Source organism: Mesocricetus auratus, unplaced genomic scaffold (genome assembly GCF_017639785.1).
Source record: "Mesocricetus auratus isolate SY011 unplaced genomic scaffold, BCM_Maur_2.0 Super-Scaffold_100011, whole genome shotgun sequence".
Classification (NCBI taxonomy): domain Eukaryota; kingdom Metazoa; phylum Chordata; class Mammalia; order Rodentia; family Cricetidae; genus Mesocricetus; species Mesocricetus auratus.
In genome coordinates, this window is record NW_024429195.1 from 3,301,205 (window position 1) to 3,445,383 (window position 144,179).

General features: G+C 41.7%; 1 protein-coding gene across 2 annotated transcripts; it reads right to left on the reverse strand.

Moving 5' to 3' along the window:
* Window positions 1–10,987: 10,987 nt before the first annotated feature.
* Window positions 10,988–94,930, reverse strand: Mme (membrane metalloendopeptidase). 2 transcript variants are annotated; one of them, XM_040754357.1, is made up of 23 exons: window positions 94,790–94,930; window positions 90,335–90,504; window positions 89,612–89,647; window positions 62,301–62,462; window positions 61,289–61,369; window positions 61,095–61,190; window positions 60,875–60,993; window positions 59,415–59,480; window positions 49,397–49,531; window positions 47,538–47,639; window positions 45,961–46,097; window positions 45,756–45,849; window positions 44,362–44,490; window positions 43,567–43,665; window positions 42,491–42,571; window positions 41,077–41,180; window positions 31,842–31,900; window positions 27,005–27,124; window positions 25,087–25,220; window positions 24,918–24,983; window positions 21,372–21,467; window positions 20,966–21,042; window positions 10,988–14,437 (listed from the first exon to the last, which is right to left on the reverse strand). In XM_040754357.1, the coding sequence occupies exons 2-23, from the start codon at window positions 90,492–90,494 to the stop codon at window positions 14,338–14,340; spliced, it is 2,253 nt and encodes a 750-aa protein (XP_040610291.1). In that variant the 5' UTR covers window positions 90,495–90,504; window positions 94,790–94,930; the 3' UTR covers window positions 10,988–14,337. The 2 variants fall into 2 exon arrangements, with proteins under 2 accessions (XP_040610291.1, XP_005077986.1); XM_005077929.4 differs by lacking the exon at window positions 94,790–94,930 and adding an exon at window positions 94,046–94,264.
* Between the last annotated feature and the right edge of the window lie 49,249 nt (window positions 94,931–144,179).

The following is a 144,179-nucleotide window of genomic DNA, read 5'->3' on the forward strand; positions in this document are numbered from 1 at the left end:
TTGGAGTTCCCTTACTTGGCAGTGTACTGAAAATATTTTAACAGGTGTGTTTTCTGATAAGTGGATTAAAGACAGTGATATAAATTTGAGTCTTAATTTTCAAACAGGGAAAAAAATGTTACGATATACTGGGTGCTGTAAAAAATCCCAAAGACCCAGTGATGCAGATAACATTCTTCTTTGTGGTCATTTAATGGGTCTCCAAGTCCATGCTTAGCACACTCTTATTTGGGCAAAAAATTATGCTTTAATGTTTCAAACAAGCTTCCAAAATTAGAGCTTCTTTAGTTTGGAATCCCTGACCCTTGTGTTTTGGTTTCTAATGTCCTTGAGAAATTACTTCAGGTTATTTTGACATGAAGAATGATTCTGGCTATCTATGTTGACTCAGGGTTGCACTCTTTTCTTGTGATTCCCAACCTACCATTTCCCCTGGAAAAGTCTGTCCAGTTTTAAGAGAGATCCTAATGGAGTATCACCCTAAGCCTTTGCAAATATCCATAAGTAAAGGCAATTCCTGCCTCATTGAACTCTACCGCATTCTTATAACACTGACTAAACAATTTATATTTTGGATAATTAGTGGATGACGCCTTAAATGTTTCCTGACACATTAGCGTTTGTGCAAGGAAGGGCCTCTGAGTGGATAACTAGCTTGCATGCTGCGAAGAAAAGCTGTGCTCCAGGCAAAGCCCATTAATTGCCTAATATCTGACCTCTGCATGACGAAATACGTTTATTTTATAAAACCAATGGTTTTAGTCTTTGTATAGGTGGGTCACTTATGTTGCTTATTTTAGCTTAAAATTGTATAAACTATTAGTTATCTCAAAGTGATGTGTACACCTCTAATAATAGATAAGTAGAGAATAATTCTGACATTTCATAGTTTCATGTGTTTTATCACTAAACAATATAATTTTGAAAATGTTTAAATAATTATGAATATTATGCATTGAATGTGTACTTGCATATTTTGCATAGTGCTATAGTAAATTTCACACACTTCGTGGCATAAATAAGAAAAGCTTCCCTTGTTTCTTTAGTTCAGAAAACTTGCTCAATGTGTGTCACTGGTCAGGAATTGTGTTACTTCTAGGGGCTCTAGCATATCATTTATCTGTCTGTCTGTCTGTCTGTCTGTCTATCTATCTATCTATCTATCTATCTATCTATCTATCTATTTGCCCCTTTCATCGAGCGTCTCAATACTTATGGTAGTTTTCTCCCTGCTTTCACAATAAGAATCGTCAAGCCCTCACATCATATCACTCTGACCTTTCCTTCTGTCCCTAGTCTGTCTTTGAAGACTCTTGTGATTAGGTCTTCCTGGACAGCCCTGGTTCGTCTACTTTCATAAAGCCTGCTGATGAGCCGGTTCCATCCAGCCTCTAGCCTTTGCTTCCCCTTTGCCATATGATCTCCATATTCGTAGGTTCAGGAAATTATCCCATGGACATGGCTGGATAAAAGTGACTAGGAATGTTGTCCCACACGCCACACACCTAACTGCCCAAACGTTTTTTACATCTTTAAATTTTACTTCTAAGGAAACTAAGCTTCAGGGCATTAGGGCATTTTTCCCTTGTTTCTTTGGTGCCAAATAGTAATTTACTCAGCAAAGTAAAAGAGACTCTAGTATAACGAACTGTAAGCCGTGTCCCCCAAATTTCATCTTGCTCTAAGCTGCAATTTTGTTTTGAGTTGGCTCCTGGTTTTGCTTTTTTTTCCCCTTTGAAGAAATCCCTACTTAAAGGATTGCGCTTCTTGTCTTTTCTATTTCATAAGTCTCTGGTGAGAAAAATGATTTAAGGCAATCAAGAAAGTGACTTAACTCATTTTCGCAACATGAGAGATAATACAGTAAAAGATAATCTTTTAGATAAAGCCCTCATGTTTTTCAAGATCTATAGGCTGTAATTAGTGCCTGGCAAAGGCTACAGAGAACGATCACAGTACTAAGCTTCAGTACAGTTAAAAATAGTTTCTTAGCAACTGATATGGTGTCCTTCCCAAGAGTTGACTGCAATCTCGGCCATTGTGTAGGTGAGGAAAGGGAGGCTGAGTGGGACCATTGCTTACTGTGTGTCCTTTACTTCAACCCTAAACGTCTCTGAGTCAATTTGTCTCTGTCCAGGCTGAGATTCTTCCTTGACTCCGTGGCCTGCTTTGTGTAACATCATCTGCTACCTTCTGGTTTCCAGAGAGCCTTAATCCTGATTTGTTTTTTGAGACAGTGGCAATGTAAACACATGAGTGATTTGTTTAGTGCACTAAGTTAGCAACAGGATCTTAAAATTGAACAGAGATCTCTATCTTCTTAAAAAATAGTGCATCAACTTCAACAGCAACTCAAATGAGGAAGACTTTTGTTGGCAAAATAGACATTAAGAAAATCCTACTTCCCACCACACTGCAGGCAGGTGAGAGACCTGCCTCCTGCCTGTGCCCCAATCCCTGCCACACAACTCCACTGCCCAACCGCATGCACAAACAAATATCCTCCCTGTGGCTAGCCCTCGCCCTCAACCCCAGCAGACTACATAGGCACAGGCACAAACCACACCAGCTGGAAAATTGGGTGGAAGAACAGGCCCAGGAACAAGCTACACGGGTCGGGAGAACAGGCGAGCACATGCTGCTCTAAGAATACAGTCTACAACTGAAAAACCATTTGCCACCACCAGAAACCAGTGATCCTGTAACATGAAAAACGTGAACATTCCAAAGCAGCTGAAACCCAAGAAAATGAACTTGAAAAAATTACTTTATGAAGACGACAGAGGGTCTTAAAGAGGAAATGAAAAATTCCCATAAAGAAGTCAAGGAAAAGATACACAAAACAGTGGGAGGAATAAAAAATAATCCCTTAAAGAAAGACAAGGAAAAAAAAAACCAATCGAACAGGTGGAGAAATGGTTCAGGACTTGAAAACCGAAATAGAAACAATAAGTGAAACACACACCGCAGGGAAAATCTGGGGAAGTGAGCAGGAACTACAGACACAAGCATCATGAGCAGAATACAAGAAATGGAAGAGAGAGGATCCCAGGCGCTGAGTATACAATACAGTACATGGGATATAGGGTCAGTGGGAGGCAGGGGAGGAGGGGAGGGAGAGGGAACTGGGATTGACAAGTAAAAGAAGCTTGTTTCTAATTTAAATTTAAAAAAGGGGAAAACAATCACTTCTCAACAGCATCTCTTAATATCAATGGACTCAATTCCTCAATAAAAAGACACAGGCTAACAGAATGGGTACAAGAATAGGACCAATCCTTCTGTGGCATACAAGAAACACACAGCAGTTTCAATAATCCTTTGTGTCTTATCAACCACCATGGGCTAAAGTTGTAGTTCAGTAACAACACAGAAAGCCTACCAACTCATGGAAACTGGGCAATCCTCAATGGAATCATCTCTGGGTCAAGGAAGAAATAAGGAAAGCAATTCCTGGAATTCAATGAAAATGAATCCACAACACACTGAAACTTATGGGACACAATGAAAGCAGTGCTAAGAGGAGAGTTCACAGCATTAAGTGCCTACATAATTTGGAGAAATCTCCTGTAAGTGACTTAACAGCACACCTGAATGCTCTAGAACAAAAAAGAAGCAAATTCACCTAGAAGGAGCAGAAAGGAGAAAAAATAACCAAACACAAGGGCTGAAATCAATAAAGTTGAAACAAGAGAATAATACAAAGAATCAATTAAACGAAGAACTGGTTCTTTGAGAAAATCAACCAGATAGACAAACCCTTATCCAAACTAACCAAAAGACAGAGACAGAGTATTCAAATTAACAAAACCAGAAATGAAAAGAGGTACATAACATCAGACTCCGAGGAAATACAGAGAATCATTAGGTCATACTTCAAAAACCTAAACTCCACAAAATTGGAAAGTTTTAAAAGAAATGGACAACTTTCTTGATCGGTACCATATACCAAAATTGAATGAAGACCAGATAAACAGTTTAAACAGAATAACCCCTAAGGAAATAGAAACAGTGATTAAAAGTCTTCCAACTAAAAAAAGCCCAGGGCCAGATGGTTTCAGTGCAGAATTCTACCAGAATGCTCCTCAAATTGTTTCCTACAATAGAAACAGAAGAGATATTGCCAAATTCTTTTTATGAGGCCACAGTTACCCTGATACCCAAAAACAAACAAAGATGCAACAAAGAAAGACAATTACAGACCAATCTCCCTTATGAACACTGATACAAAAATACTTAACAGAATACTGGCAAACCGAATCCAAGAAAAGACTAAAAAAAAAAAAATCCACCATGATCAAAAAGGCTTCATCTCAGAGATGCCGGGATGGTTAAAAATATGGAATTTTGTCAGTGTAATCTACCATATAAACAAACTGAAAGAAAAAAACCACATGATCATCTCATTAGATACTGAAAAGCTTTTGACAAAATCTAACACCCCTCATGATAAAGGTTCTGGGAAGAATAGGGACATAAGGAACATACCTAAGAATAATAAAGGCAACATACAACAAAGCAACAGCCAACATCAAATTAAACGGAGAGAAACTCAAAGTGATTCCACTAAAATCAGGGACAAGAGAATGGTGTCCACTCTGTCCATATCTATTCAATGCTGCAACGTGTAGTCTTCCCACCAGCTGCCTAGGCCCTGCCCAGCTGTCCAAATCCCCAAATAACACACAGGACACTATATTAATTATAAGCTGTTGGCCGTTTGCTTTGTTTTCTTATCCGCTAGCTCTGACTTAAGTATTTAACCCATAATTTCTAATCTGAGTATTTCCATGTGGTCTTTGCTTACCCGGGAGAAGGGTTCGGACCTCTTACTCCTCTGGCGTCCTACATTGTGACTGACTAGCCTCTCTTTTCCAGAATTCTTCTCGACTCCTAGTCCCACATATCTTGCTTCCCTATTGGCCAACAGTGCTTTATTCAACAACCAATAAGATAAGCACATACACAGGATTTCCCCCATCACAATGCAGTACTTGAGGTTCTAGTTATAGCAAGGTGATACAAACTGATAAGGAAGAAGTCAAACTTTCACTATTGGCAAATGATGAGTGACACCAAAAATTCTACTATGGAACTCCTACATCTGATAAACACCTTCAGTAATGTGGCTGGATACAAGACTAACTAAAAAAATCAGTAGCCCTCCTATATAAAAAATGATAAATGGGCTGAGAAAGAAATCAGAGAAACATCACCCTTTACAATAGCCACAAATAATATAAAATACCCTGGAGTAACTCTAACAAAACAAGTGAAACAACTTTATGACAAGAATTTTACATCTTTAAAGAGAGAAATTTGGTAAGAGATCAGAAAATGGAAAGATTTCTCATGCTCATGGATTGGTAGGATTAATATAGAAAATATGACAATCTTACCAAAGCAATGTACAGATTCACTGCAATCCCCTTCAAAATCCCAACACAATTCTCCACAGACATTGAAAGAAAAATACTAAACTTCATACGAAAAACAAAAACAGAGGATAGCTAAAACAATCCTGTACAATAAAGGAACTTTTGGAGATATCACCATCCCTGAGTTCAAGCTCTACTATAGAGTTATACTAATAAAAAGTTTGGTATTGCCATAAAAACAGACACATGGATCAATGGAATCAAATAAAAGACCCTGACATAAACCCACACACCTATGAGCACATGACTTTTGACAAAGAAACTAAAAGTATACAATGGGAAAAAAGTACCTTCAACAAATGGTTCTAGCATAACTGGATGGGGCATGTAGAAGAAGACATATAGATCTGTATCTATCATCCTGCACAAAACTCAATTCCAAGTGAATCGAAGACTTCAACATAAATCCAGTAACACTGAAGTTGATAGAATAGAAAGTGGGAAATGGTCTTGAACACATTTGCACAGGAGACTAATTCCTGAATGTAATAACAGTAGCACAGACTCTGAGATCGACAATTAATAAATGGGACCTCCTGAAACTGAAAAGCTTCTGTAAGGCAAAGGACACTTTCAATAAGAGAAAACGGCAGCCCACAGAATGGGAAAAGATCGGCTCCAGCCCCACATCTGACAGAAGTCTGATATCCAAAATATATAAAACACTCAAGAAACCAGACATTAAAATACCAACTAATCCCATTAAAACCAGATTTAGAAAGAGAATTCTGAACAGGAGAATCTTGAATGGCCAACATACACCTAAAAGAAATGTTCAACAAACATCCTTAGCTACCAGGGAAATGCAAATCAAAACGACTCTGAAATACCATCCTACACCTGTCAGAATGGCCAAGATTAAAACTGCTAAAGACAGCTTATGTTGGAGAAGATGTGGAATAAGGGGAACGCTTCTCCATTGCTGGTAGTAGTTCAAACTTGTACAACCACTTTGGAAATTAGTACAGCAGTTTCTCAGAAAATTGGGAATCAATCTACCTCAAGACCCAGCAATGCCACTCTTGTTCAGGTACCCGAAGGATGCTCAGCTACCCTAGAACACTTGGGTATAAATGTTCATTATTTGTAACATCCAGAATCTGGAAACAACCTAGATGCCCCTCAACTGAAGAAAGGATTTTTAAAAATGTGGTGTATTACTCAGTGGGAAAAAATGACTTCATGAAATTTGCAGGCAAATAGACGGAACTAGAAAAAAAAAATCATCCCGAGTGAGGTAACGCAGAAGACAGACATGGTATGTGTACTTCTTCATAAGCAAAGAAAAACCAGGCTACTATCTTTAGCTGCAGAGAAACTAGGTAACAGCAGATATGTATCTCCCTGGGAAGAAGAAGTAGATGAGATGTCCTGGGTAAACTGAAGGGGGGGGGATGAAGAGAGCGGAGGGGTGGGGTATGGTAACATTAAGGATCAGGATGGTCAAATTGTGGACAGGACAGAGGGGGAAAGTGATGGGGGAGATGTCTTGATAGAGGGGGCCATTGTGGGATTAGGGAGAAACCTGTTATCAGGGAGGCTCCCAGGAACCCACAAGGATGACCCCACCTAAGACTCCTGGTAATAGTGGAGAGGATGCCTGAACTGGTCTTCCCCCGGTAATCAGATGGGGTGACCGACTGCCCTAAATGTCACTGTGGAGCCTTAATCCTGTAACTGATGGATGCAGATGCAGAGATCCACAGTCAGACACGGGGTTGAGCTCAGGGAGAGGGTGGATGGATTGCGTGAGCAAGAAGATGTAGGGTAACTAAGCCTCAGCGGACCCGACAGCAGGCCTAGAGCATGCGCAGTAGACCACCCGTCTAGACCAATAGTAGGAACACGTGCAGTAGATGTCTCCTGACTGCCAGTCTAGACTGATAGCAAGGGCACGCACTGTAGATGTCTCCTGACCGCAAGTCTAGACTGATAGTAAGGGCATGAACAGTAGATATTTCCTGACAGCCAGCCTGGGTCTGCCACAGAGGGCTTTGACAACAGCAGTCGAGTCTGACGAGAGATGACATGGACCTATGGACAGCAACCACATCACCTCGGCAGATCCAGCTCAGGGGGTCTCCCTCCCCTTGGGAAGGTTTGGGGGATATATAAGGCTCACCCCTTCCTGGAATAAACTTGAACTTGTTGTTTCAACTTGTTCCCGATACCTGCATTGTTGGTGTCACACCTACTTCCCCCACCCCTTAGGGATCCTGCAACAAGGGGAAGTCAAGACCATGATGGAGAAGCCCACAGAGACAGCTGACCTGGGCATGTGGGACTTCACAGATTCTTGATGGACAGCTAGGGAGCTGGCATGGGGCCAGCTTAGGCCCTCTGCATCTGGGTGACAATTGTGTAGCCTGATCTTTATGGGTCCCCCTCGCAGTGGGACCAGAGCCTGCTTCTGATGCATGAGCTGGCTCTTTGGAACCTTTTGCCTGTGGTGGAATGTTGTTTTCAGCCTTGACATAGGGGGGAGCAGGGCGGAGCTTGGTCCTGCCTCAACTTGATATGTCATGCATTGCTGATTCCCGTGGGAGGCCTTATCCCATCTAAGTGGAGACAGGAGGAGTGGATGGGGTGGGGGTTGGAGAGGAAGCGGAGAAAGAGGAGGGAGGGGCAGCTGTGGTTTGTATGTAAAATAAATTTAAAAATGATGAAAATAAAAAAATACAAGCATGAATAATGAATAGCATTCCTCCCCAGTAAGCTCTGCAATCAGGTTTAGCAAATTCTTACCTGTTTTTTTTTTTGCTTAATTTTGCATGTAAAGCACTATTAAATGGGGATATTTCCTTACCCACTTTGTAAAAATTCCATCCATATTACCAAACACAACTATAAGTTTCTCTAAAATATTCTCCACATGCTAGAAAGAAAAGCCTCAAATTTGGTGTTTTCTGTATGTCTTTATAGCATATGAAAAGGTCATCTGTTTTCACTTAGTTTTCTCTTCTATGCACCTAGAAAAACACATCAGAGATTTGTAGGGATTTTAATGCCCAACATTTGATCAATAGTCAAGCAAATGTTGGGCAATCACAGTGCTAGTCAAATATTTTACCTTTTTTTCTAGTGGTTTTATTTTTGAAAGTAAGAGATAACTGAAGAGTTTCTTGGTTACTTTAATGTTCTTCATAAACAATTTAGGGTTACATAATGTAATAAAAATTAGGAAAATATGTAGTTTTTCATTAACATTTCTTAAAAACTGTATATCTTCAGAACTAATGTCTATAAATGGTAAGTCTATTTTGAGTGACTAAATTCATTTCATAGTGGGGTAGAGAACTTTGGTGGTAGATTTATGTGATTCTAGGTTTCTGGGTTACTTGGGCATGTCGGTATCAGTGATTTTGACAAACCAGTTAACTCTTCCATCTAAATAAATCATTTGTAAAATGAGGTTACAAAATATTACTTCACAATTTAATATATTAAGCTGTATGTCTCGGCCATGCTAAATATTGTTCTGACTACATACCATTTTTCATTAGTTACAACTTTCTTAAATATCAAAACTGCAAGGCAAAATGCCTTCCTTTTGCTAAGGCAAATTAAGATGACATTAATATGCACAGTAAAACCTAGACAGATATTTAAGATGTTATTTAGTATTTAGTCCAGTGCATTGGACATCTCTTTTCCTTTCTTTCCAGAAAGATGTTTTTAGGAAATTGTTCTTGAAGAGACCAAAGATCGTAATTTTCGTAAGGCATTATGGAAGATCACAACTTTTTTCACACCTCCTCCCACATCCTCCGTGCCCAGTGATCACAGAGACGTGTGCTGGTGTGGTCTACAACAGGGCAGTTGGCTTTTCATAAGATGTCTTGGGTATGTGGTGCAGTTAGGGGTCTGTCTTTCTTCTGACCCACAGGACGCTGCTGGCTCCTCCAGTTTTATTTTGAAGATGCCTTGGAAAGGGCTGAGTCATTCCCCACCTGCAGCACATCAGGTGGTACAGATTGACAAAGTCTCCAATTTCTGTTAAAGTAGCTTGAGTTTGATTTTCACAACTGCAACCGACATCTTAAGGCATAAGCACATAAAGGCAACTAATTCAGCTGGGCTAGCCGTGTCCTGCTCTTTCTTCCCTCTTTCAACCTTTGACCTCTGTGTAAACAACATATCTACCAGGCAGAGCCTTTAGGTCTGGACAGTAAACAGCCAAACTTCTCTGTCGGCGTTGAACTGCGTCTTGACCCTCTGTCTGGGTTTGGGAAGTGGTATGGTCTGACTGTGGGGACACTCCAAAGAGGAAGCGTGTGAATCATTCAACTCTAGGGTTCTCTTTGAGAAAGCCCTGTACAGCACATGCTTCTTTCTCAAAGGACCACTGGGAACAGTGATGAGGAGGATCCAAGCTCCTCGAGTCTGTGCTTAAACAGCAACTTAGGAAACTGTGAGACTGTCCCAAGAGAAGAGACCTTGACTAACACCTTAGTCTGCCTGAAACACCAAACCGAAGCGCTTGTCGTATACCACAACTTACTACGAGGAATTATATTTTGATTTATGATCATTCATCCATTTCCCCACCTCCTGCATTCCCTTTCTCTATTCCAGATAAGTACTGCTTCTTGTTGTTTTGCTGCTGTTGAAGCAGTATCTCAGTTTGTAGCCCAGACTGACTTATAACACTCAGTATTCCAGGGAGGTCTCAAACTGTCAGTCATCCTACTGCACCTGCATCCTAGGTCCTGGAATTTCAGTTATGAATCACCGCACCTCTCTCCACATAACATTTGAAAGCTACTTTTTAAATGGCAATACTTTCTTATTCCAGAAAAATATTAAGTTCAGAAACCGAAGTTTATACAATTGGGTGTCGTGTATTACTACCATTAGGGTTAGTTCTGATTAATTTTAGGCATACATCCCAATGCTTTTTCTATGCAACAACACTTTGACATTAAAGTTGACATGATAATGAATAGTTAACATTTTATCCCCATGCTTTCACTGGAAAAACCTAAACATTCTCCCTTCAGGTTTTTCTCCATAGCTCTCTGGTACTGTTTCACTCCATGAAAACTGCAGAATTATGTCTTTGATGCTGAGTTTCAGGAGATCCAGAGCATTCAGACAATGTGTGAAGGATTTCCCCTAAGGAAAATCAAAATCCAGGTCTTGGATGCACTTGTCTTCCCAGATAAGGAAAAACAATCTTAGAATTATTATGTTTGCATTATAACATCAGATGATCAGATTGGAGATATAGTCAAATGCATTTATATAAGTATAATAAAATGTTAACATGGATGATAACTGTAAATTTTGACTGTTTCGTGGAAGAAAGAAAACATGGGTCATAAATATTAAATAGCGACTCTAGGTTTTCTAGAACTTTTCTTTTCCATGCTGGCATCTCATCATTATTTGTGGCAAGGGCCAATGTTTGTTTTTCTACCAAACTTCCCTTGCATAACCAAGACCCGCCCTCCCTTCTTCTAACAAAATAAAAGCCCATTTTGTTTAAGAGGTTGCAAATGGAAGGAATGTTTTTCATTGTTTTAAGAGGAAATGCAAAACACAAAGGATTTGACATTAAGAAAATATAATTAGACAAAAAGGATGCAATAAACATGCCATTTTGACAGTCACATGAGGCTCCTGTATTCACTACACCACCTGAATGGTCCAGCTCTCCAGTTTAGGGACAGTGCACACATTGGGGCTTCAGCCTAAGTCACCCAGTTATGACAGCGACTACTGACAACATTGGGTAGCTGCATGACAAATGCGATCAGCAAACTGGTTGTCTTTAAAGGAAAATGTTGTAAAATAGTTCATATTATTCTTTAAAAAAAGATTTAGTTTGAAACTGTGAAGAAAGTATAAGACTGCATAGAAATCAAGGCTCCATTTAATCTTAAATTTTTTTCAAGGCATAAATGGTGTGTGTAGGTTTACATGCATATTGGTGGGATCGGAACAGAGTCAACCAGGTATAGAAACAACATTATGAAAATAAGTGTTGCCATTTTCTATCCCAGAGACTAGGAGCTAATTAAAAAAAATCTTCTGATTTTACTTCTTTTTACACAGTAGGATCTTAACGTTCTTTACAAAAGAACAGATGCCTTCTACTCTATTGCTACAGGAATTATAAACAGGAAATTAGCAAGTTTTTGCCCTGTCAACATGCCTAGTAGTAACAGCATCACAGCCAAGATTGTTAGAATTTTGGTCCTTGTTTCCTGGGTAGCAGGTTAAAGGGAAGGCAGCATTGGTACGAACTGCTGGAATTTAATTGTCTTCTATTTGGGTAGGAGAGGCAGTGGCCCCAAAGCATATACATGTGCCCCAGGTCACTTTGGCAGCAGTGGCAGAGCAGAACTAGGACAAGCCCTCAACTTTCTGGAGGAGCATCCTTGCGCCTTGCACACAGACACTGCGGCATGGAAGGAGACTCCTCTCCAACACATATTTCCGGGACCCTCATCCTCTCATCGCTGCTTCCAAGCAAGCCTTGGTGTTTTTGCTTCTAAACTCTCCCTGATGAGAACTTAAGCCTGGTGTGAGTGGGTTTATGAGAGAGATTATGTATAAAGTTTTAGGTAATGTGACAAAGGGTTGGTAGGAATTAAGAGAACACAAGGTTCTGAGTACCAGCTACAAAAAGTGATGTCTGGATGTGAGGAAAAGGGGAGAAATTACTATTCTAAACTGTGTGTGTCCCTTAGCCCCAAAGCTTTTTTAAGTGTGTAGTAGGGATGTAGGCACTGGAGTTTGCTGCTATGTAGGAGTGGGAAGTTTATGCTTTAGTGGCCTACCGGTGGGGATGCTAGCAGCCATTTACAGTTTGTGATAGTCACTGTTCACTTCTGCCTCTTCAGTTGCTACCACAGCTAGGGATAAAAAAATAAACCCCAGAGGTGGCTGTTTAACTGAAACCTACTGCGACCACCACAAATAATACTCAAGTGTTTAAGCTGATTTAAAAGAAATAGTGATGCAAGCATACTGTAATTACCCACGTGCTTGTGGCGAAAAGGGCAAAGAGTAAGGATCTTTGTGGTTAGTCTGAGACTCTTTTCCAATATTGATGATAATTTGGCAAATGATTCCGCTGATGGCTCAAATGAAGACGGATATGCAAGCCCCGTTCATGATGCATCATTTGTAACAACCCAAACCAGGAAACTTAGAGTCCATCAGCAGTAGGATGGAAGATTTGTAGTCGAGCCACACAACAGAATCTTATTTGACAGTGACAGATTCACACACAAACCAGACGTGCCGCTGAATCTTACAGATGCAAGGCGGAGAGAAGGCAGAGAAGAAAGAGTGGGTAACTGGCTAAAAGGCAAAACTGGGGGCAAAACCGGGACATGGTGCCGGAGATCTGGAGGATACCTGTGGAGAACTGAAGTGATGACGTTGGGAAGCTAGGACAGTGTCCCGTGTCTTGTAGCTGCGTCACTGTGTTCAGAGGGAGTTCATTTGCTAACAGTATAATTCTGTTATATACAATGTTATATATTATATTGTAGTCACAGTTTTTCTTTTTTACAGACAAATGGGCTTTCTACAGGAGCATGAAAACCATTACGTTGGATAGAAATACTCTCATTTTTACTGCTTGGTAGAAAAATTGTAGACGTGCGCCTCTTTTGTAAAATCTTAACTGGACAGTGAAATGCACTAAGGAACAAGAAAGGGGGGCACGTTAGGAGGAATCCAATCAGGGTCTACACGCTGTAGAGATCTGGAAGCAGGTCTGCAGGAGGCCTCCCGTCTCTTCTCAGACATGGGCTTTCTACAACTAGATGGCTTGCACACAGGCCTAGTAAGGGGCTCACGACTTGTATTTATTATCAAAATATTTCCATTAGATGACAAACCTGAATAGATAAGGAATCAAGGAGCAACAAAGATACAGGTAGGCCCGTTGATAGCCACTCTTGTGTCCAAACTTAATCTTGAAAACGCTGTTTGTAAACCACAACTATTATGAATCTCTTTAGACAGTGGTTCAGTGGTAACCTTCACCCTCAGTTTGTACTTAAAACTTCTCGCCAATATGATTCATAGGTTTAAAAAGTCCAAATTTTCATCTGCATATCGTATTACGGATTTTCATAGCTATTTATCTTGGCCATATAACCTCAGTATTCAGTGATTACCTATAGTGATTGTTATTCAGTCATACATGTAGCTAATAATTAAATATAGAACTATTCTTTATACATTGCTACAAATCCTTTCAAAAAGACCAAATCTAAGAGGCAAAGAGAGCCAAGAAATTGCTCAAAAAAACTGCAGAGGGCAAGAGAATCCCAACATCGTTAAAGTGGGTAAAGTGGGGAGTGGTTTCAGATACTCATTTTTACCATAAGAGTGCTTAAACTAAAATGGTGCTGAATGAATGCATAACTTATGTATGGTAAAATGAGTTCTAAACTCCATAAGCCTTAAGGCCACAGTACACTTGGGAGTTCTTTGGGAGAGTTTTGGAGGAACATGAATGTTGCAAACAAAGGTGAGTACCTAGGCGAATCATTGCTGTGCTGTGTTGCCCAGATGTACCAAGTGTCTTTCTCCCTTTGGTCAGAAGTTGTGGTGTGCTGCAAGTGTTAACACTGTTCCCCTGCGGACAGCATTAAACTTGCAGTGTGTGTGTGTGTCAGAAACAGAAATGAACAGTAACGCTGCCATTGGAAGTAAGCATTATTTACACAGTGAAGTGATAGATTTTATAGACCTTAGGGTGCCTCCCCCTTCCATTCACAGTGGATTCAATAATCTAATCCCATGTATGTTAGCTTGTGCTCATCTCCATGAACTGTCCCCAAGTAGCTCCAGGGCCTGGTTTCTCTGAAGGGAGAGTTCCTGTTGCTGTGGCTTTAACGAGTCGTGCCATGGGTGCTAGGCTTTCGCATGAAGATCACCAAACCCGACATTTCCTTTCTGGATTCATGTACGCATTCTTGCGGCAGTGAAAGGCGTCTGCAAACTCAGCAGAGTTCTGCAAAGTCCCGATAATCCTTTGAAACGAACAAAAACAGTTACCATCAGCCTTGGACACCAGTGTCCATATCCCATTGGAGAACACAGAAGTTCTCTTAGTCCTCTTGACCTTGCTGTTGTGAGCCCAGCCTTTAAGTTCTGAACCATCTCTCCAGCCCCCCCCACACCTGCAGAAGTTTTCTATGCAGATCAATTGAGTGAATTCAGTAGCAGAAAATTTGGTAGGCGTTAGATCCTTCTCATTAACAGCGCTCTTAAGTGTATGGAAGGCCACCTGTCAGGAGTTAAGAGCACAGACTTTGCAAAATGTTTTAAGACTTTTCAGAACTTTTAACTGTAAGATGCCTCTGATACACATTATCAAAGCTGTTGTTACAATATCACTAGACTATTAGGAGGATTCATAATTCAAAAATATGCTACATGTTTGCATAAAATAAATGATAATTAATATTTGAAAGTGTGGTTTTTGTGAGAAGAGTTTGGTGAAAAGATAAAAGAAATCCTTATTTTTGAACTTTCTTGAGTGGGTTCAGATGTTTTATGGTAAACATAGCATAATAATAATTTTAGAAAGTTCTTTCAATGCTTCTACTAGGTGAGTTTTCTTTAAGTTTTAACTGATTAGCTGTTTTTTTAAAACAATTTCACATTTATATGTGTATATACATGAGTAAATATAAAATATTGTATTCTGACTATTCTCTCTCCCCTTTCTCTTAGTGGATTTTTGTTGACTTGATTTAGTCAGGAAGATAGAGAAGTTATTTTCTTTTTTTTGTCCCCAAAACACTCCTTACATATCAGAAACTGGATTCATTTTCCATAACTGAAAAGAGATGGGAAAATATCCCATATCTTCTTATTTTTGGTAACAATAGGCAAAATAAAGCCATCCAACACACAAGCAGCACTTGAAGGCAGAAGCAGGTCAATACAAGGCAGAGATGACACAATCACAACAGCCTTCAACCAGCTCTGATGGGAGAAGTCCTTCTGTGTATACGTTGTTGTCCCACTGATTGACAAATACAACACTGTTGGCTAATAGGGAAGCAAGATAGGTGGGTCTAGGAGTCGAGGAGGATTCTGGGAAATGCAGTCAAGTATAGAGAGTCGCCATGTGATCCCGGGAGGAGAGGACACAAGTCTGGCATTCTCGGTAAGATGAGACCTTATAAATAAATAAATATATATACATATATATTATTAGTAATTATGGGTTAATAATTAAGTCAGAACTAGCCAATGAGAAGTCCAGGACATTGGCTGACAGCATTGTAACTAATAGAGTCTCTGTGTGTTATCTGGGTTGATGCGACTCTGGGACCAGGCTGGCGGGAAGAGAAATGCAGCATTGCTTTCCCTTCTCACTGAAGGAAGGCGAAGATCAGAACGGGTGATTTCTAAGCCAGACTTCCCAGTGTCTCATCCGTTGACACATCCGTCTATTGCCTCACCTCACTCCATGGCCTCAATTCCCTGTTCTTGGGAAGACATGATTGGGCTGCTTGCCTTTGGGGACTATAAAGGGATGTCTTAAGGATGTATCTTCTTGGTTCAGGGTTTGAGGTTAACTGGGGGTCAATGCTGAGGATTTTCTATCTACTTGGGAGGGAGACAAGTAATCTATACAGGACTTGGATGCAAGCCTGAAGGTTGTCAGAAGGACATATGCATCCCCCTATTGTGAGCAAGGCCCTGACAGGGCGTTTGACAGAATGGCACATGGGTGTTCCAGAATCTGAATATGAAGAATGGGAGGCTCTGCCCAGGTTGAGTACTCAGGTGTCAAGGATTTGAGTGACCCAGTAGGCTTGAGTCGAAGACTCCACCCTAGTCTTTAGATTCATGTAATGGTTTTGGCTTTTTGATCTAGAAAGCAGAATAGTACATTGACCAACTTCCGACTTCAAAAGGAACTTAGAACTAACTTAATCTAAGGGCTTTAAAGTGTCTCATATCTGAAACATTAAAAACAACAACAACAACAAAAAAAAAACAAAACAAATCTACTGCTTCTACCACCAGGTACAGGAGAAGATTGCAGTCTGCAATTGCAAAGATCACACTGGATCACTTAGACTTCCAGCCGCTAGAATTGTGAGAAATGGAGGTTTTTTCATAAGGTAAGAAGAGAAGGAGTAGAGAAATTTCAACTGAATAAATTAAGTGAAAGGCACAGTCTAGGTAGAAAAAGAGCTTGGAAGATGACAATAATGGTACATACCTAAAATTCTAACTACCCAAAAAAGAAGACAGTAAGTTGAAGGCTGGCTTGTGATACACAGCAATACCTTATTTCAGAGAAGGTCTTGACTCTTTTAGGGTTCAAAGGCCTAGCCACCCTTTCATTGTGTGGGGGATGTCATTCATTTAGATACTGGAGAGGGGGCAGTGATGGTGGCTAAGGGCATCCTCAGTCTTCAGATAAAGCTCCCTGTTTGACATTGTATGTACACAGAAAATGGAAGAACCTCCATGTTTTGTAGTTACTTAATTAAAACCCTTTCTCAGCATGTGTTATAGATAGAGGACCCATTACATCAGTGAACATATCCAAATATATCTCTTAACTCTATGTTCCTTTCTCTCACTCTTTTTTGCTTTCCTCCATTCCTTCCTTCTTTCCTCCCTCTCTTTTTTCATTTCTTTTCTCTTTTGAGATAGGGTCTAACTTATGTAGATCAGGTTGGCCGCAAACTCATGGAGATCCACCTGCCACTATTGAGATTAAAGTCATGTAACACCCCAAAGAAAGACTAATCTTGGGAAGCACAACTGGAGTTGACAATCCAGATACAGATGCAGTCAACACATGAACCTCCCTCCCTCCAGCTCTCCATCTCTGTGTATGTCCTCTTTACCCAGTCAAGACGTCTATATAATTTGATTCTGAATGATCCAGTCAAAAGCACACCAGGGTTTCTCTTTCTTTCCCAGGCTTATAATTAATGTTTAATGGTATTTATACCATCAACTATTTGGATAGGTGATATGAATAATCATTTTGAAGACTGGGTACATTTTGAAAACAATTATTCTCTTCTCTAAGAGTGAGGTCATATTTTGTTAGTATTGCATACAATATTTACATGGATTTCATGCTACATTAAAACCCTGGCTCTTGTGTGCTTGCATTTTTGTTAAAAGAAGATAAAAACTTTCATTGTTTCCTTAACATGTTTCATTTAAAATTTCTACTCTATTATGTAAAATAGTCAATTGTGCTGGTGCTGTTTATGCTATGTGAAATAAACATTTGTATTAAAAAAATAAAAACTCTAGAGAGCTGAACATCTATCTAGGTTACAGGATAGACTTTATATCTCTAATATATTACTCCTAACTAAAAGTAAATGAATATTTATTTGTTCATTTATTTATTTGACTAAGTAGCCCTTGCTGTCCTGGAACTCACTATGTAGACCAGGCTGGTCTCAAAATGACAGAGCTGGCCTCTGCTTCCCAAGTGCTGGGATAAAAGGCACACAGTACCACACTTGGATAGTAAATGGATTTTTTAAATTATTGAATAAATTGTTTTCAGGTAATAGGTCCTCTGACAATCTGGTATTAGTTCTTTAAAATTAATGATTTAAATTCAAATTTAACTCGTTCTGTTTATGAAGAGACTATCTAATCATTATAGTTTCCTATTATGATTCTTTCATGACAAAGCCATGTTGATGAGCATATATTCTACTATGTAGGATAATATGTAGATTAATATATACTAATTGGAGTGCTAGACAACTCACCAAAACCCATCCTAATAGTCATCAAATATCAGGAATAAATGCTAATATTTAATGTGATTGGAAGAAACATGAGGATTTCAAAGAGCAGTTAGCTTAGGAATGCTAATTTATAAAAAGAAACTAAGTGTCTACATCAGCTGAGAGTAGCTGCATGAAATTCTGGGAAGACTATACTTATAAACATACTAGAATTTCATCTTTGGAATAGTTCATTTTTTGTTTGTGATGGTATTACTGCTTCAGCATGAGTTTGACGATCTTCCTCTACTTTGAAAATATTTTTAGATAAACCACCGAGCACCAATTTTGAATAATAACTCAAGGATTGTTAGTTTTGAAAGCTCTTGTAAAATATGTTTCACTTGAAGTGTCAGGAAACAGACTGCCTCCAAAACTCAAACATAACCTCAGCCTTTGCCAAGGAAATCCCTTTACCTTAAAAAAAATAATTTCTTTGACAAAAAACTGGCCTTCCATTCACTCGTAAAACACACACATACTTCTCTTATTATGAATGAAAAATAGAGTTATCTTTGGTGTCAGAATAAAAAAATGAAGATATTAATGACTCACATGTTTATATGAAAATATTGTTTTGGAATGCAGTCCACACACCTACCTCCCTGTGTTACTTAGCCAGCACTCATTACATCTCTAACTATGCAGAACAGAAGAAATAAACAACCACAGGCATGGAAGTATTGTCTTACTTGGAAACGACGTCAAGTCCATTGCATACTTTTTTTAAAGATTTCTTTGTTTTTTATTTCGTGCATGTGAGTGTTTTGTCTGCATTCATGCATGCGTGCCATATGCACTCTTGGTGCCGGCAGAAGGCAGAATCAGGCATTAGGTCTCGCAGAGATGGAGTCACATGTGGTCCTGAGATTCCTAACAGGTGTGCTGAGAACCAAACCAGTGTTCTTTGCAAGAACAGTACATACTCTTAACCTCTAAACCATTTCTCTAACCCCCAAAGTCCATAACTTTCTACATAAAGCTTTTTAGGTCTCTTATCTTAAAAAAAAAAAAAGAGTAACCCATGAAACATGTCTAAGTAACAGGTACTGATATCCATTAACATAAATCTTCCAGCAACTCTCTCTATAATTTAGGCCTTATACATCAAGAAACTGAGGCCAGTACAAAACAGCTAGTCCTGGGCTCAGACAAACTTGCAGAAGAAACCCTAACAAGAAGCCCAAATGAGAAATGAAAGGACACCATCACTAGAATGGGGATAAACAGGCCGGGCGCACTAGCTGTGACCATTTCACTAGGTTAAGAGACCAAAATGTAACTAACAATAGCGACAGCAGCCTGTCTTACCAAAACAAAAGAACATTAACATAGAACACCTTATTCCCCAAGGATGACAGGCCATTCAGTAAACCAGTACTAACACCTGAAGGAAGCCAGCTCTTTGTAGAGATCTACTTACATTCATAGGAACAGAGCAAGGATCTGACAAACTAATTTATAAATGTCCCTCCCTATTCTGAAAACTTAAGTTAGAACAACCGCCACACCCCCCTCCCATTTTTTTAAAACTTGTTAGTGTTGGTAATCAAAGGAATAAACCAAAACAAATCATAGCACGTATAGACCCACAATGACTTTCTGTGGAAAAGCAGTTAACCAAAAGGCAGCTAGTGTGGATAAGTTAATTAACAGGACTAACTTTAACTCACATTACAGGGAAAGCAAAATGCTGGAAGCAGCTGCTGCATAAAGGGGCTGCCAAGGCAGAGGCTACATGATGCTGGTGACAGTGACAGTGGTGACACTAGGACAGACCAAGGGCCTCCCCTGAAGTTCAAGACATTTAACTATGCTGCTCATGACTTCACAACTATGCGTGTTTCTGCTGGTCGTTAATTTTCCAGGTAATGTATCCATACTCATTTTAAGTAGAGTTCTAGAAATTTTGGGTCATAACTTTTCTTTTGTTCTCAAACTCTGTTTTCTAAAGCACATTTTTCGTTGTTTGAAAGAACCATTTTTCTTCAGTTTCCTTCTTGGAAGCTAGTATTTATAGCAAGGGGTGGTTCAGTGTTACAGTGTGAGAGACAGGATGCCAGTCTAAGGGACCCGAGGATCTAGAACTCAACATTCAAAGGTTATCCACAGGGATTCTCTTCTGATACATTGATTTCTTGCGTGTTCACATGCTTTCATCTCAAAGAGCATTCCCCTGGTGGCCTCTGATGCAATGTCCTCACTCCTGGAGTGTTGGGGATAAGTTATCCAATGCTGGAGAACCTCCATCTGGTAAAACTTAAACTTTCCATATTGGTAGAAGGAAAATCTCTCTTTGTCATTTGGAAACTCTCATTTACACTCACATAGTGGAGCGTGTTCTACTAGATGGCAGTTCCACCAAAACCGCTGCTAGGAAGTGACATGTTCGTTGCAATCCATCAGGCACCGAGTTTAGGACATGTGTGTTCTGAAGGACTGAACAGCCAGAGCTGTGCTTGTGGAAGCGTTACTGTCGTGGTCTGCTGAGTCCCATCTCTGACATATAAGCAGACAGAAACAGAGACATACGTACACACACATACATGAATACTACGTATACATACGCAGGCACACACACACAAACATGCACAAGCACACTCACATGCTCTTACACAAATGCATGCATGAATACATGTATGCACATGTACACATTCACAGTAGTCTTAAACGGTATAGAATAAGAAGTAGAAAAAGCCAACTTTGAAACATAGAAGTAATGGAGTCAACATTGGAACATTCCGGCTGCTATTCATAACCGCATACCTGAAATTACCAGGACTATGCACATCTGTTTTAATGGAATTGATTGCATACTCTGGCCTGTAGGTTCCACACCACACCTAGAAGTATAAATAGACAAAGGAAAACAACATGCTTAGGTGTAATCATGGAGCATTGTGGGTAGGATGGGGTAAAGCAAAATTAATTTGGCATTTGTATTCAGCCATTTACAACTTTAAATAGTGTTCAATGAAAGGCGACTAGGAACATAATGATTTATAATGGACATGATCCAACAATCTTGTTGCAAACAAATGAAAGTTAGCCAAGCCAAATGCTCCACCCCAATTGATTAAAAGAAGAAAACATCTTGAGATATTCAAGCTGCTGTGAAATTACAACTTAAAAAATGATTTTAACATTTATCAATAATGAAAGATACACTTACCTGGGCAAAGTTCAAGAAGAAGAGTTGTTTGTGATTTAAATCAATTCCAGGGAGTAATTTTTCTTCTCCATTCTTTTTCACATAATTCTGATAAGCCTAAGCAGTAAAATGAAAGCAAATTTGTATAAAAAGATCTTCTGCAAAAGACCATGTAACCAAGTAATTCTCCTTTTGGATCAAATCATTACAAACAAACATTTAGATAGGGTAGCCTTCAACTCTTTCATGGATTAGGGAGAAGACTAGAGTGCATCTATAGATACTCAGAAAGAATAAGGGACTCATTAGCAGATGATAAGAGTCTGGCATGTTGGACAATCACACTAAATGCCAGTTGGTTGAAAGGATGACTTGAATACATGATGAAAATCTTACCTTGACATTATCTATGGATAGATGCGTAAGCCCAGATCATTGGAGGAACGGGTTGCCAAAGGAATCATCTGTAATTGCTGTATTTAGCTTAGTTACTACTCTTGGAAAATAGACTCACACCAGATTTAGTCTGAGTGGTTCTTGCCAAAGGTTAAGGGAGTCTGTTGAGATTCCCTAGGGGTTTAGTGTCCTATGATCCTGAGGTCCTCTCAACATAGGACGAAGTAGACTAACTTCCAAAAACATCATGAGAAAGGCATATTGGCCACCTGAGCATCAGAAAACGTTTTGAAACCTTAAAGATTTATATATACTATTGAGAAATTTGGTCTTGCTATGCTGTAATTTAAAAATGGATTATTAATAAAACCTCCTGAGACAGGCTATTTGTCATGTCTTTAGAAAGTTAAAATTCCATTTATTTATTTGCGGTACACACATGAGTATATGCATACCATGGTGCATATGTGGAGATCAGAGGACACCTTGCAGGAATCAGTCCTCTCCTTTTACCAAGTTTATCTAAAGGACTCAACTTTGGTGGTCAGGTGTGGTGGCAAGTACCATTAGTCACTGAGCCGTCATGCCAGCCCTTTCTATCTTCTTATAAGGAACATCCATCCGTTACATAAGTTAAAAAGGTATCTTATTTCTTTTTCTTTACCATCAACATAGAATAGTGAACCTTTACTATCAAATGATTTTGGAGATAGAGGGAAGGTTTATGCCTCTTTCCACTTAGGGAGTTAATGATCTCACAGAGGGGCAAGTCATTACATGCAAAGAACTCATATAATATCATATGTATTTGTATAGCTGCACATTCCTCTATTACTGTAGTTATCAGTCTGATGTAGGTGAGTAGTAGTACAGCAGACTCATCAAAGGTGCTAATCACTAACACCAAACCACCTCTAGTCAACAGAGAGTGACGGGGACTGTTGCTGAATCAACACAGCGGTGATCAAAACATAGAAGGCAATGGTTTGCATAACACTGAAAACCGGTCTTTAACATCACACCTTACAAAGGAAGGCTGTCCTGAGAGATGGCTAATAACAAGTTCTACAACAGACTTAGACTATGTCTCCATGAGCATTTATGTCATAGTGAAGGGAGGGGAAAATCAATGGAAGCCTGGGGGATTCTGAGACGAAAAGAAACTGACGGTTTGGGGTTGTACTGGCTAGGATACTAAGAAAGAGAAATTCTCAGTGAAGATTCCAAGACCAGAAGAGAGTGTGCCCTTGACTATCCAGCTTCAGGTTAGTATGGAGATCACCACCAAAGGATTACAGACAGCAGTGCCTGGGCACAGCAGGACAAGGATGGGAAAAGTCAAGATCCGCAGAGCAGGGTCTGACCTTGGTAGGGGGATCGGTTTCCTCTAAACTAAGCATTTATCCCGGTTCCAACCAACAAGCTGTCCAGGCAAATCCAGAAAGGAGCAAACCATCTCCAATGAATCCAACTATATCCTATGATAACTCTCAAGAATATTTATAAGAAATAAAAAACCATCCAGCACTCAAAAAGGTAAAAGGGACACTGTTTGCTACCTAGTGAGAAACAGAAGCATTAAGCACCCAGCATTCAAGGTAGTAGCAATGTACCATCCCCCAGTGATGGGCTGGGGCATTTGTCTGACTTCATCTCCCACGCCTCATCCTGGGGTGACGCTTTGCTTTGAGCAGACCACGGGCCCCATCCGTCATCTCTCTGTCTGCTGCGATGCTTCCACCTCGCTGACTGACAACCACCAAGGTTGTCTTCCCCTTGACCCTCAACGCTGCCGAGATGACCAAATAATCCTATTCAGTCCTCAAGCCTTCTACGCACGCCATCTGGGACAACCTGGTTCTCTGTCATGGACACCTTATTCTCTGTGCCATCGCAGGTAGGCTGCTCATTCTCTCACACACGTGCTGCATCCGGGTCAGGAGGTACACTCTAATTCATCTTCATTCCACCTTGCTGCTTCTAAAAGCATCACACCTCCACTGTTTTTTTTTTTTTGTGGAATCCCCCCTTTTTTTCTCCTTCCATAATGGCATTCATTGGATCGTCTTTTAATTCCTGCTCACATCCTCAACTACGGAACTCTTACGGAAGCTGTGTTGCTACATCTCTAGCACCTGGAATGATACGGCAGACAAGGTGAAGTCCTTCAAAGTTTTAGACGGAAGGACCGTCAGGGCCGGAGGACTTGGACACTTGCTGTAGTATAAATCCTTCTAGATATCACAGAAATCTAAAGAGTAGTAAGAACCTTCATAATGACACTGCCAGCCAACACGCCAGTGTGGTTGGAAAATATTTCTCAAGGCCTCACCTTCAGGCAGCCTAGAGAAGGAGAGTCAAATTTCTATAAGGATGAGTCCCCTGATGAATCATCCATCCCAAATGGTCAACCCTGAATACATACACGCAAGCAGCACTAAAAGAGCTCCAGAGTCTTTGCATGTATGTGTAGATAACAGTAAAGAAGAGGAGGCGTAAATCTGAGGGGGGGGCACAGGAGGAGTTGAGGGGAGAGAAATGTATGAAAATGATGTAAATACAGTGCTCATATATGAAATCCTCAGAAATAAAAATAAGTAAATAAAGTACCTGTCTGCCTGCAATGGTAAGTGGAAGGCTGTGAGTCTAATGAAAATTCCAACAATAATAGTTCTTTAAAGAACAACAATTGGTCAGTCTTCATGACCATCACAATCGGGTCCCTAACTGTTTCTCAGTGAGCAGACCGTGGCTTTAATGTTATGTTTTCGGTTTAGGCTGGTTACCTCCACAGGCTGCCTCTCCTGCTGAGAAGATGAGGGTCTCACTTACACTGATGAATGACCCTGAAGTAACTGTTTGTGGGGGACATATTGATTAAGAAATTTACTTCCGGGATTATCTCTTAGGGATATTGTGTGTAATCTGCAGGTCTGTGCGTCTGCTCCCATCCTTTGTTGTAGCATTGAGAAATCCCTTTTTAACCTCGACTCCATCACCTCATGTCAACCTTACAGACCCTTATGGTAAGCATGTATCCAAACTTTCTGCTCTTCTCATGATTCCCGTTTCCCATTCTCCACTTTGCTTATATATGTCCCTTGTAAAAGGATTTAAAGAAATGGGTAAACACTCCCATCACCGAAGTGGGAGTAAAGTATAAATACTCACCCTGTATGCTTGGCCAATACCTCCGTTATCAGCAATGTTTTCCCCTAGTGTATTAATTCCATTGAGCTGTTTAAAGAAAGATTTTTCTGTTAGGATTTTTACAGAAAGCACCAACATTTTACTTGTGACTCAACGTCTAAAGCTTTTCTGGAGAATGCTCATGACATACATGCTGTCCACCTGCTAGGTCCCATGTGAAGTTTCCATACTGGTACACCATGCACTGGGATTGGTCTTTAAAATTATTTGCAGACTGCTGAGTCCACCAGTCGACGAGGTCTCCATCTTTGTTAAAATTTCTGCCTGGAATATATTCGTTTAGTGAAAAGAAAATTTGTTATGATGAAAATGAGAGTTAAGATTCTTTTAATTCTCTTTGTTTAAGAGTTGAAATTCTTGAAGTAGATTCACGTGCAGTTGTAAAAAAAAAAAACAACATCAAGGGACCTCCTGAGCAATGTTCCAGCTCCTCAGAGGCATTTTGCAAAACTATAAAATCATAGCAAGCATGCCATCATGGACACAATCCCTCCATCTTGAGATCTCTAGTTTAATGTGGAAAAGACTGAAATATTGCTGTGCGGAAGACCATGGAATGAGGCAGATGATGAGAGAAACAGCTAACTCCCCCAAGTCCTGCTTTCTTTGGGAAAGCCTGAACTTTATCTGCCAGCATGCCATGGAATTGATAGGTGTTTCATACACTTGGCTTGTGCTACTGCTGATGAGGCCATTGGATAAACACTCCTGAAAGCATGCCTTCCTGTTCTTGATGCTTTCCATCTGAACCAAGACTGTTTAATTTGATATTTTCAGGCTTTCAATGGTCAACACCTTCATTCTGGGACCTGTTTCAAGTTCCCAGTCCCTTTATGAAAACTACCTCTGTGTTTCCCTCACCTTTAAGCACAAAGAGAAGCACCCGTTTTCTCCCCTGGAGTTTTCCTGCTAGATTTAAATGATGCTGATCTTTCCCTTTCTGTATCTCCAAATGTACTTACGCACTTTACATATTTTGACATGTAAATTTATCATGTTTTAAATATTTATGATACAGTGAATAAGAACATGGCAATGAAACACAATTTGAACTTACATGCTGAGTCTTATCAATTCCAGGCTTTATGACAATTCACAAACATGTTATATACCTCTGTATGGTTCCATTTGGAATAATGGAAATATTAACAGTCAGTGCTGGTTAAGACTATTGCACTGACTAGTGGTGAGTTAACAGACATTTAGCATGTCCGTCTTCAGGGTGCTATTCTTCTTGTCTCTCTGTCTAGAATTCTGTCCAGTTAACATTTTTTTTTACCTAAAACTTGTTACAATTTTTGCTATGGCCTTTGTACATATCGTCTGTCTTTATTTTAATTTTGCTTGACTTTAATTAAAACTGTAAATTTTCTTGGTTGTTTAGGGATGCATTTCAACTTTTAAGTGCATACTGTTTTACAAGGTTCCAAATTATATGTTAAGCAAAAGAAGAAGAAGAAAACTTCATGGCTACAAGCAGCTTAAGAGCCATGGAGATTTGGTTAAGTGATAGCTTCTGATTTTATATCTAAAGACCCCACTCTCTATGAGCCTGGAAAGCTTAAGACACACACGACAGGACTGAGCATTGTTTATGGTGCAGAACACTGCAGTACTTGCTCAATTCTGAATATTTGCTTTAGTCTCTCAGAGTGAAAAGCACGCATTTCTCACTGCCCATTACTATTTTGAGTTTCTTCAGAAACACTTCAAATAAAACACTGACTCTGTAGTGAGATTTAGGTCATCAATACACTGATAAGCAAATGGACAGTTTCAGGAGGTCCCGTGTATTAACTGCCGATCTCAGTGTCTGTGCTCCTGGTGTTGTGTTCCATCATGGGGATACAAACTGGAGGGGAAGAAGTCAAGCTTTCACTGTTTGCAGACAAAACGAGAGTCTACGTGTAAGTGACCCAAAGAATTCTACCAGGGAACTCCTACAGCTGATATCGGTACAAACGGAGTTTTGCACTGATGAAAAACGGTAACTCTTAAACTCGGGAAGACGTATTTCAGCTAAAGGGAAAATGTTACCTATACTTTACCATTGTCATCAAAGCCATGTGTGATTTCGTGTCCGATGACCATGCCGATGCCCCCATAGTTCAGTGAGTTGGACTGCCGAGCGCTGAAGAAGGGGGGCTGTAGGATGCCAGCAGGGAAGACTAGAGGAGAGAGGGACAGTGGGAGATCTCTGAAGGTTATCCGTGCCATGCTTGCTAATGGCGCCATCATCAAGCTTGCTAACCTGTGTCTCCTGTGTCCGTTTCACCCAGCTAGATAACAAGTCTTGTGCGACACAAAGCGACACCGTCAATTGTAAGTGATGGTGGCAAATGGCTGAGCCAGAGCTGTACGCCGCCCACCTGCGCACAGCCTGATGATCTATGATTTATTCATCACAATTAACCTACCGATCTCTTTTGAGTTTTTTTTTCCCTGTAAGGAGTTTGGGGGGAAGGAAAATTTATAAACCACACTCAGCAAGTTCCCTTGTGTAAATATTTGGGAAGAAGAGCTACTCAATAGCACACATTTCCTTTCAGTGCTACCTCTGAAAATGTGTCCTTCCGCAATTCTATCTAAAGTAAACTGCCACTCAGCCAAAGGGGTCCTTCCATCATTTGATGTTATCTTATTTATTACCAGGGCTCCTATGACTTCTCTAAATTCTGTTTATTTCCTTGTGTATAGTTGGAGTCCTTCTTTATCCGATTTACTCATCCCCATCCTGGCTCCTCAAATCTCAGGCTTGTGAGGTCAGAAGTGGATGTGTTTGTACACATTTACTTATACTCTTTGCTCCATCTGCTTTGAAGGTCATTATCTCTAGAACCCATAGCCTGACAGTGCTTGGAATATAATTAGCACCCAGAAAAAAAATGTATTGGTTGAGTAATCGATTATAAACAGATGAATATGTATTTTTAATAGACTAAGCTGTCTTTGTGAAGTTTAGTAGCACGAGAAATCTCAGAGAATAAGATTGTTTTATTTAAAAAGCTTGGCAGATAACTGCAATAACATCTGTGTTAAGCTGAAAGCTTTCTTCCATTTTTAAGTCTCAGAAACACTTGAGCGTATGAGACATCAAACACTTTCCCCCTCCTAGATACCAGTCTCTTACCTGCTATAGTTTTCTAATGTCACTTAGCAGAAATGACAGTGTCAACAGAGTGCAACCTCCACAGTGAACCTCGTCTATTGATCTCAGGTGCCTCAAGACCCGGTGGCTCACCATCCTTCCAAAAATGCATTCTGGTCTTTCTTCTGGGAAGGAGGACAGTCCCTACATCTACTCTTACCAAGAGTGACTGATTTCCAAAGAGATGCTCTCACTTCCTGCCCCATCTGTAATCTATCCTCCTATCTAATCTACCCTCTTATTCTATTCTATAGCCAGATTAAAGTGCAACCATGGCCATTAATTCCCCTCCTGCTAAAAAAATTTGGGAGGTCATCAATGTTCTATGGCCAGAGAGCATCCACCTCCTGACCTCATGTATCATACTTTCCCGCTTTTCCTGGTCCCTAACGTTCACCCTTTGTCTCGTCCCTTGCATTGGCTTCTTACAATAGTGTACCTGCTAAATGCTCTGTCTATAGAATACAGTAATGTGTCCCAATTGCTTTCTCTTGATATGTATCTCCTTTATTTAATGCAAAGGGACTATTGTTTTGGGCCAGTTTGCCTAGTGGAAGTTAACCCCTGACTTTAGAAATGAATAAAGACACGTTCTTATAATTCAGTAATTTTTCCTTTCAAGTTTTAAACTTCTAGTAAACACAATTGCATGTGGTATGAGCACATACTACGTTTAAAGCTCTGGGCCTTTCCTTTACAGGATATCAAGAATGTAACTGAAAGGCCGTGACCTTCAGTCATTAAAAAAGAAGAGAAATTTAGGGTCTAATTAACACAAAGTAGCAAATACTTGTCTTTTAGACAGGGTAAAACATGACCTAACCTTTCATGAGCTTCAGGGATACATATTAGATATTTACAGAGGTGACTTTAAAATTTTTGTTCTAAAGATCTTTCAATATGTTGGAAAGTTGCCACTTTCACAGTTTTCAAGTGACAAAATAATAGAAAGAGAACTTTGTCCTGGGAGGATTTTGGTGAAAGTCACAAAGCTCACATGCGTCTGCCTGAGCTAAACAGTGCCAGGAGAATATTTTTAGCTCAAAGTTATAAAAATTAGACACAGTACTTTGTTAACTTAAACTGATTATTATCTCCCACACTATGTACTTCTGTTAAAATCCACCCATTATATAAAATGCTCTTACAAAATGTGCCATCAAGGCTAAACTTCAACCATAGAGATGCAGCTGACTTAATTACAGCCTTAGATGCCATTCCTCAAATACGAGATATGGTTTTTCTGGCTCATATTAATACTCGTCTTCAAGTTCAGCCCGTCTGATTATGAGCTCCTTTAACTTGATCAGCTCAAACTTCCTGAGGAGGATTTTTCTTCAGTAAGCTCACTGCTTGACTAGTAAACATCTCCGTGTTGCTAGTCACTGACAGGTCATTTCATGACTGCCAGCAAGCTGCCTGCTTACCCCCACCCTAGCAACTGCCCCTTGATCTTTTTCTAGATTTCAAGCAACTCAACTTTAAGATATTTCAAACGCAGCTCAAGTTTGCATTCATGTAACATCTGAGGGTCAGCACAAGATCTGATGTTGTCTAGGATCTTTCCTATACTTCACAGAAATGAAGCTATGCCGTATTCTGTCCTAAGGTAGAAATAAATGTCCAGCAGCCTCACTTCATGATGAAAAGTAGTTCTCCTAATGTAGAGTTAACTAGACTTCATACTGACAGAATTTTGAATACTAAAAAGAGGTTTTTGGAGAGGGGGCTGGGAATGATGTTCTGTGGTAGAGTGTACTGTTATCATGTACAAGGGCCTAGGTTCAATTTCCAGAAAGTGTATGTAGGTAAATAGGTATGTATGTATGTATGTAGGTAGGTAGGTAGGTAGGTAGGTAGGTATGTAAGTATGTATGAATGTATCTACCTAGCATCTTTCAAGATTCACAAGTGAAGAACCTTGTGATAAAGATAAAGGCATTCTGAAGAAATTTGCTGACTGGTTTTAGAAATGCAATCTACCATGATCGATCATATAGGTGGTGGGAAGTTGATCATCAAACAAATCTTGTCTGGTTTGAAGTAATCTTTTCTCTTTTCAGAAAACATTAGGCTAGGCTTTGAACTAATTGGGTTTTTACTGAGACACACCTGTTAGTTATTATCCACATGCTATCTAAGGATTCCAGATTCCTTATGTAATCTACTTTCTCACCGTGTACCGAAGTAAATTATAGATAAAGTTTTACTTCAAAAATAGAAACCATAAAAACACTAAAAGAAAATGTAGATAATGTCTTACTATATCCCTTCTTACGTTTAAAAGCACAGGGGTAGGTGTTCTGAAACTTCAAAATAACAAGACAGGGTTTCAGGTTTGTTTTTTAAGTAATGATAAATATTTTGAAAGGCTTTTAGTAATTTCCACTTCAAATCAGTAACAGATTTCCAAATGGTGAGACTTAAGACAGACTTAGAGAAATAAAAAGAGTAGTTTAAAATGATGCTGAGATTATCATTTCCTAATTCGGCCCACATTTTAACATAAAGGCCTAGACTGAGTCGCTGTGGAAAAGCCTCCACTATTGCTTTAGTACACCTCTGTCAGTGCCTGTGTGGTGTCTGTCAACATGACGAAAACTCTTGGGGAAAATGGGTTTGCTTATATGATAAGAAAGATAGATTTCAAATATGCCCAGGTTTACCCAGGAAGAGAGAAAATATATCTTTGCCTTGTGAAGTTTGTCATCTATTCCTCATATTAATCTTAACCATAGTTCATGATATTACTATTGGTGCAACAAAAGTTATTTTTCTGTTTCAAGCAAAAGTAGCTGGGTAACATAATTCTATATGGTAAAGTCCATTCCAGCTGTCCCAGCTTCCTTTCTGTGGCTGTGACAAACACCATGGCCAAGATCAACTTAGAGCAAGAACAGAGTTACCCAGCCTCCTACACCCCCTGATTACAGTCTATCACTAAGTGAAGTCAGGAGGCATGCCGTTTGATGGCTCTCTCTCTCTCTCTCTGTCTCTGTCTCTCTCTGTCTCTCTCTCTCTCTCTCTCTCTCACATACACACACACACACACACACACACACACACACACACACACACACACACACTCAGGCTTAGCTTGCTTCTCACATAGCTCAGGCTCCCCCTCTGGGGATGGTACTGTCTGTTTGACACTGGCCCCACCTATGTCAATTAACAATCAAGACAAGCTCCCTAAGACACATCTCCAGGCTAAATTTGGGTGGGGCTTTCCTCTCAGATGACTCTAGACTCTGTCAAGTTGACAACTGAGGGTGACAGGGCACTGGGTTTTTTTTTTTCCAGCCTTCTGAATTCCTTGCGAGCTTTGGAGTAAGGAAGACAAATAATAGGAGAATCCCTGGTGAAGCCTGACTGCCTGCTGAATTACCGAGAGAAATGGCTCCTCAAGCCTCCAGAACCTTTGAAGGGCGGAAGCTCAGTGGCTCCCAGAGTCAGTATAATTTTAAACAGGAACTTTCAAAGAGCACATAGAAATAAGATAAAATCATTTACGTTATAGATTGGATGTCACAGAAGAAGCAACTACCTACTGTGATTTGGACTAATTTTAATTTTCCTGTTACACTGAAAAGAGGTCCATGAATACCAGGAAACTTCAGGAAGTGAAACAACAGCTCAGTACCACCGTCACTTTTAGAGGGGTGTTGAAAGCTGGCCACACAGCAAACCGTAGGCTGAGAAAAGTTACTAAGGGATTATTCAGGGATATGTCTTACCTATTTGATTTCTGCCTGCGGAGTAAAATGCATTGACTACAGCCGCTCCACTTATCCACCTGTGGAAAACGAAAGAACTTGTTACAAAAGACACTTTATTATCTCATCCGATCTGCTTACCACAAAAATAAATGTGAATGCTCTCGGTGAAATGTGATCAACAGACTGACACCAGCATGCTAGCATTAAGGCTCCTTGGAAAATATCTCTCTCTTTATTGAAAATCCCACATATATCCGGGTCTACAGGTCTGTTATTTCAATTTTTATGGAGGCATCTGAACTACAGGAGGTTAAAATGATATCGAAATGTGCTTGGCTTTATGCTTTGGTGCTGAATGGCTCCAACAACTCTGGAGCATGTGACAACATATGAAACAAAGGCTAGTAAAACCAGATTCAAGTAGCTTTAACAATTTCAGTTCTTAGTGCATAATGAGCCTCTTTGGGAGCTCAGATATCTTAGCTTGGAACAATGAACTGCAAATTATTGCTCCTTAAATCTTGTTTTTAAAATGCAGCACCGGGAGAGAGGGTGCAGTGGTTAAAAACGTGAATTGCTCTTTCAGAGGATCAGAGTTCACTTCTCAGCAAGCACATCAGGGGATCTGATACTTCTGGCCTCTGAGGACCCTGCACCCATAAACATATACATGACTAAGACTAAAAGAAGCCTTTTAAAAGATATTCATAAAAACACAACATTATAGCTAATTGAGGGAAGGCATATTTTCATGTGATTGCAAAGTAAAATCCAGGTGGTTTGTAAGTAGAGTTGTCATGAGACCAGTGTTTCGTTTAGTTTTACCTTCCTCACATACTCTTGTGTAACAATTATCTATGAATTGCTGTCATTTCCTAAACTAGATAATTGTTACACAAGTGTGTATAAGTTAAAAGACATCAAAGCACTGATCTCACGATAATCCGAGGGCTGAATGATAGGAACTATGACTCTCATTTCTTCCTACTTAGATACTATAAAAGATGCCTATCAATCAGCATAAACTAAGCTTGTATGAGCAACATAAATATTATTCCAATCTTAATAAGCTAATATATGAGTTCACTGGAAATGGACACCCTTGACCTCAGATGACCTCTTAATGTTAGCATCTCCACACACATGTAAGACAATCATGGGGTATTGTCTTAGTTCCGCTTCAGGGCAATAGCCAGTGTGACAACTGCTATCCTCCTAGTAGCAAATCACAAGAGTAGAATGATTCAGTTTCTATCAGAGCTCTGTCTAGCCTCTGCTGTGCCAGGTAAGCAGTAGAAAGTCAACAGATTAGTCATAATGTCAGTAACTACCGTGGATGTGAGGGACAGGCACTATTTCAGCTCCTTTGCTGGGTGTTGGTGGCGCACGCCTTTAATCCCAGCACTCGGGAGGCAGAGGCAGGCGGATCTCTGTGAGATCGAGGCCATCCTGGTCTACAAAGCGAGTTCCAGGACTGCCTCCAAAACAATACAGAGAAACCCTGCCTCGAAAAACCAAAAAATAAATAAATAACTGGCAGAGACCATATGTAACAACCATCAGAAAACTTCTGTTATTTTTTCAGTAACGTGACTAAAACTTCACATAAAAATTGGATGCACGACTTTACAAAAATCTTGTTCAGTTTTTATGCACTTCTCCTTAGGAAAACAATGAACCTAGAAGTGGTAACGTTTTCTACTGCCGTTATTTTAATACCGGAAAACACTTTAAGCACGATGGGGCTCACATATCAGTCCTTCCTAGCTGAGTCATGAATATTTTAGCATTTTCCTGCAAGTTGGTGATTAACAAGAATATATCTTACTTGTTTTAATTAAACGCCACTTGCTTACTACACAGTTTGCAATGGCTCATGAGAAAGGCAAGCATTTGTAAACCCAGGATACTACCTTAAAACACAGGAACCAGACCCCAAGTGGGTCTCATTTATGTGACCAACACAAATAAGTTGGTTGTATCAACAAGTGTGTTGAGGAGGGAAAGTGACGTGTTTGCATAGGTTCACACAGGTACCGTGTTTCAGGTTCAGGGGAAGTTCGTCGGAGCAGGTGAAAGGGTCAGAATATGCTCAGACAATCCTAAAAAAAAAAACACTGTTGCATGATTTAAAAAAAAAATACCCCCTGGTGTACTCTCAACATTTTCATGGCAAGTGTGGCAAGAGTTTGCAACCATTAAAAGCTTTCACCAAAATGGTGTGTGAATTTCTCCTTGTCTCAGTGGCACTAGAGTTAGTTTCTTGATTACAAATTCTCAGTTGGTGACAACAGCTGTACATTTTATGGGTGATGACCACGAATCCTTATAAATTACCTGGCTCTGAACTAACCAGAAGTCCTAGTGGTGAGGCAGAAACAGCGGCAATGAGGGTTATTTTAGGATGAAGCGCTACACCGAGGAGAAAGAGCAGATATACTAAGCGAATGCTGCTTCAGACAGCGCACGTCAGACGCATGGTTAAAGGCGGCAGACGTGCAAAGACGGACTTCGTACAATGGGGCCTGCTAAGGCTTGCTTCCTGCTTTCACAAAAATAGGTGCCATCCCTTTTACGTAGTGCCTTCCCACCGCTCTGAAACATTACTTTAAGGAGTCTGTTGCATTTTGATTTATGTTTTTAACTCTTGAGCAGGGAGAGTCTATTTTGAGTTATATCTTCTAGAATGCATGTGGCCGTTTATAGTCATGGAACACTGATAAAATCAGAAATATGGTGGGGAGGCTTACTGGGCACTTTGCCCCCTGCCCACCAAAGTTTTTAATGATGTATCCTCAGCCCACTCTGGAGAAGTATACGAATTCAAAAGCCCAGAGCATTTTTTGTCCCAGATCATCATCAGAGCTTGAAGTGCTACAATTATATCAGTTGTTACATTTTAAGTAGGGTACTGATAACAGAGACAGACTCAGTGTCTGATAGTGTGTAGTTAGTTGTGAAATACTCCAAATACCAATGGGAAAAGATAAGTTAATGAGGCAAATGAGATGTTGTCAAAATTTAACAGTGACGTAATGAAAATTCCAAGTTCGCTTGATTTCAATTCGTCTACAAAAATGGAGATGCTTCTATTTGTAAAGCTCGCACAATGCTGGCCATGACAGTAGCGCTTGGGAGAGAAAATGCACGTAAAGAAGAAAAGTAAAATCAGAAACAAATGGAGTTGCTATTGCTCTAAAATAATGGCTATTGTATGCTACCTCAAGTCACCTTCCAAGTGTGCAGGCCGGACCCCAGCAGCCTCTTACCTGCGGTCTCACACTTGGGAGAAGAAACAAAACACCAAGATCTCCTGCTCTCTTCCTGCCTCCAGTGGTTTGTGTGTGTGTATGCCTGAGCATGGGCTGAGTGGTGGGGAGACAGAGTGGGGATGGAGGAAGTAAGAGCTTTATATATATATATATATATATATATATATATATATTTATTACAATTTACCTTTAATTTCTGAAAAGTAGTTTGGCCAGGTAATCTTAATTTGTTTTAAATAAGCAACTTGTCATCCTCAAAGAGGATGTCTAACTAAAATACATGCTTGAGAGACAAGCCAAATGTTCCCCTTCTGCCTCTTTGTACCCCGAGAGGGCTAGGCAGGTAAGAAAAGCAGATATGGACATCCAAACTCAACAGCCTTTAAGACAAAGTGAAGTCAGTGGGCTGCAAAAGCACTTGGAATGAACTTCTTCTCAGGCACAGAATCTAAAGCTTCAGACAAAGAACAAGACGATCAATGCCTTTCTCCTTGGACATGTTCAATTCTCAGCATCTACGCTGAAAGCAACTCCTTTGAAACCAGCAGTACGATAAATAGATTTTTGTGTGTGTGCCTCCTTCAAGTATTCCTGGGTGAAAGGAGAATTCTCTTGAAGTCTCAGATCATTATGATCTTTTACGCTTTTTATTTTCTTTCCTCAAATGCTCCCCACATGCTCTCACTGCCCGTCTAGATCATCCTGGCAGTATTGATGGCACCTCCCATCTGCAGGTAGGGTCATCGAGTCACTGTATAGCTCCTAAACTCTGTCCTACCACATGGAGACACTAAGCAATGGGACTGGGGAAAATATATTTAAGGAAGAGGGAAAGATGGCCCGCTTGCCTTCCTATCAAACCCCACCACCAAACTGCTGATCTATAGGATACACAAATGTCAACACAGTGATCAAGGCTGTTTTAATGTCAATATAAAGAAAACCTTTTCTCTTTCTCTCCTACCGTATCCCTTTCTTTTCAAGGCAAAAGTAGATGTCATTAACCAAATTTAGAAAAAACAAACAAAACAATAAAACAACAACAAAAACTAAAAAAAAAAAACAAAAGACAAAAGAAAAACACCACTACCACCACAACAAAAACAAAGCTCAGACGCTCTGTTTTCAGAGCTAATAAGTAACTGCAGATAACCTAATTTTGGTCTGACTAGCTCACACTACTTCCCAGCATCTCTACTAGCTCACAACTCATACTTTTTCCTTTTCCATAGACATAGTACATTGAGGCCTAAACAAAAGTTCAGGAAACTAAAGACCTTCTCGGAACATGGCTTCTGACAAGTGACCCTAACTAAGGTGCAGTTGGTGACTGACTCCGTCTGAGGACCAACACCCTCCTGATAACTGAATCGGGAGAATCTACTTGTCCTGATAGTAGGTAATCCTGAGAACTCCTAGTAAAGGAACCAAACATCTTCTATACAATGTAACCCTTTGTGCTTACCTGACTTGCCATAAGGGCACTGCCTGTCTGTCACCAGCTGCCTAGAAGGTAGCTTCACAGTCCATGTTTTATTTTTAATTTGAACCACTAGGACTTAGCACACTGCTGGGAGCATGATGGGCTGTTGGGGACATGATGGGCACTCACCAAATTATCAGAGCAGGCCTATTAACGGCTGCTCCACAGTGTCCCACCGAGGACTGATCCAGCTTGCCCTGTGACTCGAGGGAAGGGGGGGGGGGGATGAAGGACATTGCCTTTCTGTGGCCATAGAGAGCTGTGGCAACTACAGCAGTATCCTATCAGAGCATGGGCCTCTCAAGAGATTACTCATAGTGAAAGGACCAGAGTTCTTCTGAACTGTCCTGTTCAGTTAGGCGGAAGCATGGGATGTTTTGGTCCTCTACTGTGGTCTCTAGGTTTCTACTAATTACAGTCTGCCATTGTCTGATTTGTCCCAATCAGAAAACTCAGCAGGCATGAAGTCAGGAAGGTATCCAATGAGTCAGTAACTGCTCCTTTGTTTTTTTACCACTACCCTGTTCTGCTCATTTGATCTAACTTGTAGCTGTTATTCTCAGAGAATGATTTACCCATTTTTTTAAGGTCAGTACCAAGTCTAAAAACCTCTTAAGAAAGCCTTTCTGTTTTGTTGTTCATGAACACACAGGCCTTGGGGTTTATTTTTGTTCTATTACCTCTCAGTGAATAATCATGTTAGTAGAAGTAAATGATTTTAGATGGGTTACTAAGTAATCTTGCCAACACTTTTAAACGGCCCAGTTGGTGCTATTTTTTTTTCTCTCTGAACTGGACGTGTTTGAAATTCCTCTGCAACTGCACCAAACCCTCAGGAGACATCACACTCAGATATATATATATATATATATATATATATATATATATATATATATATGTGCATAGGCATCCAGAAACCATGTGAAGTTTTAAAATTATTGAAATTCCTGTTCTTTGAAGGTGTGAACTGTTCACGAGGGCAAGGGGAGGAGGCCCTTTAGCAAAATGATTAGCTTGGACACATCGCACGCACACTCCTTGAGTTTAAGTCTTAGAAACTGTTTTAACAGAAAAGAGCCACAGTGGTATATATCTTCACCAGCTGTGTGTGTGTGGGTAAAATGTGGAGATGGAGAGCTGTGTGTGTGTGTGGGGGGAGAATGTGGAGATGGAGGTTTTTTTTTCTCTCTCTGCTGAATTAACTTTACCAACATTGTCACAAATTGGCCGTTCCATTTGCACACCCTATCACCATATATGAAGGGTCCACGTTCTGTTAATTGGTGTCCGATTTTTTTTTACATAAATACATACGTGATTTCTTCTTTCTACACAGATTAGTTTCCTGAGCAACATCAAATTATGCTGAGGCTCTGACAGTTCTGTGTGGGTGAGCAAAAAAGGCTACCGGGGAGGTACGATGAATAAAGGGGCAAGACTTGGGTCAAGCCATGCAGAGGTGTCTGTTCAGACAAACAAGGGTGATGGTGTACACCATCAATCCCAGCACTTGGGAGGCAGAGGCAGGAAGATCTCAGTAAGCCTGAGGCCAGCCTGGTCCACGTAGCAAGCTCCGGGACTACATAGAGAATCCCCCAGGACTACATAGACAATCCCCCAGGACTACATAGACAATCCCCTAGGACTACATAGACAATCCCCCAGGACTACACAGAGGATCCCCCAGGACTACATAGAGAATCCCGGTCTCAAAGACAAAACAGACGAAGCAGGATGCTGCAAGTTAAGAAGTAAGGAGGGAAAGGTAGAGGGGTGGTTTGGAAGCACTGAATACCACGGGGGTTTTGGACCGAGGTGGGAGTTTGGGTGACTGTCAAGGAACCCTGGAAAGCTATGGGAACTCTGGAACTTTCAAAGGTGGAACGTAAGCAACAGGGAACCACAGGGAAAGTACCTGACCAGGCAGAACATGACTCGGAGCTGTATCATCAAGACCCTGGTGTGGGGATAGCCTTGTGAGGATGAAGTGAAAACAAGAGGTAATTGGCAATCAAGGTTTTTTAAAAAGAGAGAAACATGGAAGGGGGCAGAGCAGAGATGGTTAAACCGAGCTGCGTACACACATTCTTACAAAATGTCTAGTCAGCAGCAGGTGAACGCAGTCCTTTTCCTTTGGATAGAGCACTATAGATAAAATGGATAAGTCCAGAGTGATTAAGACGAGGCCCTGGCTTTTATCTGGGTGGGGGCAAGATCGAAGCTTTTAGAATACAGGCAGATATGCGGAACAAGATTAACTTTTGCCTAACCAGAAAATGTTGTACTTGTGCGGTTAATGATAAAACCACACAGAAATGCTTGCTAACCAGCTAGATATTCACTGTGGAGCTCTGTAGACCAATCTGGGCCAGATTCAAATACTCAGATGGAATAAGGGTGATAGACTATCAGGAAGCAAATGTCTGTGTGCCCACTGGGCACGTGGAGTGAGGTTATCTAGGAGTCACTAGTTAGATAACTGGATTCATCTAGATGAGTTAGTGTCTTGGAATTTTTAACGCATCAGCATTTCTCTAACGTACTCTGTAATATGAGCTCATAATAGTCCACAGTCTCTCTCCTATCCTTTCAGTATGCATGTGAACATATATTCCTCTTACAAGTCGTTGGGAATGAGGATCTGAGTAGGACCTGTGACTTCAGGCTACGAACAAGTGGAAGCTATAGATTTGTCTTTCTGAAGGTCAGGGAGGATTTGGACCCTGGGATGCATGAAAAAAGGAAAGAGACAACAGTGGTGAAATTTCTCCTATTAAACAGGTGCCACGTCAGTCAGAAGCTTTCATGGGGGAGAAATCCAAATGAAACAAAGGGAGCTTTTATTATAAGATACCTCATAGGATTCAGTCCTAATTGTTTAATGCAATTACAGCCAGAGTATTTCTGGTGATTTTATTCTTTTTTGTTTGTTTGTTTGTTTTTTTCTTTTTTTTTTCTTTTTGTTTTTCAAGACAGGGTTTCTCTGTACTGTTTTGGAGGCTGTCGGTCGAGCCTGGCCTCGAACTCACAGAGATCCGCCTGCCTCTGCCTCCCGAGTGCTGGGATTAAAGGCGTGCGCCACCACCGCCCGGCTTCTGGTGATTTTAAAACAGAAAAATAAATCTTGCAAAATTAAAGGCATCGCCTTGGGAAATATATATTTTTTACTAAATATGGAAAAAGATGATACAAAAGGAAACTAATTCAGAGGCCCATACATGGAGGGTGTTGCTTAGGAAGGATTCCAGCACTTGAGTGACGGGGGATCACTTGGGCAAATGCATCATGATCTAGGAACACTGAGCTGGGACATCAGTATTTTTTTTAATGTTGCCCATGTGATTCCAGGCATGTGGACCTTTGCATACAGTGTGGAGGACAAGAATGGGGAGATAGAGAGAGAGAAAGCTGGCACTGGGTGGCAGAGACCTTGGAGTTACATTGTAGCAGTGTCAGAGTTTTTGGGAAAGACTCAAACAGGACTACCTAAGCACATAGGCTGTGCACTAAGTTTCCTTAAAAATGCCTTTGGACTTTTGGCACATTTCTTTCCTGGGGTACAGGTTATTGAATCACACCACTTCTGCTGCACATAACCATCTCCCTTCTGCCATCATTTGCCGCTTATTTTCCTAGGACCTAATGACAAATGGACTTAGTCTTTTTTTTTTCTAGAATAGCAGTTGTAGAAAAAAAAAAAGGAATGAAGCACACTGTTAGTCAATACTCGAATCAAGGTGGATCATTTAGTTTTCAGTTGTTCAGTAATTCACTGCTTTTACTTGAAAGTGAGCTTGGCGCTAGGTGCTAATAAGAGCTTCAGTTCTACAGGGCTAAACATCTTGGAAGAGGGCCAGTCTAAGGAGCTCTGTGGGTTTGAGCACTCAGCACACATGCCGGTCAATCTTGGGGTATTACCTATACATGCCGGTCAGTCTCAGGATATTACCTATCCAGTTGAAAAACTCACGGTCAAAAGCAATAGTCCTTAAGAAGTATTGGCGAGACAAGTATGAAGAAGTTAGTAGAATCCAAAAGGCGATTGCCCAAAATGATCCCTGGCATCTCCTGTGTAAGTTTGCAGGGCTAAGGGAAGTGTCACATGGAGCAATCAGAGATGGGGGAGGGGCTTACAGGGTGCTTGGCCAATAGGCACTAGTAAGGGAAGGATAGTCTGGATGCTGAGCTAAGCCCAAGCGTGGGCTTAAAGAGCTAAGTTGCATTAAGCTAAAGTGTGTCTGAGAACCTTGTCCACGAAAACACCAGAGATGGCGGCAGGGTGAGAAGCCACTCAGTCAAGAGACGAAGGTAAATGTGAGGGAGCCATAGTGAAGAAAAGTTTTGGTTTGAAGTCCCTGGCCCTTGTTGTTAGTACCATCCTACTAGATGCTCTCATTGCTTCCCAAGGGAAGGAGGCATCGCCGCTATCAAGAAACCAGAGCCAGTAGTGAGAAGGCCCGGCCCCAGAAGGAACAATTAGAAAGAAAGATGTACGCACTCATCTTTGTCCACCTTCTCTCGCAGCTTCTTCAGTTGCTTGCTTTGGCTGAACTTCGAATTTTGAATTATGTTCTCAAAGTACTCATCTTCCTTGTAGTCCAACTGTATTAGGTTAAAAAAAATGGGGGTTGGAGGAATTTTGATGACAGCATCATCACAGTATTGCTAGGAAGCAAGCTAATACAGTTAAGAAGCGGCATTAAGAACTTACCAAAGGATGCCTTATACCCAATAAGTAGGCAGTCCTGTTCTAGCTGAATCATGATTTCAGTGTATTCTTTTTACAACCACTCATGAACCAAAGGTCAGGCCAGCCTCACAATACTGATATCAGTCTCCATACCACAACTGTGTATAATAACCACACCCTCTTTGTTTAGTGCCCGCTGTGCTTGGTACTGTTTCTCCCTATTGAGATAGATGTTATACTCATTTTATCTTTCTGATAATCTTGTAGCCTGACAGCTGAGATCAGCATTTTCAAGTTGAGGGGTGTGGAGAAGTGGAGAAGTTTCTGGTCATCTGCTAAGATTTAAAAGGTAAACAGAACTGGAATTTGGGGCCAAGACAATCCACTTTTGTAGGGAGGTGGGGAATGGGGGACAGGAGATGGTGGGGGGGAAGACAACTAAGTTTTTTCTGCAAATGGAAAAAAGGAGTGAGCATTTTGGTGTGTAAACCTACACATCCCATGAATGCTTGGTGGGTCAGCCATCACTGTCATCTCAGACTTGGGGTGTGTCACCTGTTGTGACCGGAAACACTGAGTATCTTAGCCAAGTCTGATCACAGGTACTGAGTGACTTTAACCAGGGTTGCCCCTCTAACAAGGAGAATTAAGAAAACAGTTATCAGTTATATTTGGTTTTTAGTATAGGAGGCAAACTGTGTGATGCCCACAGGGATAATGATTAGAATGTAGAAGCCTGTTTGACTTTTTATAGCTCATATAAGTGACTGTAAGGACCTGTAGGCAGCCTGTCACTCATTACCTAGATGTCTATTCCTGGTGCTCTAAAGCAGTGGTTCTCAACCTTCCTAAGGCTGTGACCCTTTAATACAGTTCCTCATGTTGCGGTAAACCCCCCACCATAATGTTTTCCATTGCTACTCTGTAACTGTAATTTTGTTACTGTTATGAATTGTAATGCAAATATTTTTGGAAACAGAGGTTTGCCAAAGGGGTCATGACCCACAAGTTGAGAAACACTACTCAAAAGGCTGCAAGGTTTTTCCCACTGCTACTGAAATATCTGGAAACCAAATACAGTGCAGTAGAATGACAAGAAAGTTTAAATTAAACATAACTGGGATATTAGAGTTATCTGTGCTTTTAGGCTGTTTTACAGTGCCTGAATTCCTGAGCTACAGGGACATTGCCACCAGCCCCACACATTGCTGCTGAGACTTACCTCAAGGTACTCATTATTCAGTTTGTTGTCGTTGGAAACGATGTCATCGGGGTAGCCAATCCTTTCTTTGATAGCGAGGGCCTGTGAAAATTACAGCATTGAAGGTGGAGATACAATCATCTCCATAACCACAACCTTCAAATACAAACATCACATGTCCACAAACAGCAATTAAACAGCTTGGTGTACCATTACCAAAGGAACACCTGACAACACTTCCTTGCAATGACTGGCTCTTTGCTTTTAGTTTAAAAAAAAAAAACAAAGTAAAAAAAGGCTTGAAATTTAGTGTCTAATGCCCTGTCCGTCCTTACAGGCTGCAGCTTTCCCGTGGAAACTGACAAAAGCCACTGCTCCACATATAATGTATTTTCATGAAAATTTTTCTCTCTCTCTCTCTCCAGACTTTTCACTTTTATTGAAGGAATAGCATTTAGTGCTCCCAGTCTTGCAGGAACATAATTATCTTTCCACTTCATTGATTCAGCTGAGAAAACAGATGAGCGTTCCATAGGCTTTGTGTTAATGCGCTCCTGAATATTGGTTCCTTCAGTCTCTATGTTACCCCTTGTACCCCAAAGTCAGGGCAGCTCTTCTCAAATTAAATGAATGGCATTAGCTGCATGAGTGGGATGTGGATGTCTTTGTTATCTACCTCGTATTTGCTCACTGTTAATTATTATCTTTACAGCATTGTTTAAATGTGTTTATGCTTATTATCCCATTGCTTACTTCTATTTACTGCTCCCCGGCCCCACTCCGAGACAGTCTCTGATTGTCCTGGAGTTCACTGAGTAGGCTAGCTGGTTAGTGAGCTAGGGATACACACCCTGCAGGGGAACTCCAGATGTGTGCCACCACATCTACTTTTGTTTGTTTTTTTTTTTAAACATGGGTTTTAGGGACTGAACCCAGGTTCTCACGCTTACAAGCTAAACAATTACCAACTGAGCTGTTTTCCCCGTCCTAGGTTGATAGCTTCTATTCAAATTCTGATGAATTTTTTTCCTAAATATTTTTGAAGTTCATCTTTCCCCATGAATACATTTCCTCTGACAGCCCTGACTGGTTCTTACCTTCTCCTCAGCTCTCTTTTTTGTTTCAGCGTCCATCCAGGTGAGGTCATCTAAAGTCTGAATAAAAACTTCCCGGATTTGTGCAATCAAATCTTCGACCTCAAAGCAGAGAGAATGTTAGTTTATCAACCGTCTAATATAGAAACACAGCCCCTGAGTTCATTCTTTGTAAAACAGAGCTACGTGCTGCAATGGGATGCAATGGTATGCTAACACATGTAAATTTACAGATGAATTGTGACCCCCCAAACAAATGGATGTCAATGAGCATATGGGACTGACTATTACATCAAAGCAATACCGCTGGTAGCAAAAAATTTCCCAATTAAATAGGTCTTACTATACACCCAAAGCTAAAATCACCATCAGAATGTCCTGGTTCTTGTGACCCTTTTAGAAGACTAGAATACTAGCTGTCCCTGTCACCAGTGGGCTAATTAATGCAAGAAGTAGCATTTCAGTACATTGTTTTACTATGCCATTGAGCTCCAGTGTCTTCATTTCAGTAGCAATTAGAAAGTACAAACTGCAGTTTACTTTGTTGGTATTTAAGGAAATTATCAACTGGGCAATAAAGACCTCATATGTCTAATACATGACTGTGAACACTAAAGTCACTGCTTCTGGGAAACAGATAAGCACGTTCAGTTCAACAGGAAGGCAGAGACATAACCAGATATGGATGGATACCACAGCTTAGTTGCCTAATTAATAGAAATTGAGCAAAGATGTGAACAATTGTAACTGCCAGGATGCTACTTAGATAGACGCCCATGTGCCGGGCTACAACGTTACCACGTGCTTGCTCTCTCCAGCAAACGCTGCCTCCACGTAAAGCCTTCCCACAGCGTTCTCCATGTTCCCGTTGACATAGTTGGCACACCGTCTCCATGTCGCTGTTTCTGACGTAGTGCCGTAAAGGGCCTATGCAGGAGAAGAAAAAACGGCGTCTGACCAGGAGTCAGGGATGAGCCGCAAGAGCGCGCAGTCTGCGAGACTCGTCTTTTATATCTGCCTCGAATTCCCGCAGTGTTCTCTTCACAGAGCAGCTGTCCCCAAACTACGATAAAGTGCAATCTGACTGTGTTGTTTACTTAAAAAAATATTGGGCTTGTGCAAACAAAGGTATCTTTCCAGAGGCAGGTCCCAGTAGAACTTTTAGCTGTTACAAGTTAACAGTCTCCCGGAGAGCGTTGGGAGAGAACATGCAACATTGTACCCACCATACAAACATAAGCAAGAAGAAATGTTCAATAAAGGAGCAGAAAGGAAATCTTACACACAAGAGAACACATTTCTCCTTTTAATGTTTCAACTGAAGTTCAGGCACTTCAGGAAAATTATGGAAATAAATTTGAGTATCAATAAGGGGATTGTCAGTAACATTTTTGCAGCATTTATTATTTATTTATTTATTCATTTATTAAGACAAAGGCTCATGTAGCCCAGACTAGCCTCAAAATGGACCATGAATGATGCTGGCCTTCTGATCCCCTCCAACTCTCACAGCTGGGTGGGATTGCCAGTGTGAGCTACCATTGCTTGACATTTTGTGTGTTTATTGGCTTTTTAGGGATGATGCAATTGAGGCACATCTCAGCCCTGTATTAAACTTGCTGATGTATTTCCAGTGGAGAAAACGGAATGTCGGAGCAGCTATTCTTTTGCCAGGATGACACCAGTATGTTAGAGGTTTTCCTTCCTCAGTCCCTACTGTCCATTCTCTTAATACCAGGACTGAATGATTGTGTGGATAATGTACGTGCAAGCCTAAGAAAAAGCTTTGAGGTTGTAGCTTCAGGTTGGGGTACTCCCTCAGGAATGTAATGACAAAGAAGTCTGTCTTTATGTATGCCCAGTGTGCTATGAGCTCCTGAAAATCAAATCAACTGAGAATGGTCCCTCTGAGATGGATTTTAATACACTGGCAACACAAACAAATCAAGGCAGTATTCTTTTGTACAACTACAGGTAACTTGTTACAGGGCTATGAGCTCAGGATACCATAGCAGACCAGCATAGGATGGCCAAGCCCAGAACCTCTTCCTACACATGTGCAAAACAACCAAATCTGGACATTTTTGATATTGGAAATGACCAGCACATTCTAGCAGTGTGCATGGCAAGAATTTATAACCATGTATCTCTTTTTGCTTTAAGTCTTAAGAAAAGAGAGATTTTGTCTTCACCTTGCGGAAAGCATTTCTGGACTCCTTGTAGTTTCGGCTGAGACTGCTTACAAGATCCATTATGAACCTCCAGGACATTAAATTTTGAAGATCTCTGTATAAAAAAAAACCCACCACCCAGCAACAGAAAAGATGAGGCTGCAAAGCTTCTAAAGACTGACATGAAATGTAAACTTTGAGGATGTGGGCACTCTGACATACTTACCTGGCAGAATATTTGGCAAGAATAGGCTTAAGTTTGGTTAAATATTCTGGAGCATAAACAACCACTTCTTCCTCATTTTGAATATTAATATTCACAGTTGACATGATTTCATTTGTGAAATTTGACCAACTGAATGGCTGGGGAAAAAGCAGGCACAAAGCATTCAGTAATTATGGCTCTCTCTTCTTGGTTCCAAGAATTACGGTTAGAAGGTCACATGCTGAAGGGTATCAGCTGCATCATAAAATGCTTAATATAATAGCCAGTTTGTGTTTGAGATTTTTTTTGGTCAATTGTTTCCATCAGCTTTTGAATAAGTATTAGTTCTCCAATGTGATTATTTAGATAGCAGAATTAAACCAACCATTTAAGAGCAAAAACAAATCCGTTATGCACACCGAGCACAGAATTAGAAATTAGGCTCATTGTCATCTTTTCTCTAGGAAATACTTTTTCAAAAAGAGGAAAAAAGAATGCACTTTTAAAAGCAAAGCGTCTTTAGCTTATGAGAATGCAAGTACACACAGACTGTCTTTCAATAGTGGGTATTAATAAACAGTTCATTCGAACACAGCGGTGCACCTGGGCCCAGTCCCAGCTGTGAGCAGAGCATGGCCACAGCAGAGGTGCTCTGGAGTCAGACAAGACAGCATGTCTTGTGCTATTCATCTTACTTCTACAGACAGGCGTGCAGGTTTTAAACTTCAGTAGCTAAGCTCTAAAGACCAAGTCTTGTCTATTGTTCCCCTGGCGTGGGAACTGAGTGCCTAAGATCTCAGTATCTTAGATCCTTGCACAGGTACACAGAGGCCCCTTACTGTGCAGAAAGTGCTATGCTAAAGTACTTGCTTTCCTTCGGCACTTTGGACCAGTCTTCCAGAACAGGTTTGTTTAATACATTGTATCAAGAAGCATATGCAAGATGACCAACTCGCTGAGACAGTAACCAGAATCAGTTTTACAGACTTAGTACAGAGTGAATGCTGACTGTGGGAGTTCTGACATATTTCTATAAAATGTGGCTTCATGTCCCCGTCATGGGGCCCAGTTACTACACAAGAAAATGGCACGAAGGATGGCATTGGAGACCAGCTAACTGAAAACGAGCCAGCCCTGTTTTATTAGTGGCCACTGAGACAGGTTTCCTTACTTTTTGTTCTGAATACCTTCACAGATGTCTTGGGATGAGAGCACAGGAAGTTCTATGAGTAAATTATGCTATGCTAAGACCTAAAGAGAAATTCTGTGTCTTCTTGCTTGACGGCACACATAGCGCTACAGTGTAATGAACTCTCAAAAAGATCCCTACCTTTCTCCAAAGCCTGTTCTGCTTAGTGTCTAAAATCCTGCACACTTCCCTTAAAAGGAATTTTTCCCTTTGAACCTCATTCTACATACAAACAGAAAAGGCAGTTTCAAAGTCCCCCTGCCACAGGGCTTCTCATGAAATCAAATAGTGACTGTCATTGAAATTCATTTTGAAGTTAATTTATACTTCACTAAATTAAAATGTAATGTTATGATCTTAAGAAATGGTTCAGGAAAGGGCACAAAGAACTTGAAAACTTCCTGCTTACCTTCCCGTTGATCTCTAGAGAAAAGTTATTTTGGAGCTCTGTCATTGTCATTTTGTTATAGAGCAGCATTGGGTCATTTCTGTCTTCGGGTTTAGTTGTAGCCTGTGGGTTTAACACTAGGTTGTTATTTTAGAAAAACACACATAGCTTGGAAAATAAAACATAGGCTAGCTATAAGATAATTTGATTTTGGATAAAAAAATCATCATTTTATGTATATTCAGTGATAATTAACAGTGTTTACCCACGACATCAAGTTTAAAAGTCTTCAAAAATCATTTTACATTTTGGTAACTGCCCAAACCACCTCAGTAATATTTGTGGTCAATTCAGTTAGGTCTTTAGATATCTCATATTATAACTTTTTCTTTTGTTGTAGTCATCTATAACAATTTATCTCTCAAACACTGGCTTCCATCCTCACTGTAGAATTCAGCATTCCAGTTAAAATTAAGCCGTGGGGAAGGGAAATGCCAACTTTTTTTTTCTTTCTTTTCTTTTTTTTACAACAATTTATGTCAGTCAGCACATTCTGAGTCCATGGCAGACAGGATGCAAGTTGGTCAAGAACGGCCATCCTTCATACTTTCAAGACTAGCCTTCCTTCTCACTAATTAGTGACCTGCATTTAATGGCATCCAAGTTAGTTTTGTCTATTGAGTCTAAAGATAAGGTTATGACAGCAACTCCCAGGTTAGTGCTTGGGATTAACAGTGGGGAGACACAGAAAGGAAGGTGTAAAATGAACACCGTGCGACAGTGTCCCCCGTTGGGTAACCTGTGTCCTCATTGATGAGGGCAATCATCTTGAGCATCTCCTTCATACGAGGCAACCTGCACACTGCTGAGTACACGTGAGTGACACAAAGATGACTATGATACTGCGCCAACCTCAGAGCCTAAGGCAGCGGAAGCCCAACACAGTGGCAAGTATATCAGAGACATGCTATAGAGCTGAGGCTACCCACGGGGAACACTGCATGGGAACAGAGGAGTGATAAAATCCCAGGGCAAGAAACTTCTCTAGCAGCTCAGGTTTCCTCGGAGAACCACGAGCAATCCAGCAAACTGTCCTCCACCAAGGTGTTCCTTGAAGCAGTGTGGCTCTGGTTGGAATGGAGGGGGCGGGGGTCATGTGACCCTAACAAGACTAAAATCACTCTCTGTTATCTTCAGTCTTCAAGATTCTGATGAGGCCGGATGGCCTTGGTGAGCAGATGGGGTCCTGAGAAGAGGGCTTTGCTTGCAGTGTTAAGGGACAGAGGTCAGGTTTAATCACTAGGCTGTACACTGCCTCGGGCCAGAGTTCACTTGCTCATGCCTGCATGGCCCGTCGGAAGACTCAAGAGAACAGAGTGTTAGCTAGCCCAGTCTCCAAGGGCTTGCTTGGAAGTAGGGGGAAGTGCTGTGTTGCCAAGGTTATTCCTGAGCTCAGCAATCCCAGAGGCTGGAATCAATGGCATCACTTACCCTCTAACCAAGTTCTTAGCAGAATGACAGAGATGACCTCTGCATTTCAAAATAACATAAAGTAGAATTGTTTAGAAAAACTGTCATGGTTTTGCACGTAACTTCCTGGGTCATGAGGTCATTTCACAGTCTGAGAGTAGGATTCTGATGCAACTACTTATTATATAGGTAGGTGGTGAGGTGCAGATTGTTTGCCATTTGTCAAATTTAGTGTACGTTTTGTATTTCAGGAGATACTATAGTTTCAAGGGTTCTCCTGAAGTCAATGATCCATTACAGGCCTATGCATTTTTATCACTGACTTAAAGAGCCACAGTTTTATCTGGAGGGAATGAAACAAAAAAAGTGGTTGACATTATTCAGTATCCCAGAAAAATAATGTGTTTTACATTGGCAATTTCTTTTTCCAACTCCATAATTTTATTCATTTCCAAAGAGAGCTGGTTTTCATCAATCGGCAATTTTTCTTCCTGACGAATCAGTCTGGCCACAGAAATCATAAAATCCACATATGCTGTGCAAGCCTGCAAGAAATAAGTCATAAGTTGTCAGGGAGTCTTCTGATATTCATCATGGTACATAAAGGTTTTTAAAGTATTAATTTTTGGTAGCAGAAAAAGCACAATAAAATGGAAGTATTTTCTAAGTTCTAAAAGAAATGACTTGTACAGATTCCTTTAATTAGAGCTGAGGCATAGCAATAAAATACCATTTTGAATGGCTTAATTTATGGCTATTTGTTTATGGAGATTATGTTATTTTCAAGATATTTATTTTGTCTTTATAAAAATACAGTTGCAAAGCATTTGTTAAGTAATTGAGAAATTACTTCTTTACTAAACCTTTTCCCTCAGGTTGAATTTGCACACACACACACACACACACACACACACACACACACACACACACATATATATATGAAAGTATTTTCAACTATTCATGAAGAGGCAGCTGGCAGCTACTCATTCATGTAGTATGATCAGGACATTTTCCTATTTTGGACCAAGCTAATTTTTTGAGACTACTCTCAGTACTTCCTCCAACAAACAGCCAAAGTTTTTAATTTGACCCATAATCCTTGCCGTTACTGTGAAGTTTTATTATAAGATACCATAGATTTAGATGCCATCTCTTTTTGCCATAAACTCAGTTCTTCACATGTTGTCTTCAGATACATTTTAATGTATAATCAGAAGCTGTAAACTATTTATACTGTCAACTTTTTTGTAAATTATACAAATGCCTCATTTAAAGTTTGGTGACATTAAAACCAGGATAATTCAATCCCACTTTTGCTAAGTTTCATCACTCTGCTGCTTATTAGATATTATTACACATCAGCAATTAAAATGAAGTGTGCCATTTCAATTTTACCCCAATTCAAGCCTCTGGCAGGTGCTTTACTGTCACCAGTGGAAATCTGATGCACAAACTCAGGGATAAGTGGAGTGTTTTGATGCTTGTAAGACTTGGTATCCAGGTAAATCCAAATGAAGGTTGTATGTGTGCTAAAAGGGGGGTACAACTTCCAGTTTCAGGACAGTCCCGTATCCCTACTAACGATTTGCAAGCACAAAGAGCACCCTTATATTCAATTTGAACATAAAGGTACATGTGCATTTACAGGTATTCATCACCAAACGTAAAACAAATAGTAAAGTAAAAATGTTCTATTAAATGAGAGCTATATACAAAATGTGTAATCACTACGAATCTCAAAAAACTCAATGTACTGTGACCTGTGAAAAACATTAAATACTAAATAGACAGTTCCCTGGAGACGGGGGCTTTCTCTGTTGAGGGATATGCTGTAATGTTATGACTACCTGGGTAGTGCTTTCTTCCAAGCTTTTCAATAGGATAAGCTATTTTGGGGCGGGGGGAGTCTTTGAATTTGCATTTAAGAACCCAATCACTAAGGTAGTAGGAATGAGAGATAATTTCATATAAGTGATTGCCAGCTTCTCTCTTTTCCTATTAAAAGCTAATCAGAGTTCTTGTTTCTCTTAGAAGTAAACAAGTATGTCTGGTTTCTTACCTCACGGGACCACCTAGTCCAAAGTATAAGAATGCAGTGTATTCAATTAACTATATTTCACAGCACATAAATTCATCTGCTTTCATCAGGGAATTACTACTGGCTGTGAAGGAGATGGTAATTTGAATTTTCTAATATCAATCTTTTGAGATTCCTCTTTGTTATATGAGATACACTTGTTAATGAGGAGAGAAAACAACAAGAATCCTTCCGTGTACTTGGTTGATTCTAAAGTCTAGCTCTTCTTCTTTGAAAATATACCTGATGGAGGATGTGGAGGAAGGGGAACACTCCTCCACTGCTGGTGGGAGTGCCAACTTGTACAGCCACTCTGGAAATCAGTATGGAGATTCCTCAGGAAAATGGGAATCAGCCTACCAGCAATTCCACTCTTAGGCATATATCCAAAAAGATGCACATTCATACAACAAGCACATCTGTTCCACTACATTTATAGCAGCATTATTTGTAATAGACAGAACCTAGAAACAACCTAGATGCCCCTCAACTGAAGAGTGGATAGAGAAAATGTGGTACATCTACACAGTGGAGTACTACTCAGCGGAAGAAAACAATGGAATCTTGAAATTCTCAGGCAAATGGATGGCACTGGAAGAAACCATCCTGAGTGAGGTAACCCAGTCACAAAAGGACAAACATAGTAATTACTCACTCATATATGGATTTTAGTCATGGAGCAGGGGAGTGCCAGTCTACAATGCCACCACCAGTGAGTCTGGGAAACAGGGAGGACCCTAAGAGAGATATGCATGGTACCCCAGAGAAGGGGAATGGGATAGGATCTCCTCAGCAGATTGGGAACATAGGAGGAGGGGACAGGGAGCTGGAAGAAAGAGATGGGGAGAAGAGGAGGGGAGAGGAGGACAAGGGGGAGCAGGAAGGTTGAGTTGGAGGAAGAATGGAGGAGAGCAGGATGACAGATACCATAGTAGAGGGAGCCATTATAGGTTTGAGGAGAGATCTGGCACTAGTGAAATTTCCAGAGCTCTATAAGGATGACACCAACTGGCAATCGAAGCAATAGTGGGGAGACTACCTTAAATGTCCTTCCCTGATAATGACATTGATGACTACCTTATATGACATCCTAGAGCCTTCATCCGGTGATTGATGGAAGCAGAGGTAGACACACACAGTTAAACACTGAACTGAACCCCTGAAACCCAACTGCAGAGAGGGATGAGTGATGAGCAAAGGCATCAAGACCGGCCTGGTGAAGCCCACAGAGACAGCTGACCTGAACAAGGGGGAGCTCATGGACCCCAGACTGATGGCTGAGAGGTCAGCATGGGACTGATTCAGGCCCCCTAAATTTGGGTTTCAGTAAGGAGGCCTCAGCAATCTGTGGGGCCTCAGATAGTAGACCAGTATTTATCCCTGGTGTACAAATGTACTTAGGGAGCCCATTCCACATGGAGAGTACTGTCAACCTGAACACATGGGGGAGGGTCTAGGCCCTGCCCCGGATGATGTGACAGACTTTGGAGATCCCCCATGGAGGGCCTCACCCTCCCTTGGGAGGAGAGAGAGGATGGGGTGGGGGATTTGGTGGGGGACGGGGGAGGAGAGGAGGGAGAGGGAGCTGGAATTGACATGTGAGGCAAGCTTGTTTGTAATTTTTAAAAAATGTACCTCATGACTGTGGAGTCTTGGTGGATGACATCACAACCCAACTTTTTAGGCCTGCTGAACTGGTGAGAGCCCCTGTTGCTAGCTCTGGGCACACTTGCACAGAATGCAGTGTTTTGGTGAATGAGGTGCAGCCTGATGGCCACACCCTCATTAAATCATGTATTGTAGCATCATTTCTTCCCAAGTTCCTGCAGTAATCGTCAGGACTCAATCTCACTGACTCAATCTCACTGCCATAAAAATTCTAACCAAAGGCTGTAACTTCTGGTTATTTTTAAACATGTAGCATGCCAAATGATATCAAGTATATGGATTTGGAGAAACCGAGATATTTTTGAAAATGAAGATTAGTTTTCCTTTCTTGTGATTTAGAGAAGATTTAGTTTTCAGGGAAGTGACAAGAACAAGCTCTTGTTTTGTAATAGTTGTGTCTTTGAAGAGACAGTAAGTTGAGGGTCATTTCAGTGGGGAAGAATCTGGAAACACCTCGAATCCCTTTGTTTAAAAAAAAGATTATAAATTCTAACACTGACAAAAGTAGTTTTAAGGTGATAATTGCATTAAAAAGAAAGCATAAAATCCATATAGTAGCAATTTTGTGGGATTTTAAACCACACATTAGAAAAAATGATATTTACTAATCCTAACATCATGGAGTCTTGCTTGACTACAATGATTTCTGTTTTACAATAGCAGATAGTGGTATTTATGACCTGGCTTCCCAATTCTGGGGGAAAAACTGTTTTTTATTAGACTCCCTAAAGAGTAACACAGCAAGGCCATTTTGCTATTATCCTTCAGACTTTAATATCCTTCCTAATAAATGACATCTAGATCCAGGAAAGAGAAGAAAGCTCTCCAATCAGATTGAATGATGGCTGGGCAGTGGTGTTGCATGCCTTTAATCCTTGCAATTGGGAGGCAGAGGCAGGCTGGTCTCTGTGAGTTTGAGGTCAGCCTGCTCTACAAAGCTACACAGAGAAATCCTGTCTTGAAAAATCAAAACCAAACCAAACCAAACCAAACAACAACAACAAAATAAAAACTGATTGATTGATGTCTGGGTACCCTGGTGGTGACCTATAAAGAACAGGAGTTCCATATCCAGATATTTTCAGCTGTCTGTCTTTTCCTCCCTCTGAAGAAAATCTACAAATTGGAGACCAAGAAGCAACTGAGAAGTCACAGAACTCTGCTCGCGTTAGATATTAATGCTGGGGAACATTTAAGTATCACTCAGGAAGCTTACTGATAGAATCGACAAAGCATACCAAGGACACCATTCTAGAAATGTGCTTCCCATCTAAAGGGCTCAGAAACTTCCTATCAGGCAACATGCAACTGCTGGCACAGACTTGCTCTCCGCACGGGGACTGCGTATGGAGAGCTGCATACCTGTTCCTGGAAACCAGGGACAAGACATAGCTGAACCCAAAAGCAACTCTACGACAGGACTTGTAGAATACAGGACCCAAGAGGATCTACCTTGACCCAGGGAGATATGTGGGTAGATTATCAGAAAGAACCTGGAGGTTTATACAAGGTTTTGCATATGCAGGTGACAGGAATCTTCACAAACTGCTTTCGATCTCTAAAAGTTCTTTTCTAAAATTTACTGAGTTGAAAATAAACTGGCCCTTTATGTTTTGTTAACTGCATCTACCAAGACTGGGTAAAACCGTTTAGCTTCCTTCTGGTATCCAGAAGGAACAAAATGAGGCCAGTGGTTTTCCTTGTACCCTATGAATGTCAGCACTAGTACACAGAGAAGCTGAGAAGCTTAAAGCACACATTTTGTCTATGATGAGTGGGCTGAGTGGACCATCTTGGGTTTATCTTAGATCCACTTGTTCTCACCAAGTCCACCATCCTCTTCCACATAAAGGACCAAGTGAGGCCCTCTACACTACAGCACAGTCCACACAATGCAGCCAGAGAGATCTTTTCAGAGGTCCAAATGAACAGAGTCTAAATTGTTCATCTACTCATTAATCCGTCAGTACATCACCATTTTATTATCATTGCAATACTTCCTCAATTTACATTACTGCCTTTTCCACTTTTGTCTTTTATTCTTGCATCACTTGAGGTCAGTGACAGCAAACATATTGTCTCCAGGTTCCCACCGCCTGGAAGAGTTGCCACACTGTTACAAGTTATTTACTAAACAAAAATTTTGAAGTTAAAATATAAGTGTATCAAGACGGCTTCACTCATTTCCACTCAACATCTCCAGACCACAGCAACTTTTATTAACTTGCTCTTTGGGCAAGCAAGCAAGTAAAATCTCTACATTTAATCTCAGTCTGTTTGAGCATGCTCATCTCTGTTTAAGTCTTGGCTTGTGCTTTTTCCTGGAATTTAGCGAATTTGGGGGTGGGGTGGGGTATCCTGTATTTTCTCTTATTTAGACACACAGGCCTTGGGTCATCTCTTTCTCTCTTTGATATACTACGGCCATGTTTCAAGCCCTTTATCCTTATCCCTAAAATGCCTCCATGTTTTATGGTCTCACCGGTTTTAGAAGAGCTTTAAATTAATTTATAGCTCTTGCCTTCCTCTTTCTAACCATGCCTTACATCATTCTAACCATAGTTTCTCTCCTCCAACTTGTGCCTCCTCAGACTCAACTTCTCACTGAAGGGTTTCCTCATTTTATTTTATCTCTAAATACATGGTTCAGCCAAGTATTTTGTTGATGGACAAACAAAAACGTAAAAGAATCATGATAGTTTTTCCAGTAGTGGAATGTGAGAAGTAACTGCCCAGAGTCCTGTCAGTGGTACATTCAGAATAGGTATGGAAACTACTGCCCTAGCCTATTCTGCCTTTTCAGACAAGCATTCTATAGAACGTGAGAACATCTGTAACCACAGGCAAGTATTTTAGGTTTCCAGCCTACAGATTTCTTTGCAAAGAAGGAGAAGGTTATTAGGCTTAATGAAGCAAAAAGGTAGAGAAAAAGAAACCTGGAGACCAATCCTAATTGGTTCAGGGTCCTTTCTTGGGGAAGGCTATTTCTGAAGAGAATTAAGATTATTTCTCGTGTGAGATGGTTGACTGAAATTCCAAGATTGGGAATGATTATCTTTCATGGGCAATGTATACCCTTCACATTGTTTTCTCAGAATAAGTATTTACACTTTTGTTTTGCATCGCATTACTTCTGTCTTTTTAAGGGCAGTCTATCATTAACTATCTCCTCTGATAATCAGAATAGCTACGGATTCTCTTGTCAAAGGAGAGATCTAGCAAGATAGACTCATTTCTAAACTCATTTTGAGAAAAGTTGTCATTAAACGTAGACATGGTGCACATGTATTCATTCCTGAGAAATTTATCTACAGGTAATTTCTTGAGATTCAGTATGTACCCTCATTGACAAGAAGCTAATGAAGAGAACATTTACAGCTTTTATGGTTGAACTGACTTCATGGTACTCCTAGGCAGTATGTATAGGCTACTGTGACCACTAAATGAGAACAAAATCATGCTTTCAACGTATGGAAATTAAGTCATCTGGGAACTAATGATACGTATAGCCTTTGGTAGGCAAAGTCATATTGGGCTCATGGAACTTAAGTCCAGCAAGTCATCATAATACCACTCATGAAGACCTGGGCATTTGATGAATTCTCTTCTGTTAATTTTCTGTGTTGGGTTCTATTCTTGTTGGGTGTATTTCAGCCCAGTATCTTAGTGCATTCTCTTCACAGAGGACCAAATGGGCCTGAGTGAATCAGTCTCCTTTCCTCTCACCATTATCTTTTAGGATCTGTATGTAACTCCCTTCCAGTTCCAGAGAGAAAATGACTATATAAACATCTGATCGAAGCTGATTTTCCTATCCATATTATTATTCTACCTTAAATTCTGGGATGCTCAAGAAAAGTAGAAGCTGAGGTGTGTTGCTTTTGATGGCCTCTCTGGTACATTGCTAACCACGCAAAGGAGAACCACGGTCAACATTTTCCAAACCCATCCACAAGAATGAAAAGGATAGAAAAGTTACAAACTAAGTTTACAAGCCCGACTGACCCTAAAGCCAGGCAAAGAAAAACAGTGGACAAATATCCATGATGCTGATCAGAGTAAAATCCTCAGTAAAATGCTGATAAGTTTAATGATAGGTGTCTGACAGAACATAAAACGACTTTTTATCTGTGATTAAGATAAACTTGTGTCAGGAAAAGTATGTAAGTATCACTCCATAATAATCAGTAGATGCAGCACATTATATTAACAAAATGAAGTACAAAACCACATGGTCATCTCAAATGATGGAAAGACTCAGCATAATTCTAGAGAAAACTTTCAACAGCGTAAGTTCAAGAGGAACACACGTCAGCACACAAAAGTCCACGGTGACAAGTCCGTCCAGAGCTAACATAAGCCTTGCCGGTGAAAAGTCGAACACTTTGCCTCCAAGAACAGAAACAAGACAAGGATTGTCTGGCCCAGCCAGAACAATTAAGGTAATCACAAGAAATAAATGGTGTCTCTACACAGGAAAGGAAACAGTGAAATGGACTGTCAGCCAATGGCACGATCTCATATATAGAAAATGCTAAGGGTGTCATAAAAAATACTGTTAGGACTGAAAACAGTTAAAAGAAACCTACCCCCAAATATCAGTAGCACTTATGCAAAAATATACTGAATTACTTGACTTAGAAATGAAAGAAAAAAATCCAATTTATAATAGCATCAAAAACAGGACTAAATTCAGCTGATATTTTCCTAACCTCCTTTACATTTAGTGGGAACGGCATGACAGTCCCGCCAGCCTGGGGGCCACGGAGTAAAACCCTTTCTCAAAAATCAAAGAAACCTATTAGTTAAAAAAAAAATAGAGGAAACGGTCGGCACTTCCCTTCCTTTCTATTTCCCTCTGGCCTTAAACATGAATATGGCAGGGCGAGCCAATTCTGGCATGTGCACTAACATGAATTCCAGAGGAGTTTGGGATTAGAAGAACAAAATTAAAGGCCACTGAGCCCACAGGGAGTCCCATGTGTCCTACCTCACCTGGGCTGCTGGCTTTGAGACAGGAAAGGGAAATAGAGATATTGTTATTTGCTATAGGCACTATAATTTTGAGTATCATTGTTACTTCAGCTCAGACAAAACCCAACCCAGTACCAGCTCACATGCTTAAAGAGAGAAGAGAGTCAGTGTAAGTCAGGGAATCATCGAGATGAGGGCTACACAGACGCAGGGAATGAAGCCCTGTCTCCGTGGCGTGGGCTAGAACAGTTCTGGCTGCACAGCCTTTTGAAAATGCAAACTTGGGGTCTCTAATGCTAGAGGCATAGCCGGAAAATATGTGTGTTGCCAAGTGAAGGCCCCGGTTCTGCAACGGATGGACAACGCTTCAAAGTTTGACATAGAGCAAGTCTCGCAGCTTGGATGGAAAAAAAAATGTCTCTGTATCAGATGCAAAGCCCAGGGGGCCAGTTTGTCACCTGCATGACATTATGGACTAATGCTGGAGAAAAGTTTACAAAACACTCTATCATCTTCATAAGAGCTTATCAAAGAAAAAAAAGAAGAAACTTCACCACCTCGACTATCAGGTATGGTTTGATATCAGAGATGACAAACTATAAGGTAAAAACTATCTAAGGGTTGGAAAACACTGACAGATTACAGAGTGCAGTTGTGAATATGAACAGCTCTTGGGCTGAAAATGATAAGAAGCAAGCTGACACTCCCCCTTCACTTTTAATTCTGCAACAGGAAACAAGCGGGACACTTCTTAAAGCCAACCGAGTTGCAGCACACACAGAAACTAGATCACTCAGATATCCTACACCCATTTAATTACCTGTGCTATTAATTATGGCCTTCGAACTTTCAATGTATATACCTTACTTAATTTCAGTGTTGTGTGTCCACTCAAACAGATAGCTTATTCCATGTTGTCTGAACTTAACATGAATTCACGACACCGTCACGTTTAGCTAATAATTTTAGCCAAGAAGCGATTCCAGTCACAACACCACAATATGACTCTTTAGGACCATGAAAAGCAATCATAATTTTCTTCTGTGTTTCAAAACGAGTTGTGAAACAATCATCTACAGGACACCCATCTTCCTTCTGATAACTAATCACGATCAACATTGCTCATTTTGTCTGTTGGGGTTTCTTGCATCAGTAAGCACACTTTCACAACAGCCTAAGGTAGGAAAGCATGTGAGACAGTAAACACGGGATCCTGCTCAACAGCAGCTCTGTTGGGTGTGATGTCCGTGGCTTAGATGTTACGGGAAAGCGAGTAGATGCTCCTATCTGCATAGTATTCTCTGGAAAAGTTCTGGAAAGGGGATCTTTCGCTGGACAAGTCAATCCCTAGTCCTTACTGACAACGTTCTACACTACGGCTAATCTAACACTTTGCTTTTCATCAAATGATCCAATTTAGATGTGAACAGAAACATTTTAAACTGATTTTTTAAGTGTGTCATGTGACTTAAAAACTAAGAATGAACATTTACACGAGGAATTCCAAGCTTCCTCAGTTGACTTCCATTAGTCTAGTGGGAATGTTGGTTCTATCAAAGGAAACATCAGCACTGTGGGGCTTTGGTATTTCTCCGGCAACGAATGTAAGGAGTTTTCAGTTTGGCTCTAGTCCTTTTCGCTATTAAAGGTTTGCACAGATGACTGTGCAATCTGTGTCTGATTCTTTTTCTCCCTCTGCTTTCATTTACCTCTTTATATATTCCAGTACACTCATAGTAGTCTCTGGAAGGGAGGCCAAGTCGAGGCTGGTCAAACTATAAAGGAAAAATATACATCAAAGAAAACAAATTATTCAGCGAGTAAAACATTTGGATAAAATACAAGTAGGCCCACTCTCCCTGCTGTTTCTAAGAGCAGCAATCAGAAATGGAGTAAATAAATAACTAGAAAAGGTTTCTGCGCTACTTGCAAGTGACAAATGCATGGGCAGTTAAACAATCCGGGGAATTTCATTGTGGACATGTGAATGAAACTAGGAAAAATTGAACTAAAAATTACCCTGGAAAAGATTTTAAATTCAGAGCAGAAGGTAAAAGCAAAGAAAAGAGTTTGAAGACCCTGGCCCAGTGAGTTACTCGATTACACATGTACAGGACTTCCCAGTTTCTGGATATTCTAATAGGGTCCCTTGGGTCACATGTTTGTCTGAACCCCCTTAACTGGGGGTATATTCTAACTGGTAGAAGAAAGTTGTCCTTCAAGTTGATTTGGTGTGTGGTAGTGGACGCATGGAAAAAACCACTATAGTTAGTCACTCTACAACCTATTGGCCGGGGTAAATCTTGCCAGGAATGCTGAGATTGTCTACCAACGAGGCAGAGAGAAAGACTCCCCAAGAGGTGTATGCTCAGAAGGCTTTTAGCAGGCGCGGCTGTGGTTGCCTGTGCAAGAAAAGTTTTAGTTGCTCCTGTGCATGGCTTCACCTTGGTCACCAATGCAAAGGGCAGGTGGGCACACTGGCAGCTTTGAGAGCCTGCTTCCTATGCAGGACACAGCAGATCGGGGGTGTACTAGTGACCTAGAGCACTGATAGGTTATGGTGGGAACCCCTGAAGATTTGAGGGGTCCGACCCCATCCAGCAGAAATAGACCCAAAAGGGATGTGTAGAAAGAGCTACACCACATCTCCCCATGAAGCGCCCTCAGAAGGATAGTATTTCATTTACCTTAACTGAGATTAAAAGCACAAGCACTCTTTAGTGAGAACCAAAACCTGTGTGCGGAATCCCTTTCAGGGTTTTTGTTTTTGTTTTTGTTTTTGTTTTAATTTTTTAATCAAAGAGGAATTTTTGGTTTCCAGGCCCACATTACTTTATACAAACCAAAGCATGAAACATGCAAAGAAACCGGGAGCCGTTTTCATAATGAGAGGATCCTAGGAAGTTCTCTATAATAGAAACAACAGAGAGAGAGAGAGAGAGAGAGAGAGAGAGAGAGAGAGAGAGAGAGAGAGCCGAGTGTCTGAACGTATCATTAACAAAAGTCTATTAACACGGAGCCTCAGGGCCGAGATCTGGGGGCATGGATTTATTGCCCCCTAGTTCATGCAACGAAAGGGAGAATTCGTGTTACTCAAATACCAATGAAAACAATGCACATGGAAATTTCACTACAAGTTACAGATAGCTGTGGCTGCCTACACACTTACATGAATTATGTGGTGGGTAGAATTCTTATCATCGGTGCCAACAAAAAAATTAATGAGGACTTTTTTCCCATATTTAGAATTCAGTTGTGCAATGGATTTCTCAGCTGTCCAAGAAGTACCTAAAGGGACAGAAGGTGAAGGGTGTTTTCTGAAGCTTTGTTTCATTAGCATTGCTATAATATGGAAATTATTAATTTCAAAAAGAGGGGCTATGTCTTACCATATGTTTGTTCCCAGTTTTCTGATGCTACCGGCCACCCATATATATCTGGCAATAGTTTGAGCAGAGGTTGTCCTCCTCTGTTTTCAATAGCAGCTTTTTGGAACAAAGAAAATGCATTCAAGATGGGGTTATGTGTGTTCTATTCGTATTCTGTTACCAATATATACATATTTCAAATAAAGAATACTTACACTCATTTATACAAGACCTGTATAAGGTTTTTGCCTTCTGTACTGCTACTATGTCTTCAGTTTTGGGCTCTTCAAGGACATCTGAAATAGGGCATTTTGTGAAATGCGTCATCAGAACTGCTGATTTGGGGCTGTTGCTGACATTTTTTCAACATAGGTCTAATTGATAATAAGTGTTTTCTCCCTCCCCGCTCCTAAATCATGGGAAAAGTCAAACCATCATTCCTAGAACAGATGTGGGGTTTGTTCCTCTAACCAAGTTACATGTAAGTCTTTTTCAGTGGGCTGTATATGTGTGTGTGTGTGCATATGAGTGAGTGTGTGTGTGTGCATATGAGTGAGTGTGTGTGTGTGTGTGTGTTTATCAGCCTCAGGTACCAATTACTTTTCTTGAATTTCAGATCAAAAGCAAAACAAATAGTGCAAAGGAATTTGGGACTTAGTGCAGATAATCCTCTTGATGACTAGAACATAATTATCTTTGTGTGAATGTGCAATGCATGATCCAAATGGATTGTTCTCCCTGCTTAGGTATTAAAACATAGAAAACTCCCATTTTTTTCCTAAAAAGTAACTTCTAGAAGATAACTGGATGGATGGAGATAGCAGAGATGAGTCTAAACATTCTCCAATTTTCAGGGAAGACAAAGCCTGGCAAAATCTTCAGTAACTTTAACACCACACCAGACTGAGTAGGGGAGTCAGTGGAAGTAGCTCAGTAGCAACCAACCATTAAATGTTTCCCTTCTACAAAGTGACTTGAAGATATCATCACTAGGGATGAAGAGCTTTAGAACTCGTGTATATAGAATTAAAGAAGAGATGCCAACGCATCCATTTTGGTGTCTACTACCCTCAGAGTAACTCAATGGAGGTGTGCAAATCTTGAAGGAAATATCAACTCTAATCTTTTGCAAAAATCTCCCTTAATGGCAAGCAGCTCCATCTTTTTTTTAAAAAAATGGATGTCAGAGGGAAAAAAATCCAATTGACAGACACAGTCAACACTAACCTTTCAAGATGACTTCTAGCTCATCTCTTAAAATGTCAAAATTACTGTATCGGGAGCTGGTCTCAGGAATGACGTTGCGTTTCAACCAGCCCCCGCAGGCATATTTGAAGAAGTCTGTACACGGCTCAACAGAGGCATCCATGTTCTGGATCAGTCGAGCAGCTGCGAGACCGGAGAAAGGACCAGATGAGATGGAGATGTATTGTTTACCTAGGCTGGGAAGAGGAAGGGTTGGGGGCTCTACCTTCTTCCCATCTGCTGCACAGAGGCTCTTTTCTTGCATTTATACCATGGTCCATTCTGACAGCATCATGAGTAGTGCATTTCTACAGACCCCTGTCCCTTTACTGTTACAGCGGGCTCATTTTATTTCCGAGTGGCTCAAATCCCCTATCCTAAATCCCCACCTTTCCCTAACGTGTCTCCTTGCACCTGGATCCCCAGTAACTGAACTTCCTGTTATTCACTGCTCCAAGAAAAAAGACTTATAGGACTACTCTGTTATGGCCACCTTGGCCTGCGGTTAGCACAGCGTCATTCTGCACTCTGGTAACTTTTAATTGCTGTTTGCTTTTCAGGGTGCTGGGTCTTTCACATTACACCTGAAACTTTAAAGGATGCAGGGCTGACTGCCAATGGAGTTCTTTATCAGCCCAGTAAGGAGTGGAAGCCTGCCATTAGTCTTTGTATCTTGCCGACGGTTCTTTAAAATTTTATCACACTTTCATTCGTGTGTGTATGTGTATACAGGTGTGCCACGGCATGGGTGTAAGGTCAGAGGACAACTCGTGGGATTTGGTGCTCTCCTTCAACCCTGTGGGTCCCAGGATCAAATTCAAATTGCCAGGTTTGGGGACAGGAGCCTTCACCCACTTACAAGATCTCAAAATTAAAACTCATGCCCAATTTGCATTTGTTTATGGAGAGTCTGTTATAAAAGCTTGTGAGATTTTCTGAAGCCCACTCTCACCACATCTTTGAAAACTGTGATAAATACACAACACTATTTACAGTGTATAAGACATGTGTGTTTAGGTGCTTTATCTGGTAAAATATGAATTATTGCACTCTGAAGATTAGAATAAGGCACAAGGCTCATCTACTCGACACATGCAGTACAGCAGAGCCACCCCCTCCCACCCCCCACCCCCCACCCCCGCAATCCACCAGGGTTTCTTTCTCACAGTAGGTTCAACTGTTTTGCGGTGAAAATAAAGGAACAATTGGGAATTCATTGGTGTCGGCAGAGTATACATGCTCAAGTGAGCTTCCAAAAGTACTTCGCTTTCTGAACCAATTAACTAATTACCTGAAAACTTCAAGCAATTGCTGAGCTGTGTGCACTTTTTCTTTTTTTCAACTTGGTATAGTAAATAAGTTTTGCAGCTGAACTTCAAGCCCCTAATTCTAAGCACCTTTTGGGTGTGTCTGCTTGCTGAAGACCTCACACCTAACTCTTAAAACTCCCTCGGAGTTAACCACAAACCAGTCACCTTTCAACTTCCACGCTGTGGTATACGGTAAGGTACATTGTTAGCACAGACCCTCAGGATTGAGTTCTAGAGTGAGTAAGGCTGCATTTCCTCCACGCCTTTGCTAACTTTAATTCCTTAGCTTATTTTCTATGTCTCCTTTTCCATGCTCAATATCAACCCCATGTACATCTTCATTTTCTGCTGATTAATTCATCCCGCTGGCTCTCTCTCCCTCTCTCTGTCTCTGTCTCTCTCTCTCTATCTATATGTATATATACATATATTCTATACATATATATTTTCTACTCTTCTTTAAGGTTAAACTCCCTAGAGACCCTATTGCTCTGGTCACAACATTACTAAAAACAAAAATGTCAGTAGCATGTCCTTTCCCTGGTTAAATGACAAAGGCTTTAACTTGGTCTTGAGACCATCCTCTTCCCACAACCCTATCTATATCTAATTCACCTCTGTTCCTATAAGACAGGTCTACGGAGTGTGCGGGAACACGCCCATGTTCCCTAGCCCCGACCCTTTGCTTCCTCATCCCACACCCCACATCTCACGTGCCTTCTCTGCTTCTTTCCAGCCCTACCTGCCACTCAACGTTTGGCTCATGTCCCATTTCTTCCCTAAAATTTTTGTGACGCTGAGCTACACACTATGCCTCTCTCTCTTAGACTCCGCAGGTTAACTGCCTCACTCAGTCTTTAGCGTTCGGGTGAGATGCTTCTTGGAGCTTTTCATTGTCTCCTCACCGGTTTACGGATGTCATTAATCCTTTTGCATCTCCACCAACTGGCATCTATTAGTGGGCGCAGTTATGTGTCTGCTCTGAGTTCTCCTCTCCTCCCACCAGTCAGCTCAGTTCTGGTTTTAGTGCCTCCAAAAGTCCACTCTATTTGTTCCAGTCCAAGTCTTTACTCTGTGTCAAGCTATGTTCTTTCCCAAGCCTTGGCCCCAGGCCCCACTCACCCCAGTCCACCCTACACTCTGCAAACAGATTCATGTTCTTGAAACATTTCAGCAAGGTGTATTCCAGCCCAGGTTTCAATGCAGTCCTTTACATTCATTAAAACAAGCAAAAGCCCAAAGAAACAAAACCAAACCAAGCCAACCCACCAACCAAACAACCAACCAACCAAATAAACAAACAAACAAGAACCACCCCAGGGATTCCACAGCATATTTTTAACCTGATACAGCTAATGACGCCTCTGTCTTTATTTCCTCCCATGAATCACCTGCCCCAGTCAGATCAGTTTCTGCTGTGAAATAGCTCAGTTTTCTGCTTCTAGAACTCAGACTTGGTTGTCCCAGCCCCCATCTTCTGCTACTGCATCTTTTGGATTTCTTCACCTTTGTGAACTGCGAGCATTTTTAAAGCCCAGCTTAAATCCTCCACCTTGACAAAGACCCACAACACCCATGTCAGCCTGTATTGTACTCATCAAGTGGGAACAAATTCGACTTCCCCAAAACCTAAACTCCAGCTCCGTAAAGGGAATAGATTCACTCCGCAGTTCTCCCAGGACCACACACTGCTGGCTCCCAGACCCCACCAGGAAGATCTACCCTTAACACAACAGGGCAAGATAAGAAAACCTAAAAATTGCTGGGCGGTGGTGGCGCACGCCTTTGATGCCAGCCCTCAGGAGGCAGAGGCAGGCGGATCTCTGTGGGTTCAAGACCAGCCAGGTCTATAGAGTGCATTCCTGGGTTGCACAGAGAAATCATCTCAAAGCCAGAGAGAGACAGAGAGAGACAGAGAGAGAGAGGGAGAGAGAGAGGGAGGAAGATGATGAGATGACGACAAAGAAATAGGAGGAGGAGGAGGAGGAAGGAAGGAAGAAAAGAAGAAAGAAAAGAAAGAAAGAAAGAAAGAAAGAAAGAAAGAAAGAAAGAAAGAAAGAAAGAAAGAAGAAAAACCTAAAAATGGTAGGGAAGAAAAAATTTCCTTGGACTCTAAAGGAAACAAAGACACGACAGCAGGAGAACATGAAATCAACGCCCCCCGTTAAGAAGATTGCCATGTAAAGTGGAAACCCCACAAACGTGGAGCCTGAACACACAAACCAAAGACCTAGAACTACACTCTGAACAAATTTTTTTCAAGCTTTTCTGCTTGAAACCCTGAAGGTTGCTGTTGTAAAAGCCACTGGCATCTGGGGAACAAGTCCACTCACTCTCTCTCCTAGGAAGTGGGTGACTTACGTGAACACTGTAGGAACTGCGCAGTCTACTGAACAGTCACGAAGAAGTGACAAGCATGCACGGCGAACACTTGGAGCGGAAGGTAAGTCTTGTTGCCCATTTGGAATGCCACACGCCCCACCCATCAAATGCTTTGAATGAAAATAATGATGTCGGCTGAAATTCTGAGCTCATGAGTATGAAAAAAAAATCAGTCCCCGAGTGCATGTGAACTTCCCACACCCAGCATAAGGGAAACGGATTAGTGATCCCTCTCAGGCCGGCTTTCCTTGCTGGATCCTAGCATCTGTACTAGCCCAGAGAAACGGCACTCTCCTTAATGGCGAGCTGGGAAGAGGCAGCTTTGCTAGCTCCTTCCAGTGCCTCTCGGTAAATCCCATTGACCAGAGCTCACTCTGAGTGTCAGTGCTTCTGAATCACTTCAAAGAAAGTCCTGTTACGATGAATATTTGGGGGCCATAGGCCAACAAGTCAAGTCGCAGGCAAGCACTTATAAGCTGAGTCTTTGATGAATCTTCCTTTAATCTCTTACCATGGGCTGATTCTCATTTTGCGCCGTATCCTCCAAAACGCCACTGTCCTGGCTTTTCTTTGAAGTCAGCAGTAGACATGTGGGTAGGAGGACCAGAGCTAACATGCACAATAGTCAAAACTGGTTACAATTCCCTTTCTGTTTCGGGCTGTGTTTCAAATTGCTGGATGTCCACCCACAGCCACACCTCCCTCTGCCCTTCAGAAGTCTCGTTAAACATCAGTTTCTGGATAAATGACTGTGTTTTAAAGCCAAACAAAACTATTCTACTTCAATAAGTAGACATAAAAAGGCAAACGTGTTGATATGGAATGTTGTTCAGCAGGTTGCAAGTGGAGAGAAAAAAATGCTACAGTGTAGAAAAGCCCTATGTAAAAGCGCCAAAACTAGATGCTGGGGGTAATTACTATAGTTATATCTACTGGGACAGGGCTGTGGGGGTGTTTAATTTTGTATTATTTGCTTATCTTTATTTCCCAATTTGTATTAGATGAATATGCATTCATTACCCTTGCTACAAAGAAAAGGTTAATTTTTAAAATAGTCACATAAAGACAAGCAAAGTAATCTTCCATTAATAATGAGCTTATTTCTTATAAACGACAATTCTGAATGTTCTTGGGCTGATAAATGGCGCACCATTTTTTCCTCTAACTAATCTTCTCATAACATTCTCCCAACTTATTTGACTCTGGGAATTTAAAAACAAGCTCAGCCAGCATCTGGGGAAGTCAATAATTACCATGTTCATTACCGAGGGTGTATTGTGTGGGCATGAGACTTGGCGATGGAATATAAAGCTAGGGAAACGTTTTGGTATTTAAGCCAGAGAGACTTCCTCTGAATTCCAAAGTTCTGTGGCTGCTTAGTTGCACATGGCCAAGGGTAACCTTCCTACGATCGGCAAGCAAGTGAATGTGAGAAGCAAAAAAACACTTCCTCCTTGGTGTGTGCGGGTCTGTGCGCAGGCTTGCCTCATGGGATGGCCCAGGAGGTTGGGGCATGTGACTAACAGAGTTTCCCATGGGCTTCTCCTCTACTGCCTCTCAAATGTGCTCTCTTTCGTTCGTCCATGCTTTGCCTTCCTCTACACTTTTCCCTGCCACCCTCCAGTCATAGAGTCCCCCCCGCCCCGCACGCCGCCCCCCCCACCTCCTTGCAGGAGAAAGTCAGGGCAGAGTGTCAGGGACTGGAGCATCAGACCGGAGTAAGTAGTGTAAGCCGTACTGGGGCAGGCAGGAATGGAATGTGGGCCAATATGGAACCTGTCTGACAGAGAGATCTGTCTGACCAGCACCCTGGGTTATGGAGACCCCCCCCCAAAAAAATCTCAGCAAAAAGTGTAGGGAGCAGAACTTTCCAACCCTGACAGAAAGGCTTCGAAAACACACAGTTACCGTGGGATCTATTCTTGACCAACTACGTCGGTTTGGAGGGTGATCCCAGAATTCCTAAGGTTTCCTTACTGATTCTCATAGGCAGCAGATTGAACGAGCGATGAAACAGAGAGACAGGGGCCCGAAAGATGGACTGTCAAAAACTAAAGAGGTCTTGTGTTTCTCAACTCAGATGTACATCCTCCTCAAGCGGGAAACCACTCATAGGACAACATGTATCGAGCGGCAGGGTCTGCTGAGTTTCTAGGAACCTTCCCTGCACCCTTCCCTGTGTCTCATGCCCAAGGCCTCTCCCACAAGCTTCACACACTTACTGACACTACCTGCGTGGACGTAAGCCTCCACCGGTCCTGGCCAGACAATACCTATGACTCAGTTTCTCCTGGAGGTTCAGGATGTACGGCAAGAAGTGGTCTTTTCCAGTCTTCCATTGTCTCTCTTTGCTCTGAGTCCCAGGCAGGGACATATCTCAGTGGCCAAGGGCTAGGCTAGCAAGTATGAAAACCAGGGATGTAGCTCAGATCTCATACGAAAGTCAGGGCAGTCACTGGTCTGTCTTTGAACGCCAATGGTTCCACGCCGCACAGTCTCTTTCCCACCTGTTCCCTGCTGTCCTACAATACCAATAGTGCACTAACGAAATATAGGATTTGGGGTCGGGTGGCGGTGGCCCACGCCTTTGATGCCAGCACTGGGGAGACATAGGCAGATGGATCTCTGTGGGTTCGAGGCCAGCCTTGTGTACAAAGTGAGTTCCAGGACAGGCAGGGCTGTTACACAGAGAAACCCTGCCTCGAAAAACAAAACAAAACAAAACAAAACAACAAAAACAAGTAAAAGGGATTTGTGGCACTAAAATAACAAATATTTTAATGTTTATATGAGATTATTTCCTAGATGCCAGTTTTCTGGTCCTGTATGTACACTACTAACTGTAACAGCAACTCCCCACATTTGTCCCATGCTCCGGGGGCAAGCGTCCAGGAAACAAAGGCAGCCTGAAGTCAGTGAGATTGTCTGGCGGCAGAGGAACACAACACACAGCACTGCAGTACTTCCTCAGAGACTTCATTTTTTAAACCTGATTCCTACTTAGCAGGTCATCAATGCTTCCCAAAAGAATGAAGTATACATTCTTGGTAACTTCAAAGCAAATATGGGCGATTCTTATTACTGATGGGCTTCCTGATGTACAAAGTCAATACTGAACTTATGTGCCCTGAATCACAGGCCTTAGAGAAAACAGTCAATACACTGACCCAAACCTAAACTAGTTGTGTGCTTCTGTTTAAGGATCTCACTGAGAATATACCATCGATCTCTGACATGGCACCAACAGCCCACACAAATTACTCTTGGTTACAGCCTTCTTGTTTGGCTCAGTGAGTACAGGTGTGAATGGACTTTCAAACGCTTTTCTCTTCACGTCTAGGAATCCCTGCGAAAGAGCCTGAGCTATTGACTTTGGGATTAAAATTAAATTTTAGTGCCAAGGCAAATTATCAAACACAGGGAAACATCTATGAAAATCAACGAAATGGGCAAAGCAAAGCCAAACATTAGAATGCAAAACATTTATTTCTCAATTACTATTCCATTTAAAGACTGTTCTGACAGGGCTGGAGAGATGGCTCAGCTGTTAAGAGCAATGGCTGCTCTTCTAGAGGACCTGGGTTCAATTACCAGCACCCACAATGGCAGCTCACAACTGTCTGTTACTACAGTTCCAGGGAACCCAGCACCCTCATGCAGACATACAGGCAAGCAAACACCAATGCACAAAAAGTAATAGATAGATAGATAGATAGATAGATAATAAATACTTTCTGTCATTGTGAATTAGATTAAGTGGATCAGGTGTCTGTTTATAACACATGCACCAAATAGATAACCCTCTCTAGTCTATGGCTAAATTCCTTCATTGATTCCTGTTCTGCATTGAAGAGGGATTTAGGGAATTGCACAGGAGCAGAAATGTGTTCAGCCTGTTCTTTCCAAATTGCTCTAAGCCTTCTGATACCAGGTTCCAAATAACATTTTGACTTTGGCATCTTAAAAATAACTGAATATCCCAAAAGTATCCAAACAAGGTCAGAGACATGTTAGGACTGCCAACAGCAGATGACTACATTATGACTACATTAACAGACACTAAGCCTGATATTACTTGTCAGACAACGTCAGCTAATTAAAAAAAATCTCCTTTGACAACATTCTGAAGGTAATGGCAACTTCATTCCTCTACCCTTAGCCCTCAACTAATGTAAAGGCATAGCTGTAACATTTAGAAAGAACACAGGGAACACAGGGAAATGCAAAATGATCACCATTCAGAAGGCAGCAATATGCAGACTACAATCTGGGGGACCATTCCTGAAAAGAAAATGACCCTAAAGCTTAATAAAATCAAACAGCTTTTATTACAAACATTATGGATTCCTTCACAAGACACTCTGCATTTTTTTTAAATGATGAAAGCCCCTGCCTCCAAATTTCTCTTGTGTTGTGTTGGCTAAAGAAAAATGGGGTGTGGTGGGACTTTGGCTAAAGAAAAATGGGGTGTGGTGGGACTGAATTAATCTGCACAGTGGCTTATCACTTAATTCAAGCACTCCCATGAACCACTGTTTTATGCTGCAGCCCAAGCCATCTAATGCTAAGACTTACAGTTGTTACATGGGTCAGCACAGAAAAAAGTCATTGCTGGTGCTGGAGATGCTGTAGATTAGTTGGTATAGTGCTCACCCAGAATGCCCATAGCCCTGGGTGCAACCCCTAACACCAGGGTACTAGCTCATGCTTGTAATCTCAGAATACACAGGCAAAACATGAGGACTAGAAGTTTAGGTTTACTCAGCTGCACAGCAAGTTCAAGGACAGCCTTGGATGCTCAAGACTCTTGAGAAAGGAAGACCTACAACAGCCACTCAACTCTTCAAACCCCATGGAAGCTCCATGGAAAGCCTTTGGACACCGTGGAACTACTCTGTATACATCTGTACTCTCAATAAAGAGATTCATTTTTGGTGGCCTGGCTTGCAGAGTAATTACTTTGTAACTGTATTTCACATACAGATGCTCCCGACTTACAATAGGAGTGCATCCTGATACACTCATCAGATGTGGAAAATATAACTAAGTAGCAAACACATTTAATACACTTCTGCTACTTAGTGTCATAGCTGAGTAACACTGGAACTTAAGAGTGTCAGAGCCATGATCACATGGCTGACTGGGAACTCACTGTTGATGGCCAGCATTTTGGGAAAGTGTCATTCAGACTATCACTAACCAGAGAAAAGACAAAAATTCAATGCATAATTTTCCAAGAATGCTTGTTCCTTTTATAACACCATAAAGGAAAGAGAAAAGTAAACCAGAAGGCCCTATGTTAGATCTCTTCGCAGACACTGGCTATTTCACACCTCGTGCATAGGCTGCTTTTCATTGCTGCGACCAAAATACCAGACAGGAGTTACTAAAGGGACAGGGACTTGTTTTGACTCCATTTCGTTCTGGTACGGCAGGGAAGGCGTGGCAGAAGGAGCTCAGTGAGCACCATGGTAGAGCACAAGCCAAGAGAAGGGGATGGGAACTCTGTTGTTCATCTTTTTTTCCACCTTTCATTTTGTCTGGGAACATAGCCCATGTGATGGAGCAGGTCCACATTCTAGAGAGGTCCTTCCCCTCCAGTCACTCCTCACTGGAAACACATACCATAGACCCAGAGGTGTGCCTCAACCTCCCTGGCGATCCTAAACTCAGTGGAGTTGATGATGGAAGACTAATTACATCAACATGGTTACGAACACACACACACACACACACATGCTCACATGAACACGCACACAGGCACAAGCTTATACACAGTGAGCCTAGAATCCATTCATGATCAGATGTAACAGACAGAGGAGAAATTAGAGGGACTTCCAGGACATTTACAGGTAATCATCCTAACAACAATGGAAGCCAACATTCACCAAGCACTTAGTTTCGCGCTAAGTATGTTTGTAAATACTTTGAAGTGTATTTTCATTTAGGTTTTTATGGCAAATATATTTTTGTTGTCCTTTTGATGTATAAACATTCTGGATGAATTACTTTTATGCCAGAACACGCCACTGGTAAATTGGAAAGTGGATCAGACACACCAAGACCCACAGTCTACATTCAAATAGTGGATAGGGTGCTAATTTTGAAAGCAGTCCTGCACAGCAGGGCTGTATGGCCAAGGCCACTGAGAAGAATTGAAGTGGGCTGTCTGGTTTAATTGGAAGCTAATGTTTTCCATATGCCATCATTCTGCCGTAGTCCAGGTAACACTGAAGAATCTCGAGAGCCTTACAAAAGGAGGAAGAAAATCAAAACCGCGGAAGCAAGCAAGCACTATCTAGCAAGCCTTGTCTTCTTAGACACTCAAGCGAGTTCAATTTCTTTTGATATGCGTATAGTTAGATGTGGTTTTTCACCTCTTTGGCCCTGGATTTCAGAATCTTCTATTTTAATGGTCCTACAATGATAATCTGCAGTTGGCTAGCCCCAAATAAGAGAAATAATTCAGGCTTATCTCATAGTCCATTTCAATGGATGGCTCACAGCCAAGAGTGGGCCAACAGGAATTTCCCTCTAGGGACTCCTTCAAAATTCACAACCAAGACACAATGCCGATCATGAAGGAAAGCAGTGTCATGGTGTGAAGTGCTGTGAGTCTAAAAATAGTTCTTTCTTTTTCAGGTGTAATTTGCATTTTTGAATGCTAAAAGACTGCTGGCAAAAAAAAATCTATCAGGACTTAAATAATATATCACTTAAAATAAGTTATCAAGTTTGCTGTTGCTTATAATGATCATGAATAATAATGTTCCTTTTAAAAAAAATTGAAGCTGTGGAAGGTCATGAAAAGGCCGCACTGTTCCCTTGGTAACACTTGGGGCGGATCCCAAGCTCCTAGGCCCGCCCATGATCCCCTGTTTTAAACAGGTAATTCCGAATCATGTGTGGGTCAAAGATGAGCAACGGACTTCAGTGACACGCAGTCACTTGAGAGGAGCTCAAAGCAGTCCGCCTTGGTGCCAGCTTTTGCTAGGGAGTGGTACAGAAAGAGGTTGAGCCGGGTCAGGATGCTTCTGGAGCAGCGCTGTCAGATGGTAAAGTGGCCCCTCCCTAGCGAGGGCTATTAAAACCGAGTGTCTATTAATAAGCCCAGAACTGGGGTGATATAAGGCTGTTTAGCTCCACACATTCATATTTTTAGTAAGCAAATAGCCCTTTTCTATTATAGAAGACCCAGAGGACTATGCTAAATGACTTGCCGTCTCCGAAAGGTTTTCTCCTCGGGAATAATGGGGCAGACTCTCAAACTTTTCACTATATTTCAGCAAAATTTTTGAGTACCACCATTGATCCAATACTCGCTGGCACTGGGTATACTTTGGTGGGTATACTTTGCAATCCCTGAGCTAGGAGAACTGAAGACTTCCGTCTGAAATAAGACGATTTCTTTTATGTTGCATGGAAGTGGACTCTGATACATGGTCTGTAATTCTCTAACTCACCCGCTGCTCAAGAGACATGAAAATTCCTACTTTATACGTCCCTTAGTGTTAGTTGTTAGCAACTTTGCTCCTGGAAACAAGGCAGACGTTCATGAGCAGGGCGTTGGTGGCGCACACCTTTAATCCCAGCACTCTGGAGGCAGAGGCAGGCGGATCTCTGTGAGTTCAAGACTAGGCTCCAAAACAATACAGAGAAACCCTGTCTCAAAAAACAAAACAGAAATGCAGATGTTCAGGTACATCAGTGAGGAATTTGAACCGGCATTTCGTGAGTGATGCAGACAGGGATAGAGAACTGTGGTTCGTGAAAGCAGCCAGGCTTAACTACATAAAGGTATCCCAAGCCACAACTCAGGGGGTTAGCTAAAAGAGAGCAGAAATAAATAACACTGAGAACCACGGGCAGAGCAAACGGGAGCTGAAGAGGGAAAACTGGGCTGCCTGAGACTTTGGTCCCAGAGCCTGGCAGGTCTTCTCCAAGTTAGAAGGTTAGCTGAAAACTCCCCACAGGTAACCGGGCGACTGTGGGAACAGAGACATGCGTGAGTGCAGGCACTGTTCTGTTTCCTCACGGAACCAAGTCTAGCTTGGGAGGACAATTAGCAAGGTGAATGAAATGACGGGGAGGAGAGATTGCCACTATAGGCACTAGCAAAGGAAGATGCACCAGCCAGAAACCGGCTAAACCTTGGAACCTTCATAGGTAGTACAGAACTAAGAAGCCTGACTTCCATAGAGAGGACAACAGGAGACTTGAGAACACATCTTCAATGCCCAACTTGTGTACCGGGTACCCTGACAAATCGCCTAGCAAAATCTAATGGCTCTGGGCTTCAAGAAAAGGCACCAGAGAGCCTGCTCATATACTCCACTAAGTTCTAATAACGGAATGCTATGTGTGCTGTGAGTTGCTGGCAACACGTTGAAGAGTAAGATCAAAATTATTAAACTTACATTTTCGTAAGGGGCACAAACCACACATTGGACAACTGGCACCTCTGGGAGAAGTATGTAGGGTACTCTGGGACTGAAGGAAACCCCTGCCTGGTAGGGTATTCATGATAGCTAAGAAATAACTCGGAATGCATCTCAAGGTGACCCAAACAATAGGAAAACACTGGTAAACTGTGAGAACACTCAGAGCAAAGGTTTGAATCCCACCACCCCAGTACAATAAAAATCTAGTCTATTGTGGATACTCCCAAAAAGGCCCTTTGTTCTACAGCTAACTTACAGTAAATTGTCTCCATTTGCTGCTTGTAAACTAAAGTCCACACACAAATAAAAGATGTCAAATAGAAAAAGACTTTTCAAAATGCTCACTTAGTTGAACAGGGACTGTCTGAAAATTTTGGACTTTCAAACATTAATAAGATTATTTGGTTTATTAAATAAGGGAAAACGGATTCCTCCCTTCTTCAGAATTTCCAAATTCATAGGGGTAGTGGCAGTTAGCTGAGGGACTGGCAAGACCTTGGCTTTCTGTGCTGGAGTGCAGAGAAACGGTCCCTCCCAATGAAGGAAAATGTCTCTACGTTGAATGTTTGCCATTTATCTACAAACCGAGCACAGGGAGATGGAGTCAGACCAGCCCGGTGATAGGGCATACTGTTTCAGGAAGATTATAAGTGATTGGTCCCGGCAGAAGCTCCCCACTGAGAGTGACAGAAAGCAGCAGGCAGGCCTGGAGTGAGGGAAAAGAAGTGATAACCAGCAGTAGCGGGTGTGGAGCCCTCCGGGAGGCTGGCCCCAGCTCTCCAGCTCCTGGGAAAAGGTGACGAGGTGAGGAGTGGCTGATTCAGTCCCCCAGGACACAAAAGCGGCTCCCTGGCCAGAACTGGGGAATGAGGCAGGAGCGAAGCCCTCAAGGGACCAGGCTGGGACCCAAGGATGGGAGCAGGGGTCAAAGGCAGCTAGGCAGTGCAGGGGTGACTGGACACGCAGCCACCGAGCCACTGACCTTGGTCCCAGTGAGTGCCAGGCTGCAACGAGGCTGAGCCCGCCCTTAGGTCCCACATGGAACGGTGCCTCACCCTCAACTTTCCAAATCTCCCCACTGCTGTGCGACGCCTTTTTTATTATCACCCTGGCTGGGGTGTAGTACGCAGAGATGAAATTTCTACCCCTTTGCTACTCTGAAGCTAAATGGACCCATTATTACAAAACACATGCATGGTGCAATTGACAAGTCCTTTAACTGGAATCCAAGAATCAAAATAGCAATATTTGTGACTGAGGAATTTATTTTAATCACCATTTCACTTGCAAGTTTCATCTAAATAAATTCATTATACCAGAAAATTAAGCCAAAGAACTTAACAGACCTTGGGGGGAGGTACTTGGTCATCCGTCTAATTCTAAGTTTTTGGCAATTTGAGAGTTCAGTAAGAATTCCTGGTAGACGGTGGCGGTGCATGCCTTTAATCCCAGCACTCAGGAGGCAGAGGCAGGTGGATCTCTGTGAGTTCGAGGCCAGGCTGGACTGATAGCCTCCAAAACAATACAGAGAAATCCTGTCTCGTAAAACCAAAACCAAAACCAAAAAAAAAAAAAAAAAAAAAAAGAATTCCTATTGCTCTAGCTAGAGGAAAATTTTTTGAATTAGAGCTGTGCACTGTTCTACACAGTGGATAATATCTGGTCTGAGAGTAAGACTCACTAGCTCCTTAGAGGGGAAAGAAATGACAGGAAGTGCTTAGAGGACTATGACACCCCGGTGGAGAGTTTGCTGACAGCTGCATGTGGCACCTAGGGATATGACCTCCTCTGACCAGCCGGTGCCCTACACACTGCTGTAGGGCCCACGCCACGAAGATCAACAGAGGCAGCAAAGCATGGCAAATGCTCTTCTCTCAGAGGAAGACACACATCTGAATAGCCAGGGAAGGAAAGGTAAGACGGCACAGAGATGGATTCTGGACCCCTGGAGCAGGTAGAAAGACTGCGTCTCCACCAGCCCAGGGCAGCGTGCATATGCCAGGCTCTGTGCCCCTATCCAGGCGCATGACGCCTCTAAGGGACAGGAGGACACCAATCTTCTTCATCTTCTTTTTACACGCTTTACTTTTCGCTATTATTGGCTTTAACTCAACATTTTTTATTTCTGTCTTACTTTATACTTCACCATGCGATATAAAATTTTAGTCTATTTCCCCTTTTCTCTTTCTTTCACTTATCTAATATCTAATTTTGTAGGCCAGCTTTGTCTGTTTTCTCTTTCTTTTTTGCTTTCTTTTCTTGACCCAGGCTCTCCCATAGGGTCTAGGAGGGCTTGGGCTTGTGGTCTCCCTGCCTCAGCCCCTTGAGTACAAGGATTGGTTTGGGTTGTCGGATGTGTTTCTGTCTCTTTCTCTTCTTATTCTAACTTTGGGTGTCCCCATCATTATTTACTTCTGCCTCCTCTATTTTTCTTGACTGCCCTAAGACAAATGGCTAGCCTCACTGTGCTTTCCAGTCTTTGAGGGCTGGCTCTTTGAAACGAGAGTCCTGGTATGTACCGTGCTGACATTGTTCTTTCGTTTCCTCAAAGCTTTTGGCGCAGAAGGGAGTGACTGACTTCAGTTGATAACTACAGGGCTACCCATTATTTGTGGTTGCTTCTTTGTTTAACATTAGCAGCATTAACGTGTGAAGAAGGCTACACCACCAAAAGGGTAGCAGGGTCAACGGAACCTCTATCAAAATTAATGCTGTTCATCACAGAAATAGAGAGAAAAAAAACCCTAAGATTTTGAACAGTCCAAGACATCTTGAGCAAAACCACCAATGCCACAGGTTTAACAGTGTCACTTAAACCTAACTTCAGACCGCAGAGCCACGGTAACAAAGGCAGCATAGTGCTAGCACAGGGACCGACATACGGACTAATAGAACAGAACACGTCACCTGGAAACAAACCCACACAGCTGCAGTCACCTGTCTGTGGACAGAGGTGCCAAAAAAAAATGTACGCTGGATAGAAAGACGCCACAACAAAGAGTTCTAGGAACACTGGACATCCACTCGTCAAAGAATGAAGCCAGCTACGCTGTCTCCCTGTCTCTCACACTACCCAAGTTAGCTCACCGTGGGTCAAAGACCTTGATGTAAGACCTGTAGTTCTGAAGTTGTTGGAGGAAAACCCTATGATAAGACAAAGTCCATGGCTTTGTAGAAAGAACCTCAGTAGCTCAGGAAATACTCCCAAGAATTGACAAATGGGATTATGTGAAATCAAGAAAGCGTCTGTCTGAGTGGAGTAAACAACTGGATGGAGACAGGGGAAAACCTTCGCCAAGTACACATCTGACAGAGACTGACATATTAAACATATAAAGAACTCAACCAAAACAATAACAACACAAAAAAAAACACATAGATAACATCCAAGTACACATGTGACAGACTGATACCTTAAAATATTAAGAACTCAACAATATGATAACTAAACTAAAGAATAATAAATAATGGCAGTGAAAAAAAATAAGACAGACAGTTCTCAAAAGGTAAAGTATCAATGACCAATAAACATATAAAATCCTTATATCGTAACCATTGAGGAAATCCAGTTGGAAACTACACTGTGATTCCATCACCACCCCTCAGGGTGGCTATTACGGAGAAAACAAATGACAGCAGATGCTGGGGAGGTTGCAGGAGAAAGAACTCTTTACCCAGAGCTGATGGGGGACGTAAGTCAGCACAGACGCAATGGCGGTTATCATGGGTGTTCTTCAAAACACCAACAACGGAAGTACCACCTAATACAGCTGTACCAGCCCTGGAAATGTGTCCCTAGGGATCTAAATTAGCACTGGGCATTGACACCCGCAACACCCGTGTTTTGCTGCGTTGTAGTGGCCCACCAAAGCCGATACAGAACAGCTAGGTTTCCATCAGCAGATGCCTGGATAAAGAAACACAGTGGGTTTTTTTTTTCAGCCTCAAAGAAGAAGGAAATGATGGTGTTTGCTGGTGGTTACCTGATAGCTCGTTTCAGCTGGGCTTCCTGATCAGATAGCCAGCACAGTGACTCTCACCCATTCATTATCATCAGGGCTAAGATGCTGGGATCAGCCTCCTGGGTTGAGTAGCCAGGGCAGGGAGAGGGGAGAACCCGACTTATGAATTGCGACAGTTGTTTGCTTTCTAAATTCTGAAGAAAGATCATACCTCCGAGAAACGCTTAAACAAGCACGTGAATAACTTCCTGATTCATTTTGAGGTTTTTTTTTTTTAATCTAGAGTACAGAAAGGTAGATTTCAATGGATCCTTAATAGTTCTATTATCACAGAGCCCCATAACAATATGCCAGGAGGGAGGCCTGCCTGCCAGTATCCTCCCTGGTCCTCCTGTTTATGCTTTTGAGTGGTACAATCACCTGGGGGCAGCAAGTGAACCAAACCCCTGATCTGTATGAGACACACCCTGCGAGTCTCATATCTCAGTCTTAATCAGCAACGCTTCCCTCCCTTCAAGGAGGTGGCTCCCGCAAACCCACCGCTAGAAGGAAGAAGGGCTTGGCTTGAGACGGAAAATGCAACTAATTAGAAAGGCATTTCTGAAGTCAGTGTCTCCAAGAAAGTGTGAGGGTATGAAATTCTGAGGCTGCTCCCAGAAGTCTCTTTGTAGCTCTTCTGGCTTAAGCAAAATGGCCTTCCCCGGAGCTCTCTCTCTCTCTCTCCTGTGTTCTCTCTGTGCAGCAGTACTCAGCGAAGACTTCAACAGGCCAAACCGGCGGCGGTCATTATCACCGTGCCAAAGCCGCATCCACAGTCTCCAAGGCTCTTACTGTAGCTTCCGCCACTCAACCATCCGGGCCTCACCTACTTTGTCTGTCATCCCCTGACTCCTCCAGACAGACAGTCGTTTCTGCTTACCAAAGGCTTGGGCACCCTCCTCGCAGTCTCCTCTCCCACACCTGCCTTGGCAGGTGGCATCAGGGACGCGTGTGCGCAGCCGCTGCAATCCAACTAGGAGTTTCTTGACTTTGTGAACACCCCCCGCCCCCGATTATCACCTCTACTCTACATCGGTGGTGTGTTTTCACAGCACCCTGATGTGACCGCTGGTCTCTTCCACTTTGCATCCACTGCAGTCCACTTCCAGGAGCAGATCCGACCCGTTTGAGGACCAAACCGTGAAGCAGCAGCTGCTCGGTTTCCTTGTGCCTCTGGTTCCACGTGTGCAGGCGTTCAAAACGGCATGGACTCCAACGCCCAGTGACAGAGGAAGGAAGAGGAGACCCTCTGTCTATGGGGACTGCTGGCCGCACTCCCCCATAATCTTTTACTTGCCTATAGAGATCATCATTTCTCCATCTTCCGCCAGAATCCCCGACTTTGTTCTCTCTGCTTTTGGTAGTATCTTACTCTGGCTCTCAACTTGGTTAATCCCAACCGTCACTCTAAAACTTTGTCATCTGCTTTTTCATTGCTTGGGTGACCTCTTACCTGGATGGCTGCCTTTCAGCCTTTTTTATTGCTCAATTCTTTCGGTCTCTTTTGAAAGAGTTATTTTTTTCCTCCTTCTTATTTCCAAATATATTGCTTTATACCATGCCATTCTGGGCTCCTGTATCTATCACCTTCCTGGGACTCTCAACTGTATTTACATGGGCTAATGACTTTATCTTCAGCTGAAGTTCCACTAGGGAACCAATTACAAGGACCTCAAATTTAAATGGCCTCAAGGTGAATCCCTGCCTGTAAACTGCCCCACCTATTAATTTAGCTCTTCCTTGGGTAAACTGACTTGGCTGATGGCTTCCCTTACCATTTTTCTACTACCAGTTTTCCAAGCCAAAGTCCTGCACTAATTTTTCCTCCTTTTTTTTTAACTACCTGCTTCTCTGAGCACTGTATCTAATGAAGTCTACAAAAAAACGGTCAGCAACTTGATGCACCTCGAAAAACGTAACCTCATAGCTAGGCAACCATAACCCTCATCCCGTGAGTGCAGGAGGCATGTAGTTCCTGCCCTCAGCCGTCCTTTTGCTACAACAAAACATACAGTGATTCCTCAGCAAACCAACGTCATTGGAAACTTACCATTCTCTGACTTCCCACTGCTGCCGACAGGCGTCCCAAATACCCTAATGCAGGCTACACGATACAGGTGATGCTCACTAGCCTATGCCAACATTCAGCAGCTGCCCGTCTGTCCCCATCTCGCCTCTTCATACGCACCCTGTATACATTAGCTTTCGGTGGCCCAATCTTGCCAAGGGCTCCCTCATACTCTTCCGTGAAAGTAGCCCTTGAGTTCCCCAGGTATTTCCAAGGTCTTCCTCATTAAAAACCCATTCCCACCTCTGGGAAACCTTCACCTTCATCTGATTATGAAGTACTTTCTTTGAGAAATACAAACGTTTAGGCAATTCCTGTGCATGTAACTTCTATGTGTTAAGTGGAGTTGCTTTCCCTCCTCATATAAAAACAAAACAAAACAAAACAGTAAACTGGAAAGACAGTGTGTGGGGGGGTGAGGATTTTAAAGGCTTCTCAAATTATTCCACTAAACCGGCACAGTTAGAAATCATGATTGTTTTTGTTTGTTTGTTTTGTTTTCCAGACTTCTTTGCACAGACCAACACCCCAGGAATGTGCTAAAATTACAACCTCAGATTCAGTAAGGCTGGGGTAGGGCCTGGCATGAGCAGTTTTGAAAGTTCCCAGCTGAAGGTGATGTGCCTTTTCCAAGCCCCGAACTCTGAAGAAAGAATATGGCCATTTCCTCCTGCCTCAGCCCTCTGCGTTGCTTACCTCTAGAATTTAACCAGAGGTGAGGGAAGAGCGAGCATTAAGGGCTTAGCTTGGACAAGCACAGGGTAGCTAGATTTTTCTAATGAGGATGTGACAGTTGAAGGTTTTGCTCTTTTTTTTTTTCTTCAGGAAGCAAATATAAGTGCTCACTTCTGGCTGAGCTCATTTTTAAGCTGGTCAAAGCCTAAACTGTCACACCCTGTGTAAAATATGCATGGCAATCAAAGAAAATGGCAAGAAAGGATAAAACGTTCTTAATCTTAGAGCATCTAAAATTGGCCTCCCTTGTTTTTCTCTGTGTGTTTGTTGTTGTATGTACTTCTACTGTCACAACTTTTATTTAAAAATAGTTTTGTTTGATTTTTTCAATAAAAGTGTTTAAATGCCACATTTGTGATTCTTCTGAAATAAGATATTAAATGAAATATACCTGAGCTTACTTATACCCACGGCTCATCTCCCTGGAAGATGAGCAGTATGGAATGGGCTGTCATTTGTCATTGCTTTCTGGCTGTAAAATGAGGCCTTTTTAATTTCAGTTTTGTAGATAAGGAAAATGAAATGCCGAAAGCCTAAAATGACTTAATTAAGATCACACACAATAACACAGGATGCGGCCAAAACTTACATCCCAGCTCTCTAATGCTAGAAGCTTCTTACTGGAAAAAACAAGGCAGGAAGCTTTCAAATTACTATGCTTTAATTATTCATGACATTTACATCTCTTTTAAAACGAAGTTTTTTTTTTCCTTCAACTTCTCCTGCACGTATCTCTTACTGGAATTGAATCTTTTCATCTGATTATTAATTGACATTACTCCTAAACTGTGTATCAACAATTAATCAAAGTGGGCGTCCTGGTTTGATTTCTGTTGCGGTAGTAAAACACCATGACCAAGCCAACTTGCAGAAGGTCTTATTTGGCTCACAGGCAGGTTACAGCCTATCATAGAGGGGAAGCCAGGGCAGGAGCTCAAAGCAGAAATTTGGAGGCAGGAACTGAAGCAGGTGTGATGCGGCAGGGCTGTTTTCCTGGGGCTTCCTCAGGTATGTCCAGGCCCACCTGCCCACAATGGGCCAGGCCCTCCCACAGCAATCAGCAATCCAGAAAATACCCTACAGCCACACCCACAGGCCGATCTGATGAGAGATGTTACCCAATCAAGATTCCTTCTTCCCATGAACGTCTAGGTTTGCGTCAGATTGACAGAACCCAGGACAGTAGCATTTCAGAGACATGAGAAACAATTTCCTATTTGTTTGATGAGAAAGGAAAGTGAGGGATGAGAAAAATGCTGACGATTCCCTTTAATACAAAGAAGCCTTATAAGTTACACGTTAAACAGGTGTGGCTGCCTCCTAGCAGTGGAGCTGAAGAGTGAGCCTTTTGCGTCACACGTAAACCAGGTCTTATTTCCCGAGGATGGGCCTTTGTGCCTGGATCACTGTGACTTCTGTGTAACTCCTACCAGTCTAGTGCACATCATACCTCTGTAAGTCTGGATCTCAGGAGACGGCAACCACACCTCCAGTACCCGATCCTGAAATAATTTTAACTCCCTAGTTGAGTCTCCAGACACGTAATGATGGGCTCATTCCAAGGGACACATCTGTAGGTGATTTCTGAAGACACTGGACAGCATTTTCACACAAAACTAAGGTGGCTGTGATATCACAAAGCAGTGTAGTCCCAAGGCATGTACATGTGTTTACGCTGTATAGGTGCTCCATGAATAATCAGGGCACCACAATTCTGCACACCGCTGGCCAAGCAGTAGCAGTCACTACAGGTCTTTTGTAGTGAAAACTCGGTGGTTAATCTTGTGAGCCAGCCGTGACAATAAATCCTTGTTAAATATGTATTTCCATCTCACATTTGGAGAAAGCATTTATATCCTCTTTTCTCGAAGATGCGGCGGAAGGATTATTTTAAAAGGGAGACTACGAGAGTCCGGATTCCAACCAGTCTAAGAACAGAATAAAAATGCCCTTCTCCTTTGCTAAGTGGTCTTAAAGAATGACAACTTTCAAGACTTATGGAGGTGGGCAGTTTTCTTCTTACGGTCCTTTTCAGCTTCCCTCAAGTGACACGTCAAGTCAATCACCGTGAGCGGCACATCAGACTCAATGTTAGGAAAAGAGCACCAGGCTGCCTTTTCCCCGTACGAGACCAAGCGGGACCCTTCCTTCAACAGCATATGGATCTGTCCACGCCTCTCACTCTTTTCTCTGTGTTTATAAACCAGGACCCATTTACAGTTTACATCCGGTGTCTTTACAAATACATGATTTTCGAAAGCTTTGAAACTGACATTTGAAGTCTAAAGAAGTCTACTACGCACTGCTACCCCCTCACACACTAAATGGTTAACTTAACTTACCTATATTTTCCATCCCTTGGCCACACATAAAAAGTTATGGAACACTTGTGTTTATCTTTTTCATGGAGGATAAGTGTGTGTGTGTGTGTGTGTGTGTGTGTGTGTGTGTGTGAGAGAGAGAGAGAGAGAGAGAGAGAGAGAGAGGGAGAGAGAGAGGGAGGGAGAGAGAGGGAGAGAGAGAGAGAGAGAGAGAGAGAGAGAGAGAGGGAGAGAGAGAGAGAGAGAGAGAGAGAGAGAGAGAGAGAGAGAGAGAGAGAGAGAGAGAGAGAGAGAGAGAGAGAGAGAGAGAGAGAGAGGCAGGGATAATTTGATCCCTTTCTTGCAAAGGATTTAATTAGTAGGTGCTAGTTATTACTGGACACATTCTAAGGAAGCATAAACTCAAAATTGCTGTCAGTGCTGTATCAAGGAAGTCCCTGGAAGTAAGTTTCTGTGTGCTACACCGAAACCAGCAAAGGCTTGCTTTGGTGTTTTGTTTTTTGTTTTTCTCTCCATTTTTTCCAAACTCATAATAAAACCCATCATCTGCCCTAAAAGGTTGGTACAGGGCTTGCAAACCTTGTGAGTCAGCCCGCAGCCCTTCCTGTATTGATGTTCTTCTGCCATCCCGATGCATGGAGTCTTCACTGTGCAAATGGGCAGACAGCAAAGACAGGGTCTCCAGTGAGTAGGGACGCCCTGCTGCTGCCAGACAGCCAGTTGGTGCTAAGACACTTCATCTGGGGCATCACCACCATCTGGCATTTATCAAAATGACCACACGTTTTGATACATTTTGCTTCGGGGTTATAGGTCAAGCCATACCAAACAAAAATGATAATTAAATCAGGATGTAAATTATTCATTATCTCACTGTGTTAAATGTTTCAAGTGGACAGAACATCCCCTTTCCTAGTGTTGGTGACTAAATACTCATCAAAATCTGCCTGCTAAGCAGCGAAGTAAGTTCCAGATTGTAGTCTGTCTTTCCTTGTGTTCATCTAGATCTCCATGCTCCCAGGCCTTTTGCTTGGGGTTCCTGACAACTGAGCAGTGTATATAACCTGTACAAGAGCCTCTACACTCCATTGATCATGTGTCTTCACCTGGATTCTCTAGAACCTGTACAGTTTAGGATCACACTGCCAGCAGTTGCTTCTTTGGGTCCTCCTGTTTTGTTCACGACATGGCCTTTGCATATGTCCTCCAGAGGTACGTGTATTTAAATTCAATCCCCATTGAATTGATCTATGGCATCTAGAAGCGATACCTTTGTAAAAAGATATCTTGATCTGGCCAAGAGGATGAAGCCCCCATGACAGCTTTATAAGGAAAGGAAAGATGCCAGAGTACACGTATACTTGCTCCCCTTGTCTCCTCGGACACGTTAGCACTTTGCATGTATGAAGGTGATCAACAGATGCCCCTTGAGCACCAAGAACTGTGAGATGGATAAACTTCTCTTCTTTGTAAACACACTAAGCCTCAGATATTTCATTACAGTGATGCAAAATAGACTGATAGACTCGCCTGTGTTAGAGAGGAGACATCTATTCCTCTAAATTATTATACAAGCACAGAGGTTGCAAGTCTCAAACCTTCCCCAATCTCCTTTGAAACAACATAGAGAAGGGTTATGAGGACAGGCTCTGAGTCATGCTGCCTGGGATGGCATCCTAGCCCAAGCCTTTCCATCTGTAAGGAGATATAATGGTATACACCTCAGATTTACTATCTTAGAGTTCTAGACATCAGAAGTCTACAAAGGGTCAGAGGAGCTAAATTTCTTCTGCATGCTCTGGGGACAGACCCTCTGTCTGCTTTCCAGCTTCCAGTGGCCGCATCCTGTGGCTGTAACTCTGAGGTCTCTGCTTTGGCTGCTTCTGCTGTGCTAGGGATTCTCCCTTCGTCTTATAAGGACTTTTGTAGTTACACAATAGCAACCAAATCATACTACATCTTCTTTCCATTTCAAACCCTTTAGTTCAGCTACACACATACACCACCCCGCTTTTTTTTAAGGCTCTGTTAGCTTATAAAGTGATTTGTAAGGAATATATAAGGAACCAGGTGTAAGCCTCTTTGGAGGGATATTATTTTGCTTCACAAGACAAGCTAAAAAAAAAAGAACTGGTGACTTCAGGTTGTTTAAAGCAATGCTATCCTATCAAAGTGATCCTGCCTTTAAAGGGTATTTGGTAACATACAAGGAATTTCTTTGGTTATTGTAATGGTATGGTAGAACTTGATGCTGAGCATCTAGTGGCTAGAAACTGGGGATGGTACTCAGCATTTGAGAATGCCAGTATTCTCTGGTAAGAGCTATCCATCCCAAAATGTCAGCAATGATGAGGTTGAGAAACTTTGATTTAAAGCATATGATTTTGGGGGAAATCTTTTGAGTTAGGAAGGGTTATAATGCAAGAAAAAAGTCAGTTCCAGAATTTAGAATTATGTAAGAAGTCTAAAGAATCACACGAAAGCTCTGTCTCTCTTAAGTTTTTGACACTTCTAAATGTCTCATAAATGATAAATGACATGCCTTTATACTAGAATTTCCAGCCTTGTCTTAACTTGTTACTTGTTGAGTAGTATTTGTTTTATTGGAATCTGGCCAACCCCATGAACTCATCAAGTTAAAAGATGCATTGTAAACATTACTTTATGTGTGTTATAAAATCACAGATGCTCAGACCCAAAATATATAAGCCACATAGACCTCAGTAATCAGTTTTTTGTCTTGGTGTGACTTCCCTTATATTCCTGGAAGGACACTTGCTAGGAAGTTCCTGTCCACTGGGAGAAAAATTGGAATCCACTTTCAACTAAAGTAAGCATCATACCTATGATGGGGAATGGTCTTCTGCATATATGTTTGTCTTATTGGTTGCTAAATAAAGCACTGTTGGCAAATAGGGAAACAAGATGGGTGGAACTAGGAGAGGTGGAAGATTCTGAGAAACGGAGGCACAGTCAGTCACGATGTAGGACTCGAGAGGAATAAGAGGTCTGGACCCTTTCTCCCATAAGAGAAGACCACGTGGAAATACTCAGATTAGCAGCTATGGGTTAATAATTAAGTCAGAGCTAGCCGACAAAAACCCTAGCAAATGGCCAACAGCTTCATAATCAATACGGCGTCCTGCGTGTTCATTTGGGACCGATGCGGCTCTGAGACCAGGCTGGCAGGGAGAATGCTCGCTGCACACCTACTTCTCCAATGCTCAAGAATTTCTGTGCTTGGGTTTAAGCTTTTCCAGTCATTTAATGTGACTGTAAAATTGCTACTCAGATACTCCACTGTTTTCAACGTTATTTCTTCCCATCTTCCTTCTCTCCATCTATCCTGCTCTCCTCATTCTTCTGTATTAACTCCCTCAAGTCAAAGACTTTCTGTAGAGTTTTCTTTGTCTGACACAACTTCTAAAGGAATGTGTCTTTTCAGTGACAGAAATATTTCTAAGCCAATATGGACCCTTCCAGCCCCCTTCCTCTCCCCGGCCTTTCTCTCTGTGTGTGAGTCTGTATATCTCTCTGTGCATGTATAAGACGATGGGAGAGAGGAGGACGAACATGCTGGTCCTTGAGGCGAGGTGCCTGCCGTCCTCATCTTTATCCCTAGGGGAAAATAGTGGCTCTGGATCTGAATCAAGTGTCCTAATGGCTTGTAGACCAACCGAGCAAAGTGATGAGAAGCCCAGCTGTGCCAGCCACAGAGGCTGATCCTGCCGCACACGTGTCTGTGCCAAGGTAATGCTCTTAAAACGCTTTACACTTGCCATGAGTTTTAGGCTATAACTAAAGAATAAAGGTTAAATAAATCGTGGCACTTGGTACTTGCCAAACATTACTTAAAAGCCACATTGCTAAATATCAAGTCACAGGGAAGGTTTCAGGCACCCAGGGTCAACTTCACGAGGTGCGTACTACTATGAGAATATGCCGGATCCCTGAGGGTTAATCCCCTACACAAGTTTATAAGCATCTGCCTGTGTAGTCAGAGAATCCAGTTTCTTCAAAAGCAACACACACAGAAGAAGAGTTGATAGAAGAGAACAGAAAACCTGTAGATTAAGAGATTTAAGGGACATCTCGAGCGCACCAAGGACAGAGGAGCTAACCATTACAGGTCAGAATGGAACTGTAAGTTTCTCAAAACGGGAGCATATGGCAGGCAGGACAAACTTGGCAGAGGGAGAGGAGTAACGAGACCCAGGGAAGAAGGAAATGGCAATTTCAGCAGCCTTAGCTCATATTAACTTCACTGCAGTGACCCTAGGCATCTCCCAATCAGTGTGTCTATATAGTCATTTCCCCGGGGGAATAAAGACATGCCGTGTTTCTGGGTTAAAACCACTGGACAGGAAAGTACACGCTGTTAAGTTCAAGAGCAAATGGCTGTAATCCAACCTATAAGCAGGTCTTTCTTAAGCTCTCTGTGTCAAACGTCGTGATGGAGGGCGCATGACTATTACGACGGACGCCGAGAGCAAAATACCTATTTAAAAAGCAATGCGGACAGCCAAGGGGCATACGCTCAGCACATTAGAGCACAGCCTAGAACCCGAAGGTGATTTCCTATCATTATCTAGCAAAGTTTAAAGAATAACAGAACAATCAGATAGGAACACATCCAACTGCCAAAGGTTAAAGAGCGTATCCTAGGGTGTTGTACCCAGATGCGTCTTCCTCCTCCTTGTAGAAGCTGTTTTGTGACAGCGCAGCGATTGCTGTGACTTAACTGTCTGCATGTGTTTCTGTTCTCTCCCTTTTATTTTCCTTCTACTCTAATTATGAATGTCTTCTTAGATCCAGCCCCTGTACCCACTCTTTTCTTCTTTTGGAAACTCAAAGGGTTCCAAGGTTCCCGCTGTCACCTACAAACTGAGAGGCTCCCAACCAAACACCTGATTCTGGGACCCCACGCGTGACACCCCACCTGCAGGCTAGACATGGCTTACAACGCACATCGACAAATTCTGTCTCCTTGCTTCTGTACTCCCGTGACACTGGACACCATCCTGCCCCCAAAAAAACCAAATTCCAAAGTCCTTTGGATTCCAACGACATGGTATCACTATAACTCATCCATCATTTCAACAACTCCCCTGCCTCACTCACCCAGCGCACCCTCGGCCCCTGTCCCAGCGCCACACCAGGTTTAAACACAGACCAAGCCCAGCAGCTCACACGCCCGCCTTGCTGGGGACATCTCCCACTTGCTCTCCCCTCTCACATGACTGCTTCCCACTCGGTCCACTCAGAAGCATCCCTCAACTGCTGTTGCCCAATGACTCCATCGCTTCTCACCGCCAAAGACTACCCACGGATTTTTCCAAAGCTTTGCGGGAAGTGCCCCTACCTATCGAGTTACATTTTCGCTGCTTTTCAAGAACATGATGTTTTTCCCCTTTCTTTCCATTTTTTAAAAATGCTACTGATTATATCTAAGGCCGGATACGGGCCAAACGCTCTACCACCAAGTTGCGTCTTCCATTCCACGTGATTTATTTTATTTTCTTCCTTCTTGTTTGTACTTTCCTCTTCTATACGTCCCACTCCCCCCAAAAAAAAAATCTTGTCTCACTTCACTCCAATGCCCTCCTCACACCTTTACTTTTCTGTCTCTGCCTCTGTCTCTGTCTCTGTCTCTGTCTCTCTCTGTCTCTGTCTCTGTCTCTCTCTCTCACATGAAGGACATGTCATTCTTGACTCTCTCATGACTAACATGTCATTCTTTCCTTTTCATGCCCCTCTAATGATTTATATGCCTACTCACAAGCTCACCATTCAGGTGTTCGTTTTCCTAACTACCTAGTAAGCTCCACCAAAAACATATAATTTGCTATCATCTTAGAGTAGTGATGGTTTTCTCAAAGAGCTTCAGTTGATTAATTAACTAGTTAAATGCTTTTTGCTGTGTTAAGTTTAATGAGCAGGCATGTGAGCAGAGCAAACACAGACACCTCCGTTAACATTTGCTTCCAAGTGTTGTATATTAACTATAAACTAGTAAATGAAAAGCAGCTTCTTACCTGATTTTATGCAGTCTGATGATTTGCAAATGCCATCTAGAAGAAGGAGAGTATATGTAGAAATATTGGTAATAAAACTGTGCAGCTTATGTTTACCTTTTGGTTATTAAAAACATATGCCGATTAAATAAATAGAACATTAAATATTACATACCATTTTTATTACTTAAAAACTAACAGAAGAACACAAAGGAAAATGCTGAATTTAAGGACGACTACAGAGAGAAAGTGTGCTATTATACCACATTCACCAGCTAAACTCTGGGAATATTAAATTAAAACAGCTGAATGCTTCATTCATCATGCTGTAATCATGTTTTTCCATTAAGGAGCCAGTCTTTACTAATCCCTATTGTGAAAAACTTCCAAGACTCAAATTAGACTTCTTAGACTCCTGTGAAGCCTTTTAGGATTTCAGTGACACAACAGACATTGATTAATGGCTATTGCTGAGGTTTGACATAAAACTGTGTATGTTTTAATCAAATAAAATTATACAGGTCTCACACACATAGAAATACTCAACGCACTTGACATTTAACAGCTCAGCTCACACATACGGACATGGGGCCTTACTCTAAGCTATTGTCTGACATACAAATGCTGCATCTTCTACGTGAATCTGCACACCATGCAAGCGTGTCTCGGCGTGTGGTAATCGCATAGGAGGGAGGCTCCGTTCCCTTTGGCACTGGTTTCCGTGTGGGTGGGGATGGCACTCACCATCATAGGTTGCATAGAGAGCGATCATTGTCACTGCTATGATGGTCAGGAGTAAGACAAGGACAGAGAGGCTGATCTCCAGTGGAGTCCATCGCTGTTTCTTCTTTGGCTTTGGAGTATTGATGTCAGTTATATCCATCTGACTTTCTGATCTTCCCATCACCTAAAATCTGTAAAACATACATGTAGATATAAAACGCCATAAGTAGATATAAAGAAAAATCATATGTACATATGTACACAGTTGATGTGGCTATAAGAAAGGAAGAGGTCAATTTATTTTAAATTAGAAAACAAACTGTTTGGAGTAAGTCAAAATATTAAAGCTGAAAGCAAGAAATATAAAAAATGTACATACATACATACATACATACATACATATGAATCTGGTCCCAGGTTCAAGCAACTTTTTATACTTTTTTATGCACATACACACACAGAGAGAGAGAGAGAGAGAGAGAGAGAAAGAGAGAGATATGCACCTGCAAGTGTTTTTTTTAAATGAATGTACATATGTACCTATCACTATAGATCCCAGAAAGAGAGTTGATTAAATACTTACTTCTGAGGTTCATGAACAAATAATTGCTGTACCATAATTAAGAAAGTTTTAAACTCATCCTTGTGAACTTTGGCCTGTCAAAGGTTAACTCCATATCTTGTTCCAATGGTTTCTTTTATAAGCAAAAAAAAAAAAAATCATTGACTAATTCCTTGAGGTTTTGACTAAACAGTAACATAAAATGCAAATACAGCTGAAAAGCAAAAGGAATAAACACTTGGAGTGCTTTATTTTACTTTGAAAACAACTTGTATGTCTAAAGTTCAAAATTACTTCCCCTACAGATAAGGGTATCTGTTAACTGGTTAGACAGCATTCTGAAAATGGTCACCCAATGGATAACAAGCGGCTTACATTTCAGGATGAAAGACAATTACCATATCAGTAATTTCATTTTGTGCAATGGAAAGAAAAAAAAACCAAACACGATTAAATAAATTCTCCTTTGGAGGTCAGGGTGTCACTTGTTAAACATATAGTTGACTTGTAATTAAGTTAAAAATATCAACACTTCTTTCTAACTATAGCTTCTGGAGTTCTTCCCAGGTGGCAGGTACGAGTCCTCGCGTCTCAAACATGTTGCTTGTTAATCTCTGCAGAGTGGATGCTAATACTCCACTTTTATGAGTTCGGGAAAGAACGCCTCAAACAAAGGGTTAGCTTTTTATGACTCAGTGCAAATTAACCATAGAATTTGGCTCTTAGATGAAGCAGTTTCCCATGCACTCATCGGCAAAGACTTTACGTGAGCAGCACTCCGTAGAAACTGAGGCACTTAAAGTGGAGTGACATAAGCAGAAAGTGACTAAATCCGAAGTGTCCTAGGGGAGACTCAGTGGGACGAGTAAGGGGTTTGTTTTCTTTAGTTTCTTATCAATAATAAACCACTATGGACATTAAGGGGCTGCATACAAATTTCTTGAGCGGTTTGTCCTCCTGATGACACGACGTTATAAGCAAGTACTGTCAAATAAAAATACTTTACTGGACAATGAAAACCTTGTCTGTTCAATAACGGTGGAATGTAATGTACCTGAGTGTTGAAATGTCTTATTTAATGGTTATGTAACTCGTGTTAGCTTAGCCTCGGGGCTCCTGGGGTGATGATATAGAATTGCATCGATCATATCACTATTTTAATAGTAGTGGTGGCTGGGCAAAGAAAAGACAGATACAGATTTAATACTTTGACTCTTAACGGAGAAGAAAACCTAAGGAGCAGTTTCCTCAGAACCCCTAGAATACTGGGATATTAATCACATCTGCTTATAGATTCCTCTTGAACGTGCCCCCACTGCCCTTAAAGGTTCTGCTGCCATAAGCGGCTGCTTTTTGTTTGTTTGTTTACTTGTTTTGCCTTTTTGCTATTGCTGCTGCTGTTTATTTTTGTTTTTGTCCTTTCTGGAAGCCTCAATCAGCTCCAGGGAGTCGGTAAAGTGGAGCTCAGAGTCAGAGCAGGCACTCCTTTATGGTCAAAGTGCTCTCTGGCGCCACCGAGCTTCCTGGTGGGGGAAAGCTAGTAGTCGGGCATTTCTTTCTCAGTTCTGGGTTACTGCTCACTGGCCCCTTTCATATCCTTGATCAGGGTGGGAAAGTAACTGAGTTCTTTAAGAGTTAGGCACCTAAGGCTGCAGGAATAGTTACAGGGAAATTAATAGATGATGTAAACAGGCTACTTAGACCTTTTACCTGCATCAGGGGGTTTAAAACCATCTTTGAATCAAACCTCTTTCTTTATCTACCAGAGAAGTTGTTGTTAAATATTTTGCAAGTTTTTCAGAAAAGTCCTCTTTCTCTCTTAATAATACTTTTCAGCGTTGTTCAAACACAGAAATGCTGCAACTTTAACTTCCTAATTAACTTTGTCATTCATTCCCAGTTAATTCTAGATGACGCACTATCTTTTTACAAGGACACCTGGGCCAGAATACATCGAGTGGAAAGCATCACAAATCTTCAGTTACCTAAAGAGCCCATCTAACTACACCCAAACACCTTTAAAATATAGGATGAAAGAGACAGGCAGACCAGAACACAAAACGCAGTGCAAAGTCAACACTTGTAGTAGAACATGTAAAAAGCATACCTAAGTTCTTAAAATATGTCCACTGCCCTGGAGTTACACTAAAACCCTTAAACTAAAAAGCAAACACCAACAAAGCAATAAGGGACCAGAGAACCTGGAGTTCACACTCAACAGAAACCCCGCAAATTTCAGCGTGGCAACAATCAGCAAAAGAATACAATGTTATTTTTGCTTGAGTATGAGATGCATTTCAAAGCATCAGCAAACCGTGAAATCGTGAACCATAACTGACCGGCTAAAGAGAAAGGAGGAGCCAAGCAATTCTCATCTCCAGGGCACATTAGGATATCATTACAGTGCTTATGTGTGCTAAGTCCCAGCGGTGGTGCTTTGGAATTACAGTGTGCATTAGTGGAAACCGAGGCAGAGTAAGGAGGAACCAGTTTCATAGTTAGACGGTGTCTGTGGAAGCTGAAAAGAAAGGAGTATTCAGAAGGAAGTGTGTTTCCCAGGACATTAACTAGTAGGTGAGTTATGAAAAGTCCCATCCACAATGCTCTCATGGACAGTGTAGACATACAACCAAAGACACACAACATAGCATCCAAAATATGGCCAAACATTTTTAGAGCTTAAAGGAAACAAACAAAAAAAAAAAAAAAGGAAAGAAAAAAATCCAAGAAAGTGCAACTACGTTCCCTCATGGCCAATCTGCAGCTTCCCAACGCTGACGCTGCAAATCAGTTACTACTTTTCAGTTTAACAAGAACCATGCGAACCCGCTTATGAACAAGGTATAGACTTGGCCAAGAAGCTCGGCGGAATACCCGGTTACAGTTACTCCTATTTTTAAAGACTACGAATAGATCCGGAGAGGTTAAAGCAAGAAAGGGTCTTTAAAAACTTCCATCTACAGAAGAACGCTCCCCACCCCGCGAGCGCGCCAGCCAACCCTTTGGGAGGTTTAAGCATGAATTATATAATAGGAAGCCAAGGTTTAAAGCACGATATAGAGATGGGATCCGGGAGAGACATTTAGGTTAAGAGAATGAAAAAAAAAAAAACTAGAAAAGTGAGTTAATTGAGGGGAGAGAACCCGATAGAAACTAAAATGAAAACAAACCTTGCTTTTTAAAAATAGAAATAAAAAACCAGTGTCTGTACAGCGGAATGGCCAGTTCCCAGCCCCCAAATCAACCCCGGTGCAATTGGGTAGCGCTGCTCTCGGTCACCAAACATAACTCCCAGGCGCAGGCTGCGGGGAGCTGTGAAAATGAACCTGGAGGTGACCTGACATCACTCACAGGGCCCTCCTCCAGGTCGCCCTGTCGGTCCCTTCCCCTCCCCACAGTCTCAGGTCCCAGTAGCGGCTCCCGCCCAGGACACGCCTCCTCCGCCCGCGGCTGTGGCCAGGCTCCGGGCGCCCGCTCCGCGCGGGACCTCCGGCCTCGGTCCCTGCTGCGCGCGTCCCCGGCCCCCGCCCACTCCGTCCTCCTGTTGCCCGTCCCACGGGCTCCCGACGCCCCCCCCCCCGGGGGGTGGGGACCCTGGTGCCGGGTGGCTCGCTCTCCGGTGACTCACCAGTGAGATCGGGGAGAAGTTGGAGGCTGCTGAGCAGACACATCCCGACCAATGAGCGCGCCGGCCGGCCGGCCGGGGTGGCGGCAGGCGGGCGGGCAGGCTAGCCCCCAAGCCCGGGAGAGCACCCACCACTCGGTGCGTCCCCAGGGTGCGCCCGAGCACCGGGCGCTCGGAGGAGCCGACGAGGCCGGAGTCGCGGGAGGTTCCAGGCCCCGCTAGAGCTCGGGGCGGGAGGGCACCGGGGCAGCCCTCATCCCTCGGACCCTCAACCCCGAGCGAGACTCACCCCTCGCCGCCGTGGCCGCTCAGCAGCTCACGCCTGCACTCGGTCCAGCTTCGCCCCTGGCACATCTCCGCGCCCCGCGCGCCTCGCGCTCACCCCCCGCCTCGCCGCACAGGACCAGCCGCGAGAGCAGTTCCTTGGTTGACCTGAAGGTTTCCGCCAGGTCTCCCAAATCCTAGCACACCACTGTAAAAGGGGCGGAGGGGGCTTCCCCTCCCAGTCAGTCCCCCACCTTGCCCTTCCCAAAAGGGCTTTGCCAGACATTCTTGGAATTGTTTAGCTTTGTGGCTTTCAAGACAACAATACGATGTCTCTGTGGGATTCTGTAGTGCTGATGCAGGCTCTCGTTCTCTCACCGACCAAGACCATATTGCTTCTCTTTCTGTGTTTGCTCTCCTCTCTCTCCTCCCTTCGTTTCCTCCTTTCCTCTCTTTTCTCTCTCCTCTGCTCTCTTCTCTCTCTCTCTCTCTCTCTCTCTCTCTCTCTCTCTCTCTCTCTCTCTCTCTCTCTCTCTCTCTCTCTCTCTCTCTCTCTCTCTCTCTCTCTCTCTCTCTCTCTCTCTCTCTCTCTCTCTCTCTCTCTCTCTCTCTCTCTCTCTCTCTCTCTCTCTCTCTCTCTCTCTCTCTCTCTCTCTCTCTCTCTCTCTCTCTCTCTCTCTCTCTCTCTCTCTCTCTCTCTCTCTCTCTCTCTCTCTCTCTCTCCACACCCTTCCTCTTTCTCCCTGCTGTGTGTATCTCTCTGTGTGCTTCTCTTTCGCTTAACACACTGAGGTCCTTCTTAATTGCAAAGACTGACTTTGCGCAGAATCAAGTATTTTATGGAAACTGCCTGTAGCAGCTGTTACAACCAGAAAGGCTAAACTTTTCCGTTATTTTTCTTCTTCTTCTTCCTTCTTTCTTCCAGGATTTCAACTTAGTTATCCAGCGCCACGTACATGTATAGTTGGAAGCGTGATCCTTCTCCTCTTTGGAATCACAACCCACATGCACTGTAGGTGTGACCATACCAAACCGCAAGTGGAACTTTCTGAACCTGAAATGATCTTAGTTTTAAAATGTCTTACTCCTTTTGCCCTAACCAACTTTATGCGTTTTTTTTAATCACGATAGGAAAAAAAATCAAAAAGCAAGAACAGGTAATACATATTGATGTAAGTTAAGTGGAATACCATGTAAAGGTATCTCAAGAAACCGTGAGCTGGTCTTTCAGTGGTTCAGTTCATGTGTATAAGTTAAGTGCATGGCCCTTAAACAGACAGTCTCCATGCTCCACTGTTTCTCTGAGGGCGATGGACAAGGTAGTCCTCACGGCCTCAGCTAACACCGATGTGTAATTTCTCGCAGATGATCATAGGCAGTTTGGCTGATACTCTGGGAAACATCTCAAATGGAATTTGAGCCCAGGTCATCTTGAGCCAGATTGTTTACTTTTGCAGAGGATCGATGCATAGAAAAGAGATTTATTCAAATTCATTCGGGGAGAAACCTAGATTTTTCTAATAGCCTTGTGCTTAGTTTGCATTATATTTCAGTTAAATTATCAAAACATCTGAATTTTACATAACATTTAATTAAAACAAGTTGGGAAACATATATATATGTATATATATAGAGAGAGTATGCATATATCAATCTATTATCTATCTATACATATAGATATATAGATATATAGATATTATATATAGAATGTGAATGAGTGTGCTAGTTCTCAATTTCTTCATATGGATCCACAGGCACTACAAATTTAATGCATTTTTGATTAGTATGGTAATGAATTTTGGTAGAGAAAGAAGTTTGGCTAGAATACTACAAAACAATCATGTTTCAACTAGAAATGAAAATTAAGCTCATATGCCTGGTCATAACATAGTTGAACTTTCCTAGTTAGATTCCAATTTTCAATTTGCAATAAAGCTTTAAACATAGTATTATTTTGTAAGGTCATTTAGCATATTCACAAGATTCAGAAAATACCTCTTTTGCCTTTGGCAGGTGCTTAAACCTGGGGTCTTAACATGGTAAGAATTTGGGCAATCATTGAGCCAAACCCTTAGCCCTGGAGAAGGTTTGCATAACTGTGGAAACTAGGTTATACTTATTCATTAAAGCTATAAACTTTGAGCCAAAAATTGAAAGGCAATTGATTTTTTTCTTAATTAAAGAGTCATTAATGAAACCTTTTCAGACTAATTAAGAACAATGCCATAGTTTTATTTTAGTCTTGTTACAAAAAAAAAAAAAAGAAAGAAATTTCTGTGGGGAGTCAATCCAAATATTCGCTACTGGTAAGAATGTTTTTGCTAGAAAAACCATGGATTTAGTTAGAATGCCCGTCAAAGGAAAGTTAAAAGAACCCCAAAGTTGTTAATAGATTTTGACTTGCAGCTTACATTCAATAGTATGGGCCGACCGATGCCTTGCTTAATACAAGTCTCAGTCTCATTAAAGCTCATTAGAAACTTAAAGGTTTTTATTAAGAATGCTAAATCTTGGGGGTTGGAGAGATGGCTCAGAGGTTAAGAGCACTGTGTGTTCTTCCAGAGGTCCTGGTTCAATTCCCAGCAACTACATGGTGGCTTACAACCACCTATAATGATATCTGATGCCTTCTCCTGTTATACAAGTATGTACACAGATACTGTATGCATAGTAAATAAATATTTAAAAAAAGAATGCTAAATCTTTTCCCCAAGGAAGCTGTGCAAGTTTGAAGTCAGTTCTCTTCTAAGGGTCTTAAAGGGAGCCCTCGGGTGCTTCTAGCAAGGACACAGAAACCGAAGGCTGACTGAATGTCCAAGGTCCCTCAGTTTGGTAGATTATCAGTGTCAGGGACAAAGTACTGGTCCTGGGGCCTTCTCTAAGTTATCAGTGGTGCGGTCAATCAGTTTTGGCAGCATGAGGCATAAAAGCTTGAAAACAGACCCCCCCCTTCTCCGTAGTGCAAACGGTTCATAAGCAGTATTTGAAGATGCTCTTATTGCACCACTAAGCTGATGGAAAGGTGAAGGGGAACTTCAGAAGCCAAAGGAACTAGGGGAAGCCAGAGACTCAGAAAGGTAAGAGCTGGAAGGATGTTCTACAGAAGGCTTGTCAAACTTGAGTGACCTGGAGTTTGTTTTGCTTTGTTTTGTTTTTAACAGGACTTGCAGGACCCAAGGACGTCACCCTGAGCGTCATCCTAAGCAAGGTGATGACCCACGTCAAGCTGGACAGGAGAAGAAACACCCTCGGTGGTGTAAAGGTGAGCTACAGACAAAATCCTCACTGCACTTCCCACCCCTCCCCCACTGAGCACAGTTGTGTGTTGTGAGTCCTCTACTTGGCCAGCATTTCCAGAGAGCTCAAAAACTGCCACACGACTGCCAACGTGTGGGGTTTTTTGTTTGTTTGTTTGTTTTGTTTTCTCATCTCTGTAGTTCCCTACAAAATTTTCAGGGACTTATTTACATGATCAGGTCAAACTGTAGGTGGTTGCATGTTGGATTGAGTAGTCCTGAGTTTAAAGGTTTGTGATAAAGGGATCTCAGGGAGGCTGTTGAAGCTAAAGACTGGGTTGCCGTCACTTGACTTTCCCTCTGGGAAATGCTTAGCATGAATTGGTCATGAAACAAAACCATAGCCGGTGGGCCATCTGGCCCCACGAGAAGGACCAGTGAAGCTGAGGAAAGAAGAGATAAGTCAGTCTAAGCGTTTTAAAGTTACCTATAAAAAGTGTGCTTATGATACAGGACAGCGGCAAGACGGGAGAGGGACGGTGTTTGAGACACGGGATTCTAAAGTCCAGCTTACGTTGTTGGAATGGGAGAGAATGATGTTATTTTAGACCTTATCATGTATACACGTAGAGGTTACACATTTGGCATTAAAAAGGTAAAATAAAAAAAATGACTGTGTAAGGCCGAGTCTCACAGAAATGAAGAACTAGAATTAAAGGAGAGTCAACCTAAAAGAACGTGGTGAGGAAACATTTAATATTAGAGAAGAACGCACGAGAAGTGCAAAGAAGAGTGGTAAAAATAATGTAGACACATCCATTGCAGAGGTTGTAAAATAATAATCTAAGCACGTCCATTGCAGAGACTGTAACTGGACAACATTTCCAGTTGGAAGGCAAGGAATAGGCTCACATGAATTTACCTGCTTTATTTAAAAGAGATATGGCTTGATGTCCTGATCCATACCTTTGATTTGAGCACTCTGGAGGCTGAGGCAGGCAGATGGCTATGAGCTCAAAGCTAACCTGATCTACATAGTCCCAGACTAGGCAGGGCTGTATAATGAGAACCTGTCTCCATAGTAATAATAATAATAATAAGTTAAAAGGAGAGATTCTTTAAAATAAGGCTACAGTATGACCGAATGTGAAATGATAGAAATATAGAAATAGATAACTCAAGTATGTCTAACTAAGGACTGTTCTTTCCATATTCTAATGAGACAAGAATAAACTAAAAATTCACTCTTGCCCAGTTGTAGCTATTTCAGGAGTATTGTACAATTCTAGAATATACCCAGCAGCTCACATTTTAAGTAGGTATTTCTTTTACAATTGCACAAGAACTAAACAGAGGCATTAATAATTCATGATGATAATGGGCATTTTTTTTCAATGTTCTTTTCTCAATATTTGATGAACCAGGTTCACAGAGAAGTAATGATATGGAGCATATCTAAAAAAAAACACACACTTTTAAAAGACTCTCCTGTGGAAATCTATAGAACATTTCCTCAAGGATCCATGGAATATTTATAAATATTGATCATATGTTTATGTTAAACTATGATGCTTCGATGAGTTTCTAAGACTTACATTATGAATAGTATATTATTGGATTTTAAATGACCAAAACCAGATAAAAAAAATTACAGGTAGACTTAGAAAGGGTTTTTTTTTTGTTTTGTTTTGTTTTGTTTTTAAGATGCTTATTAGATTTGTAGGTAGATACTTCAGAAGGAGACACAGAGAAGGCAGAATTCCTGTATAGCATGAGAGGGTCCCCAAAGGAAGTGGTTTATTTGGCTCACATTTCCACATTGCTATACATCACTGAAGGAAGTCAGGACAGGAACTCAAGCAGGGCAGGAACTGGAGGCAGGAGCTGATGCAGAGCCATCGAGGGAGCTGCTTACTGGCTTGTTCCTCGTGGCTTGCTCAGCCTGCTTTCTTATAGGACCCAGGACCACCAGCCCACAATAGGTTGGGCCTGCCCACATCAATCGCTAATTAAAAAACACTCTACAGGCCTGCCTACAGCTTGCTCTTATGGAGTCTTCTTTTTTTCAAGTGAGGCTCCCTTCTCTCAGGTGACTCTAGCTTGCGTCAAGTTGACATAAAACTAGCCAACACAACTGTATCTCAATATATATGTCAATTGAGGCATCTAAAAAAAGTATTATTAAAATTGTAGATGCTTTTACTTTAATGGGAAAGGATGAGATTTGTTGGGCTGTGCCTTTAAATTAAGAAATTAGAAAAGAGGAGGAGCTGGGATACAGCTCAGTGTTTGAGCTCTTGCCTGGTTTTATCAGAACCCACCTTTTAATACCTGGCATGGTAAATAAATAAACACAGAAAATTAGAAATTAAGAAAAGAAGTTAGGAATGTAGAGAGAGAGAAAAGACCCAAATGCATAAATAACAACAGATTCCAATGAAATCCAGATGGTCATTAAAGAACAGTATGAAGAGAAAACCTAGACAAATGAATAAACTTCTGAACACATATGACTTACCTAAATTAAATGCAGAAGACATAAATAATTTAAATAGGCCTATAATGAGCAATGAGATTGAAGCAGCAATTAAAAGTTTCCCCACAAAGGAAAATCCTAGGACCAGATGGAGTCACTACTGAATTCTATCAGTTTCTATAAAAATATGACTTTATTGTAATTAACTTGAAAAAAAAAACCTCACTTTGTAGCTAGATTAATGCGGCCCCTAAAATAGGCCCCTTCCCAAACCCAGATCCACACATGTCAGTGAGCATCAGCGGCGTCAGAATGACCGTTCTGAACCCATGGAACTTTCCAACCCCTCCTACGGGTCATGCGCCTGTGTCGGCCTCTGTCCTTCCTCCTTATTCGAGCCTTTTCCCATCCTCCTTCCTACATGCTCCACACCAGTCATTCAAGGAAGAGGAAATACTGACACTTCCCAAAGTTCCCCCCCCAACAAAACAGGAAGACGTAGAGTGTAAACAAATTCATTCTGTGAATCCAATATTGTCTTGATAACTAAACCAGATAAAGACATACACACTATCAGCAAAATACCTGCAAACAGAATTCAAGAACAGAGGAGGAAGACCACACATTATGATTTCATAGGCTCCATCCCAAGTCCCAAAGATGCAAAGGTAGGCTCAACACACATAAATCACTAAGTGTGATCCAATATATAAACAACCTTAAGGACAGAAATCGATCTTCTTGACAGACAGGGAAGAAGCACTTGACAAAGCTCAAAGTAAAAGTTCTAGAGAAATTAGGAACAGAAAGAACATACCTCAGGCCTGGAGAGATGGCTCAGTGATTTAAGAGCACTAGTTACTCTTCCAGATGTCCGGAGTTCAGTTCCCAGCAACCACATGGTGGCTCACAAACATCAGTAATGAGATCTGGTGCCCTCTTCTGGCCTGCAGGCACACATGCAGACAGAACACTGTATGTATAATAAATAAACCTTAAAAAAGAAGAACACACCTCAAAATAATAAAAGACCACACACATGGACACACACACACGCACACACAAACACATGCAGAGCATACCTATAGTTACCTGAATGCCTGATATCTTGCTGGGCCAATAAACAAGAGAAAGACATAAAAGAGATAAAAGTAAGACGAGAAGAAGCATCCCTACTCTCACATGGCACAATTCTGTATACCAGGGTCTCTTATCCTACAGACTTCACCAGGAAAGCCTTAGATTTAATAAATACTTCCAGTAAAGCTCAGGGTGCTAAGCCAGCATATAAAAATCAGTAGTTTGAGACATATGTCAGACTACTTTCACTTGCTTAGAAGACTTAGGGGCTGTGTCCTAGTCGTAATAGCACCTCCAAAATAAATAACGTATAGATAAACCTACTAAAGGAAGTGAGAGGCAATTACAATGAACGTTTTAAGACAGTGGAAAAAAACAGGAATTAAAAAAAAATGCTAGATGATGGAGAGAACCGCCATACTCCCTGGACTGACAGAACCAACATTAAGAAAATGGCTAGATGACCAAAGAATATCTATACATTCTGCATAATCCCCACCAAAGTTCCAATGACATTCTTCTTTGGACTGGGGGTCGGGGGATCCAATAATTTATATGGAGACACACAAAAGAACGAAAACAACCAAAGTACTCCTAAGCAGAAAAACATTGCTGAAGTACCATAATCTCTGATCTCAAGTTATTCTACAGAGCTAGAGTGACCGGGACAAACACTGTACTGCCACAGAACAAATAGGCATGTAGACCCATAGGATGGAATTGAGGCCCTAGAGGAAGCGCGCATAGTCGTGGCCACCTAATTCTTGACAAAAATATACACTTGGTTTGGGGGTGTGCCTGTTCAATAAAATGGCCTAGTAAAGATTGAAATCATCTGGCAAGATGATAAAATCATTTCTCACTTTACTCAAGATTATTCAAAGTGGATGATAGATCTTAACCTCAATTTAAAATCTGCAATGCTGAAAGTGTTGCAGGAAAACATAGGGGATATACATAAATTATTCATGTGAGCAAAGAACTTTCTGAACAGGACAGAAAATAGTCTCAAGAACCAACAAGTGGTGCTACGCAGAATTAAAAAGTTTCTGTACAGAAAGATGCAAAACATCCCCCCTACTTTCATTAGCAGAGTTAACAAGTAGCCTACAGAATGAGAGCAAATCTTTACCAGTTATACCCCAGACAAGGGGTCCATATCTATTTTATATAGAAGTAAAAAAAATTAAACCTTATTAAGGAAAATTGCCAATCAATAAATAGGGTAATGAAATGGGCAATTCCCAGAAGAAGAAACACAAGTGGCTGATGGCACTTTTAAAGTGTTTACAATCCTTAACTATCAGGGAAATGAAAATCAAAACAATTTTGAGATTTCATTTTGCCTTGGCAAGAATGTCTATAATCAAGAAAATTCATGATAATCCCAACACTTGGGAGGCAGAGGTAAGAGGAGCCTTTGAGTTCCAGGCCAGCTCAGGCTATAGAGTGAGACTCTGTCTCCACAGTAAAACAACAACAACAAAAACGAACCAACAAACAAATTACAGCATGCTGGGAGGGTTGCAAACTAGTACTGCCATTATTTTCCCTAAAAAATTAAAAATGGAGCTACCACATGACAAAAACACTCCTGTGCATTCATCTTACCACATAGATACAGGCATAGCTATGCTCATGTCTGCATTATTCACAACACCGTGGAAGTGAAAACCATCTTAATGTTCATCAGCAAAGGAACAGATAATGACAATGTCACTTAGGTATATACTCACTCATATATGGATTTTAGACATGGATCAGGGGAGTGCCAGCCTACAATCCCACTGCCAGAGAGTCTGGAAAACAGAACCTTCATCTAGAGACTGATGGAAGCAGAGGCAGACACCCACAGCTAAACACTGAACTGAACTCCTGGAATCCAGTGACAGAAACAGTTGACCTGATCAAAGGGGAGCTCTTGGACCCCAGATTGATGGCTGTGTGGAAAGCATGACCCCCCTGAATGTGGGTGTCAGTGAGGAGGCCTAGGCAATCTATGGGGCCTTAGGTAGTAGATCAGTATTTATCCCTGGTGTGCAAATAGACTTTGAGTGCCCATCCCACAATGAGGGATGCTCTCTCAGCCTGGACTCTTGGGGGAGGGCCTAGGCCCTATCTTGGATGAAATGGACAGACTCTGGAGATCCCCCATGGAGGGCCTCACCCTCCCTGGGGATCAGAGTGAAGACTGGTGGGGGGGGCTGGTGGGGAGGGTGTGGAAGGAGGGGAGGGAGAGGGAGCTGGGATTGACATGAGAAACAAGCTTGTTTCTAACTTAAATTTAAAAAAAAAAGGAAATTTGCAGTGAAACTGATGGCTCTGGGATGTGTCATATTAAGGGACCTAGACACAGAAAGATAAAACTCAAGTATTCTCTACTGTGCACAGACCCTTTTAGCAAGGGGCTGTCAGAATCGGCATAAGCTGTGAGAGAAGATAGGAGAGGGGGACAAAAGATGTTGGGAAAGGTGGATAGGGGACAACAGGGCCATGTGACATGCGAGTAGAAAGGAGGCTACGGAGGGTGTGGGCGGAGACAAGGATGGGAGGTTGATGTGGAACATTCATTTAAGATGTGTATCACATGTGTTTATGCGGTGGAACATTTGCTTAATGATGCAAGGATGTGTTGCGTTCTTCTACGTTTTCATTTGCTTAACCCTCTGCGAAGCTTTGCTGCTCTGCCTGCCTAAGACACCTGGCTGGTCAAATGGAGAGCTGAATGGCCAATAGCTGGGCAGAGAAAGGATAGGCAGGGCTGGTAGGCAGGGAATAAATAGGAGAAGAAACCTAAGCTCGAGAGAGAAGAGAGTAAGAGCGAGGGATGAGGAAAGGAGAAAAAGGAAGAAGGTAGGGGCCAGCCATCCGGCCGCAGAGTAAGAAGGAAAGAAAGATATACATAATGAAGACAGGTTAAAAAGCCCAGAGGCAAAACATTGAGAGACACAGGTTAACTTAAGTTAGAAAAGCTAGCCGGAAACAAGCCAATGCAAGGCCAGGCACTCATAAGTCTCTGTGTGTTTATTTGGGAGCAGAATGGTGGGGCTCCAAAGGATAAAACAAAACAAAACAAAAAACCAACTACAGGAGGGAGAATGGGGGGGAAGATGGAAAGAGAAAAAAAAACTTTGTTTGAAAAATGCCCCAATGAAAATTATTTGTATTGTACGCTAATAAAGAAGAGTAAACCCTAGAAAGGCAAGTGAAATGTCTTGATACATAAAAATGACCCTAAAATCTTTAGAAATACATTAGAAGTTTTCATAACACCCTGCTAGAGGATCTAGATAGTTCCTTAAAAAAAGAGAAAGGAGGAGAAAAAGAGTGGAGGAAGGAAGGGAGAAAAAGTAACACAGCTAAATAACGACAAAATCATAAAAGCATCTTTACTCATAGTGATATAAGTATAAATGTAGATACTTTCTGGCAGGTTGAAAGTCTTCTGAATAAGGTACTGATGATGGCCATGAAATTGAAAGACAAAGCCAGGGAGTTGAAACTGAATATTTAATACAAAAGACTTCAATGCAATAAAAATGCAAATTTTCCTCAGACTGATGTAAGAACTAAATTGTGTATCAGTCACATGCTCAATAAGATTGTCTTAAGAATGTAACAGGAATATTATGGAAAGTTTGGAAGAAGACAGAGAAGATTATAGCCAGTGTAACCTTAAAGAGACGGTTATAAAAACTTTCTGTGACAGCAAAATTTTGTTTTGAAACAATATTACTAGCAGTGATTTCACAATTTACTAGTCAGCAGTACTTAATCGATTCATGGAAAATGGACTAATCAGATCTAATAAGGATTCAAAATTAGACAGATATCTACAAGAAAATCTGTTGTCCCTTCATGCCCATTCAAGGGATATGGCAGGCGACCACAACAAAAGATGAACTAATCAACCAAATTGTAACCACCAGCCTCACATAGGACGCTTGAGAATGTGCAGAAATACAAAGACTCAAGGTGACCCATCGTTTTTTAAAAACTTACTATTTTGGGGGGTGTGGGGGGAGTATACACAAAGTGGGTGCGTTGTTTTCAGTAGGCAACTTGTGGGAACCTGGGGGATTGAACTCAAGTCCTCAGGCTTGGCAGCAAGTGTTCTTACCATCTCAGCCCCATGACTTCCCTATTTTTATGCTCGGTTTTTGCAAAGCATAGGGGGTCATGAGGAATCTGGTTCAATGCAGAAGTCATTGTCAGGTGACACATGGCTGAGAGCTGAAGGCTAGCAGACCTGTCTGTGCAGACTCTCCGACCAGCAGTTTCCACCTTACTCCCCACACTCCTTGCTGTGGGGCAAGACCTTCCTAGAGCAGACTGCAATAAAAGGACTTGTGTGTTTATGACTGGCTGTGGGAAAGGGTGTGGAGGAGAGACGGGAGACACCGGCCATCAGAAAGGACATTCCCTGCTGAAGCAGTTCCTGAGGTTTTCACTTGAGAGTGTTGTTTAAAACGAACCCCAGCGTGTCACTCAAGCAGAACCGACCTTAGATATCAAGTCTGTTGCTGAGAAAAGGCGGCTCATTGTTTCTGGCCATCTGAAAATTTTCGTTAATAAATTATTTCTTGGAAATCAAGATTTGAACTTCCTCAAATTAAGCTCTGACTTCTAGATAGGAAAAAACATATTGTTCCATCATTAACAAGAAAAGGTTTAGTTCTACACAAATTAGTTTCTATGCAATAAGCATACATATACATATATATATGTGTGTGTGTGTGTGGTTTATATATATATAAAATTAAATATGTTTGATGCATGTACTACTTTACATATTTTGCCTGGCTGTATGTCTGTGTATCACACGCAGGTGATACCTTACGGGGCCAGAAGAAGGTATTAGATTTTCAGGAACTGAAGTTCCACACAGTTGCGAGCTGTATTGTGTGTGGTGGGAATCAAACCCAGTCCACTGGAAGAGCAACCATCGCTTTTAACAGCTAAGCCGTTCGCTGGAAGAGCAACCATCGCTTTTAACAGCTAAGCCGTCCCCAACCTCCAAGACCGTATATTTATGAAAAGCACTGAAAATATTAGAAATAAATGTAAGAAGGCCTGGGACTGGGGCTCAGTGGGAGAGGCCCCCCAGCTCATCAGAAGGTCCTAGGTTCAATCCCCAGCACCAAAACCCTGGCCAAATAATCAAAAGTTACACTCAGCAAACCTTACTGGGAACTACTTACATCACCTAGAAAGCGTGTGATTGGCAAGTCCTACATTTTGCCTTAGATACACACATGATCTGGGAGATAAATCCGACATTTCATAGCGACACTGTGTGTAGCAAGTTTTTAAACAAGCGGACACAAACATTTATATATGGCAGAAGTGACAAAATATTGTTTACTTCCCCAAAATAGAATACTACACAAAATGTAAAATACCAGCGGTAGCTGAACATGTTGCTATGGGGTAATTCTAAGAAAAAAAAAATACTGTTGAGTAAAAAAGTAAGCAAGAACCATGCATGGTAATACAATTGCAAAGAAAGACATGATAACTGTACAATCAAAACTGTCAGAGTTTCCTGGTTAGGGGAAGGGCAGGTGGGCATGAACAACAGAAAGATGGTAACTTCCTAATTGAGTTCTACGAAAACGTCACTTAAAATATATGCTAGGTTAGCGCCTCCTCAGGAAGTTTCACCATACAAGACAAGGTTTTTGAGGCAGGCTTCCATGTACTGCATGACGGTCTCAAAACTCAATGGGTGCCAAATGATGACCTTGGAGCTCTGACCTCTCTGCCTCTGCCTCCAAAGTTTTGAGATGTCAGGCTTGCACAGCCCGCCATGTTTACGTGGTGTCTGCCGAGTTTCATACGCAGAGGCCCCTGCACTCCACCTACTGAGTTCTGCACCCCAACACCCATCCATTCCAGCAATGCCTTCCTTGAGTAGCTTAACCAAAGACATCAGGCTATCCCACCATGTTCTCCGCAAGACTCGAATGTGAAAGGTTCCATAAGGAAGAAGAGACAGGAACGGCTTCTTGAGAGAAGGGTGTGGTTCGGTACAATGAGGAAGCTCACCTGCAGGCTGGTGTGAAGTTAAGTGTTTGCATTTTATTGCGTGCAATTGAAAGTCATAGTGGAACCATGGGCAAAGTGGCGAGTAAATCAGAGATGCTCATCTGAATGCCGGTGGGGAGGGCTGAAAACGATGGACAGAAAAGCAGGGAAACACGGAGACAGGACAGGCAGCTGGTACGGCAATACTTATGAAATACTCTTTAAACACAAGCGACGTAAGACCAGAGGTGGGAATATTTCAATTTTATGTGCTTATGTAGAAGGCAACGATGAAAAGAGAATCTAGCTCTGCTTGTGACGTTGTGAGGCTTGTGGGCAACTTCCGCCACTGACTTGTCTGAAACAGGGGCGGTGGGAGGTGGCAGTGAGCTGTGGCTAAGACCTTGTGCTTCTCACATATGGCGGAACAACAATGAGAGCTTTGTTTTGATAATCTAGGTACTTGTTACCTGCCCCCTGCAATGGTAACCGGATGAGGGGGGAAATCAGACCTTCATTTGGTATTATAGCCTCCTACAAATAACAGTCACCAAATATGGTTACTTAAAAAAAAAAAAAAACAGCCTCTCACCAAGCTGCTTTCAAGTTGGCTCTAGGTGAATGGCTGAAAATCACATCTTAAAACAGGGGATCCCCAGAGCCTGCTCTCTGGTTTAACTTTTTCCTTTGCTCTGACATTGACAGGCAGGAAAATCCCTACCAGGACAGGCTGCCCTTCCCCTCCCATGAGAACAGCTCAGCTCCACTGGAGTGATACATTGTCTCATGCCTCCAAGATGGTTCCAACCACACGGACTCCAGTTCCTTTACTGGCAATGCACAGGGGAAGTGGGGCAGGGGAGTGGGGTGTCATAACACGTTCCTGTAGATACTTGGCAATTACTAACCTGGAACCAGCTCTAGCTCAGCAGGAATGCTGGTCTTGAGCCCTTGGTATCCCCATCACTGTGCACCAAGGCACTTACATGTACACCTAGTTTACTCACGGTAGACCTCTTGGATGCAGACCCCGTGGTGGCCTTTGCCCCCGATCAGGAGGTAAGAGCAAGGATCTGGGTTCTTTACATCAGAAGCCATAAGAAGGGCATACTAAGTTTTTGTTTGTTTTATTTTTCCAGGAGATGGCTGCTACATTTTTGACATAATTAACCTCTAAGTTTCTGGGTGGTGTTTCTGACTCTGAGTTTGAGCAGAGGTGTTCATCCCAAATAGTTCAGTTGGTACAAGAAACATAGTGAAACATGACTTCTTAGAGACCCTGGAATTGGAAGGTTTTCTCTTTGCCTTAAAATAATCACATTCTATAGGCAGTCAGTTTCTATAGTCTCTCGGGTCTGTAATGTCTTCGAGACAAGCGCCAAGTGAAAAGACGTACCTGGGCTGTAGAGTTGGTGCATTATGCTTTGTTTATTCATGCATTCTAACATACTAATCCTTTTGAGTCCATCTTTAACCTCATCGTTTTAAATCTATCCAGGACTCCACCCCTCCAGTGAACATTCTTACCAGTTTAGGTAGCTGCTGGTACCTCTATCAAGTCTAAGTGCAGAGAACATTCTTTAAAAATCAACCTGATCTACATGTGTGGGCATTTGTCTTTCAGAATCATTAACCTGCCCTTTGAAATCCATGGAAACTGGTTCCAGGACCCCACACACGCATATCGCATTCAGAGATGCTCAAGTCCCCCGAAGAAAATGGCATGTTTGCGTGTAGCCTACCCAATCCTGTTGTGAACCATAAATCATCTCTTGGTGATTTATGATACCTGCTACAGTGTAAACCCTGTTTAGTTATTGCCCTTTTTAATTCATATTGCTTCTTATTGTTGAATCATTCTGGACTCTGTGGCTACTGGTTGAATTTATGGATGTAGGACCTGAGGGCACACAGAGTTTTGGCTGTTTTATGACATTTAAATAACAGAACACTAAGTCCTAAGAAGAGCAAATCTTCGACTGTGGCAAAATGCCTTGTAATGTAGGCAGAGCTTTTTCAAATCTAGTGATGCTATCTCACAGACTTATCCAGTGCCCATTCATATACTACAACTTTTAGAACCAGGTAGGCTAGAAAAAAAAAGTTACAAGTATTAATAGGGACCATTTGGCTAGCACATTAATTGTATACAACTGAGAGTCTGTGCCCAAAACGTTTAAATGCTTTGCTTTCCCTTGCTTTTTTTTTTTTTTTTTTTTTTTTTTGCCTTATCAAGCTACTGTTACCAATCTCTGGTCAAGGTAGAAGGTATATTCCTGATTAGGAAGCAATCTCTCCCTGGTCTCCTGGTTATGCCCATTTCCTGCTGCTTCTGGACCTGGCTAGGGAGGCAGCTTTCCACGGGTGAAGTTGTTCTGTCGGGCTGGCTGGTGTCACAGTGATCAAAGTTGGCCTCAGTCACGGGCTGGCTAAGGCCAGTGAGGGCCAGGGCGTCAATATTACCTACGGTAATGGATGGAGCCTCTTCTGCAACTCAGGGAGCCTCCTTCGCCTGAGGAATTTATTATTTCTCCTCCAAGAGCTTATTGAAACAGTTGTTGATAAAAAAACAAAGACAGAACGCTTCCCGGAAAGTTCACTTTGTGTCCTATAGTTCTGCTGCTGCATCCTAGCAGGGAGTGACTGGCTTTACCTGAGGGAACCACAGGAAGGGTCAGGTATCACTCCCATTGCCCTTGATGATCACCGCCTTTCAAATGCACCTTTGTGCGTCCTGTCCTGCCTTCCTGGGGTTCAGTAAGCTTCCTGGCTGTCCACTGTCAGCACTGCCTAGGTGCTTCTGAAACCATGCATCATTTGTTGTCTTTATTGCCCTGTATTCCTTCTTCACGTTTGATCCCCACGTTTCTCAAGCTTCCAGTTCTCTGTTTCCACAGCCCTGTGCCGCCACTGACCTTTCTTCCTTCCCTCTGTTTCCTACTTGACTAAAACAGCATCCCTCCTTTCTATCCTTCCTTCCAGACCGTCGCTAGAGATTCTAATTCTTTTATTTCAGCTCTGCACACAAACCTATGCCAAGGGTCCACAGAGTTTCTCACCTTCCGTTTGCAAGACGTTTCCTATGCTCATTCTCCTAAGAGCTTTGTGTGCCTGTTAATCAACATTGCCTCAGTTTGCCTGGGCTGGGAACATCACAGTCACCTTTGGCAACCTAGTACTTCCACTGAAATATGTTTCTGACTAAGTTTTTACAGCTGTGAACCTCTCATACTCAATGTCAACATTAGCCATCACAGACTCCATTCTCTTATTTTCCAAGATTGTTTCACGGGCATTTTAAATATTATATTTACAAAGACATTATTTAGTTTTAAATTCGTCTAATTTTCAGGTTCATGTTGACTTCCTGGCTGACTGTCTCAGGATGTACTGATTTGCAGAATCTTATAGTCTTTCACATGCTTGGTTGTGAAAAAAATATTCATAATAGGGCCTTGTGTGTGTGTGTGGGGTGACTGATTGCATACATCGGTGTACAAACTAGAGGATCTGAGTTCAGATCCCCAGTATCCATATAAAGTCTATAACCCAGGGTGATGATTTGTTTTTGTCATCTTGACGCAAACTAGACTCATCTGGGGAAAGGAAACCTTACTGGAAGGAATTTCCTTCCTTCATCAGGTTGGCCTGTAGGTTAAGTCTTCCAGGAATGTTCTTGCTCAATGATCAGTGTGCAGAGGGCGCATCCCTTTATGTGTGGTGCTGCCTTTGGGCAGGTTGTTCTGGGTTGTGAAAGAAAGCAAACTGGCGTAAACGGGGGAAGCAAGTCCATAAACAGCCCTCTTCCATGACCTCTGCTTCTGTTCTTACCCTAAATTCCCTCAGTGTTAGACCGCCATCCAAGAAGTTCCATATATTCATGTCTGCAATCTGATAAGCTCTGGTAGGTTTACAGACCCATGAAAGAACCATCACAGTCAAGACAATATCGTATTATCATGTGTTAGTTTGCATTTTCTGGGGTTTTCTGTAGATACAATTATGCAATCTGCTTTTTTTTTTTTAAAAAAAACTGCATTTTTCCAGTGTAATTAACTTAATGTGAAACCTTTCATTCCTTTATTGTTGAAAACTCATTCTCTCATTTCTGTGTACTAGAGTTTGTTTATTTTTATTGGTGAGTGCCTGTTACTTTACAAATAAACCTGAAAATTCACGTTCGAGTTCCTACATGTGATATCAGGAGGATTGCAACGGCTAGGTAACAGGGCAGCACAATCCCTCACTTAACAAACTGCTAAGCTCTGCTCAGAGCGATTGCAGCATTCTGTGATCCCAGCCGCAGTGTCTGGGAGTGCCATTTGCCTTAAATTCTTCACACCTGGTCTGGCTAGGCTTTCAAATTTAGCATTGCAACAGATGTGTTGCAATACCATTATGCCTTAATTGGCATTTCCTTAATGACCAATAAGGTTGAGAATCTTTTCATGTGCCTGTTTTCTCAGGTCTTGCTGGAGAAATGTCTCTCCAAGAAGTATTTTTAAAAGGAAAATAAACTGTAAAGGTTAAATTTGCTAAGTAAATTTCAAAAGTATACAAACGCTCTATTTTTTTTTGCTTGATTTTAGTTGATTTATAATCACCTCCCCAATAGTTCTAACTATACATAGAAATAATTTGTATAGGAAAATATACTGTGAACGTGAAGAATGGTCTCACTGTGTAGCTCTGGCTGGCACGGAAGTTGCTTTGTAGACCAGGCTGGCCTTACACTCTCTGACATCTGTCTACCTCTGCCTCTGTAGTACTTGGATTAAAGGTGTGCACCACCATGCCCAACTCTGAAATGCTTATTTTACTGAATGGCTTCCCTGAGCATTGCCTGTCCTGGCAGATGGCTGGGAACACTCAGAAGGTAAATGCTCCTTTTATCATCAATATCAAATTTACTGTCTGAGTTCGGTGAGGTTCTGTTGTACCACTTCTGTGGTTGTTATGCAGTCACAGGTTAAAAAAATAAAATCCATCAGCCCCGTTTTTTGATTGAAAGCTTTGTGTGATTGTATCCTATTTCACTTTTCCTTATTTGGAGTCTAAGGGGCTACATAGTCATTTGTCCTTAGGATCTAGGTGAAGTTGAATTAATTCATATCACTTCATAAACACGTATTAAGCCCATCCATGTACTACCTGTTGTTATAGAAGATTAAAATATAGGGCTAACCCTTGAAGAGACAAAACAAGAATGTGAAGCTTTTGTCAGACATATTTCTAAGTGTAGCTGTAGCTTTATAGGAAAGGATGCCCAAACTAGTGATTTTAAAACAATACATGCTTCGTAAACAAGATTTATATTTAAGTGAATTGTCAAAGAATATACTACCTGTTGAATAGTGTCCCCCTAAAGTGTTATTCATTCCTGGAAACCCATGAGCTGTGTTTGGAATGAGCATTATTGAAGGTATAATTAGCCAAGAAGGGATCATACTGAAGTAGGTTTTGTTTGTGAGACGTGACGGGCATTCCCATAAGAAGATACTTGGGAACACTGGCGCGTAGGGAGAAAATGGCCAAGACATAGCAGAGGCAGTTAAAGTGATGCACCTACAAGTCAGGGGGACACCGAGGGTCTCTGAAAGGAATCGTGAGCTGTGAGAGTCAAGGAAGCCTTGCACAAATCTCAAAAGGGACATTCGCTATGAAAGCTAGCCTCAATGGTAAGATACTAGGTTTGCGTTGTCTGTGGCCAGCAGCTTGCTGTGCTGTTGCAGTGACTCTGGAAACTAATAGGGACACATAGGAGCTCATTAAGGAGATGGGAGTAGAGATCCCCCCCCCCCAGTGAATGTTCAAACTCACCAAGGAGTAGAGGAACACTCAGAGGAGTCCCATCAGCATGGCATGTATAAGTCATTAAGTCATGCATATGATGTGTTCCTGTGTGTGTGGAATAAGATTCCTCACTATATAGTGGTTGTATCAATGCGCACAAGAGTGTGAGATGGATTTCTTCCCATTAGGCACACTTACCATGGGTTTCTGTCATGGCATGGCTGTCTTCTCTTGTGCTAACCCCAAAGCTAGTACAACTGTGTAATATTTCTACCAAGTAAATTCCTCAGACACAAGCCTAACAAGTCATCTGGCACTATGGATTCTAATGTGGGATGTTTAGGGTAATATCAGTGCCTATATTTTAATCACTGAGAGATCTTGTGCAGAAATCCAATGCAGCCGCTTTCTAGTGAATGTTTAAGAGTACTGTTAGCTCTGTGGCAATTCTTTCTGCCCAGGCACTGATTGGAGTGAATCCCTTAGTGAGTTTGGACTTTTCTATAACAACAGATTATGGGTGGTCAATTTTTTGCTCCCATGGCCTAAATGGTAATTTTTATTATCTTCTTTATCTGGGCTGTAAATAAAGTCTCCACTTTATTCATGTATGATCCTTTCAAACATAAAAACAAGACAAAAAACAAACCACCAAATATACCACATACTTGGTGTGTGTGTGTCTGTGTGTGTGTGTGTTCACATATGTTTATGTTGGTACAGACATACACAGGAAAAACTGGGATAGAGATAAATTGTGTTCTGAAGTTGATAGGAGAAATAATGAAAAATCTCAATGTTTAATTAATTCACTAATTTAATTTAACCTCCATTTAGCTTTCTAAGCTCCAGTTTTAACATGGCTTCCACTTGGGTGTGGTGACCATAGCTGCTTGGCGGTGAGGTGTGGAAGTTCTCCTTGGCACCTTGCCTTCTTAGGTGACACTTGGCGGGGTTTCCCTACACTCGGGATATTTTTGGCTGCCACACCGAGGAGATGCTTCTGGAATCTAGCACAGAGGCCTTTGAACAACTTACTTGTTATGGAGGTCTGAATGAAAATGGCCCCTACAGGCTCATTAGGGAGTGGCACTGTTAGGAGGCGTGGCTTGTTGGAGGAGGCATGGCCTTGTTGGAGCAAGTGTGTGTGTGTGTGTGTGTGTGTGTGTGTGTGTGTGTAGAGAGAGAGAGAGAGAGAGAGAGAGAGAGAGAGAGAGAGAGAGAGAGAGAGAGAGAGAGAGAGATGGGGGTAGGGGGAGGCGGTGGTGCTTTTGGGTTGGGTTTCAGAAGGTCAAGTCAGGCCTAATGGCTCACTATCTCTCCCTGCTGCTTGTCAATTCAGATGTAGGGCTCTAAGCTAATTCTCCAGCAACATGTCTGCTTGCTCTGCTGATGTGCTGTCCTCCATGACGATAATGGTCTAAACCACTGAAACTGTAAGCCAGCCCAAATTACATATATATATATATATGAATTACTGTGGTAATGGCGTCTCATCATAGCAATAAAACCCAAACTAAGATACTTGTATGATGGGAGATGCCATTCTGAAATCTGTCTTTTACTGGTTGCTGAATAAGGCACTGTTGGCCAATAGGGAACCAAGATAGGTGGGACTAGGAGTCCAGGAGGACTCTGGGAAGGAGAAACAGAGGGAGCCATGATATAGCCGTCATAGGGGTAAGAAATCCGGACCATTTCCGGTAAGAGAAATACTTAGATTAACAATTATGGAATAAATACTTAAGTCAGAGCTAGCCAGTAAGAAACCAAGCAAACGGCCAACAGCTTCATAATTAATATAGCCTCCTGTGTGTTTATTTGGGGACTGCAACTGTGGCAGAGCCCAAGTGGCTGGCGGGGGGTGGGGGGGTGACAAAGTGGCTGGCGGAGGAAAAGGCTTTACCCAACACTTGGACAACAAAATTCTTTTAAAAAGGAGTTGTTCTATCTAAAATATCAATGGAGCTAAGTTTAAGAAATTATTGTCCAAGTGGGCCATGGTGGCATATGCCTTTAATCCCTGTATTCAAGGAGCAGAGGTAGGCAGATCTCTGTGAGTTCAAGAGGAGCCTGATCCACATGGCAAGTTCCAGGACATTCGGGCTATGAAGACAGACCCTGCCTCAAAAAAAAAAAAAAAAAGACAAATAAATAGATTGTTATGGCCTAGCACAATGGATAATGATGAATGTTTTCGTTTTTGTTAAATACTCGATTTATACTGACCATAGGTGCTTGCTATACATTCTTTACCCGTAAAATATTTCTGACTAAGTATCACTCTCCTTTTGCACATTAAAATGCTAGGATAACAGCGTTGGGCTCCTAAACACTCATATTTGGAGCCAGACTGCTCTTGAGAGGCCAGGCCTGTGCAAGGTGATTAGATCACCGAAGGCCTGGTCTCATGAACAGGATCAGTTCCCGCACTCCATAAGATCATGGGCTGTGTTTATCAGTGGGGAGCAGACCTTCACCAGACACCAAATTTGCCAGCACCTTAACCTTGGACTTTGTGAGGAATGGTTCCCTTGTTTACAGACCCTCCCACCCCCATCAAAGGTATTGTGGTATGGTGACAGGACTGGAGTAAACTAGGGGTTAGAGAGCTTTAATCACTCCAGTGACAGTGCTAGAAACTGTTTTGAGAAAAGATTTGCTTCAGCAGCCACGTTTTCACTTTCTCAGTAACAGGAGAGTCATCACGATCTGATGATAAACAACTTTCTGTTAACGATTATTTTCTTACTTAGCTTCTTTAGCCTGAATATATGACTGCATGCCCCGGAAACATCTGAAATGGTGTAATATTTACTAAGAAATGATTTGCATAACAAAATCGGCTATATAACCAACGAAAGATTACCTTAATCTCATTGGAAAAAAATTAAGCATCTCTGTCTGATTTATGCCTTGGAGAGCTAGGAGTACAATTTAAAATGCCTTGACCTCTTTTAATATAAAAGACACAAACTACTTTTCTCTGACAATTTAGTCAGTCATCTCATGGTAGAAAAAGGTTTTATATATATATATATATATATATATATATATATGTAATTGGTTTAGTTTGCTTTGTATTGCTGTAATAGAATCCCAGTAGGCTAGATAATTTACAAGTAATAAGAATACATTTGGCTCATGTTGGGAAGGTTGGTAAGCCTGAGGTTGAAGGGGGCAAGTGTCTTCTTAAGGTAACATCCAAGGGCAGAAGGCAGAAGGACAAGAATGCCTACTCACACACACTCATGTAATGAGTACTCAAAGATCTGACTTCCACTTTGAACTGTTTTGTATAATCAACATTAATTCTTTCATGAGAGTTAAGTAATCATGACCCCCACCCCCTGCCCCTTCTCTGCACTATTGCTTTGGATTAAGTTTCCACCACATATTTTGGGGAGATGCAGCCAACAATAGGAATGACCAAGAGCACTTAGGAGCTGAGTGAAAGAGAAGTGTTTGAACAACAGTGACAGACTACACAATTCAGAACAAAACTCCCACTGTGAAAGACAAAACATTCAATGAGAGTATGATAAAATGGTAAAAAAAACAATCAATGGGGTCAAAACCAGGGCAGGGAAACTAGGAGATTACAAATCTAGTTTGAGCATTTCTTTCTCTTCGGGGGCATCTGTCAGTTCGTGAAGAGGTGTCTGTAGGACTGAAATTCAGCGGTACATTTGACAGCTTTGCAGAGCTTAAAAAGAGAAAGAGGCATGGGCTAGAGAGGTTGGGAAGCAACAGCTAGTCCCAAAAATGGGAGGCTGGGTCAGCCTTTACTTTGTGGTGAAATCCCAAAGGACTATCTATGCCTTAAGGTTAAAAAAAAATACATATCAAATGTAACTTCTAGAGACTGAATTGCAGGTTAGATACTATCTTTGTTACGTTTCCACAGCTACGATAAAACACATACCAAAACCAACTCAGGAATGAAAGGGTTTGTTTCATTTTACAGCTCTTAGATCACACTCTTATCACGGAGAAAAACACTGACGGAGAGCTGGAGGTGGGAACTGAACAGAGACCATGGAGGAATGCTGTGTCCTGGATTGTTCCATGAGGCTGGCTAAGGCTTACTTTCAGTACAATTCATGACAACCTTCTTGGGGTGGGCTGGACCTTTCCAAATCAATCATGGGTTTTAAAAAAATGCTTCACAGACTTGTTTACAGGACGATTTGATGAAGTCATTTTCTCAATTGTGCTTCCAGATAACTATGGCTTGTATCAAGATGATGACACCACCACCACCACCAACAAAGCAACAACAAATCAGCACAGATAACAGATACGTATCCCTAAAACTGGGTTAAAAATCATCCAAGATTGTACTCTTCTAATACTAGCAAGACAATAACATAAACCTTCTATGGAGGAATGTGTCCCACCGGGCTTAGCACTATTTCGTAATTTTTTAATATAATTTCTAGTGTTTAATCAAAAACAGCCAGGCCTTTGAACAGAAAAAAATGGACAAAAACAAAACCTTAAAGAAATTACAGTAAGGGGCTGGAGAGATGGCTCAGAGGTTAAGAGCACTGACTGCTCTTCTAGAGGTCTTGAGTTCAATTCCCAGCAACCACATGGTGGCTGACAACCATCTATAATTCAATCTGGTGTATATGTAATAAATAAATAAATCTAAAAAAAAAAAGAAATTACAGTAAAACAGAAGCAGACCAACTAGCAATAAGTGATGAAATGATCAGAGAATTCTTTCAAAACAAATTATGCTGATTATTAAAATATTCAATAGAGACCTGGAAATACTGACAGGTAACTAAAAGTGAAAAGGATAAAGACCCGAGTCAATGTTGGACAAAGAACAGACTTTCAGGAGAAGCAGGAAGCTAGAACAAAGTACTGAGACTACCAAGGGTAAGCAAAGCAGGAAGCATATCAGGTAGTAGGTACAGCACACAGCCTGTCTTAGCCTGACTGTCACCAGAGTCAGAGCATACGGTAGAAGCAATATTCAGAAACAGTCTGGGAAGCTTCTAAAATTTGTGAAAGATTACAAATCATAGTTTCAAAAGCCCAAGTTGAGAAGGGAGGGAGGGAGGGAGGGAGGGAGGGAAGAGCCTGTCACCTCTATATACAGCTTAGTAACCATGTTGAAAGTCAGAGTAGGAGAAAAACTTAGACTGAGGAGTATGGGGTGATGCAGGGTGCGTGGGGGAGGCTGCTCATCGTGTCCTTTGTATTTTCTCTTGTTTCTGTTCTACCTCCCCTTTTATGTACCTAGTTATGTTTATCTAGGTACCGGAAGATGCCTATAAAATAATTATTCCCACCCCCACCCCAGAGGATTGATTTGGCTTGCTTACAAATGGGATAAATAATGAGCTTAAATTTTAAGAGCTAACAATGACTGATAGTTAAATTCTTTTTTTTTTAAAGATTTATTTATTTATTATGAATACAACATCCTGCCTCCATGTATGTCTGCAGGCCAGAAGAGGGAACCAGATCTCATTACAGATGGTGGTGAGCCACCATGTGGTTGCTGGGAATTGAACTCAGGACCTCTGGAAGAGCAGTCAGTGCTCTTAACCTCTGAGCCATCTCTCCAGCCTGATAGTTAAATTCTTATGAGGAGTAAATGCCTGAAGAGGATGACAAACCAAACTTCAGATATTAAGTAGCTTCTCTCTGTCTAAGCTTTGTCATCCGTGAAAGAGTGATTATACTTAGACACATAAACATACTGTGAGAAACAAAAGATTTACAGCTCTAGAATGTTGATAGTAACGTTTGTGTAGACAAACCTCTCTTTACATGGATGGGTAGTGAGGATATACTCATCCTCTATTTTAAATGTCATCGGAGCCAACTTTTCCTATCAGTAAACATCTTCTAATATGCACTTGAAAGTGACACTTATTTCTCTATGATCTGGAAGCATGTAGGAGGAGGGAAATTACTTATTCTGCAAGAATTTAGAATTAACAACTATGAAATCATCTGTTAACCAGTGCCTCTCAGGGACACTGCCTTGACCACCCCCTCCTGGAGTTCAGAAAACGAGCACTTTACAAGGAAATTGTGTTATTGATAAAATACTGAGATTTGTCTGGTCTACCAATGTGGAGCTTTTCATTTTTGCCTAATAATACTGTAAGATCTTCTGGTTTGCCTGCTTACTTTGTTGCATTTTTGTTGAAGCCATTATTTATGTATTTATTCTTCTTTGGGATGTCATCCTTTCTTTTTTTTTTTTCTCTTTTTTTTTTTTTTGGTTTTTTTTTGAGACAGGGTTTCTCTGTATTGTTTTGTAGGCTTTCCTGGAACTGGCTCTGTAGAGCAGGCTGGCCTCAAACTCACAGAGCTCCGCCTGCCTCTGCCTTCTGAGTGCTGGGATTAAAGGCGTGCACCACCAATGCCCGGCTATTGTTTCTAGATGTTTATGTAAGTTTTTAAATTGACCACCCATTGTATCTTAACCTATGTGTCATCCCTTAGGGAAATATTTCCCGGAGAAAGATGGCGGGGGGGGGGTGTCAGTGATCTTTCTCTTTTTCCAAACAAATTTAATAACACATTTAAGATAGCACCAACTACAGGCTTGCATGGAAAAGTAATTTAGGGCAATGGGAATCAAGAAAATACACACATACATTAAAAAACCCACATTATTTATAGTAAGTTATAAATAAAATACATGTAATATATATGTATGTATGTATGTATGTATTATTAAGACAGGAAAAAAAAGCAATAGAATATGACCCGAGTCATAACGATTCCTTTCTCCATCCAGAGATGAATTAAAACACAAAGAATTCATTGATTTCTATACTTTTCATCCCTACTGACCTTCCCCACCGTCTGAAGGTACATTAATATAAGTAGTTAGCTCAGGGCATACACAGCAGACGTTCAGAGAGTAAAAAATACAAACCATTTCCTACCAGCATACAAGGAGCAGACAAGCCAACTAAGGATTATCTACCAGGATACCAGAGGCAGGCATGTCTACCAGGGCTTACCAAGCAGAAAGTGAGCTAGACAAAGGCTGTCGAATCAGAGTCAACCACCCAAGCAAACGCATCTTCACGGATCTCTGAAGTTCTAGGGTATGCTAGAACAGCAGGTGGGTTCAGTTGCTCTCAGGAACCAGTGATTTGCAGCTGAAAACATAATACAAACCCTGGGCGGAGAGACTGAGAATGGAAGCTGGAGAAAGACAGTAAGGGAATTGATGAGCTGCAACCTACCTACAGCTCAGACAAAAACCTGTGCACAAACCAGAAAACAAACTACAGCTTTACCTGGAGGAATGAACTGCGGCGCTGAACTTATGATCAAAAAAAAAAAAAAAAAAAAAGAAGCAAAGCAAAAAAGCCTACCCCCTACAACATATATTTATAAAAATAAATCATAGGTTCATATGGTGAAAAATTTTCACGCAGTTATGGTACTCATGAGACCAATAATCACAGCAGGAAGCAGAATATCTCTAGTCTCCCAGAGATCTCCTTGGAATCGCTTCTCACCCTGAGAGCACCCATTATGATAACTACGAATTCATGTGAGTGGGTTTTTGTATTTCATATAGCTAGACAAATAATGCCACAAATAAATAAATAACTACAAATTCATGCGAGTGGGTTTTTGTACTTCATATAGCTAGACAAATAATGCCATAAATAAATAAATATTTGTTCTCTCTTGCCCTCTCTCCCTCTGTCTCTCCCTCTGTCTCTCCCTCCCTTACTCCCTTCCATTCTCCTCTCTGTCATCTGCTTTAGCATTTTCACCGGTAAGACAGTTGACTAGTTTGTTTCCCCCCCAGGAAGCATGAACAAACACCTGCTTACTTTGGACAGTGAAACACTGAAGACTCCACAGAAGCTCAGCTTGGTGAACCAAGGAGTTTATTGGGGTCACTTTACAAGATCATAAGTGGGTGACTGGTTGCTTCTAAGAGGGTCACTGATTTTTGAGCCCAGCGAATTGAAAGGTCACCCGTAGCAGGGGCGACATCTTACAGCAACCACATCCTTGGACTTCCTGTCCCATTTACAGTTATCTCCACCGAAAAGTCTCGTCTTCACCAAAAGCTGTTTAGAGCTCATCCAACCTTTAAGAAGGGCGTAGTGAATCTTGTAACTTCTGAGGCTTCCTGATTCTTACATAACTCCTTAGCTTCTGGATACTGGCATTGTTCATTAGCTTCCTGAGTCCAGTGAGACTCCTTCTTCTGGCTGTTTGGGAATGGTTCCTTTGGAGGGACTAGTTACACAACAGAGATCCACTGTCTCAGTCTGTTCATTTGCGAGTCCCCTGCATTTTGTTTTTCATGGTGGAGTTGAGATATTTTAGCACTTTCCAGTTTGCTAATGCTGGGTACATCACGCATAAATGTGTTTCTGAAACTTACCTAGAAACTGAGTTGCTGAGTCACAGGGGAGATTTATGTGTTTAGTGAATAGGTGCTGGCAAGCAGTTCATGAGACAGGTGGTCTAATGTATGCCTCTAGTTAATCAGATTTTTGTGTTATTGTCATGGTAGTGGTGGTTTGTAGGTCTTCTGCGGTGAGTTACTCCCTGAAGTATTTAGCCCAGTTTTCAACATAATGGATTTTATAGAGGACATATTGTAAGTAATCTTCCTCTAATTATCTATAGCTCATGTAACTATTACCCTTCATGAATGACTTGAAAACTGAGGACTTTGCCCTAAAAAAAATTGCAAAACAGATTTAAGCAACACGGAAGGAAGACAAGCAGAATGCAGCAAAATTTGTCTAGCCATGAATAGGTCTGGGATCACAAAATTCCAAAAGGCAAAGGAATTGCTAACGACTAGAGTAGACACAGGGGAAGAGTTTGTGAAATAAGAAAAGGATTAGAACAATCAGTGAGTGAAAGAGACAGAGATTGAACAAGAGATGATTTGTGGTCAATAGGTGATGCAAAAGATTGTACAGCAAGAGCTTCAGTACCCAAGACCCTCTGGATATGGAGATATATTCAAACATAGAATGATTATATAAGAAAAAAACTAGCTATGTATTAAAAGGTCCTCCATGCTCTAGAAAGACAAACACAGAAGCAAAACATATTCTGAAGAACTTGCTGAACCTGAAGGACGAAAAAACTCTATGAGAAATGAGGTATGAGTGAAGGCCATTGCCAACTTCCTCTGTATATCTGCTACTGGCTGAGAGACTTAGAAGGTACATAGGAGTGAATTATAACAGGCAGATAATGTATCAAAACTATGAGATAAAATTAAAACTATAAACAGAGGTAAACTTACACTTCAAATGCTCATATTTGAAAAAAAAATAAAAACCAGAGCCTACTGTTCCAACTTAAGCAAACAGTGAAAGAAAATCACATTCAATGTTAGTCTTATTATTTCGTAGTTCTCAAGAAGAACAATGTAAGTGATAAAGGAGAAAGAAACCAGTCTTATGGGCTGGCCTTTGAATGATCCCACAAATCACTCTGTAGTGTAAAATGTGGCTCCATAGAGAGGTTACAGCTTGCTGAACTTTCAGAGGGTGGAGCCTATTGGGAGACAGTGAGGTCACTGGTGTACATCCTTGGAGACAATATCTATCAGACTGATCCCTTCCTGTCCCTTTCTGTTTCTTGGCCACAATAAGGTAAGCTGGCTTTGCTCTTCTGGGAGTGCCGAGCTGTGACAGTCTGCCAAGCCGTTTTCTTTTGCAAGAGGAGAAAGGCAAGATAGTGGAAGAAACACAAAATAAGGACAAAACTACCAGCATTTACAGGTAAACTGATTATATCCTTAGAAAATAGTTTAAGACCTTTAAAAAGGAAAAAAGGATATCCTCTGAAACTTAGTAGGATAAATAGCAGCTAGAACGCTGGCTGTGAAATGAGCATATAACCCCTCCTGACTATAAGAAATTGTCTCAGTAGGAAGCAAGTGTGCATTGGCGAAAATGGACAGAAGATTGCCTTTGTAAAACTTATATAAATAGAGGTCCTTACATTTTAAAAATGGCATTAACCTTGATAAAGAAAATAGTACCTCTTTCATATATAGGGCAGAGTCAACACTGTAAAGCAATCGATTAATGCTTCATTAGCCTGTGAACTTAAGTCACTCTCATTAAAATCCCCCGAGCTCTTTGTTATCGCAATATTGACACAGCACATTTATAAAAGTAGACATGCAAGTATATCAAGGGCAATTTTGGAAAAGCAATAGTGGCAAAAACCCACTAGTTTACTCTATATTAAAATGTTTAATCACACACAAATACCAAGAGATTTAGATCACTAAAAAGTATAGATCAAGAAACGTAATTAATGGCCCATCAATTGATAACAAACATTTCTGGTGAATTAGTTCATTATGAAGGCCAGATCAAAAGGAGAAGAACAAAGTCATAAATAACACTAGATAATTTTGCTAACCATTGGAAAAACAAAGTAGATTTCAATCATCGTATCAATTTAAGATAATTTATATCAAAGATTTAAAAGTAAAATTATGAAATTACTAGACAAATTATTGTGAATTTATATACAATTGTGATATAACTTGGCTTTATTGGCACAACACAAAACACCAAAGTTGAAAAGTCACATTCGAATAATGTTTTAAAAAAAGACTAAGGGACAGGATTGATGGCTCAGGGGTTAAGAGCACTTGCTTCTCTGGCAGAGGACCTGGGTTCAGTTCCCAGCATCTACATGGCAGTTCACAAACATCTCTAACTCTGACGTAGGGGATCTAAACTCCTATTCTGAACCATCAGGCATCAAGCATACACAGGGTGCAGATACGTACATGAAAGAAAACACTCATACACGTGAGAAAGAATCTTCTCTGGAAAGACTTTAAGGGCGGTTTTGTAAATGAACAACAACAAGAGCAGTCTCACTAACTTGAAAAGCCAGGCTTAGAGGCTTGAAAAGTTTGGAGGCACAGTAATAGCTGAGCTGAGGTGGGGGAAGGGAAAGAGAGGAACAAGAAGATGGACCACTTCAGGTTCAGTTTCAATAGAGTTAGACGCCAGATGTTGACTTCTGGCTACTACACATGCATGCATGTGAGAAAGAACACCCACACGGAAACATGACACAAACACACACGCGGCTAACTTTGAAAAATATTTGAAATACATAAATACATATAACTACAGATGGTGACTTGTCTTAGATTTACAGAGGGTTTTCACTTTAACCACATAAAATAAAATGTAGTAGGAAAAAAGCAAAGTTGATAAACTCTTAACAGAAAAGCTAACCCCATGAGAAAATATATTTCCTGTATTCCATAATCAAATAAAATTGATGAAAGCAAAACTGGTGATCCTTTGTTACCTACTATGTCTATACAATTGAAAACGTAGTTTGGGGCTGAAGACATCTCAGTGTAGAAAACTTGCCCAGTGTGGGAACCCCTGAGTTCAATCCTCTGCACCTCTTTCCCCAGCAAGAAAATTCATTGTTGGGAAACACATAAAAAACAAACACATGCATATTCTGCTGATGGGAAAATAAGACATATAAATTCTCAAAACATGATTTTTCAACAAAATGTTTCAATATAAAAGTTCTTACAGTCTTTGCTATTCAATTCATGTAAAATGTTATACAAATGTGTATACAATCATGCATGTACTTTTCCCTTAGTCTCAGATGAATACATAAAAAACAAATCTAGATAGCTTATGTTTGGGGCAAATAACTGGTTATGAGTTAGGAAGAAAGAAATTTTGCTAATTTGCTTTCATTGTATATTTTCGTTCTATAAATTCTTTCAATCTTAGGTTCATATTTCATACAAAAAATTTGTAACACACACACACACACACACAAACTTTTGTGTGTGCAAATGGACCAAGATGATAGAATCTTATTACCAAAATTCTTAGAAACCTCTTGGGTTGTTCTACAGCTTCACAGCAGGTTGAAGGAAGAGCTGGGAGGTTTACTAAGTCATCAGCCACATTAACTCAGGGAAGATGGAAGCCAGCATGGCCATCAACACACTTAACCCTGCTTTCTGTTTCCCCAGATCCAATCGCCCAGTCTCAACCCCAGGTCTGCAGCAGAACATTTGTGGCAGCCTTCCCTGCTCCCTGTTCCCATTTCTTATGGATCCCATGGATTTTTCCTTTTCTAATCCCCTCCCCCACTCATTGCTTTGTGCCCCCCTCAAACAGAAGGCCCCCTTGCTAACCTAAGGGCCACTCCTGCCAGTAGGCTAATGGCAGAACACCAAATAGAATGGATCAGAAAAGAAAGTCTCCACCATGTACTAAAAACTAAAGGTATAGAGCACAGAAAGAATAGTAAAAGCTGCAATACAGAAAGCTGCTCCCGAAGACTCTAGAGACCATGGATGCTAACCCACACTCCTATACCCAGCAAGACTCTCAATCACAATAAACCGAGAAAATAAGATATTCCACGAGGAAACCTAATTTAAACAATGTTTATCTATAAATCCAGCCTTATAGCAGTTGCTAGAAGAAGTCAAACCTAAGGAAGTTACATGTAACTGTAAAAACACAAGGAATAAATAATCCCAGACTCCCCCACTAACAACAAAATAACAGGAATTAACAATCATTGGTCGTTGATAGCTGTCAATACCAATGATCTCAACTTGCCATTGAAAAGACACTGGCTAACAGAAAGGGTGTTAAAATAGGACCCTTTCTTTTGCTATTTCCAAGAAACACATTTCAGTATGAAAGATAGACATTACCTCAGGGTAAAAGGTTGGAAAAGAATATTTCAAGCAAATGGTCTAAAAAATGCTGGTTGGTATATCTATATTAATATCTGACAAAAGAGCCAGGAAAGGAAATTATATACTCATCAAAGGAAAAAAATTACCAAGATAGTATTTCAATTCTTAACATCTATGCCCCAAATACAAGAGAACCCAAGTTTGTAAAAGAAATCCTGTTACTACAGCTAGAATCACATATTGACCACCAAACTCTGATATGGGGAGACTTCAAAACACACTCTCACCAATAGACAGGTCATCTAGACAAAAACTAAACAGAGAAATGGTATAACTAACAGATAAGCCAAATGTACCTAACAAATATTTGCGGAGCATTTCACCCAAACAACAATGAATATACCTTTTTCTTCTGCATCTCTTAGAACTTCCTCTAAAATTAACCACATACTCAAACACAAAGTAAGTTTCAACAGATACAAGAAAACTGAAATAACTCCCTGCATCCTATCAGACTAATACAGATTAAAGCTGGGTATCAACAACAACAGAAACAACAGAATCCTTACAAACTAATGGAAACTGAACAATTCTCTGCTGAATGAAAACTGGGTCAAGACAGAAATTAAAAAAAAAGAAGTTAAAAGCTTCCTAAAATTCAATGAAAATTAACACAGCATACCTAAAATTATGGGACACAATGAAAGCTATTCTAAGAGGCAAACTTACAGCACTAAGTGCCTACATAAAAGAAAGAAAAAGACACAAAGACAGACAGAAGGAAAGAAACCTAGATCTCATTTCTACCAACTTAATAGAGCACCTAAAATTTCTAGAACAAAGAGAAGTAATAACACCCAAGAGGAGTAGACTTCAAGAAATAATCAAACTCAGGGCTGAAATCAATAAACTAGAAAAAAAGAGAAAACAATACAAAGAATCAATGAAACGAAGTGGTAGCCCCATGATAAAATTAGTATGATCAGTAAACCCTTATCTAAGCTAACTAAAAAGCATGGAAAGAAGATCCAAATTAAGAAAGCCAGAAACGAAAAGGGAGAGGTAAAAACAGATACCAAGGAAATCTGGACAATCATAAGGACATACTGTAAAAGCCTGTGTTCTGCCAAACTGGGGAAATCTAAATGAATTGGATAATTGGTAGATAGATACCACTTACCGAAATTAAATCAAGATCAGGTAAGCAACTGCTACAGACCTGTAACGCTTAGTAAAATATAAGCAGTCAATGTAAAGTCTCCCGAACAAAGAATCTCAGGGCCAGATGGCTTTAGTGCAGAATTTTAGCAGTCTTCAAAGAGTAATTACCACCAGTACTCCTTAGATTATTTCACAAAACAGAAACATAAAGGACATTGCCTAATTCATTCTATAAGGATGCAGTGACCCTGATACTCAAACAACATAGAAATCCACAAAAAAATAAAACTGTAGACCAACTTCCTTTTTGAACAAAGACAGAAAAAATACTCAATAAAATACTTGGAAACTGAATTGAAAAGCACATCAAAAAGGCCATTCACCATGATAGAGTTGATTTCATCCCAGAGACATAGATGTGTTTTAACATACAAAAATCAAGAAATATAATCCATTACATAAACAAACTGAAAGAGGAAAAAAAGCACATGATCATCATATTAGATGCAAAAAAGACGTTTGGCCAAATCCAGCACCATTTCATGACAGAAGCACTGGAGAGATTAGGGATACAAGGGACAGACCTAAACATAAAACAGGCAGTTCACAGTAAGCCTGTAGCCAACATCAAATTAAATGGAGAGACACTCAAAACAATTCCACTAGTACCAGGAACAAGACAATGTTGCTCACTCTCTCATAGCTATGCAATATAGAACTCAAAGTCTTAGATAGAGCAATAAGAAAACGGAAGAAGATCGTGAAGATATAAATTGGAAAGGAAGAAGTCGAATAATCTTTATTTGTTGGTGATATGATAGTGTATATTAATGACTCTGAAAATCAAATTGGTAAATTTCTATACCAAATAAATACTTCATCAAAGCAGCTGGAGACAAGTTCACTCAAAAAATCAATAGCCCAGCTATATGTAAATGAGGAAGAAATCAGGAAACTATACCCTTCACAATAGCCTCAAATAATAGAAATTAACTTGAATGAGTCTAACCAAACAATTGGATGACATTTTGGTTAAAACTTTAAGTCTTTGAAGAAAGAAATGGAAGATATCAGAATATAGAAAGATCTCACATGCTAATGGATCAGTATGATTAACAGAGTAAAAATGGCCATCCTACCAAAAGCAATCTACGAATTCAATGCAATCCCCATCAAAATTCCAACACAATATTTTAAAGACCTTGAAAGGACAATTCTTCACTTCATTTGGACACACACACACACACACACACACACACACACACACACACACACCAAAATAGCTAAAAACAATCCTCAAAAATAAAAGAACTGCTGGAGATCCCACCATTCCTAATCTCAAGTTGTAATGCAGAGATATAGTAATAACAACAGCATGATATTGGGATTAAAAACAGACACAATGAGCAATGGAATCAAACTGAAAGCCCAGACATAAATCCACACACACATGAGAACACCTGATCTTCTATAAAGAAGCCAGAGATACAAACCGGAAGAAAGACAGTATCTTCAACAAATGGTGCCAGTCAAACTGGATGACTGCATGTAGAAGAAACAAAAAGATCCATATTTATCACCCTGCACAAAACTCAACCACAAATGGATCGATGACCTCCATATAAAACTAGATGCAATGACCCTGATAGAAGAGAACGTGGCGAATAGCCTTGACTACATTGGCACTGGAGTAACTGAACAGAATACTGGTAAGGCAGGAGCTAAGATCAACAATTAATAAACTGGACCTCACAGAACTGGAAAGCTTCTGTCAGACAAAAGACAATCAGACAAGGCAGCAGTCTGCAGCCTGAAAAACATCTTTTTTTACCAACCCCACATGTGACAGAGGACTAATATCCAAAAATACATAAATAACTCAAGCAACTAGATGTAAAATTCCCAGATAATCCAATTTTTGAAATGGGGAACAGATCTAAACAGAGAATTATCAATAGAAGAATTTCCAGTGGCTGAGAAACACTTAGAGAAATGTTCAGCATCCTTAGACATCAGGGAAATGCAAATCAAAACTCCTTTGAGACTCCATCTTACACCTGTCAATAACACAAGAGGCAGCTCATCTGGCAAGGACACTGAACAAAGGGAAACACTCCTCCATCACTGGTGGGAGTGCAGACTTGTATAGCCACCGTGGAAATCAGTGCGGCAGCTCCTCAGAATGATGAGGATCCATCTACGTTAGCATCCGCCTTAGTCTTAGGCATATACCCAGAGGACACTTCATCCCACCACAGGGACACTTGCTCAACTCAACCATGTCCACTGCTGACCTATTCATGATACCCGGAACCTGGAAACAACCTAGATGTCCTAGAGTAGAAAATAAAAATCTCAAGTTTGTCACCTGGAATTTAAGATTTCGCCTATAGTTACCAAATGTGTCCCGTATCTCATAAAACATACATCCTGGTGCAGGCAGGTCTTCTAAGTGGATGTTAGACATAAAGCAAAGGATAGCCAGACTACAGTCCATAACCCCAGAGAAGCTAGGCAAGAAAGAGGATCCTAAGAGAGACATGCATGGCTCCACCTAGGGAGGGGAAATAGATGAGAGCTCCTGAGTAAACTGGGCACATGGGAGGGAGGGTGGAAGGGGAAAGAAGAAGGGGGTGGGGTGGGGAGAAGAACTGGATGGTTGAGTTGGGGGAAGGACAGAGAGGGAGGGCAAGGAGATAAATTTTTTCACTTTTTATTATTTTTTAATTTTTTCACTTTTAATTTCATTTTACATTCCAACTACAGTTCTCCCTCCCACCCCTCCTCCCATCCCCCATCACCTCTCCCCTAGCCCACCCCCAGTCCACTCCTCCTCACGGGTAAGGGCTCCCACAAGGAGTCAACAAAGTCTGGCTCAATAGGTTGGGGCAGAGCCAGGACCCTCTCCCGTGTGTTAAGACTGAGCATGGCACCCCACCATGGGGAATGGGCTCAAGCTACCTGGATAATATCATGCTCCTACTGCCACTGATCATGGCATACCACCCTCTTATTTTAGATACCAATCCCAGCTCTCTCTCCCTCTCATCCTCCCCCTCTCCCTACCTTCTTCCCACCATGTACCCATCCATTCCTCAGGGAGAGTGAGGCCTCATATGGGAATCAACGAAGTCTGTCACATCACCCGAGGCAGGACCAGGCCCTCCTGCCTGTATCTAGACTGAGTAAGGTGGCCCTCCATAGGGAATGGGCTCCAAATAGCCAGTTCATGTGCTAGAGATAAATACTGGTTCCACAGCTAGTGGTCTCACAAGCTGTCCAAGCCACTCAGCTGTCACCCACATTCAGAGGGCCTACTTCAGTCTTACACAGGTTCAGAGCTAACATCAAACAAAAATGGAGAGAAACACAAAGTGATTCCACTAAAATCAGGGACAAGACAAGGCTGTCCAGTCTCTCCATGTCTCTTCAATATTGTACTCAAAGTTCTAGCCAGAGCAATAAGACAACAAAAGGATGCCGGGTGGTGGTGGCACACGCCTTTAATCCCAGCACTTGGGAGGCAGAGGCAGGCGGATCTCTGTGAGTTCGAGGCTGGGCTGGACCGATAGCCTCCAAAACAATACAGAGAAACCCTGTCTCGAAAAACCAAAAAAAAAAAAAAAAAAAAAAGACAACAAAAGGAGATCAAGGTGAAACAAATTGGAAAGGAGGAAGTCAAACTTTCAGTATTTACAGATGAGATGACCAGGGAACTCCTACAGCTGATCAGCAAAGTGGCAAGATACAAGATCAACTCAAAAATATCAGTAGCCCTACTATATACAGATGATAAATGGGCTGCGAAAAAAATCAGAGAAACATCACCCTTTACAATAGCCACAAACAACATAAAATATCTTGGGGTAACACTAACCAATAGGTGAAAGACCTGTATGACAAGAACTTTAAGTCTTTAAAGAAAGAAATTAAAGAAGATATCAGAAAATGGAAAGATCTCCCATAGTCTTGGATAAATAGGATCAACATAGTAAAAATGGCAATCTTACCAAAAACAATCTACAGATTCAGTGCAATCCCCATCAAAATCCCAGCACAATTCTTCACAGACTTTGAAAGAACAATACTCAACTTCATATAGAAAAACAAAACAAAACCAAGATAGCCAAAATAATCCTGTACAATAAAGAAACTTCTGGAGGCATCACCATTCCTGATTCCAAGCTCTACTATAGAGCTATAGTGATGAAAACAGCTTGAACTGGTACAAAAACAGACAGGTGGGCCAATGGAATTGTATCAAAGACCCTGATATTAATCCATACACCTAAGAGCACCTGATTTTTAACAAAGAAACTAAAATTATAAAATGGAAAAAAGAAAGCATCTTCAATAAATGGTGCTGACATAACTGGATGTCAACATGTAGAGGATTGCAGGTAGATCCATATCTATCCCCATGCACAAAACTTAAATCCGAATGTATTGAAGACCGCAACAAAAATCCAGCCACACTGAACCTCATAGGAATATCTTGATGGAGGGAGTCATTGTGGAATTAGTTCAAAACCTGGCACCAGGAAAATTCCCAGGAGTACACAAGGCTGATCCCAGATAAAACTCTAAGCAATAGTGGAGAGGGCACATAAACTGCCCTCCTTCTGTAATCAGATTGAGGACTACCATAATTATCATCATAGAACTTTCATTTTAGCAACTGGTGGAAACAGATGAAGAAATCCACAAATGACTACCGGGCTGAGCTCCGGGAGCCCAGTGGAAGAGAGGGAGGAGAAATAATAAGAGCAAAGGGGTCAGTCAAGACCATGATGGGGAAACCCAGAGACATAGTTGACAAAAATTAGTGTGAGCTCACTGACCCCAGACTAACAGATGGGGAACCTGCATAGGACTGAGCTAGGCTCCCTATATGCATGTGACAATGGTCAACTTGGGCAGTTTGTGGGGCTACTGGCAGTGGAACCAAGATCTAGCCCTAGCACATGAACTGGCTTTTTGAAGTCCATTTCCTATGGAGAGATACTTTGCTCAACCTAGGCGTGGGGTGGGTGAGGAAGGGCCTTGGTCCTGCCTCAATGTGATAGGATAGACTTTGTTGACTCCCCATGGGAGGCCTTACCCTCTCTGAGGAGTCTGGGTGGGCTGGAGGGGAAGGTGAGGGGATCGGGAGTAGGCGAGGGAGGGGGAATTGGGATTTGTATGTATAAAAAGGAGAAAATTAAAAAACAAAAGGAAGGAGAAGAATGGATAAAGAAAATATGGTATATTTACACAATGGAGTGAGTATTACTCAATGGATGGAGCTAGAAAAAATAATCCTGAGTGAGATAGCCCAGACCCAGAAGTATAAATACGTTATGTATTTGCTTGCATCTAGATATTATCCATTAAAGAAATGATAATCAAGCTACAATCTGTAGACCCAGATAAGTTGGGTATAGAGAAAGGGACCAGCGAAGATGCAGTTATCTCTCTGGCAAAGGCAAATAGAATATATTTTATGGGTGGACTGTGATGGGGTGGGGAAATGGGAGGATTGGGTAGGGAGAAAAAGGGGGACATAGAGTTGTGGAAGGGAATGAGGGGAGTGACAGTTATGGGGGGAAAAGACCCCGTGAGCAAATTCCTCTAGACCCCCAAATTAAAATACTCTTAAAATGTCTGAGTTAAATAGAGTTCCTATAAAGTGACAGAATCAAATAGTAAATGTTTACAAACATTTAGAGGTTTTACCCCAGACTGTAGATATTATAGCATTGACAATAGCTTCCCTCAGTCACCAGGTTCCCCATATTTTCTATAAACAAAGTTGACCGCACAAGACTTGACTCATTGGTATTTCAAACACAGTACTTAGGAATGATATTTCAAACACAGTATTTAGGAATGTACAGTTTTTGTGCTCTCTTTTCTTTTCTTCTAGAGTTCTCTGCCTCCTCTTTAAATTGAACTCCATTTTGTTTTCATTCATACTGTAGTTCGAAGTACTTCTGGTTAAACCCTTAAACTCATGATTCTCAGCCTCTGGGTCCCTATCCCATTGGGAATCAAATGTCCCTTTCACCGGGGTAGTACATCAGATGTCCTGCATACCAGATGTATACAATAGGATTCATAACAGTAGCAAATGCACAACTATGTAGTAGCAATGAAAATAATTTTATGGTTGGGGGTCACCAGAGCATAAGGAATTACATTAAAGGGTCCCAGCATTAGGAAGGTTGAGAGCCACTGGTTTAAAGAGAAACCCTGGTGTTTTGCCGGCTTGCCAACAGGGTTCCATCAACTGGTGTGCTTTAAATACCCTGCAAGATGATCTGTACCATGCTCTCAAGAGGAAAGTAACAGACACCTGTCTTGGTTGCCCTTTCTTATCTTTCTGATAAAAAGGTCTTCTAAGAGATTCAGTGTGGCTGCATTTATGTTGAGGTCTCTGATCCATTTGGACTTAAGTTTTGTGCATGGCGATAGACATGGATCTATCTGCAGTCTTCTACATGTCAGCATCCAGTTAGGCCAGCACCGTTTGTCGACAGAGGGCTGATTTCCAAAATCAAAAACACCAAATGACAGTTTATTATGGACAGGATGGGGAGAAAGGAGAACACTCTTCCAGTGCTGGTGGGAGTGCCAACTCATACAGCCACTTTGGAAATCAGTATGGTGGTTCCTCAGGAAAATAGGAATCAGTTTATCACAAGATCCAGCAATTCCACTCTTAGGCATATACCCAAAAGATGCACATTCATATAATAAGGACATCTGTTCAACCATGTTCATAGCAGCATTATTTGTAATAGCCAGAACCTGGAAGCAACATGGATGCCCCTCAACTGAAGAATGGATGGATAAAATGTGATACATTTAGAAAATGGAGTACTACTCAGCTGAAAAAAAAAAACGATGGAATCTTGAAATTCAAAGGCAAATGGATGGAATTAGAAGAAACCATCCTGAGTGAGGTAGCCCAGTCACAGAAAAAAAAACATGGCATGTCTTCATTCATATTTGGATTTTAGACATAGAGCAAAGGATTATGAGCCTACAATCCACACTGCCAGAGAAGCTAGGAAACAAGGAGGACCCTAAGAGAGACATACATGGTTCTCTGGAGAAGGGGAAAAGGACAAGATATCCTGAGCTAATTGGGAGCCTGGGGGTAGGGGAGACGAAGTTAGGAAAAAGAGAAGGGGAGAAGAGGAGGGGAGAGGAAGATGTGAGGGAGCAGGAAGATCGAGTCAGGGGAAGAATAGGGGAGAGCAAGAAAAGAGATACCATGATAGAAGGAGCCATTATACGTTAAAAGAGAAATCTGGCATTAGGGAAATGTCCAGAGATCTACAAGGATGACCCCAACTAACAATCTAAGCAATAGTAGAGAGGCTACCTTAAATGCCCTTCCCCAATAATGAGATTGATGACTACCTTACATGCCATCCTAGAGCCTTCATCCAGCAACTGATGGAAGCATAAGCAGACATCCACAGCTAACACTGAACTAAATTCCTGGAATCCAGTTGCAGAGAGGGAGGAGTGATGAGCAAAGGGGTCAAGACCAGGCTGGGGAAACCCACAGAAACAGCTGACTTGAACAAGGAGGAGTTCATGAATTCCAGACTGATAGCTGGGAAACCAGCATAGGACTGTTCCAGACCCCCTGATTGTGGGATGTCAGTTTGGAGACCTGGACAGTCTATGGACCCTCTGGTAGTGGATCAGTATTTATCCCTGGCGTACAAATAGACTTTGGGAGCCCATTCCACATAGGGGGATGCTCTCTCAGCATAGACACATGGGAGAGGGCCAAGGCTCTGCTCCAAATAGACTTCGATGATCCCCCATGGAAGGTCTCACCCTCCCTGGGCAGCAGAAGAGAGATGGGATAGGGAGTTTTTGGAGGCATGGGAGGATGGGAGGGACAGGGAACTGGGATCGACATGTAAACAAACTTGTTTCTAATTTAAAATTTAAAAATGGGGAAAAAAGATTCCTGGGGTCAATTGTAAAAAAAAATTAAACATCTCTCTTGCCAGCTGCCCTAATCATGCTACCAGAATGAGAGTGGTAACTTATGAGGGACAGGTTCTTATTCAGTCTCTTCTGGAATTCATGAGCCTTTCCTCAAGCCGGTCCTTCTGAACACCAGCAGAGAATTCTGTATTTTTCAAGTCTACTTAATTCATTGTCCTCTAATCCACACCTTTTGCGTTTTACTTATGCCTTCACAACTTCCTTGCCTCCCCTCACTCTGAGCTGATGGACGATTTTTTTCCCTCACATAGGAAACAGACGCCACCAACTGTCACACCACATGGTGCAACTATTCCCTGTTCTATTGTTCCCTTAGAAATGGGTTAATTTTTCCTTCCTCTCACTTAACTCTTCTTTTTGGCACTGGTTTCAACCCCGTTCTCAATGGCCTCCCTAAGAACGCGACTCCTATGTTTAAAATGAAATGAGCAGAGTACATTTTCTATGAGTCACACGGCACATTGCCATACAGAAAGACAGCGTGAGTGGGGGACCCATGCTCACCCCGATAAATAGCAAGAGCAAGTCTCACAGGGAACACAGTCAAGTGGCAGACAGGGTGTGGTCTGAGCGAGGTCTAATCTCATTTAGTTCTCTAGAGACGGTATTTGACTGACACAGCCCAGACCTGAGACCATGGTCAAAGTCCCTGGAAGGGTTCTAGCAGCTGTGCCGGACACTGATTATCAAGGGCTTGGGGACTAAGTTCAAAGGCTGTCAGCATATCCCTACCACTTATCTGTAAAATCGGGGCTTTATATGAGATCTAGAGGTCAGTAGTTTAGGTAAATAACTCACACACAAGACCCGAGAAGGTATTATATAACTTCCTTGTGGCAAGGAGGCTACAGCCCATGTTCTCCCAGAAAGACACATGTCACCCATATGGCAAAGTATGTAAGTGTTTGGAACTATGCGGAAAATCACAAGGTACGAGTTTTCTTCTTTCCTCCCTCTCCATCACTGATAGTCTTTCTTTCTTCAGTGGATCATCTGCTTTATTCCACAGACCTGAGTTCATGTCCCCATCCTCCTGAAGTACTTCCCATAGCCTCAATACACACACACACACACACACACACACACACACACACATGCATGCACACGCACGCACGCACACACACGTACGCACGCACACGCATGCACGCACATGCACGCATGTACACACACATGCATGCACGCACACACACACACATGCACATGCACGCACGCCCACGAACACACGCATGCACAGTTGTCTTTACTTGCCAGCTCTCTTTTTTCTCATCTCATGAACACACAACCAGTTGAATTTTTCTGTATCTCTACCAAAGCTGTTTTGTTTTTTATCAAGGTCCTCAGTGAACTGTGTGACCAAATCCAAGGCTGGTTTCCCAAGGCTCCCTGCACATCACCTTCCAGCAGCATCTATCACAGTTTTCTTCTCCCTCTTTGAAGCTATTTCTTCCCATGATTTTTGGTCTCTGTCTTTTTCCTCACTTTTCTGTCTTATCCGTTACTTCCTTGTAGTTCCCCTTTGCTGGCTCCGTCTCATTGTTCCTGCTTCTCAACATTAGAGTTGTCTTTTGCCCAGACTCTGACATCTCCTCACCCCTTCATGGTTCTGCTCGGGTTAAAGGTTTGGGCACCATGTACGCTTGAGGTTGGCCAGCAGCACGGTGGAGGGTGAACGAGTAAGCTCTGGAGCCCGACTGCTGGCTTTGAATCTGGTCTACGCCACATACCAGCTGTGTAGATCCGGGCAGGCCGCTCAGCTGCCTCCTCTGTGAGATGAGGACATTATTGTACCCACTTACTAATTTTGTAAGAATTGTAGCAGTCAGATTTAACTGGAAACATAAATTGCTTCAAATCTGCAGCAGGGGCAACTTAATGTATTTAAACAGAAAAGAGGGGAGACTGGCTGGCTCAGTGGGAAAGAATTGCCTGCTGTACCAGCTTGAGGACCTGAGTTTGAAGCCCTAGCTCCCATGTAAAAAGTGAGCTGTGGCCTCATGCCCAATGGTGACCCCCGCCCCCTGTGTGTGTGTGTGTGTGTGTGTGTTTGTGTGTATGTGTGTGTGTGGTATAAAGGGGTTGGGGAATGGGATGTGGAAACTGGAGAAATGCTGTGGTTTTCTGGCTGCCAGACTAACTCCAGGTTCAGTGAGGGACCCTTTCTCAAAGGGGTAAGTGCAGAGTCATAGACCAGAACACCAATGTCCCCTCCCTCTGGCCATGACAGTGCGCTATGAATGTCCGGCACCAACACACACACGTGTGCATACACTACACACACACCACACATGATCAGACAGACCACAGGCAGAAGGCTGAGGAGCCACCAAGGGATTGTGAGAAGCCTCAGATACTAATAACAACAAACGTCTTCTACTATTTGGAAAGATAAATCAAGAACCACTTCCATAGCACACAAGATAGTGTAGGGCTGGCCCTCCGTGGACCAGATCTACAGAACGGAGTCTGGAAACAAGCTACCACGGCTATGGTTAGTTGAAGCTTGTAAAGGTACCAAGATAAAATGTAGCAATTTTCTGGAACCTTGAGACAGAAACATTTTTTTTTGGAAACAAAAATTAATATAAGAAGTCCAATAAATGAAACTTTAAGAAAATTAAACATTAAAGTTCTGGTGGTCAGATCACAAATTCCAAAAGAAAAGGCAAGGCACAGACTGGGAGACAGAATTTGTTCTGCATGCACGTATCAAGATAGCACCATCTAGGCTATAGAAAGAGCTCTTACAATCCAGCAACAGGCAGGTAAACAATGTATCAGAACAAAAGAAACAAAATGCTGATGTGCATACAGGTGGAATCTTGGAAACATTACTATCAGGCTGAGAAGTCAGTCCAAGGGATTTCTGCCTGTGTGATTTAAATCAAGTTATGAGAGAAACATAGGCAAAAGGACAGAGCAGGCCCGTGGTCTGAGGTCTGTGCATCTGAGAGTTTGACTGAGACCAAGGAAACTTCACAGTTTGGCTAACAAAATCCTGGTATGTGGGGTTGCTGAGACAGTGGGGCAGGTAAAGGCCCTTGCTAGCTTTCAGTTTCAGAGGTTTAGTTCATTATTGTCACGGCAGGAAGCTTGGCAGCGCGCAGGCAGACACCGGTGCAGGAGAAGGAGCTGAGAGTTCAACATCTTGATCCACAGGCAGCAGAAGGAGACGGTGCGCCACACGGGAGGGGTAGTTTGAGCACAGGGAACATCAAAGCCTGCCCCTACGGTGACACACTTCCTCCAACAAGGCCACACCTCCTAGTAGTGCCACTCTCTACTATTTGGAAAGATAAATCAAGAACCACTTCCATAGCACACAAGAGAGTTGTTGCCCATGCCAAGCACTCAATCTCCTATATGAGGGTGTTCCGTGCAAACTATCATCACACCAACATTCTCTCCAGTGACATGTCCTGTTAGGTAAGAGCATGAAACCCCTTGCTGTTCTCAGCCATTCTGAGGGCTCTCTCTCCTTTATTTTTTTATTTTTATTTTATTTTTTAGACAGGGTTTCTCTGTATTGTTTTGCAGGCTGTCCTGGATCTCACTCTGTAGACCAGGCTGTCCTCGAACTCACAGAGATCCGCCCTGCCTGCCTCTGCCTCCCGAGTGCTGGGATTCAAGGCATACGCCACCAATTCCCGACTTTTTTTTTTTAAATAGTAATTATTATTTTTTATTTATGTTAGAAACAATCTTGTTTCACATGTCAATCCCAGCTCTCTCTCCCTCTCCTCCTCCACCGTCCTCTCCACCAGGCCCCCCAGTCCCCCACCCAATCTCCACTCCGATCCCCAGGGAGGGTGAGGCCCTCCATGGAGGATCTCCGGAGTCTGTCATTTCATCCAGGGCAGGGACTAGGCCCCCCCCCAAGAGTCCTGGCTTCGAGAGCCTCCCATATTGTGGCATGGGCACTCAAAGTCTTGTACACCAGGGATAAATACTGCCCAAGGCCCCATACATTGCCTTTGTTGAGGTCTTGCTCCTCCACAAGAGCCTGTCCCCTCATCACGCTGTTCAGGCTCTCCTCAAATGCTACCTTCATGCCAGCTTTCCTTCCCTGAATGTTGCAGTAATCATAACACTTTGCTTCATAGGAACATCCACATATGTAAAAAGTTTAGTTATATTTTCATTTTTCCTCACATATAGAGTGTAAGCGTTAGTGATTTGTTTCCTGTCGTGTGTCCAAGCTCCTGAAAGAATGTAGTCAATAAATATTTTTGCTTTCGCATAACATGCTATTTATAACTTCTGCTTACGTGTACTACGTGTAAGTAGTGTATGTACATATAAATCATATGTAAATTACACTAACTATAACTGGTAGGAGGGCAAAATTAACCTGTATGCTCAAAAACAGATGAATAGAATTAAAAAATGAGTTAATTCACACAACGGAATTCTACTGTCTTTAAAAAAAAAAGACAGCCTTGTCGTTTTCAATAATGCAGATGAACCCAGAGACATATTAACCAAAATGAGCCAGACACAGAAAGACTCACACTTTGTGATGTTACTGAATAATTTAAGCCTGAAGTGTTCTCCACAGACTCTGTGTGCTGAAGATGGTAAGGCCTAGCTGGAGGAAGCAGGATCCTGCCAGAACGCCTTTAAAGGCTTTTCCTGGCTGCTGGTCCCCTGTCCGACCCCATCTTTCTGATTCCTGTGGACTTTGCCCTCCATCTGCCTCCACCCAGGATGCTTTGTAGAGAAGTAACAGGGGCAAGAGAGCCTGGAATGAAAGGATGGCTTTACCACATGTCTTTGGTCCCTCAGAATAGTTTTCCGGGTCATCTGTCTCAGCTATAAGAAGTCTTACTAGTACTTGTGTAGAATCTCAAAGAAGCGGAACCCATGGAAATAGAGAGTGATATGTTAGTTGCCATAGGCTGGGGTGTGTGGTGGGTTGAGACAACACTGGTGGAAGGAATCTATTTCGGTTATTGAGAAGACTTCAGGGCTGATGCCACCGTGGTGGACACTGTTCATACTTGATAACTGTATGGGCAATAGATTTTAAGTGTTCTCATCACAAAAGCAGTGTTTGGGTAACAGATACGTTAAATAGCTTGACTTAAGTGCCTGTGCTGAAACACCTTGTACTTCACAGATGTGTACGTGGTTTTTCACTTGGGAATTAAAATAGTATATAGAAACAAACAATGAATATATACTTGAATGGGTGAATGCATGAATGTAAGGCTTTGCTGTAAAGACATTAGAAGTAACACACACACACACACACACACACACACAAATACACACAGGAACATTTTGCAATTTCTTCCTTTTTTGGTGTGGAAATTTGATTCTTTATCACGATTCCCTGGCACAATCCTTGTGTCTCAGTTGCTTTTCAGACTCCCTGGAAGTCACTACATGGATGGTATGAGGGACAGCACCTTTCCTTCCTCGTCTGTAGCAGATAACAGGTCAACCCCATGCTCTCCCACAAAGCCAGCCCAGTTTACCTTCCTGTTCCTCACGGAACTCCAGGCAGCCACCACTAATTGAGTGGACCTGGCAGGGAACCTGAAATACTGTTTGTTATCCTGAATGTAAGTGTAAACTTTCTTTGGTTATTATTTGAGGCTTAATTTCCAAAACTGACCAAAAAACATGTGCCCATGGAGTAAAGCACACATCCCGGGCCCTTTGAAGCACATCTGCCTTTGTTAGGAAGGGGCAGAGAAGGCATGCTGTGCTGACTAAGGGTAGCTACATATTTCATTAAAACGCCAGGAGGGCAGTTTAAAAATGAAATCCTCAGTTCTCCCTCATGTGTGTTTTATAAACCCCCGACTTAATTGGGTCATATTCCTTCCTTGAATCCTGAAGTCTAATCAGTCACAGATCTCAGAGGCACAAAGCACACTACAAATTGTTTGCTTCCTTCTTAATAAGGAGAGTCTTTTGCCATCCAGGGTCTATACCTCTTCTAAAGTGAGGCTGATTGTGCCAGACAGGGACACGTTGCTTCCAAGCTCTTGTTGAATTGATAACTAGAGTCCATGGTTCTAATGAGCTATTTGGGCAAATGTAAGACATTTACTATTGCCACTTGGGCAGGGAAAGTGTTAACTACAGCAAAAAATATATCTTAGAAATCTTAGACGACCAGGGTGCATCCTGCCACGTGTCTGGACTCAAGAATTTCCTGGTGATAAGCTTCTTTGATGATGGGAGAATTCACCAATCCAAATTCTCTTTCTTATTTCTGGTTACACTGCTAGACATGGGGATGGTTTCTAGTTTAACTCCTCTGCCAAGAACTGACCTTCAAAACTTGAATCTTGCCATGGAGTTAAGGAGAGAGTTGAGCCTCTTTGGGAGGACTTTTCCTGATTGAGATTTAATGTATCTACAGTCTGGGACTTTAAGGCAATTGTCAGATTTGTTGTGTGCATTAATTGAGGTAGTACCTTCACGTGGAGTCTGTGGGTATGTGGGTATGCGGGTATGAATCTTAGTATTAAGAAATACCTCCTAGTACAGCTGTAATTAAATTCCGTATCACCTCAAGTTGACACCGGCACAAGGGAGAAAGTTAATAGGATATCCATTAGCACTTTAATTAGTCTTTTGGTGATTGCTGACCCCTGATGGAATAACTTGTTAAAGGGAACAAGGGTGTATCTGCTCATTGTTCAATGTGTTTGCCCTGTTCTTTCTGAAGCATTCTCTCTGGCTCCACAGTTACATTTTCTGATGCGTTTAATCTTCTACTGCAGCCTTGAAGAACTGACAGACTGTTTCAGCACCCAGCGGGGAACAATGTTCAATTGACAAATGTTGTCTCAGAACATTAAATTGTCACTTGTTTGGATTGTTAAGCCTTAGAAAACATTTTAAAAGTTTATATTCCCTCATATATGAGTTTTAATTTTATGTAAATTTATGTAGATAATTCTATCTATTAAAGTTTCATTGTAAGGAAGTTTGTTACATCATTCTGTCATAGTTTTGAGTGAACAAAAGCGTTTTGAAGAATATAATTTGTAAGCAAGAGAAAAGACACAATGGATTTAGTCTTAAAGTTGGTTGAAAGGCAAAGGAGAATCTGATATGTATCTTATACTCCATCCAAAGTGTATTGGCTTAAATATGGGGCGTAGGGGGGGTTGTGGGGGGACTGGGGAAGAAGGGAGGGAGAGGGAGCTGTGAGTGACATGTGTAAAAAGTTAAATAAAATTTCAAAAAAAAAAAAAGATGGTTGAAAGGGTGAGCAAAATGGCTCGGTAGGAAGGTGCTTACACCAAGCTTGAAAACCCCAGTGATCCTTGAGGATCCACATAGTGGAAGAAAGGAGTGAGTTCTCCTTCCAGTTGTCCTTTTGCCTCCAAATGCATGCCTAGGCACATGCATACTGTCCCATCAACAAATGAAAACATATCTAAAAACGATGGATTGAATATCCATTCTAGCATCACTAATGTATTAAGGGCTTTAGTGTATCTTCTTATCTTATTTATAATGGTATGCTAATATGTAACACAGAGATAACATGGTCTTACATCATTTCACTTTAGTCTGGAATTTTGAACCTGAGTTCTTGAGACAGCCAGAATTCACTTACAATAATTACCCCCTTTAGTTGCAAAAATAGGACTCTGAGAAAGTATTTCATTCCCCGGTGGTCAGTCTCCTCGTCTCCGAAATATGGTTAGCCTTCTTCTGAGCATGAAATCTTATGCCCCCTGGCTACAGGTGGCACTCACTGCCTTTGTTCCTGTCTGCCCTCACTGTCCTCGATACCCCAGATATTTTCACAGCTGTCTCCTTTATTGTTCAGTTCACTCTTCACCATGGAAGTGCCCACCCTAAGGAGATGGGCGTCCTCATCGGTCAGTATCCCACATTAGCACACCTTCCAGTCTTCTTAGCAGTTATTCCTGGACACAGATACCTGTCTTACAGTTTCACTGTGGGTGCCTTTCCTGCTTCATGTTTTAGGGACAGAAGGCTCCAGAGGCTGACATTGGCCAGTATCAAATAGATGGCCGCGTGTTGGACCCCTCCTCCGTTAGCTGCATTTGCAGACATCTCATGAGTCAGGAAAAATAGTCTTTTCAGATAGTCATTTGCATGCACAAACACAGCGACAGGAATCATTAAGAGTAACAGATAAATGGTCTAGCAAGGTAGAGAAGTACATCTCCTTTGTATGCTGTCAAAAAAGAAAGGGTAACACATATCTGAGATAAAAATTTTCACATGTTCACTCAACAACCTCTTTGAGTACTTACTAAAATCTAAGGATTGGGCTACTAGTTGAAGTTGAAATGCATAAAGATAGAGTTCACCTATTTTAAAATCTACCCAGTGGCGTCAGCACGGAAAGCTATTTATGCATTTACTCCGCTGCTGTTAAGCCAGCTATAATTGTAATGGCTCAATAAAAGGCTGTATTAAGTCCAGGATTTCTGTGGAGGGAAGTTTAAGGCAGAGAACTTGATGGTGGTGGTAACAGAGTTCAGCCATAAAGATCCAATGGGTGTTTTCAGGCTGGAGAAAGAGTGACATTCAGGGAAGGCAAGTCATGAGAACAGAGGCCCAGTACTCTGTGTATTTTCTTAACTTATTTATAATGGTGGCCTCCAAAGCTAAACAAGAATCGGAGAAGTCAAGGATGGCAAGGTAAACTCAACCATGAAGACCGTGAATGCCTGGCCCAGGTCTGTAGATAAGAGGGGTGAAAATGGACCATCTCTGCAGTGTGGAAAGGCCCCCTTCATTGCTCTCCAGGAGAGAGGAGAGACAAAGGGAGCTTTGAGAGAGGAGCATCCCAATTCATCAAGAAACCAAGAAGTCCTAAGAAGTCTTATGTAGTTTTACAAAGAGATGGGTTTGGTGGAATTGAGGTAGGGGCAGCATTGCCAACACAAAAGATGATTCTGGAAATGGTAAGAACATTCGTTGTTAG

What these genes read in the sequence shown, in the direction of transcription:
- Mme (XM_040754357.1), bottom strand. Translation starts at nt 90,494, where the DNA reads ATGGGAAGATCAGAAAGTCAGATGGATATAACTGACATCAATACTCCA. An exon ending in CTCTAGAGATCAACGGGAAG is followed by an intron (nt 46,098 to 47,537) that starts GTAAGCAGGAAG and finishes CTTTTTCCCCAG; the next exon opens with CCATTCAGTTGGTCAAATTT. An exon ending in CTTGCCAAATATTCTGCCAG is followed by an intron (nt 45,850 to 45,960) that starts GTAAGTATGTCA and finishes TTTTTTATACAG; the next exon opens with AGATCTTCAAAATTTAATGT.